Source organism: Schistocerca serialis, chromosome 6 (assembly GCF_023864345.2).
Source record: "Schistocerca serialis cubense isolate TAMUIC-IGC-003099 chromosome 6, iqSchSeri2.2, whole genome shotgun sequence".
Taxonomy (NCBI): domain Eukaryota; kingdom Metazoa; phylum Arthropoda; class Insecta; order Orthoptera; family Acrididae; genus Schistocerca; species Schistocerca serialis.
The window spans coordinates 631,993,022-632,137,200 of NC_064643.1; positions in this window are offsets into that span (position 1 = coordinate 631,993,022).

A 144,179-nucleotide genomic window follows, 5' to 3' on the forward strand; every position below is an offset into this window, starting at 1 on the left:
AAACAAAAAAAAAACAAAAAAAAAACCCTAGAACTTAGAACTACTTAAACCTAACTAACGTAAGGACATCACACACCCATGCCCGAGGCAGGATTCGAACCTGCGACCGTAGCGTTCGCGCGGTTCCAGACTGTAGCGCCTAGAACTGCTCGGCCACTGCGGCCGGCGATATTTCGTATTGAAGTCAGTTGAAGACTGTCACTGGATGGCGAGGAAAAGAAATAAATAGATGGGTAAATACTGTGTGGAGTGCTTACGGTAAACTAACTGTAAATTGAGTTTTCAAAACTAACTACTCTTGACTTACGACTACGAAACATATACTTTCATTACAAAAATCATTACAAAAATTATATCTACTTGGCTAATAATGAAGAAGTATTAGACTGGTGCATAAGTTTGTAGCGTTTTTGTTTTGCGTGTTGGTATTATGGTTGCTGGGGGGTATCAGTCGACTGTCACTTTTTAATTGTAGTGGACTGTTGCTGTTTGAGTTCACACATAGTCATTTTGTCATTTGGTAACAGTGAGTGGAACTGTTGAAGCTAGAAAATGGAATGCCAAGTGGAGAAACGGTAACATGTCCGCCATATTCTTCTGTTTGAGTTCAGTAGAAGGGTGACAGCAGTGGAGGCGCCCAGAAACGTTGTGGGGATAATGCCATTGGTCAGAGCACGGCAAGAAAACGGTATTCTCGTTTTAAGGGGGCTCATTTTGACATTAGTCACTCCCCACATTCAGGAAGACCTTCGGAGTTTTATAAAGATAGTTTAAACGCGTTGATAGACTATGACCTGCATCGGTGTACTGGCAAATGTGATGAATTATGATCATTCCACCGTCATGCGATATTTACATGCAATGGGAAGGTGCAAAAATCGCATTGGGTATCGCATACTCTAACCCAAAATCACAAAAATTAGCGGGCGGCCATATGTGCATCTCTGTTCCCTCGTCATCAATTGTCTCGTGAACAACACCGACCATTCGTATCTTGTATCATTACTGGTGACGAGAAATGGTATCTTTATGCTAACATAACAAAAAGAAAGGAATGATTGAGCCCAACCAAGGCAGCAACTCCCCGTGCGAAAACCTGCGAATATCTACAAAAGGTAATTTTATGCATGTGGTGAATTAACAACGGTGTGATGTACTACGAATCGCTTTCCAGAGGTCTACCCATCACTACTGACATTTATTGTCAACAAGTGAGACGTTTTCCAGACACGGTGCAAGAACACCTTCGAGGAAGACTGCGTTAAGTAATGCTACCCACGATAACAGTCGCCCGCATTCTGCTAGACTATTAAAAAGCAGTGTACAGGAGTTGGGTTTGGAAGTCACTCAGCAGCCACTTTATTCACCAAATCTTGCGCCCTCAGCGTTTCACCTTCCCCGCTCTCTATCGAACAACCTTCAAGGAACTTCCTTTCCGGATGAAAATGCCCTCCGAACATGGTTCGACTAGTTCTTCGCCTCAAACCACATGATTTCTATAATAGAGGGACAGAAAATTTACCCCAGCCTTGGCTGACTGTTGTAAACAGTGAAGGAGAATATACGATGGTTGGAACTTAAACAGTGGCAAGTATTTATTCACAACCGATACAAAAAAGTTACATGTGTGTACCTGTTACTGTCCTTCAAAGTAGTCACCAACGTTGTGTAGAACCCGTTGCCAGCGATGTGGAAGGCATAGTATACCGTTAGCAGAGCCTGTTCTGTTGATGGTGCGAATGGAACGGTCTGCTGCCTGTAGATCTCTGGAACAGATCTGAAACGAATGCCAGGAAGTGGTTCCTTCATCTTCGGAATCAAATCAAAGTCACAAGGACTTAAGTTCGGGGATTATGGTGGATGGTACACTACTTCCCAGTCCCATCGACCGAAAGGAGCAGCCACAGCTTGCGCTGTATGCATCCGCGCATTGACGTGGTGGGTTGCGTAGAAAGTGTTGCCGCTTCTTTTGCAAAGCTGGTTGTAGGTGATGTTCCAAAAACGAACAGTAATACTGTGCATTGACGGTCTGCCGTGGAGGAACGTAATGCGTTAGGGTAACACCATCACAGTCGTACACGAAATCACCATAACTTTCACCTTACCGGGGCTATAACGCACTTTCGACTTTTTCGGCGACCCATAATGACGCCATTCATTGGATTGGCGTTTCAATTTTGGCTCGGACGATGTGGCCATGTCTTATCCAGTGTTACGATACGGTGTAAGAAAGACTCTCCTTCGCGCTCATGGCGCTCCAAGTGCGTCTGAGCAGCGTCGTAACGCATCCATTTCTGCATTTCCGATGAGTCATGCGGAACACATCGCGATGCAGTTTTTCGCATGCCCAGGCGTTCCTTCAGTTGGCGAAGCACAGTCGTATGCGCTAATCCGGTTTCGTGGGCGAGCTCACGAATCGAATGGCGTCCACCACTGTCCACTAACGTGGCAACATGCACTTCTTCTTCAGAGACGCTAGGACGACCAGCCCGATGCATGTGTGCCACAGTTTGCCGACCTTCGTTGAAGGCTTTTACCCAACTTGCCACTGTTCTGTACGGCAATGCCGATTCCCCGCACGCCTCTTGAAGACCTTGATGACACTGTCGTGCTGTACGACCTCTGGCACATTCAATCTTGATCCAGCTCCGTTGTTCCTGCTTCGTAAACTTAGTGACACCGTTACGTTAGACCGCTCTCTCACAAGTGACTGCGTTTCCCTCGATTGGGCGCACGCCGGTGACGTGGGACGGGCGAGTTCATTTGCTCGGAGGCAAGGTAGGTATGTCAACAACGTGTGCTACCAGTGACAATACTAGATTCCATTGCACAGTGACTGCACAGCAGTGTTGACACTATTTAAGTTCCAACCTATGTATTATTGATACTAAAGCGCATGTTCTTTATTAACCTGTAGAAACGCGCTACAAACTTATGCACCAACCCATTACCTGATGAGCAATAAAGGAAACGTAAAAATGGAGCAAATATGAAACTGGAGTTGAAGACGTAATTTTGACTGCAAATGTGAATGAAGTGGAACTGAGTAGATCATGTATATGGAAGAATGGACGTTAAGTGTACCAAGGAATGTCGATGGATGGTGTCCCCATATAGCTCAAGGCAAGTTCAGCAATGGTTAATCTGCAAAGGACGCAACCAATTTCTTCCCTTCCCCCCCCCCCCCCCCCACCCACCCCCTTCCATCATGTTGTCGAAGCTTGCGCTCCGTCCTCAATCACATCATCGTTGACGTGACGTTAATCTTATTCTGACATTGAACCTTATTCTTGATTCCTGTAATTAATTGCTATATGCCAAGGTGTAAGAGAAGACCGAGAAGACGACTTAATGGAAGACTAGGCAGATGGCATGAGAAAACAAACAGGAACAGCTTCATTGCAAAGACTCACTCTTTAAATAGAAGGAAGGAAGATAGTGCGAGCAGGGACTGAGGACGGAAGGGAAAAGAAATCAGTCATGTCCCTTTCTGAGGAATAGTCCTGGCGTTTGCCTTAAGAGTTTAGGGAAATCTCGAAAAGCTAATTCTGGATGGTCGGAGGTGGATTTGAACGACCTTCCTCCCGAAAACAAGAGGAGTATACTTATATAGATATGGTGTCTCTTCATTCGAACATGTCCGAAAGAACAGACACCATTGATGACCTGCAGTCGTCTAGAACGAAATTAGAATTATATTAATACCTTTAGCTGCTTACAGGCGTTGATATATATCAACGGGGACAGGTGAAAATGAGTACCCCGACCGGGACTCGAACCCGGGATCTCCTACTTACATGGTAGACACTATCCATCTGAGCCACCAAGGGCACAGAGGGTAGTACTATATCGCGCACGCCTCCAGCGAGACCCACATTCTCACCTCGTATGTACACACACTTCATCCTTAGTGTCCCACCCCAACACACTCATTACTCGTGGAAGGCATTCTTACCAAGTCCCGTAAGAGTTGGCGAAATGTGTGTGCATCCGCACAGAAGAAGAAGGTCATGGACGGTATTGCCAGAACTATATGCTTATGTGGATATGGTGTCTGTTCTTTCGGACAAGTCCGAATTCTAATTTAGAACAAGAGGAGCGTCTCACCTCTGCACCACATTGTTAGGTTAATCATTCTTTCGACACACCTGAACAAAAAGCAATACTACATCGCAAGAATCAATACGAAGAAGCGTTGTAGTACCGGATCTTTGAAATCGTGTTTTACATCTGTTATCAGCCTTTGCATCAACGTCCTGGGCACTCCGCAGTGTCTCATAAACTGAGGGCATGGGACTCTGTCGCTGGTGATTCGACCGCCGGATGGAGACGTTAAGCTCGACGGCCCCGTTGGTGCTTTTCGAGAGAAGTAGGCTTTGTGCCAGTACCGGGTTCCATCCTCTCCCCTCTCTCGTCACCATCATACAACACAGAAATGACACTGCACCGTATACCGATGATTTACATTCACCTACACTCTACAAACACATGTGAGACACACTTTCCACATATCAGCGAGGGACGCGACCACTGTCCGCGAAAGAAAACTCCTTCCGACTAAGCATCTTGCTTAGGCGATGGTCAATGGCATGCACAAAATTAAAAAAAAAAACGCATAACACTCTGCTGTCTGTACTGATGTTATTTTTTTATTTTGCTACCGGTTTTGGTTCTGAACCATCATTAATGGCTGCTGTACAACATACCAATACAAAAGTGAACAATGTGACAATGCCAAACGAAATAAGAAAAATCAAGGAAACCGTTAAATAGATCAAAATACTCACGAAAATTATCACAGACACCTCACATGACATACATTCTTTAACATACTCTTCCACAGAAAACCATAACTGCCAAGAAAAATCTTAAACTGTAACAGGATTCGGATATGATGGCACATTGACACAAGGACAACATATGATGCACAGCAGTACAAGCAAAAGAACTTTAAAGTCAAAGATGACAGTCTTGACTGACTCCAAAGAAGTTGACATTAAGTGCTTCTGTGATGATCACATTTCAGATCTGAAGTATTAACAGTTGTGCATTTGATTGATATTACATATAAACACCAATTAAATAAAATATAAGATTACGAGATAAACATGATTGATGAATGCAAGAAAACAGAATCTTTTACAATCAAGTCAAAAAATAAGCATGTAAAATACAAGCTACAAAGCAATCCATGAAACTAAAATCAGTCAAGCCATATATGACAAAAAACACATTAAATTAAATTAAAACAAAGGAAGTGCAACTTCTGAGAGCAAAGAAAAACGCAAAAGGAAGATAGAATACATAGATGCACAACTACTAAAATTAGAAGTGTATGTCACAATCTAACCAAAAAAGTTTTTATGAAGAAACATGGTATGCATCTAAACTGTTACACAATGGATAGAGATATATGTCATCTCAGTGTCTACATAATGAAGTTAAAATTCTGTTTATCATACAAATAAAAATTAATAAGGTGATATTGCATGAAGCTTTAACACATTGAATTACTTTTGAATGCATTATGGGAACAGCAATGATCAATGTCTTATAAATAATAACTATTAAAAACAGTCTTGATCACGATTTATTTAACAAGGTGACCGGTTTCGACCACTACTGTGGTCATCTTCAGACCTATAAGTTGTATACAAAGCTCTAATTAGAGGGCTACATACATTAAACAAAATACATAAAGTTATAAAGCTATAAAACGTTGAATTACCATATTATGTTTTCCATTCTGATTTGTAATTGTGCGAATGGAAAACATAATATTTCTATTTATAGAAAACCCACATCAACCGACGTAATAATAAATGCTACATCGTGCCATCCATTAAGATTCTAAGTGGCATTTTTTAAAACTATGATACATAGCATACTGAAATTACCTCTCCAACGTGATGCAATCCAAAAGGAAATTGATACATTAAAACAGATAGCAGTTGCTAACAATTATAATTCCCTTCAGGTTGATCTGTTATATCAAAAATTACAAGAAAAAAATGATGCTGTTATAAATTCCAAGAAGAGATTTACGCAAATGACATACATGGGACCTATCTCACATAAAATAAATAAATTATTTAAGAACACAAGTGTGACAACAGCATTTAAAACTAATAACCCCCTACAGATGAAACTGAAACACGCAATTGGAGACTCAATTAGATACCAAAAGTCAGGCATTTATAAAATAATATGTAATGACTGTGAGAAACAGTATATTGGCCAAACCGACCGTAACTTTTTAACACGTTTCAAAGAACATACTACTGGTACGGCAAATATCAAATCAATATTTGGTCAACATCTTGATGGATACAATCATTCTGAGGGTTGCATTTCTAGCAATTTGAAAATATTACATACTGTGCCAAAAGGACCACTGCTAAATACCTTAGAAGAAATTGAAATTTTTTCACTTCACAAAAGTAATCCATTATCTGTTTTAAACGAACAACTTTAGTTCAAAGACAAACATTTCTTTGAGATTTTCGATGATCTGCTTTAGAATGTTTACTCTTCTGTCCTTTGTTTTAAAAGGTTAAAAAAATTATATATATATATATATATATATATATATATATATATTTTTAATTATAAAGACTTTTAGCAAATATTTTATCTTTACATTGTAATTGTTTTTACGAAACATTATTTTATGATTGAATATCTGTTTTAGAATTTTTGCTTTTATGCTTTTAGACTGCATACTGCTAATTCACATCGTTTTATTTTTTACACTGGCTCATAATTTAATAATTTTATAGTCTTTCATTTTTATTTGCTTATGTGACTGGCATATAACTTGAGGAACAGCAATGCCTTAAATGAAAAAAAGGCTCATGTAATCTACATATCAACTTCATAGATAATATCTCATATATACAGACAACTACTTCATATCGTATTTGGGCAGCATGTAGTATACATGTCAGCTACAGAATATTGTAGCTTACTCTTTTCATTTCAATAAAGACAAGTTGCTGCTCAATAATACATCCTCTGACGCCACAGTCTTTGCCATTCTACTTCGCAACAACTTGGTTGGAAAGAAGCCTGCTGCCACATCTTTGCACTGGCTTTTGTCCTCACCATGGCAACCACTAGTCCGACTATCGACTTTACAACAACTTCAGTGAAAAAAGCCTGCTGCTTCATCTTTGCAACGGCGTCTAACTTCACAATAGCAACCAGTGGTTCCAAATGGTTCGCTGATAGGCCTTGAGAGGGCAACCCATGTACTGCCAAACCGAAGTTCATTTTCCTACATATTTAAATATTTTAACGCTTCTTAATTGACAATAGCTGTTTAATAAGCTAGGTTTAGTGTGTATTTATTTCTAATTCTTGACAATGTTCTTTTAACTAAGAAATTTTAAATTGTAATTCGACTTATTACTCATTGATTAATAATGACATCACGCAGTCAGAAGTGGGTGGAGCCTCCATTATATATAGTAGGACGTGCACTGGTTTCTCCAGTAGTGATTCTCCAACAGAAAGAGGTTCCTACTCAATGGTAATTCAACGTTTTATAGCTTTATAACTTTATGTATTTTGTTTAATGTATGTAGCCCTCTAATTAGAGCTTTGTATACAACTTATAGGTCTGAAGATGACCACAGTAGTGGTCAAATCCGGCCGCCTTGTTAAATAAATCGTGATCAAGATTGTTTTTAACAGTAATTTAACACATTGGTTAAATATTTCATCAACATTACTATATTGTCATAAGACAGAATAAAAAAGACCAAACAACATACAGACTAAAATTAATTAAGGGAGAACAATATTTAACTGTGAAACGAAAATACAGAGAATTAATCGTATCACAAGGAATTATTTTTCTTTTTTTTTTAATTTTTCTTTATTCTTTTAATTGACAAAACCAGGGATACTTTTGGGAAAAAATAAGAGGGGACTTTTAACTCTGACATTAAACATATTGTGGAAATAATAATATATTGCAGGGCTTTGCTGATAGTTATAGGAAGGTGGTAAGGGAAAGGAATTAAATGTAGGATAAAACTTAGAAAGTCATTATGTTAAAAATTAATGCAGTCATAAAAGTTGCAAAATTACAGATCTGAGGGACATTGCCCCTATGAAGCTACAGAGCTTGCAGAAATGGTGTTAGCAAAGGCCATAATAATTATAGACAATGTTCCAAACATTGTATTCCTTAGCAAAAAGTAAATAAAAATAGATCACACATGCCAAATATATGTAACATGATGAGTGTTAATGTGCAGAAAGCCAAATCATTGATGCCTGTATTTACATTCAATCATGATACTAACCATAAGTTGGGAATACAGTTAATAAAGGCCAATTATAGAGAAGAACAATATTGATAATACATGAATTTAGAAATTGGGAGAAGACTAGTGAAGAGTATAAGAATGAAAACGAAATTGAGGAGGTGAGGGTGGTGAATAAGGGAGGCAAACGGTTGAAAGGATGACACAATATTTGTCCATCAAATGCTATGGATTAATCAACTGCAATTTTTGGTTTGAAATAATAACAAATATAACATAAATGTAAAAAGGACAGTGGATACATGAATTATGTGCAAACTAATGCACACATTATTTAATGCTATTAAGTATCATAAAAATTAATAAAAGTAAGAATTAAAAACATTGTTCGTAAATTATAGCCCTTCACGATGATAATAAATCGAAGTGAAACATAAACAGCCCTGTTGGCTGAAAACAAGAAAGTGGGTAAGGGCAAGGGGAAGATGGGGATATAGATGAAATAATAAAAAGGGGGCATAGTTGAGGAGAGTTGTAGATAAAGAAGGCCCACTCAAACATTTAAAACTGTCAATGAAACTGTTTAAGTAACTTTTATTTTTCAGTTCCAAATACTCACTGAGAACTTTTTCTGGATGAATAATCCCATTAAAAACTCTATTGCTTCTAGAAGGTTTATAATCACACCTTTTTCAGTTATATGCAACATCTCTATCTTATCAGCAGTTCTGTCCAGTGTATGATTGTTCGATCTTAGATGTGTGCTTTATTCTAGGTAGTACTTGGATAGGAATGTTCATTAAATGTAATTTTAAATTCCCTTCCTGTTTGGCCACTATACGTTTTGTCACATTTCAAGCAACTAATTTTATACACTCCTGACTGATTGTAAACTGATTCTTGATGAATTCTGTGGTGTAATTTTTGCCCTAAACTATCTCCACTTTGAAATATAAATTCTGTACTAACTCGGGGTCATAACAGTTTTTGGTTCCAATGTATTTTAAGATATTCAGTTCTTTATTTCTGTTTTGATTGGACAATGGCAATCTAACAACTCTGTCCAGCATAGAGTTGAAATAGGCCTGTTTGTATGTGATGGGGAGTCATTACTTATATTAATCAATAATCAGTCACGCCACCCAATCACATCTGGTACTTTTACATTTTATTTTATTGGTGTTTTTTGTGATATCAGTGAAGTGTACAACTGTTAATACTTCAATGTTGTAATCTGATTATCACAGAAGTATTTAGTGGCAACTTCTTTGGTTTTGGTCGAGAGTGTCTAATTTGTCTCTGAAGTTCGTTGACTTGTATTACTGTCCATCACATGTTGTCCTCGAGTCAGTGTGCCATTATATTTTAATCCAGTCACAATGCAAGATTTTTCTTGACAGTTGTGGTTTTCTGTGGTAGAATATGTTAACATACGTGTGACATAGTACATATCGGTGATGATTTTCGTGAATATTTTGATCGATTTAACGGGTTCCTTGTTTTTTCTTATTTCGTTTGCATTGTGACATTGTCGACATTTGTATGTTGTACAGCTGACACTGAAGATTTTTTAGAACCGAAACCGGCAGAAAAATAATAAAAAAAAACATTATTACAGAGTATTATGTATTTCCCAAAATCTTTCCGAATGGTTCAAAATGGCTCTGAGCACTATGGGACTTAAACCTAACTAACCTAAGGACATCACACACATTCATGCCCGAGGCAGGATTCGAACCTGCGACCGTAGCGGTCGCGCAGTTGCAGACTGATGCGTCTAGAACCGCTCGGCCACAGCGGCTGGCTCTTTCCGACAAGGTGGCTGAACAACCCCTTGGAATCTTTCAGTCAACAGGGCCATATGTCTTCAATTATTTACATAATTTTATCAAATGGTTCAAATGGCTCTGAGCACTATGGGACTCAACTGCTGAGGTCATTAGTCCCCTAGAACTTAGAACTAGTTAAACCTAACTATCCTAAGGACATCACAAACATCCATGCCCGAGGCAGGATTCGAACCTGCGACCGTAGCGGTCTTGCGGTTCCAGACTGCAGCGCCTTTAACCGCACGGCAACTTCGGCCGGCTCATAATTTTATCGTCATCATCATTACGTGAGATGGACATTAATGTTACCACCTACTATACTCGACGTCAACGTATAATAAGCACTCACAGAAGGCAGGTGGCAGCACTAGCAGTGGAGGGTAAATAAAGCATATCAGGGGACATGGAAAGCAGTGCAGTCGTGTAATGCGGAAACGGAGCAATTTATCTGACACCAAAATGGCATGACTATTGACGCTCGATCCAAGGGTGGTAGAATTTCCGAAATGGCTAAGTTTATAAGCTGTTTGCCTGCCGCCGAGGTAAAGTATATCGTGAGTGACAAATGACCCTATACAATACCAGTGCCGAGGTAACTGTAGTTCAGCTTGAGTCATAGATGAGTGGGGTGAACGACGACAGCATAGATGTATATAGGCGAATAAACGAATAGACGTGTAACTGCTGGCCAACTAACCGCCCAGGTGTACCAAAGGGCTACCAACACCGTCTCCTCCACGACCACACAGTGAACGTTGCTGCGCAAGGGAGCCTGCAGCAGGTGCCTTGTTCGTGCAGCCATGCTGACTGTTGTTCATCGACGACGAGGGCTGGAATTTGCATTCCAGTACCGTAACTGGACGTCCACAGAGTGGCTACAGTTGGCCTTCACAGATGAATCACGTTTTATGCTCCACAGGACAGACAACTGTTAACGTGTACGGCTTGAGACGTCCGAAAGAAAACACCCTGCAACAATAGTCGGAAAGATCCAGGCCACAGGACATTCCCTAGGTGATCTCGTCAATTTGAAAGGGACAATGGATTAAGACAAATACGCAACTATCCTTGGGGCCCACGAGCATCCCTTCCTGCAGTTTGTTTTTCCTCATAACGATGGCATCTACCAACAGGACAATGCAACGTCTCACACCGGGATGTGTTTACTGTACTTCCCTGGCCACTAAATTCCGTGGAATAGAACCCATTTGGAAATCTGTGGGACCACCTCGATCGGATTGTTCTTGCTATGGATCCTCAGCCGAAAAGCCTAGAGCACCTGGCCAAGGCAGAGGCGTCCGAATGACTCCACACCTCTGCTGGTATCTCCCAAAACCTCACTGACGGTCTTTCTGCACGTCTCGCTGCGGTGGGCGGTGCAAAACGTGGTTACTCAGTGTCTTGAAAAATGGTCACATTAATGTATCTGGACAGTGTATGTGCGATGTAGCCCTCAAAGTCTCAAACTGTAAATACTGTCACATTAGGCTCAAGAATTTTTTCAGTTCTATTGGCGTTACATTAGGTTTATGTGGTAGCCCCTCTTTTAATTGCTCCACAAAAGGATGCTCCCACATATTTAACGTTTCTAAGAGATTTCACTTGTTGCTCGGAGACGATGCATTTTTTTTTTTTTTTTAATAAGACACAATAAATTTTTGATGATGCAACTTCCATGTATACAGCTGCTTCATTTTTCAACATTTTCGAACAGCTACTGCCGGTATCTACCAGGTCGTGCCATGATCACCTTCAGTGAAACAACCTCGGAAGTTAGAATTTAATACTTCGGCCTCCTCTGTATAGTTGGTTGGTTGGTTGATTTGGGGGAGGGGACCAATCAGCGAAGTCATCGGTCCCTCTTTATCGTAAGACACAATAAATTTTTGATGATGCAACTTCCATGTATACAGCTGCTTCATTTTTCAACATTTTCGAACAGCTACTGCCGGTATCTACCAGGTCGTGCCATGATCACCTTCAGTGAAACAACTTCGGAAGTTAGAATTTAATACTTCGGCCTCCTCTGTATAGTTGGTTGGTTGGTTGATTTGGGGGAGGGGACCAATCAGCGAAGTCATCGGTCCCTCTTTATCGTAAGATATACAAGTATAAGATTAAAAATATTCACAATATAAAATCAGTTGTGCCAGACCTTCTCAGAATGAAAACGTGTAAAAAAAGTTGTGTAATTGTAAGTAATGTAGACGTACAATAGAAGGAGTGTAGATGACACCCGCCTACAGACACTACCTGCGAGTAGCAAGTGTACTATTAACAGCTAAAATGGACCAACTGTTAAATCAAGCTACTGTTAAAGATCTGCGAGGCTGCTGTAGAAGGACCTCAACGAAAGAAAAAGTAAATATGTGACGAAGACTTGCTAAGAAATCTAAATCGATAATTACGTCATTTGTGTGATTCGACACTGAGAAATAGAATTAACTGCTTTCGAGCGTAGTCTTCCCTCCACTGTCTTTGCAGGCCTATTCTCAAAAACGCGTTTTTTAAATATTTTATTGCAGTTGTTATTCTTTTCTCTTTTGTCAAGCATATTGTCCACGCAGTGCTCACAGTCCAGCAACGTATTTCTTCTCTTCTTTTTTTCCATTGTTACACAGTAAGTGAAGGACAATTTTTCACATCCTGAAATGCTGTCTTCCATTTGCGTGGCCGGATGTCCTTCCTGTTACAAGGCGGTCGCGGTGGAAAGAGGGGGAATCGAGTGCGTTATCGCGCAACGGACTAAGTAAGTTTTTTGTTGCGAGTGTTTCTGTATTTCCAGTGCCTGCACAACAGTTAGCAGGGGTGGAGTGGAAACCCAGTGAGACCGTTGCCCAAACGGTCACGAAAACCAATGGAAGTCTGATATCCAGTGTAACCAGTACAACAATTCTTGCTTCGTCCTGCGCATTGCTATAAATGTCACCTTTCGTAGTATTCTCCGCAGATATGTGACCAGTGAACTTTTATCCCCGCTGAACAGCAACTTTCGGGCGAACATGTTATTGTTCCCGCTGGAATACTACATCATTTGATATTTTTCCACGCCGATTAACGTGAAATATCGACTCACAAGAGAACAAAATACTGACGCTTAAGTCGTTATTAGCCCTAGGTAATCATCTTAACGCGAAATGGTATGCTAGATTTTTACTGCAACCTATACTGGCCTCTAGACAGATTGTCCCGTAGTGCCAAAATCAAATGTGTTCACCTACACTAAAGCCTTGTATTACTCTGCAACAACCACAGATCTGATAAATTGTGAAGTATCATACTGGTAGCGTAATCAATTATGTCACATAATTAACACATTATTTATTTTTATATACACAATAGCTGTCATTCGCAATTCCTATTACGGTTATATTGAAGACGTGTCATAAATTAATAGCAGACACTACAAAATTAACCTAGATTGGATGTTGAATTTACACAAAATTTTTCAGTTGCTTGGATTAATGTTTGACATTGCCAGAGCATATTTCTCAGGAGTCTCTGTATTTCGCTGCAGCGTATCTGAGCATAGATTACTCGTCTAGAGTGTCAGTGTACGATACTTGTTTAACTTCGAGTGGAGCCGTACATGTTGTGATATCTTTGGTTTCTAGAGTTCACGTCACTTCTAGCCCTGTTCCTATGGCGTCTATTGACAACAGATAGATTCCACTCTTATTTATCAGTTTCGCTATATCGAAAAAAGCTTGGTTGAGGTAAAGTAACAAATGCTCAAATAGCAACATAGTATACACAGTGGCCAGAAACAGTCTGAAAAGGTTTTGAGGGAGTTGCAGGGAAGGCTGCATTAGGATAACTGTTTAGAAAAAATTCGATACGTTGCCCCGTTCCCGGGTAATTTAACACTGAAGTTAGCCAAGAAGGTCGTTTCGCGCACAAATTCGAGCACTTGCTCGAGCTAAAGTTCGGTGATGAACGGACATGTGTCTGTCCGTGAGTTGAAGTGCTCACTGCCGTTAAAATATTCCTTTTCCGAAAGTGATAAATTTAAGCTAGGTGAACGAAAGCTATGTTGGTTCGTTCTGAGGAAACCAAACGAAGAACACGTCTGACGACACTGCATCCGGCAGGCTGCTTGAATTTGCTCGCCCAACGGCCTTATTGGCTACCTTGGTAACGGCGCAACTATCGCCTTTTTCCCTTAAAACTTATTTCTCAGGACAAACTACCCTCCAGCACCTTTACGATCTTGTCAGTCTGTTTCTGACTGCTCTACATCTACATCTACATACATACTCCGCAATCCATCATACGATGCGTGGCGGAGGGTATCTCGTACCACAACTAACATCTTCTCTCCCTGTTCCACTCTCAAACAGAACGAGGGAAAAATGACTGCCTATATGCCTCTGTACGAGCCCTAATCTCTCTTATCTTATCTTTGTGGTCTTTCCGCGAAATGTAAGTTGGCGGCAGTAAAATTGTACTGCAGTCAGCCTCAAATGCTGATTCTCTAAATTTCCTCAGTAGCGATTCACGAAAAGAACGCCTCCTTTCCTCTAGAGACTCCCACCCGGGTTCCTGAAGCATTTCCGTAACACTCGCGTGATGATCAAACCTACCAGTAACAAATCTAGCAGCCCGCCTCTGAATTGCTTCTATGCCCTCCCTCAATCCGACCTGATAGGGATCCCAAACGCTCGAGCAGTACTCAAGAATAGATAGTATTAGTGTTTTATAAGCGGTCTCCTTTACAGATGAACCACATCTTCCCAAAATTCTACCAATGAACCGAAGACGACTATCCGCCTTCCCCACAACTGCCATTACATGCTTGTCCCACTTCATATCTCTCTGCAATGTTACGCCCAAATATTTAATCGACACAACTGTGTCAACTGCTACACTACTAATGGAGTAGTCAAACATTACGGGATTCTTTTTCCTGTTCATCTCCATTAATTTACATTTATCTATATTTAGAGTTAGCTGCCATTCTTTACACCAATCACAAATCCTGTCCAAGTCATCTTGTATCCTCCTACAGTCAGTCAACGACGACACCTTCCCACCATACACCAAAGCATCATCAGCAAACAGCCACACATTGCGATCCACCCTATCCAAAAGATCATTTATGTAGATAGAGAACAACAGAGGACCTACCACACTTCCCTGGGGCACTCCAGATCTTACCCTCACCTCCGATGAACACTCACCATCGAGGACAATGTACTGGGTGCTATTACTTCTCTGCATAGAACTATAACCAAGTGCAAACATCTGTATAGCTATAAGAATATCTCCGAATAATATTTTTGTATTATATGAATTTAAAATACTCAAGAGCGTTAGTGATCGATTTAATCAGAGACACACGCCTCGAGCTGGTAGCAGCGCGTTTCTTCCCGGTGACGCAGCCCGTCCCTCGTGACGACTTCCAAGGCACAGGAAAAGTTGGATAACCATTGACAAACACGAAAATTCAGCCGTCATCCACAATTAACTGATTTGGGCCAGAGCTGTGTGCAAGGTGCACACGTCTTGCTTGAAGGTATCCCAGGTGTTCTCGGCAGGTCAAATGGCTCTGAGCTCTGAGCACTATGGGACTTAACATCTGAGGTCATCATTCTCCTAGGCTTAGCACTAATTAAACCTGACAAATCTAAGGACAACACACACATCCATGCCCAGGGCAGGATTCGAACCTGCGGCCGTAGCAGCAGCGCGGTTCCGGACTGAAGCGCCTATAACCGCTCGGCCACAGGGGCCGGCTCGGCAGGTCAGAGGTCGGGTGATATTAGTGGGGAAGGAAGGGCTGAGGGAAGGTACACAAGCATCCTCATACCTGAGGACTGTTTCTGAAGCTATACTGTCATAATTTTGACGATGTCTGAAGCACGTATTCGGCATGAGACTGCTGTTGGATACAAACGGATTTGGACAGTTTGTTGCTGAATCGTTCACCGGTGAGAGACGACATCATATCATCTGTACACATCCCCACCCCCCTCTGCGTATACATGTACCATCTGCCTGAACTGTGCCATGTCGGCTTAGGTGAACGGTCTCTTGTGTGGTTTCTGTTGTACTCCTACCTGCCATTAGCCTCTACAGTGACTACACGGTGTCCTCAAAATTGCGCTCGTTTCCTAGTTTGCTGCCTCTGAATCATGCGATCCCGGGTTCGTTTCCCGGCCGGGTCGGGGATTTTCTCCGCTCAGGGACTGGGTATTTGTGTTGTCCTCATCGTTTCATCATCAATCGCAAAAATGGCGAGACTGGACTTCGACAAGACTGGGAATTGTACGGGCACTGATAACCGCGTTGTTGAACGCTTAACAAACCGAACGTCATCATCAGAAAACATATGCTTCCAGAAAACATGCCGGCCGGTGTGGCCGTGCGGTTCTAGGCGCTTCAGTCTGGAACCGCGTGACCGCTACGGTCGCAGGTTCGAATCCTGCCTCGGGCATGGATGTGTGTGATGTCCTTAGGTTTAAGTAGTTCTAAGTTCTAGGGGACTGATGACCTCCCATAGTGCCCAGAGACTTTTGAACTATTTTTGAACCAGAAAACGTCGTCACCGATCCACTGTCCGAAACAAGCAATTTGTCTGACAGGCAGAGGAGCCAAGGGCTCTTAAGTGGTGGTTAACGTTTCAGTTAGTGATGAAGAGGACTGGAGATCGTCGAACAAGAACTGTATTGCCAAAACTGCTACAGTCGAATGTGGTTAATATTTTACTTTCTGCGTGAAGCAGTTTCAAAATTTTTAAATACGACCAAATTTTCAGACACTACGATGAAAAAATAAAAACCAAATTACAAACTGAGCCGTTTATCGCCTCAGGGAATGATAAGCGATGGCTTGTACAGAACTGAGTAGCACGTTTTTCAAATGTGTTGCTTATAACTCCCTTTATATACCTGAGTTACATTATTTGTATACTTTTATGCACTTTCCTTGCTGCTAGCACCACAACTTGACTGTGTACATAAATGTTATTCATTTACTGTAAATTACCAAATTGTTCTTATAATTTTCACGTACAATATGTATATTTTTGTCATTTTATTCCATTTTTTTGTGTGAAGAAGGTATTGACATTTGCGAAAGAAATATTAGGCAAGTTTTTGTAATACACTTCTTATACTTTACATAAATGTACAATCAAGTTCTATCAATTTATAATCGCAAAAATTTTGTAGTTTTCTGAAGACGGCAGATTAATCTATTGTAAAACGAAATAAAAGTGATTGCGGAAGTAACAGTTGAATTTCACTCTGAAATATACACTACATCTGCTGAGAAAATAACAGGTATGATTAAAATGTTGGGTGATGAAACATACAGGGAGCTCGCAGAAAAGGAAACAAATGATGTACAGCAAACATATGACGTAAATGTATACGATACAGTCAGGCAGATCAAGTTAGTTAAACCTCTGAAATGGAGAAAAATAATAGTTGGATGTAGCATACGCGCTAAGCTACGTAAGGACTGAGGAGGTTAAATAACACGAAATTTCAAATAACACAATTCCAAATAGTATCACTCTCAAATTGCTTGTAAAACTGTGACTCGGGGAAAAGGTCACAAGAACGAAAAATACCAAGTGTACACTGAAGAGCCAAACAAACTGGTACACGTGCCTAATATCGTATAAGCCCCCAGCGAGCACGCAGAAGTGCCGCCACACGGCGCGGCATGGACTCGGCTAATGTCTGAAGTAGTGCTGGAGGGAAGTGACACCATGAATCCTGCAGGGCTATCCATAAATCCGTAAGACTACGAAGAGTGGAGATCTCTTCTGAAAGGCACATTGGAAGGCATCCCAGATATGCTCATTAATGCTGGGGAGTTGGAATGCCATCGGAAATGTTTAAACTCAGAAGAGTGTGCCTGGAGCCACTCTGTAGCAATTCCGGTCGTGTGGGGTGTCACATCGTCCTGCTGGAATTGCCCAAGTACGTCGGAATGCACAATGGACATGAATGGATGCAAGTGATCAGACAGGATGCTTACTTACGTTTCACCTGTCAGAGTCGTATCTAGACGTATCAGGGGTCCCATGTCACTCCAGCTGCACATGCCCCACAACATTAAGAGCCTCCATCAGCTCGAAAAGTCCCCTGCTGACATTCAGATTCCAAGACGTGTATCCAGTCATCAACAGTCCAATGTCGGTGTTGACGGGCCCAGGCGAGGCATAAAGCTTTGTGTCATGCAGTCATCAAGGGTACACGGGTGAAACTTTGGCTTCGAAAGCTCATATCGATGATGTTATGTTGAATGGTTCACACGCTGAACACTTATTGGTGACCTAGCACTGAAATCTGCAGCAATTTACGGAAGGGTTGCACTTCCGTCACGTTGAACGTTTCTCTTCAATCGTCGTTGGTCCCGTTCTTGCAAGATCTTCTACCAGCGGCAGCGATGTTGGAGATTTGATGTTTTACCTGATTCCTGATGTTCGCGGTACAGTCGTGGAATGGTTGTACGGGAAAATCCCCATTCCATCGCTACCTCGAAGATGATTTGTCTCATCGATCGTGCGCCGAGTATAACACCACGTTTAAACTGACTTTAATCTTCATAACCTGCCATTGCAGTAGCAGTAACCGATCTAGCAACTGTATCAGAGACTGGTTGGGCGTGCGAACATTTGCCACACCGGACATTTGCCAGGATTTTACCTGCTCCGAAGGATTGGGTCCCTTGTCTCCCCCTCCTCCTCCTCCTCCTCCTCCTCATCGCTAACTGAGCCTTTCCACTGGTTTACTTAACATAGAACCAAAATCTCTTTGGATTTTCCACCACATTTCTAGAGAGAGTTTCGTTGTGGAAACTATTAAATGCATCTCGAATTGAAATTGGCACCAAATTTCGAGCCTCAGGAAAACTTCGCCAATCTGGGAGATTTTGCGTTCGTCTAAATTATGCTTGCCTTTTTCGGTGCTCCTGCAGCAGCTTTCTGTCGTGTTTTGTGTACCATGGTGGATCAGTTCCGTCTCTTATTAATTTATTTGGTATGAATCTCTCGTGTGCTGTTGATACTATTTCTTTGAACTTAAGCCACATACGGTCTTCACTTACATAGTTTGAGAGGATTGGAGACTGTCTCTTACAAAGACGTTAACCGAATTTTTGGTTGCTTTTACAAATAGATATATTTCGCGTTTAGTTTTGGTCAATTTCTTTGTTACAGAATTGAGCATCGCTACGACTGTGTGTCCACTAATCCCTGTATTCGTCGTGATGCCCAGGATTATTTTTACCTAAGAGGTCAAGTGCGTTTTCGTAACCATTTACAATTTGAATGGCCTCGTGAACTAATTGTTCAAAATAATCCTAAAAAAGCATTTAGAACAATTACGGAAGTAGTTTTCTAACTGCAACAGGATCAAAAAACGTATTTTTGTCAACATACGGAAGGTAGATTGAAGTCACTGCCAACTATAATTGTATGAATAGGCTACATATTTGTGATGAGACTCAAGTTTTCTTTAAACCGTTCAGCAACTGTTTCATCTCAGACCAGGGGTCGGTAAAAGGAGCCATTTATTAATTTATTCCGATTGTTGAATATAACCTCTGCCCATACAAAGTCACAGGAACTATCTGCTTCAATGGCGCTTGTGAGCTGAAGCACAAATTACATTATTTTTCCTTAAATTGTGCTTCTTGTTTCTGTTGTAGTGCAGATCATTACAATTACGGCTTTTCCCTCCAAAACCTAGGATGCTTTCTCTGTGACCCTGTAAATACCAGAGCTAAACAAAGTAGAACAACAATGTACGTTACAAGCATAGCATTCTGTATTACTTCATTTCCTTATTTCTAACATTTTAAAATTGTATGTCGACTTTAGATGACATGTAAATCATATATGTTCTTATCTCTATTTAGTGAACGTATTTTCAGTCATGTTTTGATCATTGTACCCCTACACATTATTAACTAATGCTTCACCGCAAGGGATATCGCATTTTAGAGAGTGAATTAATATGGAATACGTCGTTCTTTTCTTCAAACATTCACATATCCATTTCTTCTTTCCTTATTGTCTTTTTGGCATGCAGTTGTGGCAATTAAAGTAGGCAAAAATGCAGTGATCAAAAAGAAATGATTAGCGTACATTCGCATTCTCTTTACATCGTTCCTTTCTTGTTGCTCCCATGGCGATGGACCGTTTCTATCACAATCAGTAAGCGTGAAAGGAAGCTACCGTACAGACAGAGGGATCTATATTTACATTTGGCAGAACTAATTACATACTGACATAATCGTCGGTATTTCTTTCGTTTCCCAAAAGTTATAAAAATTTCGATTTCGGAAAAGAAGCTCTGTATTTCGCCAAGATGTCGAAGAAGAAGGTCCTTTACGTACTGGTTGTATCGAGTAAGATGTGGAGTCGGCGGTTTGAAAGCGGACAGAAGCACGAGGAAGGGCGTCCCTTACCTGAGGGATCGCTACCTGGCGAAGGGCAAGTGTGGCAAATGTCAGGCTGATCGCAGCGCCGTATTGTGCGTGTTTACATATCTCTGTATTTGAATACGAATGCGTATATCAGTTTCTTTGGCGTTCAGTGAATCTCTGGCGTAGTCGGTACACTGAGGCGTCGCACTGTCACTGTAGACGCGAAACCGGACCGTTTGTCGGACAGGCAGACTGGGAGCGTGGTTGGCCGCCGCCGCCGCCGCCGCTGCCTCCACCGCCGCCGCCGTCCCACCTGTCGCTGAGCCGCGGGCCGGCGGAAGTGGCGAAGGCGGGACCCGGCCGGACCGGACCAGACAGCGTATGCAAATGCGGCTGTGCTACCGGCACGTCTGCTGCTGCGGCCCAGCTCACCAGTCTCCGTCCCAGCTGAGAGGCACCACACATACAGCGCGCCACCTGAAAATGGGAACTACCGCTAACCCGGCCATTTATTCCACACAACGCTGCCGCATTAGTGGGAGTGCCCGACTACTGAGAGCATCTAAAATTTACTTAATCGTAAGCGATGTACTTTACTAAATCCAAAAATATATACCACTGGCCATTAAAATGGCTACACAAAGAAGAAATGCAGATGGTAAACGGGTATTCATTGGACAAATGTATTATACTAGAACTGACATGTGATTACATTTTCTCGCAATTTGGGTGCATAGATCCTGAGAAATCAGTACCCAGTACAACCACCTCTCGCCGCAATAACGGCCTTGATACGCCTGGGCATTGAGTCAAACAGAGCTTGGATGGCGTGTACAGGTACAGCTGCCCATGCAGCTTCAACACGATACCACAGTTCATCAAGAATAGTGACTGACGTATTGTGACGAGCCAGTTGCTCGGCCACCATTGACGAGACGTTTTCAATTGGTGAGAGATCTGGAGAATGTGCTGGCAAGGGTAGCAGTCGAACATTTTCTGTCCCATACAGGACCTGTAACATGCGGTCGTGCATTCTCCTGCTGAAATGTAGTGATTGGCAAGGATCGAATGAAGGGTAGAGCCACGGGTTGTAACACATCTGAAATGTAACGTCCACTGTTCGAAGTGCCGTCAGTGCGAACAAGGGGTGACCGAGACGTGTAACCAATGGCACCCCATACCATCACGCCGGGTGATACGCCAGTATAGCGATCACGAATTCACGCTTCCAATGCGCGTTCACCGCGATGTCGGCAAACACGGATGCGACCGTCATGATGCTGTAAACAGAACCTGGATTCATCCGAAAAAATGACGTTTTGCCATTCGTGCACCCAGGTTCGTCGTTGAGTACACCATCGCAGGCGCTCCTGTCTGTGATGCAGCGTCAAGGGTAACCGCAGCCATGGTCTCCGAGCTGATAGTCCATGCTGCTGCAAACGTCGTAGAACTGTTGGTGCAGATGGTTGTTGTCTTGCATATGTCCCCATCTGTTGACTCAGGGATCGAGACGTGGTTGCACGATCCGTTACAGCCATGCGGATAAAATGCTTGTCATCTCGACTACTAGTGATACGAGGCCGTTGGGATCCAGCACGGCGTTCCGTATTACCCTCCTGAACTCACCGATTCCATATTCTTGATGGTACTCATTTCTCCTCCTTACACGAGGCATCACAACAACGTTTCACCAGGCAACACCGGTCAACTGCTGTTTGTGTATGAGAAATCGGTTGGAAACTCTCCTCATGTCAGCACGTTGTAGGTGTCGCCACCGGCGCCAACATTGTGTGAATGCTCTGAAAAGCTAATCATTTGCATATCATAGCATCTTCTCCCCGTCGGTTAAATTTCGCGTCAGTAGCACGTCATCTTCATGGTGTAGCAATTTTAATGGCCAGTAGTGTATGACTCTCGTTTGAGTTACAACACGCAGTTCATATTAAGTGCTGTTTCTGTTACTTGTACCCACGAGTTTGTTGTTCTTGGCAGCTAATATTTTTGAAGGAAGCATATTGTAAAAGAGTTCGGTTTTATCTACCGTGTACAAGGCATCAGCAATGAAATCATCTTCCTCTATTATCTTCCGTACTTCGTTTACAAACTCTCATCTGCTTCTTCTTCGTTAGCTTTGCGATTTTCCCTGGCGTCTGTCAGTTATCCACATTGATAACTAACACTCGTTCGCTGCAAGCAAGTTACTACCGCCAAGTTGTTTACTAAATGCAGCTGCTTTTTCCTTTGTTTTCGGGTCACTGGCTGGAATTCCTTTACTGCGTTGTTGTATGAACCATCTATAAACAGCTACGACCAATTCTTCATCCTGAATTTTTCGCATAACCTTCCGTTTTCATAATTCATTAGCCACTTGGATGATTATTAGGTAATAACGTCTTCTCCGTTTTTGACGTCCAACACTGTAGTTAGCAGTAACGACTTTCTGCAAAGAACTTAGGTTCAGTTTACCTAAAATATGGAGCTTTTGCCTGAGATCTAGCGTAATGCATTTCGTTTTAGATGATGTGATACTGAACTGTAAAGAATTAGATAATTTCAGATATGTAACCTTGTAATTCACTGGCAACATTTATGGGCACGATAATTCATTTTTGAGCCCCATTTCCGACGTGGGCCGGATTAATGAGTATCCGGACTACCGAGGGCCGGATGAGCCGGAGTTCAGTGTACTGCACAGTGGTACACTGAAGAGACGAGAATACGCCAATTAAACACATTTTATTGCTACTACTCGCAGCGTTACAGGTTGCGTTTTAAAAGATAGTTACGCCAGTCATCAATAAACGGAAACCGCGTCACGTAAAAAAGCTGCTTGACTGCCCTAGTCACCGCAACATTTCTCTTCTGATTTAATATAATCCATTATGGAGTCGAGGTAGCAGTTGTCGTATATTCTGGTTATCACTGTTAGCATTCAACCGCGATTCTTGTGCATATATTTGAAACGTCCCCTTAGAACAATTATACATGACTGTGTTTAAACTGACACACAATATTTTTAGCGCAACGCAATCTGACTTTCAAAATCCCTACAAAAGAATGGCCCTGACTAACATTAACCTATACGTTTCACAAATCACTTACCTCACAAAAATCTTGGTTACTCGAACTACTGCAATACAGTGAGCGCCACTACTGCCAGCTAAATAAAAGATTCAAACTACGGAAGGCACTAACTACTGATAGGCATAGTTAGCAAATGACAGATTTTAATAGAGAACAAACAATGCATTTACCTTAATAGTGTTGAAAAATCATAATATACATAGCAGTTCATGACATCCAGTCTTACAAATTTCAAAAGTCCGCCATTTCTCTCCCCACATCCACCACTGCTAGCGGCTCACCTCCAAGTGCGCAACGCTACGCGCTGTTCACATCCAGCTGCCCAACACTACAACGGCAGACAACAATGCAAACCAACCACAGACTGCACACAGCACAGCCAGTGATTTACATACAGAGCGCAACGAGGCGTTACCAATATAAAAACCTAAACAGCCTACTTACATAGCCCGCATGCTCCCAACAAAAAATTTTACAAATTGTTTTGGGCAGTGGCCAATAATGATTTGATAAAATTTTTCATAATTACAATAACAAAGATATCAAATGCACACACTTATTGATAGAATGTTGGTCAAAAGCTAAAATTTTCTCACAGTCCATAAAGATAGTCCTGATCATTTATCACAGTAAAATTGCAGTGTTTTTCTCAAAGTCTGAGCAGTAAAAGAAAATGCACACGGAAGTAGTGGATTTCCATGCAGTCTTGAAGAAGTAGTGTTGTCCTTCCAACGGAAAGACAGTGCTGACTCTCAACATGCAGAGAGGTAATGGGCCACAACAGAGCAAACCCACAGCAGAGTCAGTCGAAGTTTTGAAGAATATTGGTAGGTAGGTCATCACAGAGTAGACCCACTGTAGTCCTGATAGAGATTACGGTATGGGTGGGCCACCAGAGATGCAGACCTACTACAGTCCTTGTAAAAATAATGGTATTGGTGAGTCATCAAAGGTGTAAAACCACTGTAGTCCTTGTAGAGACTACGGTATTGGTGGGCCACCAGAGGTGCAGACCCACTGTAGTCCTGGTAGAGATTGTGGTATTGGTGGGTCATCAAAGATGCAGACCCACTGTAGTCCTTGTAGAGATGGTCAGCAGCCATCTGTTTGACTGGGCAGGTGCACAGTCCCCATTGAAGAGTCTTGCGGATAATATAGCAAGTCCATAAACCACCACTTGTGCACTCCCAAAGTTTTTTTTTTTTCTTATTGTCCTTAGAACCAGCAATGCTGTTAACCAGTACCTTGCTGAATTATTAACACACGTGCAAACACTATCATTCCCTACTTCTAACATATTGTCCATATACTATGGCCAACAGAAACGTGTGCTGTGAAATGTAACTTACAAGTTACTTAATTTGATGAACTGGTGTCAATTACAACTTTTTAACATAAGAATACAGTAATAATGCTACAAAATACACCATTAAAAACATAACAGTACAGATAACATTTGTAGTAACACAGACTTTACAAAAGAATAGAAATAATCATATACATCAGTGTTACAAGAATTATGACATAAGTAAATAAATAAAATAATGAGAATAGTTTTCGAAACATTAATTTCACACATGAGAATTGAAACAGAACAGAATTAATAATGTGTAAACATCTTTACAAAGAAAATGACATATTATAAATGCAAATTATATTTGAGGATAACAGTATTCCTCATCATAGTGAATGTAGCTTTGTTTTCAGTGTAAAATTTGATACTGCAGTCCAACCCAAAACTTCATTCCATAGATCTTTCGTCTTATTTCAACATTTGTTTCCACCAAAAAAATCCTATCCAAGCATGCTTTCTGTATTTATATGTTCACATATTTCTTACCTCATTATTTATTTTCCAATATCTTACCTAATCATTTATTTCCAAGAAAATCCTACCTAAACCTGTTGTCACTAAACCCTACTTTTTTGTTCATATCCTCTTTCAAAAATAGTTTTTCTCCACTGTACACTACTTTTTTGTCCAAACCATTTTCTTATAGCTTCTCAATGCATTTCCTCCAATTCATCATAACTCATTCTCTTATATAGTCTACCCCCTCTTAACCTAACTTAAATCTACTGAGCTCAGATGACAAACTAAGGGACGAGGCAATGCAGCAGCACAAAACAATTAATACAAACAGCAATGAAAAAAATGGAAATTGTCAAAGCAAGCTACAGTAGATCTAAATTACCAAGCAAATGCAACATTACAACTAATATGAGCCAATGTGCAGGAACAAGAAAAATAAATCAGTAGTAAAACTGGCTTAACAGAGTAATACAAAGTGACATTCAGTAGCACTATGCCTGGCAAATGGCAGCAGCAAATGCAATAACTTATATCTAAACATGAGAAACCTCAAGCAGAAAAAATATTACAGTAAAAATGGCCATTTTTAATACCTATGTCACATCTTAACACTAGAGTGATGCATCACAAAAACTTACCCTGCAAGAAAGTTACCAAGTCATTAAAAAAATTATTTATGCAATTCCTGTGAAGGGAAATGTCTATTTGTGCACTCTTTTCTAAAAAAAGTATATCATAAACGTATTCGTTACTGGGTCTGTAGACATAAAATAGTGATATTAGTACATCTATTAAATTTTATAATAACCAATGCTGCAGTGCAGCTAGAAACTAGATATTAAAGAAAATGAGCAAATATGTGCAAAGGAAGGCATGAAACATCATTCATTAGCCATATGGCATTTCATAAGGTAGTAAAAAAAATCGCTCAACTAGAAAGACAATAGTCATAATCAGGTGTATAGACATAAAAATATTTCTCGTCATTTCATTAGGCATTTCAGTAAATATCATAAATTAAGAGCTCCACAGTGTTATCATATGTTTCCAAGTTTGAGCATGTCGTATTTGCGATGCTTTCTACAAAGGAATGTCAATATCGAGGATAATGGTCTCCTTTTTTTTTCATCCACCTGTGCCTCTGAGAGGCACACACTAATGACTTTTTTCCAGGCGACTATCACACAGCTGGGTGCCCACGACGCATTACGTGAAGGTGGTCACTTAACTTTCTTACTGAAATATTTACGACACCAGTTTGCATTACAGTGACAGTCTCATATAAAAAATTTCACAGGTCGAGAATTTGCATTGCAAATGTGTAGAAACAAAATCCTGTGAATATAACAGTGTTCAAAAAGTTTTCGTCAGCATTGTGATACATTCACGCATTTACACACATTTCATAACTCTTAAAGTACGATTCTTGGTTTCCAACATCCTTTTCCACAAATCAGAGTCCCTAACCACTACTCATTATTCATATACGTATTCGTCGACACTTCTTCAATATTTCATCAAAATAAATACGTAGCATAATCAAATTCCTCATTTACGGTAGCATCATCTTATTGATCATAAACATACCTCAACAGCATAATACACATCGTCGTCGTAAAAATGACATCATAACACCTCAGTCAAATCTCAAAAACGTCGTAGCTTTCAGCTATAATGTCAAAACCTAAAAAAAAAATTCTCTGCTCATTTCAATAGTGTCATCTACCTCAAACGTACTTTAAAATCATGCTCCCTTACCAAATATATCATTCAAAGCTCTCATAATATCACAATGGTTCTGAAAAAATATGAACATTTCACGAAGTACAGACAAAATACAATGTCATAAGTGTGAAGTTATCCAACTGTGTAATTACGTAAACATCTGTCACTGATGTAGTAAAATAAATATTTGTCTCTCTCAGTTAAATAATCAGATAGCTGTGTAATTCTGTGTTAGAGGAATATCGTACCGATGTGTAAAGTTGTATAAGCAAATACCATATTAGCTAGGGCTCCTTGTGCTTGCCAAACACATGGTACACAAAGTAGGCGTGTACCCCCTGAGGATTAATGAATAATATCCTCAGGTGTTACAGATTACAGCAATGGAATGAAATGTATCACAGAATACCTTTGTATCATTGTACTTCAAATATCTTTTAAAATAAATGTTTTAAGTACAAAATTAATCACTCAAATACGTGTACTGTAGCGCTAAACTGTGCGTCTTGTTGTAACATACCCTCTGTGGAAGTGTCATAGTTATCGTCCTCCGAAAGCTAAGTTCCGCAAAACTCAATGTACTTACCTCATAATAAACAAAAGTGAAATGCTTTACGTATAGATATCTTAGTTATTACGCTTATTGCCGTGATAAAGAAAGTACTGTGCTGTAACGTATTGTTGTGCTACGGAAAAGGCTGTATCATTGTAGCTATACCACAAAAGTTACTACTAAAACATGTTTTACTTTCCAGAATAATTCATAAAAACTGTGCAGATATGAAACAGAAACACCGTAAAAGCAACATTCTAAATTGTCACTCATTAGTAGCGTCATGATAAAATCGCGTAGCTGTCACATAAACTAACCACTGTGTCATCTGATATCTCACAGAAAGTACTTTAAATCCAGAATGTATTTTCAAGTAAACCAAAATGTCGCATTAAAATCTCATTAGCAGTACTGGTAAATGTTCTAAGTATGTAAGCCTTATAGTCGTTACCTAATTGTGCAACTAACAAGCAAGAATGTACACACACAATAACACTGTGACGTCTGTTCACTATAACAATGCATTCGTAATTTCTGTTAAAAAATGTTCCCTAGGTTCTAGACTGGATAGTTAACTTCAACAGTTTCTCAGTGTGACAAATTGTACTAGTAGCATGAAGTGAAAATTTTATGGCAAAGACTAAGTTAAAAAGCGGATTATCTCACAATGAACGGTTTTACGTGTGAAATGTGATGTAAACCTTTACTCTTCCTAGTACGCAGAGTTTCAACTTCAACGGAATTATCATGTGGCATATGATATTTCGGTAAAGAATGCTCAAATTTTTCTTGAGGTTAGCGTCTAAGTTATTTTTTTCCTAGCCAGCTTGCGCACGTGGCTGCCTGCTGTGCGAGTCATTGTCTGCTATCTCTTTGTTGGCGTGCGTCGTTACTCGTATTTGGAGACCTAACTTCTACAAATTGACCTTCTCGAGAGGGCCACGCCCTGTTTGAATACCGCCAGTTCTGATGCAATTCAGGTCTGTCATTACGATCATATCGTCTGTTGTCAAGTCAGTAGATTCCGTAGTTTCTTTCTTGTCGGTCACGTGGTGGAGAATTTCTCCCTGAATCGTAACTGCGCAGTGGACCATTGCGTCTGAAGTTTTTCTGTCTCCCTTGATAATAATTGTTTTGGTACCCATATTGTCTGTTTCTATGGTTCTCTCTGTCATATTCATTACTACGAAAATGCGATCTTTCTCTGTAACTATTTTTTCTCTGCCAACGGTTGTCATACGTGTGGTGTCTGTTTTGGTCACGATTTGCGTTGTAAGAATTGCCTTGTCGTGTCCATTTATTATTTCTGTCATCGCGGAATTGTGACGGATGTGAACTGTAATTGTTGTGTTCCTGTTTTCGCGTTCCGCGATTGTCAGCGTCAATTTCCAATTCTTCTAACAGTCCCTGAAAAGCTTCAATGCCATCTTTGCAACGTCCTGCCAAAATAATATGTCGTAAATGTTCAGGTAGTTTGCTTAAGCAAACGCGGATGAGTTCTGAGGGGCCGTATGGGTTTGACAGGTACTGATTCATGTGCAACATGTCTTCAAAATATTTCACAAGACTGGAAAATCCAGATTGTTCGAAATGTTTCATCATTATGATGCTATGTTTTAGTCGGTCTTGTGTAGCTTCAGACCAATATGCTGAGAGGAAGGCATGATAAAATTCTCCTTCACTGTGACAATCGTGAATGGCCGATCGCATTCTATCAGCTGGTTCATTCTCTAAGTAGTGTAGTGGGACGAAATTGAAGCGTCAACCATCCACCAGTATCAGCCCAGTTTGCAGATGAATCTAAGTTTAATTTAGTTTTGTTTATGTATTTTTGTAATATTTGTAATGGTTGTGAAGTGTCTAAAGTTTTGTATTTTTTTTACGTTTCATGTACGGAGAGGGCGGCGCAATGAACGGAGACAGCATCTTCGTTGCGTGGACCGGAGAGATAATTGCTGGCCACTATACGTCCCGGGTCGACAGCCAAAGAGCGACAGAAGATTCTGAAACCGATTTGTTGCGTCGCGCTTCTAAAAATTGAAAATGAATAATTTGTAATGTTTTGTACAACAATGACGTCGTAGAGAGTTTAATCTTATTGATACTGTTAGTTTTGTCTTGGCAAGGCTCAGGTTCACATCTGCATGTAGGAAGATAATAAACTAGTGGATGCTACTAAAGTTGAAATACGTGTTCCGAGGATTTATTTATGAAGAATTATGTGAATGAATTAATAATATATTTGACAAGATTATTGGATTTTGACAACGTTCATCGCAACTTTGAATCTCAGAAAGTTTATTCAATGTGGTCCTAATATCGGTTAAATCAGATAACGTGTATCAATATAGTTTCTGAGGAGAAACAAACGACATCTAAAATTGAAAAAGTTTACGCAAACCAGTTGGCCCGAGTGATGTAATTCTGTGCATACGACTCAAATGATGTTTTACAGTTTCGTTGAAGAACCATTCTGAGACAATTTAAGAAGAATATAAATAATTTTGAAGTGGGTTGTAACTGACGTACGTGACGAAGTCTACACATGGTGATATGTTGGAAGAAAATCATTTAAACGAATCTATAAGTCATTACACTACACCGTGGCGACCTTGGAAACAGGACTTGTGTGCAACTAAGGCACACAGGTACAAAACAATTAAAACATCAAGAGTCCTTCGGAAGTCAACGAGAGTCTTCGTGGAGCCTATTCAGCCAGCGGCGATTTCGCCGGTGTGGGCAGCTGACGGAGCGCAGCCAAGCAGTACGGTCACGCAGTTATTCTACGAGAAGGCGGATCTGTTGGGCAGCAGGTGAACGCTGAAAACCCCGACAACCTTTTTCTCCTAAACTAACAGGCCCAGTACGTCAGCTGGGGGGCGTTCCTCCGGCTGGTATTAGAGGTGTTGCTGAGGGCTTCGCCTGTCAACGGTGGGGCCGGGCGTGGTTGCAGCCAGTGACGTCTCCGGTGTTCGACTCAGTGTCGTGCCGGTTGCGGAAGTGGGGTCGCAGCATCTCAGCGGCTGCATTGACGGCTGTTACTTCTGCAGCCCATAGCAGCACACTGATCACCGAGAACTACAAATTACATTAGTGTCTGGAGAGTCTGTTTCAAGTTGGAAGTGGAGTGTTGTACATAGGGAGTGTGCTTTAATAGGATTGTTGATTACAAGTCTGCGTGTGTAACTAGTTAATATCTTACAATAATGTCGGGAAGTGAAATGTCAGACGAAGAGCAATCTGTGTCCGATAAAAGCATGAGATCCCTTTTTAGGGCGATCGCTAAATTAAAACAATCTAACGGGGATTTTCTAGCTGAATTAAAACAGTCTAACGAAGAATCTACTGCTAGATTAAAAGAGGAACTAAAAGAGGAATTAAAACAGTCTAACGAAGAAAGAGGAATTTAAAGGGGAGCTAGCAAAATCGACAGACAGGTTACAGGAACATCTTAATGAAACCAGTCGAGAATTAAGTGATAAAATAGAGGCTTCTAAAGTTGAAATGCAGGAAAAACTAGTAGCACTTAGTAATAAGATTGCAGATAATTGTAAACGGTTAGAAGAACATATCCAGGAATCGCGTGAGTAAAAAGCTCGCATGCGAAATGATATTATTGACTTAACCAAGAGACTAGATAATGTCAATATCTTAGTTGCAAATGAAATACAGAAAAATAACGATAAGTTACGTGATGAATTTTCTATGCAAACAGAAACTGTTCATAGAGAATTATTAGAATCTATTGAAGAGGTCTCTACCAAACCTGTAGTGATTTCTTCAATAGATAATGTAGGATTAGAGACATTAACTCATCAAGTAGAAAAAGATCATACTGAAATAGGAAACATGAAATTTTTAATTACTGAAATATGCAGTAACCTTGAGACCTCCAAAGATAATAACATTGACGAAGATACAGAGCGTTCACATCGTGAACACAGTGAAGAATCGATATTAGCTAACCGCGTATCCAATACAGAAATGAGAATACAGGAAATTACTAAACGGTTATCGGAATTAGATAATAATGAAAACATTTCAAGTAGTAGAAGTAATAACGTAATCAGAGACAACAGTCGCATCCTACCATTACTAAGAATGATTTCAGTTGTTTCCGATTTCTAGGACTCGGGCATTGAGCAATAGCTTCAATACGTGCTGGGTCTGGCCTAATACCTTTACTGTCCACTATGTGCCCCAAAAATCTCACTTCCTCCTTTCCGAAGTAAGTCTTAGATATTTTAACGTAATTCCTCTGTCAATTAAACGGTTAAACAATGCCCGTAATATCGTTACGTGTTCTTCCCATGTTTTAGTGGCTACCAAAATATCATCTACATATAAAATAATCTTTTGTAACAATTGCTGACCCAAAGCAGAATCTAATGCCTAATGAAAGTTGACACATATATATTAAGTCCAAAAGGTAAAACTTGGAACTGATATGACCTGCCTTCAAAAAGAAAAGCCGTATATTGCCATGAATCCGGGTGTAATATTACTAGATGGTAGCCAGCAGTTAAATCCATTGTACTCATATAACGAGAACCAGCAATCTTAAGAAGTACGTCCTCCATAGGAATACGTCTGTCTCTTTCCATCTCTATAATTTTATTTAATTCATGGGCATCCAGAGCCAGTCGTACCCGACCAGTAGCTTTCTTAACTAGCCACAAAGGACTGTTAAAAGCGCTACATGATCGTTCGATAATGTTTTGTTCTAGCATCTTACTTATTTCCCTACTAGCCGGTTCTTTGAATTGTACTGGAATAGGATAAGGTTTCTTAAAGAATGGTTTTTGATCTTTAATCTTAAGTTTACAAACGTAATCTTTAATTCTCCCCTGTTCATCTGAGAAGACGGCTCTAAATTCTAACAACAAAGATTCGAACTCTTCCCTTTCTTGTTCGGATAGGCAATTCGTAGAATAACATTTTTCTTTCACTTAGGTTTCGATACTATTACTAGCCTCACATTGGTATACTTCATATTCAAGATCACAAAAATCTGTTAATAGGTTCATTGTCTGTGCGTACTTAATCTGTAAGAATTCGTAGCGATTTTCAGGAACTCGATTATCAGAAAACCTCACTTTAAAAGCACATGCCTCCTTATGGATGGTTAAGGAAGAGTCTTTAATATCTAATATAGCTTTATATTTACATAGCCAATCCGTACCTAAAATTATGGCCACATTTAAGTTGGCTATGACAAGTACAGAGTGAGCAATTAATTGTTTAGCAATTTCAACGGTTAAATAAACTTCCTCAGTAATATTTTGACTTCTCTTACCAGTAACTCCTATAATTTTCACCCCAGTTACAGGTAAGGTTGTAAAATTCCAATATTTTCTTTTAAGCTGAAATAATTCTTTAGATAAAATACTTACTACACTACCTGAATCTTACTTCGGTATCTTTAATATAACCTTTAATAACGGGTTTGTAAGTTATATTCTCCCTTATCTGATTGTCTTCCTGAAGTAAATCTTGTTGCCAATTACCTTCCATTTGGCGGCTTAATGATAGATTGCAATTGGGTCTTGTATAATCTCGACTAACAGTTCCCTTTAGTTGACCCATACTAAAGGACTTTAGTAGTTTTCCGAACTTTCTATGATAACGTCACCTACAACTTGACCTTCATTAATTACTTGAGGATGATTTATCTCATTATCGTTATTGTGTAATTTCCGCATTTTAGAGTTATTACCATGATTTTGTTGGCTCTCTTTATCTTTAGATTGACGATTTATATAACAAAACCGGCTATGATTGTTGTGTTAAATTTTCGTTGTTCTGAATTATTATTATTTCGAGGATTGTCATTTCTACCAGATCTAAATTTCTCGTCTTCCCTTTCTCTGTTAAGTATATCTAACTGTTCTAAATATCCTAATAATTCGCGAGGTTGTGACCATTCTCTTTCTGTCATTCTTTCCTTTACATAATACGGTAACCTACTAATTAGGACTCGTATTAGGTGACTTTCAATAATTGGTTCTTCAATTAATTTAGCACGGTTTAAATGCCATTCGAAATAATTCCTATAACCTCCCCACCATTTAGAATATGGAGGAGGGTCTAACAACTCTAAAGTTAAGTGTTGTTGTTTTCCTTTTGACCAATAATTTTATTTAAACTGCTTAACGAAATCATCCCAGTCACTAAATTCAATTCGATGCAGTAATGCCCATTCCGCAGCTTCTGCCACGGTGTAGTGTAATGACGTATAGATTTGTTTAAATGATTTTCTTTTGACATATCACCATGTGCAGACTTCGTCACCTACGTCAGTTACAACACACTTCAAAATTATTTACATTCTTTTTAAATTGTCTCAGAATGGTTCTTGAACGAAACTGTAAAACATCATTTGAGTCGTATGCACAGAATTACATCACTCAGGCCAATTGGTTTTCGTAAACTTTTTCAATTTTAGATGTCGTTTGTTTCTCCTCAGAAATTATATTGATACACGTTATCTGATTTAATCGATAATAGAACCACATTGAATAAACTTTTTGAGATTCAAAGTCACGATGAACGCTGTCAAAATCCAATAATCTTGTCAGATATATTATTAATTCATTCACATAATTCTTCATAAATAAATCCTCGGAACATGTATTTCAACTTTAGTAGCATCCACTAGTTTATTATCTTCCTACATACAGACGTGAACCTGAGCCTTGACAAGACAAAAACTAACAGTATCAATAAGATTAAACTCTCTACGACGTCATTGTTGTACAAAACATTACAAATTATTCATTTTCAATTTTTAGAAGCACGACGCAACAAATCGGTTTCAGAATCTTCTGTCGCTCATTGGCTGTCGACCCGCGACGTATAGTGGCCAGCAATTTTCTCTCTGGTCCCGGCAACGAAGATGCTGTCTCCGTTCATTGCGCCGCCCTCTCCGTACATGAAACATAAAAAAAATACAAAACTTTAGACACTTCACAACCATTACAAATATTACAAAAATATATAAACAAAACTAAATTAAACTTATATTCATCTGCAAACTGGGCTGACACTGGTGGATGGTTGACACTTCATTTTCGTCCCACTACAGTAGCCATACATAAATTCTAATCTGCGCTCTAATGACCAGTTGGGAGGAAAACAATGAGAGAATTGATGGAGCCACGCTTGTGGATGAATGTCGTTGCCAGAATTCTTAAATGTTTTGAATTTACGTGTAGTAAAGAATAGCTTACAGTCAAAATCATCGTGTCGGCTAGTAGCATATCGGTCATTGTTACGTCGAGTCGGCGGTTCCATCTCAAAATTCGGTGCACCTTGCCAATTTCTTCAATAATTTCCGAAATGCCATGTGTTATTATGTTGTGGTTTTTCCGTATTTGTAAGTTCCTATTCCCGTGTTGGAGCGCGAGTGTCCTCTGAAATATGTAATTTTTGTATCACTTGTGCCAACTGATCTTGTACTTCCCGAATTTCTCTGTTGTATTGCGTATTAATTTGATTCTGATTTTGTTTGACTTTCTTAATTTGTTCATACTCCTCTGTGTCAGGGATGGCTACAGGTCTTGTGTCATTCAGATGATCATCTACCTTTGCAGGTAAGTTAGTGAACTGATTCGGAAGTTCGGCTACTTTCTCCGATAGTGTACTTATTTCCTCAGTGTGTTTTTCTGAACCAAGTTTCAGAGTGTCCATTTGTGTTGAAATCGTATCTCTTGTGTTCTTTAAGTTTTCCTGAGTTTTTGCAAGTAGCGTAACCGAATCGGTACATGCAACTGAATCAATTTTAGCCCACAAGGTCTCATGATTCTCATGAACAGTGGTTTGCAGTTCTTTTATGGCTGCTTCGTGATTCTGTAATGCATTTTCATGACGCGAAAAAATAGGTTGAAAACGCTCGCAAATTTGTGTTTTTACGTCATTACAGACTTTTTGACATTTCGATTCAATGTTATGTGTAGTGAAATCTTCATGTGTTCGTTCAAGCGTGGTGTCTAACTTCCGAAGATTTTGTTCCATTGTGTCTAACTTTTGAAGATTTTGTTCCATTGTGTCTAACTTTTGAAGCTTTTGTCCCATTTGTTGCATTAATTGTAATAACAATGCACTGGTGTCTGAAACATGTTCCTCAGTGCTATTCGGCAATGCATTTGAACTGGCAATATTCGCATTTTGAAAAGCAGAAAATGTGTCTTGACTTATTTGAGAAAACGTTGAACGACGCAAAACCTGAATCTACAGTATTTGCAAGATTGTGTCCTGTCATTTCGGATTCCTGAGGCAAGCTGTTGCCGATCGATCGATCGACAATGCTTCCCTGTTCACTAATTGTTTCACTGCCTACACCATTATTTGCAGCCCGCTCCATTTCCCTATGCACAATTACCAAATTACTACTTTGAACATTAGTTAATTCATTACACAGTGGCGCTAACATACTGCTTTCGTCTTCACTGTCATTTCTCAGTTTACTTTGGAGCCTACGGTTACGTTTTTCACACGCCATTATTGTCACAGTATTTCACACGACAACACAGAAAAGCATAATTTGAAGAGCAAAATAAGAACACATTAACATAGCATTGAAAATAATATGTCGTTAATTGCAAGCGCAGCTGCGAAATACTAGGTGCAAATCTACATGCATGCCACAACTGCTTTACTGTACAAGAATGAAAACTACAACTACAAAGGAAATTCTCTCTATGATTACGCGCTAGAAATAAACAATAGCTACACTAATTACACAAACTACAAGAACAAATTCAGAAGATTCCATTGAGGTATCCTCGGCTAGGGGTCGACATATGGAACGTCCCCTTAGAAAAATTATACATGACTGTCCTTAAACTGTCACACAATATTTTTAGCGCAACGCAATCTGACTTTCAAAAATCCCTACAAAAGAATGGCCCTGACTAACATTAACCTATACGTTTCCCAAATCACTTACCTCACAAAAATCTTGGTTACTCGAACTACTGCAATACAGTGAGCGCCACTACTGCCAGCTAAATAAAAGATTCATACTATGGAAGGCACTAACTACTGATAGGCATAGTTAGCAAATAACAGATTTTGATAGAGAACAAACAATGTATTTACCGTAATAGTCACCAAAAGTCATAATATATATAGTAGTTCATGACATCCAGTCTTACAAATTTCAAAACTCCGCCATTTCTCTCCCCACATTCACCACTGCTGGCTACTCACCTCCAACTGCGCAACGCTACGCGCTGTTCACATCCAGCTGCCCAACACTACAACGGCAGACAACAATGCAAACCAACCACAGACTGCACACAGCACAGCCAGTGATTTTCATACAGAGCGTACGAGGCGTTAGCAATATAAAAACCCAAACAGCCTACTTCACTGTTAGCATTCAACCGCGATTCTTACACATATATTTTAACAACGTGTCTCAAGAGACAATGCTCTCATCATCAGGTTGTAAAGTCTACGTCATGAAATTAAGCGGACTAAAAAGACAAAATACCATCACAAATAGTTGGGAAGTCCATAGAGTAAAACAGAATTAAAAGTTTATTGGACTGTGGGTCCTCGAGGACTATATCTAAGTTATTGTAACGAATATTTGAGTTTATACTACTGCTTTTATCGAAATGAAATCACTGTGACAGTATGTAATTGTGATACAAAATTAAATAAATTACTTGCTTTTTATTTAGGATTATAATTTAGTTTAGGCGTTATGAGCTCATGGAAGAATCGAGAGGTGTAATTTTTTCCAGAAAAGGTGCGAATTTGCTTTCAGATACGTCAGATGAAATCATCGGTGGTTGGAAGCTGTATGTTCCATTGGTTCCAAACTGACACTATCTTTTAAAGCAACTGATTGCTTACTTTTTCCCAATTTCATATTATACTCCTTGCTTACTACGATAATAAAGATTAATTTTTTTGAAAACTTTTACATTTGAATTCGAAAGTGCAACCACCTCTTTGAAACAATTGAGTGTCCAGTTTTTGCCAATTCCTTCTTGTATTCGTTGCTTACTATGATAATAAAGGTAATAAAGGTAATAATGTACAAAATTTTAAATTATATATTTTTCATATTGTTGCGACTCAAAGGGCTAAGAGAAGACTAAAAAATTATTGTATATGGGCGTTTCCCTCTGTCAAGCAGTGAAGCAAATGCTCAGTTCTTCTTCTTGTTGCACTTCTCTCTCTTTTTTGTTTCTCCGTCTGTCACGCCGGATTACTTCTTTTTCTCCTATCTTGTGTTCTGCCACTTTCCCACATTCCCACGTCCCTCTACCTCTCTCTCTCCCCTATCTCTTCTTTCACTCCCATTGCTACCAGGTGCTCACGGTCTAACTCTGCCTGTAATCTACTCGTCGCCCTCCTCATCTTCAAGGATTAGTCCTTTTGGCCTGCTCTGCCTCAGCATTGTTCACGACATCTCTTCAAGGGACATCCAACGTTTCTCTTTCCTTTTGGGTTGTATAGTATTGCACTTTTGATTATGCTACTATTAGACATACGTTGGATAAGGTCCTTCCAGTTCAGTCTGTATTTTTAGTTATGTTCATAATAGGATCAACATTTATTTCTCCTCAATACAGATGTTTCTTTCATGGTCCAGTAATGAATAGTTTTGTGTGTGTGTGTGTGTGTGTGTGTGTGTGTGTGTGTGTGTGTGTGAAATCTTATGGGACTTAACTGCTAAGGTCATGAGTCCCTAAGCTTACACACTACTTAACCTAAATTATTCTAAGGACAAACACACACAACCATGCCTGAGGGAGGACTCGAACCTCCGCCGGGACCAGCCGCACAGTCGGTGACCGCAGCGCCTTAGACCGCCCGGCTAATCCTAGTAATGAATATCCTACTACAAAGTGGAGTAACTTTATCTCGATGACAAAATACAATTACAATTTATTATACAGCCCTTCAAAAAAATGTAAACTGCATGTCTTCTACGATATAGCTACTATCGATTTTACTGTCGAGTCATAGCTGTTTGTGAGTGTTAGATTCCACATATAACGAAATACCTCTTGAAACACATATGTCATAATTAATGTTATTTCAAAACGTGAAACATGTTTCGTAAGAAGTATGAGAGTACATTATGACACTACTAGTTCGAGAATAAATAAAACAATCGATGGAATAGATAAATAAAAGTGATAAATTATGATCGTAGAAAATATTTCCTTTAACGTTTCCTTTAGCATTAACTTTGTACTTTGCTGACGAATTATACAAAACGCATGCGTAACTTCAAGAAACGTCGTCCGCAGCTCGTGGTCGTGCGGTAGCGTTCTCGCTTCCCACGCCCGGGTTCCCGGGTCGATTCCCGGCGGGGTGAGGGATTTTCTCTGCCTCGTGATGTCTGGGTGTTGTGTGCTGTCCTTAGGTTAGTTAGGTTTAAGTAGTTCTAAGTTCTAGGGGACTGATGACCATAGATGTTAAGTCCCATAGTGCTCAGAGCCATTTGAACCTTTTTTTTTCTCAAGAAACGTCAAAATCAAAAGAAATAAGTGCTTCAACACTCCACACACAAGGGAAGAAAGGCCACAACATCAAAAACTCTGTAACTAGCAGGCTAAATAACGCGATGTATAGCGATTCTAAGTTAGAAATGAACGATAAACAAAAAAATAGGATATGTTTTGTTGTTTGCAGATGATCAAATGTAGAGTGCATGGGAGATATAAAGATATCAGCATACACAACTTCTAGTGTGAACAAATATGCCTATATATCCGTTTTATCAGGAGAAACAAAACTGGTGCTCTACGGATCGGAGCGTGGAATGTCAGATCACTGAACCGGACAGATAGGTTAGAAAATTTGAAACGATAAATGGATAGGTTAAAGTTAGATACAGTGGGAGCTAGTAAAGATCGGTGGCAGGAGAAACAGGACTTCAGGTCAGGTGACGACAGAGTTATAACTGCAAAGTTAAATAGGGGTTATAAGGAGAGGCCTTTTTCTAAAAAAAAAAGAAAAAAAAGAAAAAAAAACAAGAACGAACGTATTATTCTAGCCTAGACACGAAGCCCACACCCACCACTGCAGTGCAGGTTTATATGTCAACTAGTACCGCAGATGACGAAGAGATTGAAGAAGTGTATGATGAGATACAAGAAATTGTTCAGATAGCTAAAGGAAATGAAAATTTAATAGTCATGGGGGACGGGAATTCGACAGTAGGAAAAGGAAGAGAAAGAAAAATATTAGGTGGACTAAATGAAAGGAATGATAGAGGAAGCCACCTGGTAGAATTTTGCACAGAGTATAATTTAATCATAGCGAACACGTGGTTTAAGAATCATGAAAGATGTTTGTGGATATTGAAGAGACCAGGAGACACCGGCAGCTCTGAAATCAATTATACACACATCAATAAAAGTTTTGCATCACCTCGGTTCCCGAGAGTTCCGGAACCTGTACAGAAAATTGGAATAGAGATCAACATAAATATCATTTCCGCCCTTTTTATTGCTCATAAAAGCCACACATTGCATACAGCGAGGATTTCAGAGGTGGTGGTCCTGACTGCTGTACACACCGCTGCCCAGTAGCACGTCCTCTTGCACTGATGCATGCCTGTATTCGTCGTGGCATACTGTCCACAAGTTCATCAAGGCACTGTTGGTCCAGATTGTACCACTCCTCAACGGTGATTCGGTGTAGATCCGTCAGAGTGGTTGGTGGGTCACGTCGTCCATAAACAGCCTTTTTCAGTCCATCCCAGGCATGTTCGATAGGGTTCATGTCTGGAGAACATGCTGGCCACACTAGTCGAGCGATATCGTTATCCTGAAGGAAGTCATTCGCAAGATGTGCACGATGGGGGCATGAATTATCGCCCATGAAGACGAATGCCTCGCCAATACGCTGCCGATATAGTTACACTATCGGTCGGAGGATGCCATTTACGTACCGTACAGCCGTTACGGCGCCTTCCATGACCACCAGCGGAGTACGTCGGCCCCACGTAATTCCACCCCAAAACAACAGGGAACCTCCACCTTGCTCCACTCGCTGGACAGTGTGTCTAAGACGTTCAGCTTGACAGGGTTGGCTCCAAACACGTCTCCCACGGTTGTCTGGTTGAAGGCATATGCGACGTCTCATCGGCGAAGAGAACGTGATGCCAGACCTGAGCGGGCCATTCGGCGTGCTGCTGGGCCCATCTGTACAACGCTGCCCGTTGTCGTAGTTACAAAGATGGACCTCGTCATGGACGTCGGGAGTCAAGTTTCGTATCATGCAGCCTATCGCTCACCGTTTGAGTCGTAATACGACGTCCTGTGGCTGCGTGAATAGCACTATTCAACATGGTGGCGATGCTGTTAGGGTTTCTCCGAGCCATAATCCGTAGGTAGCGGTCATCCACTGCAGTAGTAACCTTTGGGCAGCCCGAGAGAGGTATGTCATCGACAGTTCCTGCCTCTCTGTATGTCCTCCATGTCCAAACAACATGGCTTTGGTTCACTCCTAGGAGCCTGGACACATTCCTTGTTGGGAGCCCTTCCTGGCACAAACTAACAATGCGAACGTGATCGAACCGCGGTATTGGTCGTCTAGGCACGGTTGAACTACAGACAACACGAGCCGTGTACCTCCTTCCTGGTGGAATGACTGGAAGTGATCGGCTGTCGCACCCCCTCCGTCTAATAGGCGCTACTCATGCATGGTTGTTTACATCTTTGGGCGGGTTTAGTGACATCTCTGAATGGTCAAAGGGACTGTGTCTGTGATACAATATCCACAGTCAACGTCTATCTTCAGGAGTTCTGGGAACCGGGGTGATGCAAAACTTTTTTTGACGTGTGTAAACTGATAAAATAGAGATTTCCGAACAAGATTTTAAATCGTAACACGTTTACCGAGGCAGAGTGGAATCCGACCACAATTTATTGCTAATGAATTGTAGATTAAAACGGAAGGAACTTCAAAACAGGTAGGCATTTAAGGAGATGAAATCTGGATAAACTGAAAGAAACAGAGGTTGCAGAGAAATTCAAAGGGAGCATTAGGGAACGATTGTCAAGAACTGGGGAAAGGAACACAGTAGAAGAAGAACGGGTAACTTTGAGATATTAAATAGTGAAGGCAGCTGAGGATCAGTAGGTAAAACGAAGAGAGCTAGCAGACATCCTTTAGTAACACAGCCGGCCGGTGTGGCTGAGCGGTTCTAGGCGCTTCAGTCTGGAACCGCGCGACCGCTATGGTCGCAGGTTCGAATCCTGCCTCGGGCATGGATGTATGTGATGCCCTTAGGTTAGTTAGGTTTAAGTAGTTCTAAGTTCTAGGGGACTGATGACCACAGATGTTAAGTCCCACAGTGCTCAGAGCCATTTGAACCATTCTTTTTAGTAACACAAGAGATAAAGACAAGAGAACATATAAGAATGCAACAAATGAAGCTGGGGAAAGGGTATACAAACGTCTAATAAATGAGTTTGACAGGAAGTGCAAAATGGCTAAGCAGCAATGGTAAGAGGTGAAATGTGAAGATACAGAAGCATTTATCACTAGGGGAACGATAGTTGCTGCTTGCAGGAAAATTAAGGAGGCCTTTGGAGAAAACAGAACGACTGTATGAATATCAAGTGCTCACATGGAAAACCAGACCTAAGCAAACAAGGGAAAGCAGAAAGGCAGGAGTAAATGATGATCTATAGAAGGGAGATGTACTTGATGGCAGTATTGTGGAAATGGAAGAGGACGTAAATGGAGATATGACATTGCGAGATGAATTTGACAGAGCTCCGAAAGATCTAATTCGAAACAAGGTCCCGTGAGTAGAAAAAATTCCGTTAGAACTAATAATAGCCCTGGGAGAGTCAGCCGTGGGAAAACTCTTCCATCTGGTGCGCAAGATGTATGAGACAGGCGAAATACCCTTAGCCTTCAACAAGAACATAATGATTTCAGTTCCAAAGAAACCAGAGCTGACACATACGAATATTATCGAACTATCTGTTTAGTAAATCTCGGTTGCAAAATACTAACACGAATTATTTACAGAAGAATGGAAAAACTGGTAGAAGATGATCTCGGGGAAGGTCGTTTTGGATTTCGGAGAAATGTAGGAACACGCCAAGCAACACTAACCTTGCAACTTGTCATAGGGCATAGGATAAGAAAAGGCAAACCTACATTTATAGCATTTTTAGATTAGACAAAGCTTATGAAAATGTTGACTGAAATACTCTCGTTCAAATTCTAAAGACGCCAGGGGTAAAATACAGGGATGAAAAGGTTATTTACAATTTGTACAGGAAATAAATGGCAGCTATAAGAGTCGAAAGGCATGAAGGGGAAGCAGTGGTTCAGAAGGGAGTGAGACAGGGTTGTACCCTACCCACGATGTTATTCAGTCTGTATATTTAGCAAGCAGTAAAGGATATAAATGAAAATTTTTTACTATGAATTAAAGTTCAGCTAGAATAAATAAAAACTGTGAGGTTTGCCGCTGACATTTCAATTCTGTTAGAGACAGCAAACGACTTGGAAGAGCAGCTGGATGGAATGGACAGTGTCTTGAAACGAGGACATAAGATGAACACCAAGAAAGACAAAACGAGGATAATGGAATAGAGTCGAATTAAATCAGGTGATGCTGAGGGAAGTAGATTAGGAAATCAGACTCTTAAAGTAGTAGATGAGTTTTGCTATTTGGGCAGCAAAATAACTGATGGCGGTCTAAGCAGAGAGGATCAGAAATGTAGAGTGGAAATGGCAAGAAAAGCGTTTCTGAAGAAGAGAAATTTGTTAACATCAAATATATATTTAAGTGTCAGGAAGTCTTTTCTGAAAGTATTTGTATGGAGTGTAACCATGCATGGAAGTGAAACGTGGACGATAAACAATTTAGACAAGGAGAGACTAGAATAGGAGCTTTCGAAATGTGGTGCTATCGAAGAACACGGAAGATTAGATGAGTAGATCACGTAACTAATGAGGAGGTACTGAACAGAATTGGAGAGAAAAAAAATTTGTTCCACAACCGGACAAGAAGAAAGGGTCAGTTGGTATGACAAATTCTGGGACGTTAAGGGATCGCTAATTTAGTACCGGAGTTAAGCGTGGGGTACAGATTGTGGAGGGAGACCAAGAGATGAATACAGTAAGCACATCCAGAAGGATGTAGGTTGCAGCAGTTACTTGGAGATGAAGAGGCTTGCACAGGACAGAGTTGCATGGAGAGCTGCATCAAACCAGGCTTCGAACTGAAGAACACAACAACGACAACAACATCCATATTGTTTCTCAGTTCAGTATCGTAGACCGTAACCTTTAAATATACACTGTCCGAATTCTGTGAGAAATGTCTTAACTCTAGACCATCTGTAAACTAACATAAAATATTTGATATCTGATAATCGCTTCTTCTGTTAAAGCAAATATTTCTGTGCCAAATAATTCACACAGAGTGCGCAAGAGGTTAATGGGTAAGAACAATATTTCACGAAGAAAATAAGCAAAAATCCCACTGAAGAAAGCACATAGTGCTGAAACATATCTGGGTAATAAAAAAGGTATAAAACATGTTTCGCGTGAGACGAAATTCCTTTTGAGTTTTTATACTTAGGCTTTTGAAGAATAATTGTTGTCTGTCTTGATGAGTCGAACATTTCATATTTTTGATCATTTTCGAGATGCTATCTCGTGGATCAAGAAAGTCTCTGACCATAGTAGTTTCTTCCTTTTTACACGCTCACTATACGATGTCAGTCCTTTTTGGCACACGTCTCACGCACTTGACCACTATTCTATTATGAGTCATACCAGTAAGTCGTAACCAATCTCTTTTGTAGACTGATTGCATTTTCCTAGTATTCTCGCAATGTGCCATAGACTGCAACCATCAGTACGTATTAGTGGGCCTCTGTGTCCATTCCATTTTGTATCCGTACAAATTATTACGCTAAGGCATTTTCAGCAGTTGACTGATTCCAATTGTTATTCGTTGATATTGTCAAAGGATACTACGTTTTTCTGGTTTGCTTAAAGTGTACAATTTTACATTCAAAGCACATTGCCAGCGTTTGCATCAATAGGAAATAATGGATAAGTCAGGAAGTCGTGAATATGATGAAAGAAAGAAGACGGTATAAAAGCTCTAAGGATGAAGAATGAATGCAGTAACACAACAGCTTAAGGAACAAGATTAATAAGATGGCAAAGTAAGACAAAGAACAACATTTAAAAGAAGTTTGTGAACACATAGATAATAGCAAGAAGGCAAGACAAGTTGTCGTGGTATGCAGAGATGTAGAGAAGTTCCCCGCAACTAAAAAAGGCAGAAACAATTAGCATTAAAGACAAAGATGGAATGTTTGTATGTAATGAAGAAATTTTAGTGATGCAATGGAAGGAATACCTCGGACAGTTATACACAGGAGACAACAGCATCTGACTATCGAAAAGGAAGGAGAAGTAGAGATGGGTGATGTAGGGGCTCCTGTCGTGAAAGAAGAGTACAAGAAAGCACTGCCGGACCTTAGAGAAATGAAGACCCCGGGAGATGATGGCGTACAAGAAGAACTATTTAAAAGTCGGTCAATAAAGCGAAGATAGCACCTTAATACTTGATATGTCATATTTACAGATATGGAGAGATACCAGAAGTCTTCCGTTAAGTTCATAATAGTACCATTACCTAAGAAAACCAGATGCAAAGACAAGTGAATAACACCGAACATTGTTTCTGGTGTGCCATGCATTTACAAGTCGCCAAAATCTGTCTCATAAGAACGGACAAACAGGTAGAGAGACAATTATCTGAAATTATCTGACGACCAATACGAGTTTATAAAAGGTGTGGGAGCAAGAGAAGCAATATTGACACTAAGGCAGCTGACAGAGAAACAACTGAAGAAGAAAGCATGAAGGCATTCATAGTATTTTCCGATCCTGAGAAAGCATTTGACAATGTCAGTACCCTCGCCAATCAGGAATTAGCTTTACGTGAGAGAAGACTTATATATAACACTCACATACGTGAAATCGGAGTAGTTCGTTGTGGTAATAAAGAAGAAATAGCTAGCATTCAAAACGGGGTACGGCAAGGTAGTATCCCACCCCCATACTTACTTAATCTGTACTTGCAGAAGGCAATCGACAGGGTGAGAGAAAAAGTAAACATAGGAGTAACAATTCATGGAGATAAGGTAGTTGAGAGTTGCAGCTGTTGCAGTCATAAAGCTAAGTACTGACAAAGTTATTTGTGCAGTGGTATATAGTTATTAAATTTAAGAGTTTTCAGCGGTGTTTCGTACTGTTTGTGACGAAATAACGATTTGATAAACTTTTGGGAACGATCGCTCGCTGTTGTTTAGAGTTTTCTGTGCGTTGAAGTCGTTTAGTAAATTTCGTGCTTTAGTTTTCACCTGATGTTCCTTATTGTTTCTAGTGAAATATTTCAGTAAAATTTTCATTCAGTGTTCTAACTTCATTGAGTGTCCCAAGTGGATGCTTGAATTTTTAGTTTTGGCTAATAGTTTTGTGACTTTTGTTGGTATTGGTATTAGCTGTGGTGTAGTAGTATTAAAACAAGTAGTTGCTTTCTTAGTAGACAGAGAATTTCGAGACCGCTATTGTTAATGCTATAAATAGTTCTACTGGTGTAACTGAATTAAGGTAACGTAGCCGTGTAGTTTTTTTTAAGTAACTGTAAAATTTTACCCTGAGTGAGAAGTGTGGGGTCTGTCGTAGGTTTGTGAGTAGTGGGTTACAGTGTGGGATTTGTTCAAAGTATTTTCATTGGGGGGAATGCAGTCGGGAAGCCAGTGGGCATTCTATCGAGATCCTCTCCTGGGAATGCAGAATCTGTAGAAGAAATAAGTTGATAGAGGAGGAGGAGCGCAAGATCTGTGCCCTTCAAGTGCAGTTACAATGCACAAAGGAGGAACTAGATAGGGTGAGGAGGGTGAAGGGTGGTGGGGCATGGGAACTGGCAGTTGGCAAGAAGGCAGCTAGGAAGAGGAGGTATTCAGTTACACTTAGCGTATATGCAATAGATTTGACCAACTGTCAGAGTTGAGTGGAGAGGAGCCTCTTGTAGCTGTAGATGTAGGGAACATACAGAAATCGTTAGCAGTCAGGAGGCCTAGGTGAGTTACAAAGTCTAACAGAAAGAAGAACGTTCTGATGCTAGGTAGTTCTCACGGTAGAGGTGTGGGCCAGCAGTTGCAGGAAGTGTTAGGAGTGAGTACCAGGTCTCCAGCATTGTGAAGTCTAGTGCATGGTTGGGTCAGGCGACTGACAGCGTAGGGGAGTTATGTAGGAATTTTACGAAGGAGATCAGGTAGTGAAAGGGGGTGGAGCAGGGAACGGTCTTGATAGGGCAGGGAATATGATGTCGGTGGTGACATGGTAAAGATATCTACTCAAACTGGTGGCACTAATGTGCATTTCGTGCAAGTGTCTCAGCGTCATGATCGGCCTCATCTTAATGCAGCTGTTAAGCGCGATAACATGGGGCAGGGGAGGGCGATGATGGCAGAGGGCATGCGTCACATTTCGATGGTACCAGTTGGGTCTATCAGTACATCGGGTTTCACCAGCATGGCCTCCACCTCAATAGGTATGGGGAGGGGAGGCTGGCAAAGCTTATATGACAGTGTAGTGGGGAAAAATTCCTGTAGTAGTTCACGTTAGAGCAGCGCCTTTTTTAGACTGAAGTTAGCTGATAGGTATACCTTCTTAAAGGAAGTCCCTCTAACTAACGGGTCACTGTCAGAGGACGTCATGTTTTCAAGTAGAGAAGGATATTTCATTAAAATGTAAGAGGTATTAGCGAACTGCTTGTAGATGTTGACTCCGAAATTAATGGTATGTTGGAGCACCACTTAAATAATTTTATAATTCAGAAGCTTCCATTACCAGGCTACAGATTAGTTGGCTGTTTTTCAAGGAGTTCCTTGTGGGCTGGGGGAGCGGCTATGTACATAGAAGAACGGTATTCCATTTGAGTCCATAGACGTACCACGGCACTGCACTGAACAGATATTTGAATGTTGTGCAGGGCAATTCAATTTAGTGAATCTAAACTTCTAATTGTTGTTGTTTATAGGTCCCCCTAACTCTGACTTAAGAGCACTTAGTAGGAAGTACCAGAAATTAGTTATAAGTGGTAACTTCAACATAAATTTTGTATATGGTGGTGTAAGGAAAAGAATGTTGGTTAATTTCCCATGTTTATATGATGTGCTGCAGACTGTGTTTTTTCCAACTAGGGTGCAGGGGAACAATAGCACAGCCATAGACAATATTTTTATTCATTCTTCATTACTATGTGGGCATTCCGTTAGTAAAGGGGTGAATTTCTTTTCAGACCATGATGCACAAATTTTAACACTAAAAGGCTTTTGTACTGAAACAAATGTCACATATAATTACAAACTATGTAGGAAAGCTAATCCAATGGCAATAGAGAGGTTTTTAAACCTCGTTAAGGAACAAGAGTGGCAGGATGTTTATAGTGCCAATAACGTAGATGACAAATATAATGCTTTCCTTAAAACATTTCTCGTGCTCTTTGAGAGTTGCTTTTCTTTAGAACGTTCTAAACGGGGTACTAGCAGTAACGAGCAGCCCGGGTGGCTGACTAGTGGGATGAGGATATCATGTAGAACAAAGCGGGATTTATACCAAAATATTAGAAGTAGTCACAATCAAATTACAGTAGCCCATTACAAACAGTATTGTAAGGTGCTTAAAAATATTAGTAGTAAGGCAAAGAGTATGTGGTATGCAAATACAATAGCTAATTCACAAGATAAAATTAAAACCATATGATCAGTTGTGAAGGAAGTGTCTGGTCAGCAGCACAAGGTCGATGATATAAAGTTAGTTCGCAGTAAAAATATTTCTGTTACTGATAAATCAGATATATGTACAGTATTTAACGATCATTTTCTGAGCATTGCTGGTGAACTAAATAAAAATTGAGTTTCTACAGGTAATCATATAACTTTCTAGGCAAACGCCTTTCCGAGATCGACGTCTGAAATACTCCTCTGTGATGCAGACAAGGGGGAGATTGAGTCAAAAATTAAATCGCTAAAGACTAAGGACTCTCATGGTCATGACGGAGTGCCTAGCAGAATGCTAAAGTACAGTACTGTGCTGCACATGTTAGCCCTGTTTTTAACCATATTTGTAATTTTTCCTTTAGAAATGGTTCGTTTCCTGAACGATTAAAGTACTCAGTAGTATAGCCACTTTATAAAAAGGGAGAAAGGGATGATTTAGACAATTTTAGACCTGTTTCTATGCCATCAGTGTTTACTAAAGTTATTGAAAAAGCTGTGTATGTAAGGATAATTGATCATTTTATATCACACGATTTGCTACCAAATGTACAGTATGTACAGTTCGGCTTTAGGAGTCGTTTAACAACTGAAAATGCTATATTATCTTTTCTCTGTGAGGTACTGGATGGGTCAAACAAAATGTTTCGAATGCTAGGCATATTTTTTTATTTAACTAAGGCGTCTTAATGCACTGATCACAAAATATTTCTCCAGAAGTTGGACCAATACGGAATAAGGGGAGTAGCTCACAATTGGTTCGCCTCTTACTTTAATAACAGCAATAGGTCGTTATTCACAATGTTGAGAATGGCTGTGATGTGGGGTCTGAGGGGATGCCCCAGGGATCAGTGTTGGGGCCACTTCTGATCCCTACCTGTATGAATAATATGCCCTCTAGTATTATGTGAAACGTCCCCTTTCAACAATTATACAGGACTGTGCTTAACCTGACACACAATATTTTGTTAGCGCAACGCAACCTGACTTTCAAAATTCCCTACAAAAGAATGGCCCTGACTAACATTAAACTATACCTTTCACAAATCACTTACCTCACAAAAATCTTCGCTGCTCAAGCTACTGCAATACAGCGAGCGCCACTACTGCCAGCTAAATAAAAGATTCAAACTATGGACGGCACTAACTACTGATACGGATAGTTAGCAAATGAAAGATATTAATAGAGAACAAACAATGTATTTACCTTGATATCATCATATATAAATATAGCAGTTCATGACAAATTTCAAAACTCCGCCATCTCTCTCCCCACATCCACCACTGCTTGCGGCTCACCTCCAACTGTGCAACGCTACGCGCTGTTCACAGCCAGCTGCCTAACACTACAATGGCGAGTATTACAACAATGCAAAGCAGCCACAGACTGCACACAGCACAGCCAGTGATTTTCATACAGAGGTGGCGTTACCAATAAAAAAAACCTAAACAGCCTACTTACATAGCCCCCATGCTCCCCACAAAAAATTTTTACAAATTGGATTGGGCAGTGGCCAATACAGATTTGAAAAAAATTTTTCATAATTACAATAACAAAGAAATCAAATGCACACACTTATTGATACAATGTTGGTCAAAAGCTAAAAATTTCTCACAGTCCATAAAGACAGTCCTCATCATTCGTCACAGTAAAATTGCAGTGTTTTTCTCAAAGTCTGACCAGTAAAAGAAAATGCACACAGACGTAGTGGATTTCCATGCAGTCTTGAAGAAGTAGTGTTGTCCTTCCAACGGAAAGACAGTGCTGACTCGACATGCAGACAGGTAATGGGCCACAACAGAGTAAACCCACAGCAGAGTCAGTCGACGTTTTGAAGAATATTGGTAGGTAGGTCATCACAGAGCAGACCCACTGTAGTCCTGGTAGAGATTACGGTACTGGTGGGCCACCAGAGGTGCAGACCCACTGCAGTCCTTGTAGCAATTGGTGGGCCATCAAAGATGCAGACCCACTGTAGTCCTGGTAGAGACAGCCAGGAGCCATCTGTTGCAAATGTGCAGGTGCACAATCACCATCGAAGAGTCTTGCGGACAATATAGCAAGTCCATAAACCACCACTTGTGCACTCACAAAGTTTCTGGAAATGTCCTTAGATCCAGCAATGCTGTTATCCTGTCCCTTGCTGAATCATTAACACACGTGCAAACACTATCAGTCCCTACTTCTCACATATTGTCCATGTACTATGACCAACAGAAACGTGTGCAGTGAAATGTTACTTAATTTGAAGAACTGGTAACAATTACAATTTGGTAACATAAAAATACAATAACAAAGGTACAAAATACATCATTAAAAACATAACAATACAGATAACATTTGTAGTAATACAGGCTTTACAAAAGAATCGAAATAACATATACATCAGTGTTACAGGAATTATAAGTACCTACATAAAGATCAGAATAGCTTTGGAAACAACAACTTCACACATGAGCATTTAAACAGAACAGAATTAATAATATCTAACATCTTTACAAAGTAAATAACATATTATTATGCCAATTATATTCGAGGATAACAGTATTCCTCATCATAGTGAATGTAGCTTAATATTAAAAGAAGAAAAATTCTATGAAACTACACAGAGACAGGAAGAAAACAAATACACAAGGGTACACAAACACATAGTGGGATAACACCAATAGGAAAGGACAGGGTTCGTTTTCAGTGTAACATGTGGTACTGCAGTCCAACCCAAAACTTCATATATCTTTCCTCTTATTTCATCCTTTGTTTCCACCAAAAAAAATCTATCTAAGCATGCTTTCTGTATTTATATGTTCACACATTTCTTATCTCAACATTTATTTCCGAGAAAATCCTACCTAAACCTGTTTTCTGTACTTTTTTTTTCGTATAACTTCTCAATGCACTTCTTCCAATTCATCGAAACTCATTCTCTTAGAGGCTACCCCCTCTTAAGCTAACTTAAATCTACTGAGCTCAGATGCTAAACTAAGGGACGAGGCAATGCAGCAGCACGTAAAACAATTATTATAAACAGCAATGAAAAAAATGGAAAATTGCAAAGCAAGCTACAGTAAATCTAAATTAACAGAAAAAATGCAAAATTACAACTAATATGAGCCAATGTGCAGCAACATGAAAAATAAATGAGTAGTAAAATTGGCTTAGCAGAGTAACACAAAGTCAAATTCAGTAACACTACGCCTGGCAAACAGCAGTAACTTATACCTAAACATGACATAGCTCAAGCAGAAAAAATATTACAGTAAAAACAACAATGCAGATAAGGGAAATGTATATTCACATCTTAATATCTATGTAATTAAAGTGGTGCACCACAACAACTGATTGTAAAAAGAAATATTACCATGTACTTGAAAAGAAAATTATGTGTTACTGTTACTAGTTCCTTCTTATTGTTCTTTCCTTTCCAAGTGCTCCTTTTTTAAAGAATGTGGATCATAAAATAATTATTTAATAGATCTGTTGACAGAAAGTGTTCACATTAGCAAATGCATTTTATTTTATAAAAGCAATGCTGCAACACAGCTGGAAACCAGATGTCAAATGAAATAAGCAATTACGCAAACCAAAGCATAAAAACATCATTCAATAGTCATGTGGCATTTCGTAACTCAGTAGCTCTCAACTCTCGTAGAAAGACACTTGTCATAATCAGGTGTGCAGATGTACGAATATTTCCCATCAATTCATAAGCATTTCAGTAATTAGCACAAAGTACAAGTAACCATATGTTTTCAGGTAATGAGCGTGTAATATTTGCGATGCTTTCTACAAAGGAACGTCAATAGCCAGGATAATGGCCTCCCTTTTTTGTTTTTTACCTGTGCCGCTGAAAGGCTAATGGCTTTTTTTTTTTTTTTTTTTTTTTCGGGCGGCTGTCGCCCAGGTGGGTGCCCGCGACGCATTACGTGCAGGTGGTCACTTAACTTTCTTACGGAAAAATTTACGACAGCAGTTTCCGCTACAGTGACAGTCTCACATAAAAATATTTCACAGGTCAAGAATTAGCGTTGCAAATCTGTAGAAAGAAAATCCTATAAATATAAGTGTCCAAAAAAATTTTCGCCGGCATTGTGATACAGTCACGCATTTACACACATTTCATAATTCTAAAGTACGATTCTTGGTTTCCAACATCCTGTTTCACAAGTCAAGAGTCCCTACCCACTATTCATTACTCCTTACCTTATTACACATATACGTATCCATCGACACTCGTCAATATTTCGTCATTATAAATATGAAGCATAATCAAATAACTTATATAGCCTCAGCCTATTAATCGTAAACATACCTCAGCAGCATAATACACATCGTCGTCATAAAAATAACATCATAACACCTCAGTCAAATCTCAAAATCGTCGTAGCTTCCTCCAATAATTAAAAAAATTCTCTGCTCATGTCAAAAGTGTCATCTGCCTCAAACGTACTTTAAAAATCATGAATCCATACCAAATACATCATTCAAAGCTCTCATAGTATCACAATGGTTCCGAAAAAATATGAGCATTTCACAAAGTACAGACAAAATACAATTTCATAAGTGTGAAGTTATCCAACTGTGTAATTGCGTAAACATCTGTCACTGATGTAATAAAAAAAGTTTATCTCTCAGTTACATGATCAGATAGCTGTGTAATTTGTGTGTTAGAGAAATATGGTACCGATGTGTAAAGTTGTATAAGCAAATACTATATTAGCTAGGGTTCCTTGTGGTTGCCACACACATGGTACACAAAGTAAGTGTGTACCCCCCTGAGGATTAATGTAATTAACCCTCAGGTGTTACAGATTACAGCAATGGAATGAAATGTGTCACAGAAAACTTTCTTTGTAATTCAAAAATCTTTAAAAATAAATGTTTTAAGTACAAAATTAATCACTGAAATGCGTGTCCTGTAGCGCTAAATGTGCATCTTGTTGTAAGATAATCTCTGTGGAAGTGTCGTAGTTATCGTCCTCCGAAAGCTAAGTTCTGCAGAAGTCAATGTACTTACCTCATGATAAACAAAAGTGAAATGCTTTATGTACAGATATCTTAGTTATTACGCTTATTGCCATGATGAAGAAAGTACTGTGCTGTAACGTATTGTTGTGCTACGGAAAAGGCTGTCTCATTGTAGCTATACCACAAAAGTTACTACTAAAATATGTTTTACTTTCCAGAATAAAACAGAAAACTGTGCACATATAAAACAGAAACACTGCAAAAGCAACATTGTAAATTGTCACTCATTACTAGCGTCGTGATAAAATCGTGTAGTTGTCACATAAACTAACCACTGTGTCGTCTGGTATCTCACAGAAAGTACTTTAAATCCAGAATGTATTTTCAAGTAAACCAAAATGTTGCATTAAAATCTCATTAGCAATACTGGTAAATGTTCTAAGTATGTGAGCCTCATAGTCGTTACGTAATCGTGCAACAAACAAGCAAGAATGCAAACACACAATAACACTGTGTCGTCTGTTCACAATAACAATGCATTCGTAATTTCTGTTTAAATAAGTTCTCTTGGTTCTTCACTGGATATTTAACTTCAAACATTGTTGCATGTTAACAGATTCTTAAGTCTGACAAAGCATACTAGAAATGTGAAGTGAAAAGTTTTATGGCAATGACAAAGTTAAAAAGCAGATTATCTTTCAATAAACGGTTTTACATGTGAAATGTGGTACAATCTTTTACTCTTCCTAGTGCACAGAGTTTCAACTTCAAAGCAATTATCATGTTGTATACATCGGTAAAGAATACTGGAATTTTCTCAAGGTTAGCGTCTGTGTTATTTTTCTCTGAGCCAGCCGGCGCAGGTGGCTGCCTGCGGTGCGGGTCATTGTCTGTTCCTTTGTTGGCGCGCATCGTTATTTGGATTAGGAGACCTACCTTCTACAAATTCACGTTATCGAAAGTGCCCTGCTCTGTTTGAATCCCGCCAGTTCTGATGAAATTCACGTCTGTCGTTTTGTCGGTAGTTTACATAGTTTCTTGTTTGTCGGTCATGTGGTGGAGAATTTCTCCCTGAATCGTAACTGCGCGCTGGACCGTTGCGTCTGAAATTATTCTGTCTCCCTTGATAATAACAGTTCTGGTTACCATATTGTCTTTTTCTATGATTGTCTCTGTCATATTCATTACTATGGAAATGTGATCTTTCTTTGTAACTATTATTACTCTGCCAGTGGTTGTCATATGGGTGGTGTCTGTTTTGGTCACGATTTGCATTGTAAGAATAGACCAGTCGTGTCCGGTTATTGTTTCTATCGTCACGGAATTGTGACGGATGTGACCTGTAGTGATTGTTTTCCTGTTTTCGCATCCCGCGACGGTCTGTGTCAATTTCCAGTTCTTGTAACAGTCCCTGAAATGCTTCAATGTCGTCTTTGCAACGTCCTGCTAAAATAATGTGCCGTAAATGTTCAGGCAATTTGAGTAAGCAAATGCGGATGAGTTCTGAGGGACTGTATGGGTTTGAAAGATATTGATTCTTATGCAACATGTCTTCAAAATATTTCACAAGACTGGAAAATTCAGATTGTTCGAAACGTTTCATCATCATGATGCTATGTTTTACACGGTCTTGTGTAGCTTGAGACCAATATGCTGAGAGGAAGGCATGGTAAAACTCTCCTTCACTGTGGCAATCGTGAATTACCGATCGCATTCTTACAGCTGGTTCATTCTCCAAGTAGCCACACATAAATTCTAATCTGTGTTCTAACGACCAGTTGGGAGGAAAACTATGAGAGAATTGATGGAGCCATGCTTGTGGATGAATGTCGTTGCCAGAATTCTTAAATGTTTTGAATTTACGTGTAGTAATGAACAGCTTATAGTCAAAATCATCATGTCGGCGAGTCGCATATCGGTCATTGTTAGGTCGTGTCGGCCGTTCCATCTCAAAATTCGGTGCACATTGCCAATTTCTTTCATCACTTCCGAAATGCCCTGTGTTATTATTTTGCGGCTTTTCCGTGTTTCTAAGTCCCTCTTCCCGTGTTGGAGCGCCAGTGTCCTCTGAAATACGTAATTCTTGTATTACCTGTGTCAGCTGATCTTGTACTTCCGGATTTCTCTTTGGTGTTGTGTATTAATTTGATTCTGATTTTGTTTGAATTTTCTTATTTGTTCATACTCTTCTGTGTCAGTGAATGCTACAGGTCTTGTGTCATTCAGATCATCATCTACCTTTGTAGATAAGTTAGTGACCTTATCCGAAAGTTCGGCTACTTTCTCCTTAGTGAACACATTTCCTCAGCGTGTTTTTCTGAACCAAGTTTCAGAGTGTCCATTTGTGTTGAAATCGTATCTACTGTGTCCTTTAAGTTTTCTTGAGTTTTTGCAAGTTGCGTAACCGAATCGGTAGATGCAACTGAGTCAATTTTAGCTTGCAAGTTGTTATGATTTTCATGAACAATGGTTTGCAGTTCTTTTATGGCTGCTTCGTGATTCTGTAATACATTTTCATGCCGCGAAAAAATGGGTTGAAAATGCTCACAAATTTGTGATTTTATGTCATTACAGACTTTTTGACATCTCGATTCAATGTTATGTAACTCACTAGTTAAATCTTCACGTGTTTGTTCAAGTGTGGTGTCTAACTTTTGAAGATTTTGTCCCATTGCGTCTAACTGTTGCTGTGTTTGTCTCTGGTGTTGTTCCATTGTGTCTAACTTTTGAAGATTTTGTTCCACTGTGTCTAACTTTTGCTGTGTTTGTCTCTGATTTTGTTCCATTGTGTCTAACTTTTCAAGCTTTTGTCCCATTTGTTGCATTAATTGTAATAACAATGCACTGTTGTCTGAAACATGTTCCTCAGTGCTTTTCGGCAGTGAATTTGCACCGGCAACATTCACATTTTGACAAGCGGAAAATGTGTCTTGACTCATTTGAGAAAACGGTGAGAACCCAAAACCTGAGTCTGTAGTATTTGCAATATTGTGTTTTGTCATTCCCGATTCCTGAGGCGAGCTGTTGCCGACCAATCGATCGATAACGCTTCCCTGTTCACTACCTGTTTCACTGTCTACACCATTGTTTGCCGCCCGCTCCATTTCCCTATGCGCAATTACCAAATTACTACTTTGAACATTAGTTAATTCATTACCCAGTGGTGCTGGCAAGCTACGCTCGTCGTCACTATCATTTCTCAATTTACTTTGGAGCCTAGTGTTACGTTTTTCACACGCCATAATTGTCACAATATTTCACACGATAACACAGTAAAGCACAATTTGAAGTGCAAAAATAGGAGAACACATTAACACAGCACTGAAAATAATATCTAGTTAATTGCAAGCGTAGCTGCGAAATACTTGGTGCAAATCTATATGCATGCCACAACTGTTTTACTGTACAACAATGAAAAACTACAACTACAAAGGAAATTCTCTCTATGATTACGCGCTACCAATAAACAAAATCTACACTAATTACACAAACTACAAGAAAAAAAATCAGAAGATTCCAGTGAGGTATCCTCGGCTAAGGGTCGACATATGAAACGTCCCCTTTCAACAATTATACAGGACTGTGCTTAACCTGACACACAATATTTTGTTAGCGCAACGCAATCTGACTTTCAAAATTCCCTACAAAAGAATGGCCCTGACTAACATTAAACTATACCTTTCACAAATCACTTACCTCACAAAAATCTTCGCTGCTCAAGCTACTGCAATACAGCGAGCGCCACTACTGCCAGCTAAATAAAAGATTCAAACTATGGACGGCACTAACTACTGATACGGATAGTTAGCAAATGAAAGATATTAATAGAGAACAAACAATGTATTTACCTTGATATCATCATATATAAATATAGCAGTTCATGACAAATTTCAAAACTCCGCCATCTCTCTCCCCACATCCACCACTGCTGGCGGCTCACCTCCAACTGTGCAACGCTACGCGCTGTTCACAGCCAGCTGCCTAACACTACAATGGCGAGTATTACAACAATGCAAAGCAGCCACAGACTGCACACAGCACAGCCAGTGATTTTCATACAGAGGTGGCGTTACCAATAAAAAAAACCTAAACAGCCTACTTACATATGTGTAACTCTAAAATATGTCTATTTGGTAATGACACTAGCTTGGTAGTAAAGGATGTTGTGTGTAACACTTGCTCGGTTTCAAATAGTGCAGTTCATGACCTAAGTTCATGACTTGTAGAAAATAAGCTAATGCTAAATCACAGTAACACTCAGTTTTTACAGTTTCTAACACACAATTCAACTAAACCTGGCGTTTAATTTTACAGAATGAACATATGATTAGTGAAACTGAACAGTTCAAATTTCTAGGTGTTCAGGTAGATAGTAAACTGTCGTGGAAAGCCCATGTTCAGGATCTTGTTCAAAGACATAATGCTGTCATTTTTACTATTCGAACGGTATCTGAAGTGAGCGATAGTTCAACACGAAAATTAGTCTACTTTGCTTATTTTCATTCGTTTATATCGTATGGTATTATATTTTAGGGCAACTCTTCCCATTCTAAAATAATATTTTTTGCTCAGAAACAGTTGGTTCAGGCAATAAGTGCCGGTTGTTCCAATGTGATACATGTACTTTGTGAACTTATCATTTCTGAGAACGCATGCTGTTACAGCGTGATTACCTGTAAATACCACATTAATGCAATAAATGCTCGAAATGATGTCCGTCAACCTCAATGCATTTGACAATACGTGTAACAACATTCGTCTCAATAGCGAGTAGTTAGCCTTCCATAATGTTTGCACATGCATTGACAATGCGCTGACACAAGTTGTCAGGCGTTGTCGATGGATCACGATAACAAATATCCTTCAGCTTTCCCCACAGAAAGAAATCCGAGGACGTCAGACCCGGTGAACGTGAGGGCCATGGTATGGTGCTTCGACGACCAATCCACCTGTCATGAAACATGCTATTCAATACCGCTTCAACCGCACGCGAGCTATGTGACGGACATCCATCATGTTGGAAGTACATTGCCATTCTGTCATGCAGTGAAACGTCTTGTAGCAACATCGGTAGAACATTACGTAGGAAATCAGCATACATTGCACCATTTAGATTGCCATCGATAAAATGGGGGCCAATTATCCTTCCTCCCATTATGCCGCACCATACTTTAACCGGCCAAGGTCGCTGATGTTCCACTTGTCGCAGCCATCGTGGATTTTCCGTTGCCCAGTAGTGCAATTATGCCGGTTTACGTTACCGCTGTTGGTGAATTACGCTTCGTCGCTAAATAGCACGCGTGCAAAAAATCTGTCATCGTCCCGTAATTTCTCTTGTGCCCGGTGGCAGAACTGTAAACGACGTTCAAAGTCGTCGCCATGCAATTCCTGGTGCATAGAAATATGGTACAGGTACAATCGATGTTGATGTAGCATTCTCAACACTGAGGTTTTTGAGATTCCCGATTCTCGCGCAATTTGTCTGCTACTGATGTGTGATTAGCCGCGACAACAGCTAAAACACCTACATGGACATCATCATTTGTTGCAGGTCGTGGTTGATGTTTCACATGTGGCTGAACACTTCCTGGTTCCTTAAATAACGTAATTATCCGGCGAACGGTCTGGACACTTGGATGATGTCGTCCCGGATACCGACCACATACATAGCACACGCCCGTTAGGCATTTAGATCACAATAACCATACATCAACATGATATCGACCTTTTCCGAAATTGGTAAACGGTCCATTTTAACACGGGTAATGTATCACGAAGCAAATACCGTCCGCACTGGCGGAATGTTACCTGATACTACGTACTTACACGTTTGTGACTATTACAGTGCCATCCGTCACAAAGCGAAAAAAGTGTTCCAACTAAAACATTCATATTTCTTTAAGTACTTCACGAATACGTAATAAAAATGGGGATTCCTATTTAAAAAAAAAACGCAGTTGATATCCGTTTGACCTATGGCAGCACCATCTAGCGGGCCAACCATAGCGCGATCTTGTTTCCCCCTTCAAACTAGACGAGTTTCGTACTTTGTAGTTTTTTCGTTTGATGCTTATTTTGTGAGATATTTGGTCCAGTGATTATCAATAGACCACCCTGTATATTCCTTACTGTCATTTCTTGTTAATAATATTAGTTTATTCCCAAGAAAAAGCAGCTTTCAATCATTTAATACTAGGCTGCAATCAAACCTGCATTTGGACCGGACTTACTTAACTCTTGTGCAGAAAGGTGTGCACTATATTGCTGCATCCATTTTCAGTAAGCTACCTCTCGAATTCAAAAATCTTGGCAGTAATCCACGAGCTTTCAAATTGAAACTGAAGAGTTTCCTCATGGGTCACTCCTTCTATTCTGTCAAGGAGTTCGTTGAAAAATTAAACTGATTCTTGTTGTAATGTTGATTTCGGTTACTTAAACTAATGGATAGACTGTTTTCGGGTTCATAAACATTGTATTTTTACTGGTTATTGCCTTTATATTGTAATTTAATGTGCTGTCAAATTCCATGACCTTGGAGATTTGCTCCTCATTTTGGTCATACGGAACTTGACGTGTAAGTAAATAAAAGCTAAAAATGCTGAAATTTGCCGATGATATATCACTAATTGCAAACGGGCATCGAGCCCTTCAAAACATCCTGAATACAATGGATACAATAATTGAAGAGGAAATCCTTACGATAACAAACACACATAAAAGAAAAGTTCTAGTTAACAGTAGAAATAAAGGATGCTAGACAGCGGTAATGTTGAAAAATGAAACAATAGAGGTAGTGAACGATTTTAATTACCTGAGAAGTGAAATAACGAGTTATGGAGGAAGCTGCAGGGAGATAATATGCAGAACTGCCCAGGCCAAGACTGCTTTTAATAAGAAGGAAAACACATTCATTACAAAGAATGGAAGCGTTGGCGTGAAGGAACAAATGGTGAGTACATACCACAGGGAAGCGTAGACGATAGGTGTGAGGGAGGACACGAGACTCACTGCATTAGAAACTCGGTGCTACGGGAGAATGATGAAAATCGGCTAGAGAGAGATAAATGATCACGAACGTGGAAGTTTTCATTAGCGCAAGAGAGAAAAGATGCTTCACGAAACATCTAAAATGGTAAAGGGCTCAGCGGATACTCCACATAGTTCGACATGATTGTCTATTGAAAAGATTAACTGAGGGAGCAGTAGAAAGCAGAAATTACACAGAAAGACCCATACTGGAGTACATTAAACAAATAATAGAGGATATGAACCATTCTTCATACTACGAGCTGAAACGGCAGGCGGACGAACGAGAAGAATGACAAGCTACTGCCAGTCCGCCTTACAGCTACTGTCTGCAGAGAAAGAGAGAGAGAGAGAGACAGAGAGATAGGGAGAGCGAAATCATATACAAAAAAACTGATCTTACTAATATTGTCTTTTAGACCATTAATAAAAGCATGAATAATAAACATCGAGGATACAACAAAACCTCGATATGTTCCATCGTTTAACGAAGACCCTGTTTCGAAATTTTGGATTTTTCATGAGGTATTAGGGATGTCCACTTACCCTGTAACACAAGTCTTCGAAGAGTGATCATCGCTTGGTAAGGGGATAAGGGAGGAGAAAGACACTTAAGTAGTTCACAACTTATTATGTAGCGCTGTTACTTCACAACCTCTGAAAATCTTTTAATCTGTGCATCGAAGTGAGGTAGACAACCATTAAATGCAAAACCTGCCCCCAGATGAAAAGATCGTCGATGGAACTAAATACAGACGTGCTGCACTCACAGTTAAAGAGACACGCCATTTGACATCTTGGGGGACATTGGAGTTGTGGGAACATCGGGAGGAGTGTCTTGCGTTGAGAAAGACGAACGGCACAGCAGTGCAACACGGAAGATGGTGCGCAGTTCGCACCGAGCAGGATTGCGCCTCAGCTGGGCTACATAACACCGGAATTACGCGCCTTACGTCACAGCCGCGACCGCTGATTGCATGAGGTGCGCTAGGGAGATTGCCGGGAACAGTGAAAGTATTTGTGTAACTGAATAGAAATTCATCGCAGAACTGTGTCACCGCAAAGGAATCCAGGTTTCTCCGAAAGTAGGACGTCGCCAACAGACCGACGCTGTTTTGAAACAAGGAAGGGATTTCTGATCAGACCGCATGGAAGTTTCTCTCCGTGTCAGCAGGGTGCAGGGAGTACCAACTAACCGGGTGCGACGCGGAAGGATAATGTAGCCTCGCTGTGCAGCACTATCAGATGTGATTTCATTCTATTTTTCACTGCTCTTGTTTGGTATCATTAAGCAGAAATAAAACTGGACAAGTGCGAGTAGGATCCGCGGTCCGAGAGTTTCACACAAACTTAATTATGGATGTAGGTCGTGCATCCACCCTGAGAATCGAGAATCGCGACAATTTTTACGTTATCGATATAGATACTGGAAAGCTGTCGGTCCCAGGAATTCCAAAACTTTCGAGAACGTTTCACACTATAAGTTTAAATTATTTGTGCAGTTTCGCATTCGCTGTTGTAATTTTTCATTTCTTTTACTAATTTTGGAGATAAATTAACATGTTATACTGGCTGGGAATCGCAAGTGTGTTCACTTGGTCTGCTCTCGTCCCTGTTGTGATTACTGATTTGACGGCAGTCCCCAGAAAAGAAAACGGTACAACCAGCCATAGGGCTATTACTGTTACACAAATGTTGAACTGTTCTGCGGATTTCTTCAGCGGATATTTTATTAGATATTGGAGCCTCATCCCAAACAACTGAACTACAACACTGCGTCAAATACAAGTACTGCTTTGCTTTGAAACGTTGCAGACACTGTACACGACGTAGACATAGAGTGTAGGAATGTTTGTATGCAGGATGAACAGTTCGTAAAGGGACTGTAATGCTAGCGACAGCATGGAGTGCTAGTTGAACAGCATTACACTTATCACAACTTGGTGACTAGATGCCAAAGGCACCATTTTCACAGCAGCAGGTGATTAATTTTTTTGGAGATCAGCCAATTAGCACGAAATATATGTAAATTACTTACACAAAACTTCCTCGAGAATTACTTTGTCTTTTTCTGAAAATAAAAAAGAACGTTTGAAGAGACCTCAGAATGCCCAATGGTACCGACCAGCCGTTATGTCATCCTCACCCAACATATATCACTGGACGCCCAGCGCACCAGTCTCCCAGCCATTGTCAGCTCTCCTGACTGGAGCCACTGCTTCTCAGTCAGTTACCTCCTCAGCTGGCCTCACAGAGGCTGAGTGCACCCCTCTTGCCAATAGTACTCAGCAGACTGGGACGACGCTAGCCAAGACTAACAGCACTTAACTTCAGTGGTCTGAAGGGAAACTGTTTCACCATTGCAGCGGGGTGACTGGCAGTCTGTTTCTGAAAAACCAGGTCAATAGTCCTACAGTAGTTTCTGATATTTTTGCAGATTACAAAATCAATGCAAAAATATCCTTTATTAGTAATTTTCGGAATTTTCCCTTTACTTGTACTATGAAATCTTACTTCTTGCCAAATTTCATGATTTAGGTCAGCGGGAAGTATTCAATAGGTTTTGATGAGTGGGTTTACAAGTGTCAAAAATGTCTGTATCTTATAACTGTACTGATTTACAAGCTTAAACTATCTAAATCGTCAAGGAATCCTAGAACTTAGGACATGATTAACATTTCAGCTTGAAACGTCTAACTGTTCACGAGAAAAAGAGGCCTTAACAGTCGGGCAGACAGACTGATAGATGCACTACAAAGTGAAGCTACAGGGTTCCATTTTTACCGATTGAGGTGCTGAATCCTAAAAAAATAAAAGTGATGTGCAAAAAGTCTATGAAATATCGTATTATGTTAACTGAATCTTCCATCGGTTCTTGGTAGAACAACGTTATAATAAATGAAAAGCACTAGTTTGCTTCTGTTTTACAGTATTAGAAGGCTATCTTCAGACATTCAATGACTATTGTCACCAAAGAAGTTACATTGTTTGTAAAAGACATTGACAGAGAAGTTAGACATCTACACTGAAGAAGAAACTTACAGTAAGTAACATCTTTGTCAGTGTGGTTTTAATGCAATGTAAAAGGTAAAAAATTTTGAGCAGTAAATAAATAAAATTAAAAACGGAGTAGATAAGAAAAACTTTAACACGAAGTATTAACATCACACCTGCGTTACAGTTTCTATTAATACTCAAAACTAATAAAATAAAATTAGTACTGGACAAGCCTACTTCAGGAGGCATAAAACATTGAGAGTGCTACACAAAGCAATTAAAAGAAGAAAGAATTATCAATGTAACTACAGAATATATGAGGTATCTAAGCAATATCTATAAGATAAACAGAAATGAATAAATGCAAGAAAATGGAGAAATGTGAGGGAACATCTGTAAGTGCAATCTTTGAAAGTGTAGTGGTACTGCATTTCAAAATGTTGAACCGTACACAAATACAAAAGAAGCAAACAGGAAAAACAATAAGATTGTACTCAAAACTTGGACTATTTAACAGTTTGCATGAAATAAATGAACCAAGTAAAATAAAAACAATATTTGTGTAGACAGCTACAAAAGGTATTAAACATGGACTGTAATACAAGTACCACTTAGAAGAAAGTCTTAACAGTTGAAACTACAGTTTATATGGATAAAGTAGACAATTTCTATAAAATAAAAGAACTTAATGAATACAGGAAAATTGAAATATTTAGGAGCAGACAGTGTAGGAAGTAATGAAAAACAGAGATGATTATGTGAAGTTTAGGAGAGGGGAAGTGTTGAGCTGTGTCTGGTCGTTTAGTATTAGATCAGGACTGTGAGCTAGATGTTTGCAAATTTCCAGGGCTTCCAGCAGGTTGAGTTACATTAAAAATTCTTTCTTCTTTTATTTGGTTTGCGTATCACTCTCCATGTTTTATACCTCCTGAAGTAGGCTTGTTAAGTACTAAATTTATTTAATTGCTTAGTTTTGTTTATTAATAGAAACTGTTATACAGGCATGCTGTTCTTACTTTGTGTTAAAGTTTTTTCCTGTGTACTCCGATTTTATTTCTATTTATTTACTGTTCAAAATTTTTTCCTTTTTTCATTGCATTACCACCACATTGCCAAAGCTGTTACTGTATGTTTCTGCTTTAACGTAGATGTGTAACTTCTCTTCCAATGTTGTTTACAAACATTGTTTAAAAATGGTTCAAATGGCTCTGAGCACTATGGGACTTAACTTCTGAGGTCATCAGTCCCCTAGAACTTAGAACTACTTAAACCTAACTAACCTAAGGACATCACACACACCCATGCCCGAGGCAGGATTCGAACCTACGACCGTAGCGGTCGCGCGGTTCCAAACTGTAGCGCCTAGAACTGCTCGGCCACCCAGGCCGGCACAAACATTGTAACTTCTTTGCTGACAATACTCAGTAAATGTCTGCAGATGGCCCTGTAAGCCAAAAACTAGTTAACACAATAAAAGTAATTCTGTAGAACAAAGGCAAACTAGCGCTTTTCATTTATTATAAATACCATATTGTGAATACATACATTTTGGTCCAAATGTGCACAACCACCATTGCAAAACGAAAACAAGTTGATGGAAGGATATGTGAAGTTAAATAGTATAATATGGAAGTGGGGTACGACCTGTGAAGCTATATTGCCAACATGGTGGCCATTTTTGGAACAACCATCCTTTATACAACTTGTAATTTTCAGATGGATTGGGGGTCACGTGAATACCAGATAGTGAATTACAGGAGAATAACAGTTACCCTTCATTTGAGCAATGCTTGATTATACGTGAAATTTGAGCAGAATTATATGGGGACTTGATCCAAAAGTTTACATTTCAAATGCATTTATACTAAATAGGACGATATGTTATCCTGATGTTAGATGCGGCTCGTAACCACATATCTCTAGTTATCCCGCAAACTGCCCCTTGCTGGGCCACATTTAATCGACTGCTCTTACTTCTGTTATCAGATACTTTCGCTTGTGTTAATTTTCGGTATTGTGTGTAACTCGAGATCAACAAGCACGGTCTGAAAGCTCCATCTATTGGCCCTTTAGAGCCTTTCAGTACCTGCTGACTGCCGTGTCACTCTCTGCCAATGGCATAATTCGGATTTGGTCCGGAAAGTAACTAAGTCAGCACGCTGCTCTCCCGGCCGTTGTCTGTTTTCCAGACTTTGTTCTCATATAAGTAGCTCCTCTAATGGTATAACGAGGCAAAGTGTTGTCCGTTCCTGTCCTCCCACCAAGGAACAATCCCCGACTGGAACAGAAATAAGCCAAGAACTGAAGCAGGGAAATATTCTGAAGGCGTGTTCTCCGGCCAGTTCTGCGAACGGTTGCAGTGGCCGCGCCAGCGCGAAGCCCCACCGCCGCAGACTCTGTATACACCCGCTCGCGGGCAGCTACACAGTATTACGGCTGGTATACGGCCCGGCAAAATTTCCGCTACATCACCCGCGTACCGCATTAAAAACTTTAATGCGCCTACTCGGACGCTGCGGGCATCGTAAAAAAAAGAATACGCCTTCAGCACCCCAAAGGGTGAGCGTTGGGCGAGGGGAGATGGGAGGAGAGGGGGTAGTTCGGTAGACTGCCTGCCATAACATCGAAGGACGGGCAACAAAAGAGAACAACAACAAAAAAGAAATTTTAAGGACGAGCAAGCGGACCTCGCGGTGCCGCTGTAAGCTACGCACTCACATGTCGAGTGCCACGTGAACCGTGCCCGGAACAGGAACTTGCAGCGTATGATCTCCGGTAACAGCGCCACACGTCTGCCCTTATCGCATTTACCCGGTTTGAGGCTGCTATCGTTACTCATTTAGAAATTTTATAAGTAGTCTAGTAAGCTATATCTGAAACTGCTTGGCAGATTAAACGTGCCAGACCAGTACTCGAAACTGACACCTTTATCTGTCTCAGGTAAGCACTCCCCCAAGCGGTAGTACGCTTGTTCCGATAAGGCCAAGGTGCCAAGTTCGAGTCCCAATCCAGCATACAATTTTAATCTGCCAGGAAGTCTGAAAACAGCGAAAAATCGTTCCGAAAGCTACATCTGTATTGTGGATGGGCAACGTGGTACCAAAAAAAGGGTTCAGCGTGGCTATGGCTCATCACCTTTGTTAACTATGTAGGAACTTCTGAAAGTAAGTTACACATATGATCCCACGCTAAGACCGCAAAACAACCAGAGTGACACATTGTCAGAGGAGATTACATGTTCAGGGTTGCTGCATACACAGTTCTGCTATGCTACGGATAATAGGTGTATGACCTTGTCCAGCTGAAATGGTGTGGCAATTGGAAACGTACTCCGAAATTCAAGTACGCGAGACAGTACGATTCTCATGTGCAAAACATCTAAGTTGCACACAGTTTCACCATGAAATTCCGCCGGTATATTGACCAAATAGAGCTTCACGACCAGTCACTTACGGAAAATGCCGGGATGTTCCTACGAAAAGGCACAGCCGATTTCCTTCCTGACCTCGTGTTGAGTCTCCGATGACCTCTTAGTCGACGGCACGTCAAACGGCGGTCTTCCTTCCTCCTCCGTCACGCCCCGCCCTGGTGAGCTGGTGCCAACAGTTCGAGCAACGCTACAGAGATAGGAGGGATGCCGATCGGTAAATTCAAATGTTGCACCATGCAAATTCCATCTTTTCGGCAAGCTGAAAGAACATCTGGGGAAAGACGCTTTCCAACGACGAGGATGTTCACACAACGGTTTTCGAATGGCTCCGTGACGAAGGAGGAACCGAGTGACTGGAAGAATATGCCGAACTTTGGTGACCAGAGAGTCATGAGTCTGTGTCACTTTTGAAGTTTAGTGCAGAATTCAAGTCTGCCATAATAGTACGTAACTTAGATTTTGAAGTGCCCCCTTACTACTTGGAGCAATCAATAAAAGACGAAAAAGAAAGTTTAAGAACGGGGATAATAATACGAGAGAAATGGATAGTCATGATTCATAGATACTGTAGTCCTTCTAGCAGGAAGACATATAACAGTTGAAGGGAATGGACAACCAGTTTACCAGAGAAATTTGGATTAAGATCTAAAAAAGTGAACAGACACCAGTTTCGTACACGTTGGACACTCAGCTTTCGATTCATCCTCCCCACTCCAAGTTAATCGCTACTCCAGCCATTTCTCATTGCATTTATTAATTTCTCTTTCTCTTTTTTTCCTGCGTACACTTGTTGCGACTTTATTAAAAGCTGCGTATGATTTTAGTATCGCAGCATGTCAAAAATTGTTTCTTTTTTGTCAGCATTGCCCAATAATATGATTCAGCATCGTAATTATTTCTTAAAACTATTGATTGAGCTATTGCATCCCGGAGAAGAGTTGCAGGAATGACTGACTCAATGAGTCTTGGAAAAATGTACTCAGAACGTTTTTGTGATAACAGTGTAGCAATGTGATAGCTTCATTGAATGTGAGCCGTGAGAAGTTGGGGAAATAAGTCAGTTGTACGAATATTCCAAGCTTCTCAAAGAGTGTTCGTCAGAGCTCGACATAAACGCAAACGATTAAACGAAGGTTGTTCCTTTCTCCTATTCAGTTTGGACATTTCCGCCCAGTTTCGTCCTATATTTTGATCTGTTACATCATGAAGCAAGATTTCAAGCTTCGCGAATCTGCTTTGCTGCAGCTAAACAGATGAAGAGAAGCTACAATCCAGAGCACTATTATGGTACAGTTTCGCTCGGAAACTGAGAGTGGATTGGTGCTTCGATTAAATCGACATTCGTCAGTTACTGGGAAAAAATGTTGCAGTAATGAAAATAGCAAAGATGACCCGGTGTCTGATTAACGTGAACGTGAACGTGTCGTAGGACCGTCGCTATCCACAATATATATAAATGACCTTGTGGATAACATCAGAAGTTCACTGAGGCTTTTTGCGGATGATGCTGTAGTATATCGAGAGGTTGTAACAGTGGAAAATTTTACTGAAATGCAGGAGGATCTGCAAAGAATTGGCGCACGGTGCAGGGAATGGCAATTGAATCTCAATGTAGACAAGTGTAATGTAGTGCGAATACACAGAAAGAAACATCCTTTATCATTTAGCTACAATATAGCAGGTCAGCAACTGGAAGCAGTTAATTTCATAAATTATCTGGGAGTAGGCATTAGTAGTGATTTAAAATGGGATTATCATCTAACATTCTGCGTGGTGTCTGTTGTTCTAAGTCGTGTCTCCCTACCACTTTCGCGCAACGACGCTCTGAGCGTGTTTTTTAGGGAATTGACTAGTTTCAACCTGGGACCTGTTGCTGGTAAGGAGACGCCAGACCACACATGACATGTACAGTTCAGAAGAGTTCAGTGAGACTAGCGATGATATAATCAAATACTTAATGATTTCAGCGTCAGCTCCGCTGCACTCCCTGTAAAAGAATCTTGATACTAATTAAATTTAGTGGAAGGGGTTCAAGGCTTTCCTATTTTTAGTTAGCTTGTAAAATAACGTCGAAAAAGCAGTTAAGTTAACCATTGGAAATTTTATTCTACTCACAAAACATTGTTTATAAATTGCACTATTGATAAAAGGAAATGTTTTAATGCAGGATGATAAAAAGCAACTGCGTTCAACAAAAATGTGAGTGAATATTCCCTGAATGGGTTTCCAAGTTCTACAATGGATCGAAGGATGACCTATGCCATATCACATCTATAATCTAGGTTTAAATTAGGTTTCACAAAAGAGAAAACTATCAAAATGGTCTACAGTGACCCTCAATTATCTTTAATTACTTATCTAACTTGTCGTAAATTACAGTGGCTGATGTGGTTTCTCAATAATTATATAACAGAATTCATCGCGTTTCAGATTTTAACTTACGTAGCAAATGTGAATACCATGAGCTTCAATTGACGATCGACACGAGTGTTACGTAAAAAGGGGATGTAACAGATGAGTCTTCTGCAGTTCTGAGTGAAGCCTTATGTGCTCAAAAATGCAGCATCGCGTGCGTTCATTACCTTGTCAGTGTTCGTCAGGGGGCGGCGGCCGGCGCAGCTCCGTCCAGCTCGCCGTCTCGGAAGCAACTCCTTTCTAACTTCTCCTTACTACAATTTACCGAAGTTGGTTTGAAAAAAAACTATCTGGCTGTGTTTTCATCTGACCAATCAGGGTCTCAATGTTAACCTTAAGCTCTGCCTACAAAAATTCTGTCTATCAAATGAGAAACTTTATACTTTTCGTGGTGGGGCAATGTTTTTAAAGTTTGCAACGTAACAGAGACGCGAAAAAGTCTAAAACTTGCAGCTGGTGTGGCCCTTTTAGTGTCATCGTAAGATCTACACTGTTCTTCTGGAAGGCTATATCTTTTAACATGGGCTGGGGGGTGGTCCTGTCGGTTACTTTTCGTGGTGGGGCAATGTTTTTAACGTTTGTAACGTAACAGAGACGCGAAAAAATCTCACGCTAAAACTTGCGGCTGGTGTGGCCCTTTTAGTGTTATCATAAGATCTATACTGTTCTTCTGGAGGGCTCTAGCTTTTAACATGGGCTGGGGGGTGGTCCTGTCGGTTAGCTGGAGACGTGGGTGTCCGTCCCTTATCGTAGGGCCTTCTAGCTTAACACGGTTCTGCTCTCGGCTTCTGTTCTCGTTTCTCCCCTCGGAACTGCGTCTGTATCACGGTGGGAAGGTATGACATGCATTTAGGCATTCTTGTTTTAGTCTGTGGTATTCCATTTGCTCATTCGTTACTCGTATTCTTTTGGGTAATTTAATGTCAAGATTTGTTCGGAGCTATGTGACATACTACTGGATTTGCTTATCATGTCAGGGTTTTCATGGAAGGTGTTGGATTTGCCTGACACCTTACAATCATATAAAATTAATCGTCGGTAAAGCAGATGCCAGACTGAGATTCATTGGAAGAATCCTAAGGAAATGCAGTCCGAAAACAAAGGAAGTAGGTTACAGTACGCTTGTTCGCCCACTGCTTAATACTGCTCACCAGTGTGGGATGCGTACCAAATAGGATTGATGGAAAAGAGTCGTGTGAAGTTAGCACCCCTTTTTCGAGAAATATACATTTTTTTCACAGTTCTTGTTAGATGTGCCATAGTTTTAGAGTTCTTTCCACAAAATTTCAATAGTTCTGCAAACTGTAACGAAGAAAACAACAATACTCGAAAAAATTTTCGTATCGAAAATATTCTCTGACAATTTCCGCAAAATATAAATAAGTACAAGAGTTCTGAGCACAGTTCTAAACAGAGCTCCAAGAGTTCTTTCGAAAATCCCACTAACATTTTTTTGTGCAGCTAATAGTTTACGAGATAATTGCAATTTAAGAGAAAATCTTTTCACTTACTGTGAAGTTGGCACCCGTTTTTTCACAAATGTATACTTTTTTCAGATTTCTTGATAGATATGCCATAGTTCTAGAGTTCTTTGTACAAAATTTAAATAGTTCTGCAGAATTTAGCGACGAAAACAATATTCGAAAAAATTTTCGTATCGAAAACATTCTTCGTCAATTTTCGCAAATTGTAAATAAGTACAACAGTTCTGAGCACAGTTCTGAACAGAACTCCAAGAGTTCTATCGAAAACCCAAGTAACATTTTTTTGTGCAGCTAATAGTTTACGAGATAATTGCAATTTAAGGAGAAAATCTTTTCACTTACTGTGAAGTTGGCACCCTTTTTTTCACAAATGTATACTTTTTTCAGATTTCTTGATAGATATGCCATAGTTCTAGAGTTCTTTGTACAAAATTTCAATAGTTCTGCAGAATTTAGCGACGAAAACAATATTCGAAAAAATTTTCGTATCGAAGACATCCTTCGTCAATTTTCGCAAATTGTAAATAAGTACAACAGTTCTGAGCACAGTTCTGAACAGAACTCCAAGAGTTCTATCGAAAACCCAAGTAACATTTTTTTTGTGCAGCTAACAGCTTACGAGAGAATTGCAATTTAAGAAGAAAATCTTTTCACTTATTGTGAAGTTGGCACCCTTTTTTTCAGAAATGTATATTTCTTTCACAGTTCTTGACAGGTATGCCATAGTTCTAGAGTTCTTTGTACAAAATTTCAATAGTTCTGCAGAATTTAGCGAAGAAAACAACAATACTCGAAAAAATGTTTCTATCGAAAACATTTTTTGTCAATTTTCGCAAAAATTAAACTTGTACAACAGTTCTGTGGACAGTTCTGAGCAGAACCCCAAGAGCTCTATCGAAAATCCTAATAACATTTTTCTATGGCGATAATAGTTTGTGATAAATTGATTTAATGTGGGACACACTTTCTCTACAGAAAATATAAATATATTCGTACAACAGTTCTGATGACAGTTCTGGACACCACGTGAAGAGTTCTATCGAAATTCCTAGTAGAATTTTTTAGTGCAGGTAATAGTTTAAGAGGTAATTGCAACTTAATTAAGAACCCCATAAGAGCTCCTACTGTGAAGCTGGCACCCTTTTTTTTTCAGAAATATATTTTTTTTCAGAGTTCTTGATAGATAAGTCATAGTTATAGAGTTCTCTGTACAAAATTTCAATAGTTATGCAGAATTTAGCGAAGAAAACAACATTGTATAATATAGCTGATTCAGGAACCCTTTCCTTCTGATACAATTCTTACTGTTGCCACAATAAATCACTTGTGCTTAGATTCCAACGGTACTGATCATTACAAAAATACAACCATTGACCAGCGGCGCACATTTCTTGCAGCGTTGTACAAAGCATTCAGCTTATCCGCTGTGAAAATACCACGCTTAACGCTATTTTAAAATTTACAGTGGATGGCTCCCGTTTATCTACAATGTCAGCATCTATCGAATTATCTTCATGCAAACGTGATGCCTGGATCACACACGTCCCCTTTTTAGGTACGGAGGAAACTAGAGTTCAGTCTTGTGGAAGCCAAAAAAGGAAATGTGGGCATCCCTTCTTTTACTGATAGCAAACTCTAGAGAAATCTCCACGCTTGTTTTTCTTCATCATGCCAACAAAAGAAAAATTCTCCCTTCATAGCTCTATTATCATTCCAGTACTAGTAAACCAGTTGTCCGCTTTCACATTTCGACCTGACTGATATATAGGTTTATACAGTCACAGAACAACATCAAAATGTTTATTGCTCAGTTGGTAAATCCTTCTGGTTGCAACACAGCGTACATTTCCAAATTGTACAGGTAAAATACTTAATAATCCACACTTAAGAATCCATACTCGTTTGTTTTGATTGATACATATTGGCGAAAACTGTATCTTCCACAGAATCCTTCCAGCTTCTTGTCTACTGTAACATTTTCTCCAAGGGTGTAAGATTTGTGGTAGTTGCGTACAAACACAGTAAATATTTCCGGAATAGCTGTTAGGTTGTCTAATTGTCTCCTTTCATCACGAATAGCGCGACTGTAATATCTAAGGCTCTCCAGAATAAATTTGAAACGTTTTATGTTCATTTGCGAGGTGAAATTTTTCAATGCCATCACCATCAGTTCCACACAGATCTTCCAGGCTTTATCTGTTACTTTTGTTAACAACAATTAAAAACAAGAGACTCATGAAGGCTTTCAATTCAATATCATCTATTGATTTTACCCCTCTCTCACGTTGAAATGAGGCTTTGATGCTCTCAAAATTCTGATTGGAATACAAAACTACAATAGACAAATATCGTTATCTATGAGGTAATTACAGCATCACAAATGCTGCTTTGGCTGCACCTATTGGTACAGGTAAATTTCGAATAATATTATGCTCTTCGAACAATATGCTTTGGATTTCTTCAGCACTATCTAGTACTTCCCACTTACAATAATAAAATTTCTATAAAATAACGCAACCACGCGCAGTGTATTGATCTGAAATTTGACGTTCAGACAGCGGACACTGACTATTAAACAGTTCAAACAGAATTTAAGTGCAGTTTACATTCTGGATTAGCTTTGTACTGCTTACTACGGTGATAAACAAATAAATTAATCGCTGAAATGAAATATGAAAGGGCACAGAGGATAAAAACGAGCAATCGGCTCATATCTCATCACGAGAGCATTAGCGTCGATACTGAATCATACAACAATGAAAGGCACACATGAAGTGTACACTTTTAGAATCAGGAAGAACCAGATGAATTTTATTACGTAAAAAAGTAATTGTTTTGGGCTCTCATGACATCCAGGACCCACTAACAGCTAAAAATATACCCAGGACCCTCATGGATGACAGTTATGTGGCAACATCACCAGCTGCTAGGATACATAAAAACATGTGCTGTGTGTAACGAATAAATTTGAAATTGCTGTCGTCAATATTGTTGCAAACATTTGTTCTAGTTAGAAAGGAAGTGTGGAAGTTTGATGAGTTACACTACAGCGAGAGTTAAAAGTCTTTACAATGTATAGAAATGTAAGTATATTTACTGAATATATCGTACAAACGAACTAAGTAGTATGTTTAAATCCTAATTCAATACATGACTGATAGAGGTGTTATAATGTTGAGGGGATACAGTATTAAAGTTAATAAGAAGTTCGAAATTTGTAAATAAGAACCTCGTTTATTTGGTCCTCAGTAATCCGGATTTCCGGTTTATCCGGATTCATATTTTGTGTCCCTTGGTATTTTTCTCTTTTTTTCTTATAACACGAAGATGTGTAGTCGGTGAGGTACATAGGCTGCTTATCACTAGGCCGGTAATTTAGTCTAGTACTGAGTGATAAGGAACTCGGAGTGTGTGAATGACATTGTTTCTCAAGTATTGTACATTAATATAACGGTGTATTTATGTCCATCAAGTAAGTTGCATAGTAACCACGCCAACAGCACTCTACCACAGCTCATTGTACCTCTGGTGCGATTCTCGACAGGTGTGACACCATCTGGTTAGTGGCGCGTGTGAATGTATCTGCTCTCTCAGCCATCTGTTTGTTTTGCACTGACGAGCCTTCTCTCCTTGAATCATCTAAGCGTGCACATCCCACGCTTCCACCTACAGTTACTACAATCAGTCTTAAGAATGTGTACTGGCATTTGTATAGTGCTGAACATTTAGACTTTTTGTATTTAGTAGAACATACATCCGGGTTTTCGATTTTCGGTTTTCCAAAATAAAAGTGAGAATTTACGATCGTACTCATAGCTGTACTTCCAGCAGTACTTTAACTCCTGCGTTCCCAATTTCGTAGAAGTTGTCCTACGAAAATTGCAGAAGAAGCACTCCTGGACGAAAGGATATTGTGACGATATTCTTTCGTCACAGCCTGGGGTTAGAGACCCGGTCCGGCACACAGTTTTTATCTGCCAGTAAGTTTCACATCGGCGCACACCCACTGCAGAGTGCACACACAATCTATTTCATAATCTACTGGCACCATGAAAATGTTATGAGGGTTTTTAAAAGAACTCTTTCGGTGCTATCCAGGACTGTCAGCAAAAGGGTTGTGCCAATTTATTATAATGTAGACCAAGTGGGTCTCTCGAAAATGCTATTATCTCATTAACTGTTATCCCCACAAAAAATGTTATTACAGTTGTCTCTAGAACTCTTAGGGTCGTATTAAGAAATGCCATCAGATCTTTTGTACGAATTTATTACTTTTACATGACAAAAGTGAGTCCCACATTAATTATCTCATATAATGTCATCGTTACAAAGTATGTTATTATAGTTTTTGGTAGAACTCTGTGGGTGATATTCAGAACTGTCATCAGAACTATTCTACGAATTTTGCTATATTAGATAAAGTGAGTATCAGATTAAAACAATTATTGTATAAACTATTATCGCCACAAAAATGTTCTTATCATTTTCAATGCAACTCTTCCGGTGCTATCCAGAACTGCCAACAGAACTGTTATACAAATTTATTTTTTCCAAACTGACAAATAATTTTTTCCCGTACCAAAATTTTGCCGAGTTAATGTTTTCTTCCCGAAATTCTGTAGAACTATTCGTGTTTTGAGCAGGTAAATCTAGAACTATTGCATATAAATCAAGAACTGTGAAAAAAATTTATATTTATCGTAAAAGGGGTTCAAACTTCACGGGAAATTCTCATAAGCATTCCTTAATAAAGGCAGTTACTACGTAAACAATTACCTGCACAGAATATGTTACTAGTATTTTCGATAGAACTCTTACAATGCTATCCAGAGCTGGGATCAGAGCATACGAACAGACATAATTTTTTTTTTAGTAAGAGTGCCCCACAATTAATCAATTACCATACAAACTATTATAACCACAAAAAATGTTATTATGATTATCGATAGAAGTCTTGAGGTGTTAACCAGAACTGTTCATCAAAACTGTTGAACGAATTTACTTTTTCTGTGGAGAAAGTGGGACTAACATCAAAGCAGTTACCGTATAAAGTACCAACGCAACAAAAAGATATTATTAGGATTTTCGATAGAGCTCTTGGTGTTCTACTCAGAACTGTTGTACGAATTTACTTTTTGCGAAAATTGACAAAGAATGTATTCGATAAGAAAAATTTTTCAAGTATTGTTGTTTTTCTCGCTAAATTCTGCAGGACTATTCCAATTTTGTACAAATAACTCTAGAACTATGACATTTCTATCAAGAACTCTGAAAAAATATATCTTTCTGAAGAAAAGGATTCCAGCTTCACAGTAAGTGAAGAGATTCCCTCCTTAAATTGCAATTATCTCGTAACATGTTAGCTGCACAAAAAATTGTAATTAGGATATTCGATAGAACTATTGGGGTTCTGTCCAGAACTGTCATCAGAACTGTTGTACGAATATATTTCTATTTTCCATAAAGAAAGTGTGTCCCATATTAAATCAATTTATCTCAAACGATTATCGCCATAGAAAAATATTGTTGGGATTTTCGATAGAGCTCTTGGGGTTCTGTTCAGAACTGTCCTCAGAACTGTTTTACAAGTTTAATTCTTGCGAAAATTTACAAAAAATGTTTTCGATACGAAAAATTTTTCGAATATTGTTTTCGTCGCTAAATTCTGCAGAACTATTGAAATTTTGTACAAAGAACTCTAGAACTATGGCATATCCATCAAGAAATCAGAAAAAAGTATACATTTGTGAAAAAAAGGGTGCCAACTTCACAGTAAGTGAAAAGATTTTCTCCTTAAATTGCAATTATCTCGTAAACTATTAGCTGCACAAAAAAATGTTACTTGGATTTTCGAAAGAACTCTTGGAGCTCTGTTCAGAACTGTGCTCAGAACTGTTGTACTTATTTACAATTTGCGGAAATTGCCAAAGAACATTTTCGATACGAAAATTTTTCCTAGTATTGTTGTTTTCGTCGCTAAATTCTGCAGAACTATTGAAATTTTGTACAAAGAACTCTAGAACTATGACTTATCTGTCAAGAACTCTAAAAAAAATATATATTTCTGAAAAAAAGGGTGCCAGCTTCACAGTAGGAGCTCTTATGGAATTCTTAATTAAGTTGCAATTACCTCTTAAACTATTACCTGCACAAAAAAATTTCAGTAGGATTTTCGATAGAACTCTTCGCGTGGTGTCCAGAACTGTCATCAGAACTGTTGTACGAATATATTTCTATTTTCCGTAAAGAAAGTGTGTCCCATATTAAATCAATTTATCTCAAACCATTATCGCCGTAGAAAAATGTTGTTGGGATTTTCGATAGAGCTCTTGGAGTTCTGTTCAGAACTGTCCTCAGAACTGTTGTACAAGTTTAATTTTTGCGAAAATTGACAAAAAATGTTTTCGATACGAAAAATTTTTCGAATATAGTTGTTTTCTTCGCTAAATTCTGCAGAACTATTGAAATTTTGTACAAAGAACTCTAGAACTATGCCATATCTATCAAGAACTCTGAAAAAAATATATATTTCAGAAAAAAAGGGTGCCAACTTCACAGTAAGTGAAAAGATTTTCTCATTAAAATGCAATTATCTCGTAAACTGTTATCTGCACAAAAAAATGTTACTTGGATTTTCGAAAGAACTCTTGGAGCTCTGTTCAGAACTGTGCTCAGAACTCTTGTACTTATTTACATTTTGCGGAAACTGCCAAAGAACATTTTCGATACGAAAATTTTTTCGAGTATTGTTGTTTTCGTCGCTAAATTCTGCAGAACTATTGAAATTTTGTACAAAGAACTCTAGAACTACGCTACATCTATCAAGAACTGTGAAAAAAATGTATATTTCTCGAAAAAGGGGTGCTAACTTCACACGACTATGGAAAAGGTAGAGAAGACCCAACGGAGAGTAGCGCGCTTCGTTACAGGATCATTTAGTAATCGCGAAATCGTTACGGAGATGATGGATAAACTCCAGTGGAAGACTCTGCAAGAGAAACGCTCATTAGCTCGATACGGGCTTTTGTTGAAGTTTCGCGAACATACCTTCACCGAGGAGTCAGGCAGTCTATTGCTCCCTCCTACGTATATCTCGCGAAGAGACCATGAGGATAAAATCAGAGAGATTATAGCCCACACAGAGGCATACCGACAACCTTTATTTCCACGAACAATACGGGACTGGAATAGAAGGAAGAACCGACAGAGGTCGTCAAGGTACCCTTCGCCACACACCGTCAGGTGGCTTGCTGAGTATGGATGTAGATGTAGATGTAGAACGAATTACTTGAGACTGCCTCTGGCTGCGATTCATAAGACTAAACTGAAAGTGCACAGTTATTTTCGCGTATTGTGCTTGTAAGAACAAGGAGGAACTTTGTTTCGCACGTTACAAAGAAAATCTTGAAAAACTGTAAGTAGGCTGTTTATGTTTTCTTATTGGTAACGCCACGTAGCGCTCTATATGAAAAATCACTGGCTGTGCTGTGTGCAGTCTGTGGCTAGTTTGCATCGTTGTCTGCCATTGTAGTGTTGGGCAGCGGCAGCCGGATGTGAACAGCGCGTAGCGTTGGGCAGTTGGAGGTGAGCCGCCAGCAGTGGTGGATGTGGGGAGAGAGATGGCGGAGTTTTGAAATTTGTCATGAACTGCTATATTTGTATATGATGATATCAAGGTAAATACATTGTTTGTTCTCTATTAATATCTTTCATTTGCTAACTATCCCTATCAGTAGTTAGTGCCTTCCATAGTTTGAATCTTTTATTTAGCTGGCAGTAGTGGCGCTCGCTGTATTGCAGTAGCTTGAGCAGCGAAGATTTTTGTGAGGTAAGTGATTTGTGAAAGGTATAGTTTAATGTTAGTCAGGGCCATTCTTTTGTAGGGAATTTCGAAAGTCAGATTGCGTTGCGCTAACAAAATATTGTGTGTCAGTTTAAGCACAGTCATGTATAATTGTTCTAAGGGGACGTTTCATATGTCGACCCTTAGCCGAGGATACCTCACTGGAATCTTCTGATTTTTTTTCTTGTAGTTTGTGTAATTAGTGTAGCTATTGTTTATTGCTAGCGCGTAATTGTAGAGAAAATCTCCTTTGTAGTTGCAGTCTTTCATTGTTGTACAGTAAAACAGTTGTGGCATGCATGTAGATTTGCACCAAGTATTTCGCAGCTGCAATTAACTAGATATTATTTTCAGTGCTATGTTAATGTGTTCTCTTATTTTTGATCTTCAAATTGTGTTTTTCTGTGTTGTCGTGTGAAATACTGTGACAATAATGGCGTGTGAAAAACGTAATACTAGGCTCCAAAGTAAACTGAGATATGACAGTGAAAATGAAAGCAGTGTGTTAGCGCCACCGAGTAATGAATTAACTGATGTTCAAAGTAGTAATTTGGTAATTGTGCATAGGGAAATGGAGCGGGCTGCAAACTATGGTGTAGACATTGAAACAGGTAGTGAACAGGGAAGCATTATCGATCGATCGGTCGGCAACAGCTCGCCTCAGGGATCCGAAATGAGAGGACACAATTTCGCAAATACTGTAGATTCAGGTTTTGGGTCATCACCGTTTTCTCAAATAAGTCAAGACACATTTTCTGCTTGTCAAAATGTGAATGTTGCCGGTGCAAATGCACTGCCGAAAAGCGTAGAGAAACAGATTCCAAACACTAATACATTATTATTGCAATTAATGCAACAAATGGAACAAAATCAGAGACAAATGGGACAAAATCTTAAAAAGTTAGACACAGTGGAACAAAATCTTAAAAAGTTAGACACAGTGGAACAAAATCTTAAAAAGTTAGACGCAGTGGAACAAAATCTTAAAAAGTTAGACACAATGGAACAACACCAGAGACAAACACAGCAACAGTTAGACGCAATGGAACAAAATCTTCAAAAGTTAGACACCACACTTGAACAAACACGCGAAGATTTAACTACTGAGTTACATAACATTGAATCGAAATGTCAAAAAGTCTGTAATGACGTAAAAACACAAATTTGTGAGCATTTTCAACCTATTTTTTCGCGGCATGAAAATGCATTACAGAATCACGAAGCAGCCATAAAAGAACTGCAACTTATTGTTCATGAAAATCATGAGACCTTGCAAGCTAAATTTGACTCAGTTGCATCTACCGATTCGGTTACGCAACTTGCAAAAACTCAGGAAAACTTTAAGGACACAGTAGATACTCTGAAACTTGGTTCAGAAAAACACACTGAAGAAATAAGTACACTATCGGAGAAAGTAGCCGAACTTTCGGATCAGGTCACTAACTTATCTACAAAGGTAGATGATGATCTGAATGACACAAGACCCGTAGCCTTCACTGACACAGAAGAGTATGAACAAATTAGAAAATTCAAACAAAATCAAAATCAAATCAATACACAGTACAAAAGAGAAATCCGGGAAGTGCAACATCAGTTGGCACAAGTAGTACAAGAATTACGTAGAGGACACTCGCGCCCCAATACGGGAAGAGGGACATAGAAATACGGAACAGCCACAAAATAATAACACAGCGCATTTCGGAAGTTATGAAAGAAATTGGCAATGTGCACCGAATTTTGAGATGGAACGGCCGACACGACCTAACAATGACCGATATGCGACTCGCCGACATGATGATTTTGACTATAAGCTCTTCATTACCATACGTAAATTCAAAACATTTAAGAATTCTGGCAACGACATTCATCCACAAGCATGGCTCCATCAATTCTCGCATTGTTTTCCTCCCAACTGGTCGTTAGAACACAGATTAGAATTTATGTGAGGGTACTTGGAGAATGAACCAGCTGTAAGAATGCGATCGGTAATTCACGATTGCCACAGTGAAGGAGAGTTTTACCATGCCTTCCTCTCAGCATATTGGTCTTAAGCCACACAAGACCGAGTAAAACATAGCATCATAATGATGAAATGTCCCCTTAGAACAATTATACATGACTGTGCTTAAACTGACACACAATATTTTGTTAGCGCAACGCAATCTGACTTTCAAAATTCCCTACAAAAGAATGGCCCTGACTAACATTAAACTATACCTTTCACAAATCACTTACCTCACAAAAATCTTCGCTGCTCAAGCTACTGCAATACAGCGAGCGCCACTACTGCCAGCTAAATAAAAGATTCAAACTATGGAAGGCACTAACTACTGATAGGGATAGTTAGCAAATGAAAGATATTAATAGAGAACAAACAATGTATTTACCTTGATATCATCATATACAAATATAGCAGTTCATGACAAATTTCAAAACTCCGCCATCTCTCTCCCCACATCCACCACTGCTGGCGGCTCACCTCCAACTGCCCAACGCTACGCGCTGTTCACATCCGGCTGCCGCTGCCCAACACTACAATGGCAGACAACAATGCAAACTAGCCACAGACTGCACACAGCACAGCCAGTGATTTTTCATATAGAGCGCTACGTGGCGTTACCAATAAGAAAACATAAACAGCCTACTTACATAGTGTTCTAAGGGGACGTTTCAAAACTACTAAATGCCATATATCTCTATGTGAGGAACTTAGTTGAGTTTACGAAACGTAGCTTTGACAATCAGTTGCGAGTGCCTGAAGGGGTGCTTCACACCTGTTGCAGTCCAAAAGGCCTGACTGTCATGAATAATAAGTAGTGCCTCATCAATATCAAGGTAATTAGAGATGGGGAAAGATGACGAAAAAAATCTTAAAAAAGAAACGGGCATTAACCCTAATCACTTTAGGAAAAACATAGAAAACACAAATTAGTACTGTATGTTGGTATGAGCTTCTGATCACCAATCATCCTGAATGGGAGTTCAGTGCCAAACCACTGCAGTTGCTTGTTCGGTGCGTTGAAGAAGGAACTGGTCAGTGTTGTATAGACAGATATTCGAGTGACGCTCTTCAACCTTTCCCGGAGGATATGTTGTAAATAGTCTTCACGGATTTGCCGCCGGTTGACATGCAAAATCCACAATATTTCCTCTGAGCAACTGTCCGACATCTTCAGGTGGTTGAACCTTGCTTGGGGCTAGGTACGACTGAAGGTATCCGCACGTCGATGCCCCTGTATACAGACCATGTGCGCGAAGAATGCACAGGTGCGGAAATCACGCATGCACAGTGATTTACAGATACATGGCCCCACACTCAAACGCCCTCTTCTGAAAACAGAGCTGCCCTCCTGCACGTGCGCTGTACGCTATGTTTACTAACAGTGAAACCAGACGTTACTCACTAAAAAACCATACAGACCAATGTTATGAGGGGTCTGTTAACTAAAAATCTTGATTTTCTCGTCGTGATTTAACAGCGGCCAACGCAGGGTGCCAGGCTGTGGCTAGCCGAAGTCCCGCATCCCTGTTGATGAGATTACCGGCTGTACCGGGTATATATTGCTTCCTTAATGACGCAGTCCCAGAAAGATTGTGCTGGGGAACTGAGTAAATAGCGCCACTGGGGTGTTGCCTGACTCTACTAAACGATTAAGCTAAGTTTTGTCAATTGACAAAATACGATCCACTCGAAGCCCGAGTGCAAGAAGACATACCAAGAAGACATACCGTGTTAAATCTCGAGGAGAAGAATTTGGAGGATGACGTAGTTTCGGTGCTAGAGAAGGGTCTGAATTCTGCGTCTACACTAGGGACCATTCCCGTCCGAGACGTGATTAGTGGAATGAAACAGTGGTACCTATCCCACAGCAAGGTTCAACCACCTGAAGATGTCGGACAGTTGCTTCGAGGAAACATTGTGGAATTTGCACGATGTCATCCAACGGCAAACCCGTGAAGACTATTTACAGGACGTGGAGTGTTGAAAAGCGTGGTGATCAACTCTCATGACACTAATGCTCTACTACTCTATTACGATGCCCAGAGCAACACCTGCCCTAAAGCGGAATCCATCTGTCGAAGTCGAGCTTTGATAGTTCATTCTTTCGTCACGACAACACTGCCACATTCAGGAGATGCAACAGACTTCAGAACCCTTGAGCAACCTCCAAAATGCATTACTGCCGTTGCTTTAGTTTTGCACCTAAACGACGGTGAATTTCTACTCAGTAAAGACATGCCCAACTGATGAACTTACTCTGACAAAACAAGTTATTGAGCCACTTGAAGTATTGTCCTTACTAAGAAAAAACGAAGTGCATTAAAATAAAAGACAGTGACGTCACAGACCAGACACCAGAATAGGAGACGATGATAAATGAATAGATGGCCTGTGAGTCGGTGTGAACGTTACAGTCATTTACTTGGCACGACCCTATTAGAGCTGATTCGCTCTTGTTTTACCCAGATATGTGAACTGACTTAAGCAGCCAGTTCTAGCGGGACGTACGGTTTACGTCGACTCTGAACGACATCGCTTCACGATTCTGCATCATTGCAGTTAAATACATTTCACAAATAAATGCAGGAAGTACAGACTGATGGAAGGTGGTTGAAAGGGTCTCACATAAGAAAGCAGCTTTCGAGACAACCTATGTTTACTGTTGAGTTTCAGCAGAAAAGCTATGCCCAAGACTTGGGTGGCAATCAAGGAGGTTCGCTATGCTTGATTGCAGCGTCCGAAATAGCGGTTTCCGTACGCTTCTTCATTAACCATCCCAACAGAATTTCTGCTTGTTCAGTCCCATGTATTGCCTCCTCTAATAGGCATTGTGTGTGCTATGTCCACCAATAGTAAAGGAACTTTCAGATTCGGTACAGACCTAATACAATGAAGCGCCAAAAAAAAAAAAAAAAAAAAAAAAGGTATAGGCATGCACATTCAAATACAGATGGTTCAGATAGTTCTAAGCACTATGGGACTTAACATCTGAGGTCATCAGTCCCTAGACTTACAAGTACTTAAACCTGACTAACCTAAGGACATCACACACATCTATGTCCGCAGATCGTGGTCGTGCGGTAGCGTTCTCGCTTCCCGCGCCCGGGTTCCCAGGTTCGATTTCCGGCGGGATCAGAGATTTTCTCTACCTCGTGATGACTGGGTGTTGTGTGATGTCCTTAGGTTAGTTAGGTTTAAGTAATTCTAAGTTCTAGGGGACTGATGACCATAGATGTTAAGTCCCATAGTGCTCAGAGCCATTTGAACCATTTGCACACACATCTATGCCCGAGGCAGGATTCGAACCTGCGACCGTAGCAGCCCCGTGGTTCCGCTGAAGCGCCTAGAACCACTCGACCACAGCGGCCAGCTTCAAATACAGAGATAAGAAATCAGGCAGAATACGGCGCTGCGGTCGGCAACTCCTATGTAATACAACAGCTGTCTGACGCAATTGTTAGATCGGTTTTTGCTGCCACAATGGCAGGTTATCAAGATTTAAGTGTATTTGAACGTGGTGCTATACTCTGCGCACCATCGATGGGACACAGCATCTCTGAGGTAGCGATAAATTGGGGTACGATCATTTCACGAGTGTACCGTGAATATCAGGAATCCAGTAAAATATTAAGTCTCCTACATTGCTGCGGGCCGGAAAAAGATCCTGCAAGATCGGTACCAACAAAGACTGAAGAGAATCGTTCAGCGTGACAGAAGTGCAACATTCCCGCACACTGCTGCAGATTGCAACGTTGGCCGTCAACCAGTGTCAGCGTGTGAACCATTCAACGAAACAACATCGATATGGGCTTTCGGAGCCGAAGGTCCACTCGTGTAACCTTGATGACCGCACGACACAAAGCTTTATACCCCACTTGGGCTCATCAACACCGACATTGGCCTGTTGATGACTGGAAACGTGTTACCTGGTCGGACGAGTCTCGTTTCAAATTCCATGAATCCAGGGGACTGTTCAAGCCCGTGGAGGCTTTGTAATGATGTGGGGCGTGTGCAGTTAGGGTGATATGGGAGCCCTGATAGGTCTAGATACGACTCTGACAGGTGACATGAACCTAAGCATCATGTCTGATCACCTGCGTCCATTCACGTTCATTGTGCATTCCGACGGACTTGGGCAATTCCAGCAGGACAGTGCGACACCCCATACGTCCAGAATTGCTACAGAGAGGCTCCTGGAACACTCTTCTGAGTTTAAACACTTCTGCTGGTCACCAAGCTTCCCAGACAGCATATCTGGGAAGCCTTGCAACGTGCTGTTCAGAAAGATCTCCCTCCCCCTCGTACTCTTACGGATTTATGGACAGCCCTGTAGGATTCATGGTGTCATTTCCCTCCAGCACTACATCAGACATTAGTCGAGTCCATGCCACGTCGTGTTGCGGACTTCTGCGTGCTCCCAGGGGCCCTACACTGTGTTAGTCAGGTGTACCAGTTTCTTTGTCCTTTCAGTGCATATTGTTTAGCACATTTGTACGTCATGTCGGGGCAACGTGGGCATCATTCCTGTATGTCTCAAGCTTCAGGGTATGTAGTGCATGGCAATGTGGATTTAGGTTGGCACTAGTCGCCTACGTTGATCATGCTTCCTGTTGGCGGTGAGGCGACCTCTCGCGAGGTGCCGGCCATTGTGGCCGAGCGGTTCTACGCCCTTCAGTCTGGCACCGCGCAACCGCTGCGGTGGCAGGTTCGAATCCTGCCACGGGTATGGATGTGTGTGATGTCCTTAGGTCAGTTAGGTTTCAGTAGTTCTAAGTTCTAGGGGACTGATGACCTCAGATGTTAAGTCCCATAGTGTTCAGAGCCATTTGAACCATCTCGCGACGTCGCCGAACGTTAGGGGGAGAAAGAGGCCTGGCGATGGCTCGAGGAGGAAGTGCGAGACGGACGCAGCGCAGTGCTGGAGTCGTGTTGTGGACGAGCAAGTGGTGTACCAGAATGTTGGAGATGAGTATAATCTGCCGGCTGGACATGAAGATTGCTTCTGTATGATGTAGTGCCACTGAGGTACTGTGTTCGACGTCATAGGAAGGATGATGGCGCCCTCTGGTGGCTGTAATGTGCACTAGGTCAGTTGGACCCCTGACCACATGGTGGACACACTGGATGGAGCTACTGCGTTAAATTGTTTAAATAAAGACTGTTTGAATAAAGACTTGTGTCCATCCTTTCCAGCACAGGCTAAGTCCATTTCTTGCCAATTCCTAGGAATAGGTGGCGGTCGGATAACTTAGGTTAGTGAAGGTAGCCCAATAGACCAATTTTCCCGCTATTTTCTTAGGTTAGTGGAGGTAGTCATGGTGTGTTGCATTGTCCTGCTGGAATTTGAACTTCTCCTATTTTCTGGGGGTGGAGGGAGGGGAGGGGGTTCGGTTAGTGGAAGTGTGGTGTCACCGCCAGATACCACACTTGCTAGGTGGTAGCCTTTAAATCGGCCGCGGTCCATTAGTATACGCCGGACCCACGTGTCGCCACTGTCAGTGATAGCAGACCGAACGCCACCACACGGCAGGTCTAGAGAGACGTACTAGCACTCGCCCCAGTTGTACAGCCGACGTTCATAGCAATGGTTCACTGACAAATACGCTCTCATTTGCCGAGACGATAGTTAGCATAGCCTTCAGCTAAGTCATTGGCTACGACCTAGCATGGCGCCATAGCTTTGATAATTAATATTATGAAGCATGTATCATCAAGAGCGATGTTCTACAAATGTGGATTAAAGTTAAGTATTACAGCAACTGCGTCCATTTTCTAAGTTCTCATTTCCTTTTAACTGTTCCAGACCTCACGCCAATCTGCGTGAGCTTAACGCGTGCCTTTCGGCTTCCTCTCGTTGTGACTTGGCTGTCGTGCTAAGTCACAATAGGGAGTGGCCCAATTGACCCATTTCCTGCCGAAATTTGAACTTCCCGCCCTGATGTAATTGCGAAATTGCTATACCTACCAAAGCCATCTTGGATTCGCCATCTTGAATAAATTTGGCAACAATGTAGAGTGGGGTGGCGCTCTCCTTATCTTACTACAGACGTATACATCGTGTAATGCAGACGGTTATGAGCATGACAGGTCCATTGTATGGCGGAATGAGCTGTGACATTACGACTATCTGCATCTGCATGACTACTCCATAACTCATGCGTAAGTGTTTGGTAAAGGATTTTTAGAACGATTTCAGGCGATTTTAGACCGTTCCACTCTCGAATAGCATGTGAGAGGGTACGAACTTCGATTTCTTGTATTTCTTTTTCCAATGGATGTTTCTCAGTATATAAGTGCGACTCAACAAATATTTCCGAATTCGGAAGAGAAAGTTGGTGATTGAAATACCGTTAAAACATTTCTCCGCAGCGTCTTTCTTTTAATTATTACCAGCCAAATTCCTTAACATATTCATGACTCTCTCACCCCTATTTTGCGATAGTACAAAAGAAACTGTCGTCCTTTGGTAACTGTAATCTCTGGGTTTGCGGCTGAAGTGAGAACTTTTAAACTCGTGTGATTTATAGTGTAACTGAAAGTTAACGGAATTTTTTTAGTACTCGTGTGGAGGACCTCAGCCTTTGCTGTTTAGTTTCAGTCGCCGCTTTTCGCACACCTGTAGATGTCTTGCGTAAATCATTTTACCATTGATTTTGATCTTCTGATGTCTTTTCTAGACGATAAACGACAGCGTCATCTGTAAACAAGCTAAAATAGCGGTTTCGTCTCCTAAATCGTTGATGTACAGTAAGAACAGCTTAGGGCCTACATCGTTTCCATGGAGATCACCATCAGTTACAACAAACGATGACCATTATCTCAAGAAATTAAAGGTACAGTCGCACAACAGACGATACTCTAGAGACACGCAATTTGATTGAAGCCACTTGTGATGAACAGTGTTAAGAGCCTTCTAGATATCGAGGGATATGGAATCAACTTGAAATCACCTGTCGATAGCAGTCGTTACTTCTCGTGTATAAAGAATCAGTTATGTTTCTAAAGAACAATACTTTCTGAATCCGTGCTGGTATTTCGTAATGTTAGAACACATTATAAATTTCAACTCCTACTGCAAATAGATGTCAGTGGTATGGGTATATAATTCAGTGGATTACTGTATTTTCTTTCTAATGTACTGGTGTAACTTGAGCATTTTTCTAGTCATTAGAAGCGGTCTTTCTGTCGAGCGAGGAGCTTTATATGATTGTTAAAAATGGATGTATCTCATCACCATACGCGGAAAGCAACCTAACTGGTATACAGTCTGAACTGGGAGACTTGCCTTCACTGAGTGAATGAATCTGCTTCTCTACACCGGGAATATCTGCTAGCTTAGGCCGGCCGTTGTGGCCGAGCGGTTCTAGGCGCTTCAGTCTGGAACCGCGCGACCGCTACGGTCGCAGGTTCGAGTCCTGCCTCGGGCATGGATGTGTGTAAAAAAATGGTTCAAATGGCTCTGAGCACTATGGGACTTAACATCTATGGTCATCAGTCCCCTAGAACTTAGAACTACTTAAACCTAACTAACCTAAGGACAGCACACAACACCCAGCCATCACGAGGCAGAGAAAATCCCTGACCCCCGCCGGGAATCGAACCCGGGAACCCGGGCGTGGGAAGCGAGAACGCTACCGCACGACCACGAGATGCGGGCGGATGTGTGTGATGTCCTTAGTTTAGTTAGGTTTAAGTAGTTCTAAGTCTAGGGGACTGATGACCTCAGATGTTTAGTCCCATAGTGCTCAGAGCCATTTGAATTTTCCTAGCTGATTACTCATGTTGGCATCTTTTCTTGACTTGAATTCTAAATTATTTACTCCGTCTCCTTTGGAGAAGGTTTTAGTAACTTTTCTTTAATCGCACTGCCGTCAGCAACATTATCAAGCCATCACGTCGTAAAAGTACATATGTACATAAACATGATTACTCATGCTGTACTTCAAAACCATATATCCATCACTGGAAACAGTAACTTATTTTTCGATTTGTGGTAGATTTTTAAACTTATATTTCCAATGTGCCTCTTTATAAGATACTGTTTCAACCTCACCAGAATTAATCTAAATTTGGAAAAAAAAATGATGTAGACTGTGAAAGCACCTTAAGATGAGACCTCATTGTTCTAAATGCATTGTGCAGTGAAACAAAATCACGATTTGTGATTCAGAGTGGTTGTTCTATTTTTTTTTTTTTTTACGAAAGTAATTCAGCAAGGAAAAAAACACTGACGCAATGGGTAAAATTATGTATTGATTTAGACTCGCCGCATGTCGTTTACCTACAAATGACCAGACGCCCATTGGATTTTCTGCCACATTCCGGGACAGAGTTAGGTTGTGGAAGCTATTTGAAAGTTGAAGATCGCGCTAAGTTGGAAGCATTCTTAAAACGTAGTCACACCCAAGCATAATTGCTTGAATCAGATACCTGCTCGAAATAATACTCAGATTTTCCTTGAACCTTTCAAATACTACATCGTCGGGGAGTCAGTAAAAGAAAGCAATTATTAATTTATTCCGACTGTCGAGTATAATCTCTACCCACAACAACTAACAGCAGACATCTACTTCAATGTTATTGCTATATAAGCTACTTCTAATAGCGACAAACACGCCACCACTCCGCTTAGTAGACTATTACTCCAGTTTTCGAACGCAATATAACAGCGATTCTAAGTAGGATGGATTGGAGAAGTCTTTGGTATGTTTCCAGAGGTATGTAGTACCACGCACGTCTGCCCATGGGTCACACAATTCCCGCAAATTAATGGCAGATGATTTGTGGGCGCGGCGCTGGCGTTAGGTTGGGTCCATGATGGGTTCCAACGTTTTTAGATGAGGCCAGTTTGGTGGTCAAGAGTTCACTGTCGTGTTCCGCAAATGATTGTAACACGATTCTGGCCTTGCGAAACGGACAGTTTTGCTGCTGGAAGATCCCAAGATCGTCGGGAAAGACATCATAGATGAAGGGATGCAGTTGGTCCACAGTACAGCTCACGAGTTCCACAGCTGTCGTGGTACGTTCGATTAGTACCGCATGTATCATGGTAGCGTAAACGAATGTCCCTCATAATGTAATAATGGCTCCAAGCGCCTACGATTTGGTGGGGTGCATATTTCCAGCAGCCGTTCGCCTGGACAACGACGCATGTGGGCAAAAATCGACCTGGTCTAGCACGAAACGTGACTCGTCACAGCAGACGACACGTTTCCATTGGTCCACGATCCAGTCTCGAAGATTATGTGCCTACTTCAATCGTAAGTAACGACGTCATTGGTTCAACAAGAGTACCCAAATGGTCGTCTGCAGCGACTGTTCAACAGTGTGTGCTGAACGGTGTGCTTGGGAACGTTTGTGCCTGCACCAGCGTTGTCCTCTATCGTCAGATCTGTCACAAATCACCTGTTACACTACTGCACAGAACGGCCAGGTCTGTTCTTTGGTGAGGCGTGGATGGCGTCTGACACCTGGTGTCCTACTCGTGGTTTGAAGACCCTTCGTGACAGCAGCTCGCGAACAGCCGACCAACTTTATGTTCGTTCCTAGGCGCCTTTGAGAAAGTCACTTATGTTAGTGGATTTCCCTATATGCGGGGTCTAAGGCGTCTTGTCACGGTTCGGGCATCTCCCCCCAGTCGGAGGTTCGAGTCCTCGCTCGGGCATGGGTGTGTGTATTGTCCTTGGTGTAGGTTAGTTTAAGCTAGATTAAGTAGTGGGTAAGCCTAGGGACCGATGACTTCAGCGGTTTGGTCCCATAGTCCTTACTACAAATTTCCCTATATGCGGGTCCGTTTCTTCGCTGGAATGATTCCGCATTCGTCTCTACTACACTTATACGGGATGTCTCAATCCTTTTGGGTCAAATTAAGACCGTTGATAGGGAGTCCACAACCGATTGTGCTAAGGCAGGGAAGTAATGGTCGGAAATGTATATTTATTGTGTTATGGACATACACAGCGTACAACACTTTACAACAGTATAGCTCATAATACCTGTTCAAAGTGACGACCGCTGGTCTCAACACGTGTATTGCAATGGAGCATGTGGTTGTGTCACATTCTCGCAAAGGTTCTGGGTGTCTGTTGTACACTAAAACAGGCAGCGAGTGATGAACAAACGCCCATCCACCAGACACATCTTAGTGTACACATCTTGCACGGCGGCAGGGTTGAGAGGTGGGCATGTCACCCAGATTCATTAAAGAAATCCGTATTATTTAGGCAAATACACTCAGTCCCCCTTCTAACTACCACAGTTCCTATCATGCGATAGACAGACAGGAAATTATGATATGGCCCTGTCTGTGGTCAGTTCAAGAGTTGCACCTTTGACATAATACTATTTATAATAATTTAATAGCTGATCACTCGTATCTGGCAAAAGGGCCTGATAATAAAGCTGAAATTTAGACATTAAATAATACAAAAATTTTGGTATCAGAAAGTGATTTATTACGAGGATTCCTAAAGTATTACAAGACACAAATATTGAATGGAATATAAAGAAGAACAATGTAACTTGGATAATGAGACGTTGACTGAATTCGCATACAGGAGTAGGATTAATTATCACGTTATAGAGCTCTACAAATCTGGTGAGTGAATGTATGCCATGACACGTTACTCCTGACTATTACCAATAATATCGATCGGGAACGAGAGATCACACATACGAGCCGTGGCTGTTTATCGTGACAAGGTGACAGCATAAGATGAGATGGATCAAGCTAATTGGACAAGTCCCTTCTGCGCCAGCGATGCAAACACATTACCACTTGCAAGACTGGCCTCGCGCCGACAGCTCGGAGCACGAGGATGATGTTGCCCCTGCTCTCAGTGGCGGTCTGTGACCGTGGATAAAGACCCGACCTAAATACCGTAAGCGCGAAATGACAATCAATACTTATTGCTGTCACCAAGTGGTAACAGACTGGCTCTGTCCGGACTACCGTGTAAGTAACACTTGTGACTCTTGAAATCATTTTCACTCTGACTGACCAAAAGTGAAGAACTCTAACGTTCGCTCTGGCATTCGAGAAGTGAGCCACGACCGATCGGTCCAGAAGTGAATCCCCTTAACTCCTCACTTCGCCTTCGCGCCGAAAGATTAGCGTCTTGTTCCCACTGTGTAGGAAAACTTCCAGTCGAGGGAGGACAAAGAAATAGCTACCAGTCATATTCTTAAATTTTGCCACTCCTGTCCCCTCCAAACCATTACCACAAAATTTTCTCCTATCGCGGGTGATCCCGCCAAATTCGAAGTGTGCCCTTTTGCGACAACACACGTCATACCGGTCCAAAAATCAGAACGCGTTTTACAGTCTATGCGCGGAAAGTGCTTGTGGCCGTGCTCCCTGCCACCGTTGGATAAGCAGCTGCCAGCAGAAAGTCGTATACTCTTAGCTCACTTATTTGTTACATAGTTTAATTCTTAATTTCTTTGCGTGTTTTTGGCATTTGCATTGTTTAATTCATAAATTTCTGGCGTATTATAGTATTTGAGAGTTGTAGCATCGCGTTTTAGTACCTGAATAGTTTAAAATCGCGTAGTCTCCTTCCGCCGCCGAGCAGTGTGTCAGCAGTGCGCAAGTAGCAGCATTACTGCATTTACTAGGCAATCTTGTATTTTAATAGCTTTTTTAATTTTGTGTCGAATTGTTTGTGCTCTCTGTAGATTAGTTGAGACGTTCTTTGCACAACAGTTTTCAGCATAGATAGGGATTGCAACTGCTGTGTTCGGATGCAGGCTGAGTTGGCATCCCTTTGCTCCCAGCTTCAGGCAGTGTTGGCTTCGGTCACACAGCTTGAGGCTGTTGCCAATGGGTATCACTGTGGGGGTCCGGATGGGGGTTTGTCGGGGACGGCCAGCTCGTCCCACGCATCCCCCGATCGGACTACGACTGTGGCTGCCCAGGATACTGCCCACATTGAGGCTGATCCCTCACCTGTGGTAGAGTGAAAGGTCGTCTCGAGGTGTGGCAGGGGGCGAAAGACATTTCGGAGGGCTGAACGGGAGGGCTCTCCAGTTTGTCTGACGAACCGGTTTCACGCTCTGTCTCAGGCTGATACTGATCTTCAGCCGGACATGGCTGCTTGTCCTGTTCCAGAGGTTGCCCCTCAGTCTGCAAGATCCGGGCGGTCATAGAGGGTGGGCTTCCTGGTAGTTGGGAGCTCCAACGTCAGGCGCGTAATGGGGCCCCTTAGGGATATGGCAGCAAGAGAGGGGAAGAAAACCAATGTGCACTCCGTGTGCATACCGGGGGCAGTCATTCCAGATGTGGAAAGAGTCCTTCCGGATGCCGTGAAGGGTACAGGGTGCACCCATCTGAAGGTGGTCGCTCATGTCGGCACCACTGATGTGTGTCGATATGGATTGTAGGAAATCCTCTCTGGCTTCCGGCGGCTATCTGATTTGGTGAAGACTGCCAGTCTCACTAGCGGGATGAAAGCAGAGCTCACCATCTGCAGCATCGTCGACAGGACTGACTGCGGACTTTTGGTACATAGCCGAGTGGAGGGTCTGAATCAGAGGCTGAGACGGTTCTGTGACCGTGTGGGCTGCAGATTCCTCGACTTGCGCCATAGGGTGGTGGGGTTTCGGGTTCCGCTGGATAGGTCAGGAGTCCACTACACGCAGCAAGCGGCTACACGGGTAGCAGGGGTTGTGTGGCGTGGACTGGGCGGTTTTTTAGGTTAGATGACCTCGGGCAAGTACAGAAAGGGCAGCAGCCTCAAAAGGGTGCGGGGCAAAGTCAGGACATGCGGGGGCCAACCTGCAATCGGTATTGTAATTGTAAATTGTCGAAGCTGCATTGGTAAAGTACCGGAACTTCAAGCGCTGATAGAAAGCACCGAAGCTGAAATCGTTATAGGTACAGAAAGCTGGCTGAAGCCAGAGACAAATTTTTACAAAGGCACAGACGGTGTTTAGAAATGATATATTGCATGCAACCGGTGGTGGCGTGTTTGTCGCTGTTAGTAGTAGTTTATCCTGTAGTGAAGTAGAAGTGGATAGTTCCTGTGAATTATTATGGGTGGAGGCTACACTCAACAACCGAGCTAGGTTAATAGTTGGCTCCTTTTACCGACCTCCCGACTCAGCAGCATTAGTGGCAGAACAACTGAGAGAAAATTTGGAATACATTTCACATAAATTTTCTCAGCATATTATAGTCTTAGGTGGAGATTTCAATTTACCAGATATAGAATGGGACACTCAGATGTTTAGGACGGGTGGTAGGGACAGAGCATCGAGTGACATTATACTGAGTGCACTATCCGAAAATTACCTCGAGCAATTAAACAGAGAACCGACTCGTGGAGATAACATCTTGGACCTACTGATAACAAACAGACCCGAACTTTTCGACTCTGTAAGCGCAGAACAGGGAATCAGTGATTATAAGGCCGTTGCAGCATCCCTGAAGATGGAAGTTAATAGGAATATAAAAAAGGGAGGAAGGTTTATCTGTTTAGCAAGAGTAATAGAAGGCAGATTTCAGACTACCTAACAGATCAAAACGAAAATTTCTGTTCCGACACTGACAATGTTGAGTGTTTATGGAAAAAGTTCAAGGCAATCGTAAAATGCGTTTTAGACAGGTACGTGCCGAGTAAAACTGTGAGGGACGTGAAAAATCCACCGTGGTTCAACAACAAAGTTAGGAAACTACTGCGAAAGCAAAGAGAGCTTCATTCCAAGTGTAAACGCAGCCAAAACCTCTCAGACAAACAGAAGCTAAACGATGTCAAAGTTAGCGTAAGGAGGGCTATGCGTGAAACGATCAGTGAATTCGAAAGTAAAATTCTATGTACCGACTTGAGAGAAAATCCTAGGAAGTTCTGGTCTTACGTTAAATCAGTAAGTGGTTTGAAACAGCATATCCAGACACTCCGGGATGATGATGGCATTGAAACAGAGGATGACACGCGTAAAGCTGAAATAGTAAACACCTTTCTCCAAAGCTGTTTCACAGAGGAAGACCGCACTGCAGTTCCTTCTCTAAATCCTCGCACAAACGAAAAAATGGCTGTCATCGAAATAAGTGTCCAAGGAATAGAAAAGCAACTGGAATCACTCAATAGAGGAAAGTCCACTGGACCTGACGGGATACCAATTCGATTCTACACAGAGTACGTGGAAAAACTTGTCCCCCTTCTAACAGCCGTGTACCGCAAGTCTCTAGAGGAACGGAAGGTTCCAAATGATTGGAAAGGAGCACAGGTAGTCCCAGTCTTCAAGAAGGGTCGTCGAGCAGATGCGCAAAACTATAGACCTATATCTCTGACATCGATCTGTTGTAGAATTTTGGAACATGTTTTTTGCTCGCGTATCATGTCGTTTTTGGAAACCCAGAATCTACTCTGTAGGAATCAACATGGATTCCGGAAACAGCGATCGTGTGAGACCCAACTCGCTTTATTTGTTCATGAGACCCAGAAAATATTAGATACAGGCTCCCAGGTAGATGCTATTTTCCTTGACTCCCGGAAGGCATTCGATACAGTTCCGCACTGTCGCCTGATAAACCTAGTAAGAGCCTACGGAATATCATACCAGCTGTGTGGCTGGATTGAAGAGTTTTTAGCAAACAGAACACAGCATGTTGTTATCAATGGAGAGAGGTCTACAGACGATAAAGTAACCTCTGGCGTGCCACATGGGTGTGTTATGGGACCATTGCTTTTCACAATATATGTAAATGACCTAGTAGATAGTGTCGGAAGTTCCATGCGGCTTTTCGCGGATGATGCTGTAGTATACAGAGAAGTTGCAGCATTAGAAAATTGTAGCGAAATGCAGGAAGATCTGCAGCGGATAGGCACTTGGTGCAGGGAGTGGCAACTGATCCTTAACATAGACAAATGTAATGTATTGCGAATACATAGAAAGAAGGATCCTTTATTGTATGATTATATGATAGCGGAACAAACACTGGTGGCAGTTGCTTCTGTAAAATATCTGGGAGTATGCGTGCGGAACGATTTGAAGTGGATTGACGGAGGAGATAGAGAAGATCCAAAGAAGAGCGGCGCGTTTCTTCACAGGGTTATTTGGTAACCGTGATAGCGTTACGGAGATGATTAGCAAACTCAAGTGGCAGACTCTGCAAGAGAGGCGCTCTGCATCGCGGTGTAGCTTGCTCGCCAGGTTTCGAGAGGGTGCGTTTCTGGATGAGGTATCGAATATATTGCTTCCCCCTACTTATACCTCCAGAGGAGTTCACGAATGTAAAATTAGAGAGATTCGAGCGCGCAAGGAGGCTTACAGACATTCGTTCTTTCCGCGAACCATATGCGCGCGACTGGAACAGAAAAGGGAGGTAATGACAGTGGCACGTAAAGTGCCCTCCGCCACACACCGATGGGTGGCTTGCGGAGTATAAATGTAGTAGATGTAGACGGCAGTAGTCTGCATGGGTGCCATATTATCGACCCCCTGTGGACGCAGTAGTTAAAATTCTCCGAATCTACGCAGACAACGCAGCCATCGGGAGTCAACTGGTAGGCGACCGGTGGGCCCTAGTGCACTAAAACTATTTGCGAGACGTCGGCTCCGACGCTGCCCATGTCGCAGACACATTTCTCGCCCCAGTACAAAAGGCGAAACGCCGCACATCTCCTGAGGTATGTTCAAAATGGCTCTGAGCACTATGGGACTTAACTTCTGGGGTCATCAGTCCCCTAGAATTTAGAACTAATTAAACCTAATTAACCTAAGGACATCACACACATCCATGCTTGAGGTAGGATTCGAATCTGCGACCGTAGCGGTCGCGCGGTTCCACACTGAAGCACCTAGGACCGCTCTGCCACAACGGCAGGCTCTTGAGGTGTGGCAAGCGAGCCGTACTCCACTCTTGTCTCTCACTACACATCGTCCGAGACCTAATATAGTTCGCCAGATTCTGTCTACAGAAAGTCAAAGCTCTCGTTCCAGATTTCACATCTCCAATGGTCTTAACAGGCCGACTGCACTCGGGAAATGAACGAGAAAAAGCTGTACCAGTGCAAATGCTGTAAGGGGACAAGCCACGACAATTTGAAGTCTTTCAGTCTTAGCTCATAGTGTGTGTGTCATGTGACGACAGCATTCATTGCACCGGCGCGTTAACCTGTGCAGCACGCACACCACTATCCCCCGTTTCAGTTGCTCATTGCATCACACACCTTGTGATGCGTCCACGATGAGATGTGGTTGGTCCACATTCCATGACGCTTAGTCAAAGATGGAACGTTACTTCTCGCGACAGGTGGCAGACGTGCGTTTAATGCATGATGCGGCGGGCCACAGTGCCCGTAAAGCAGCACGAATGTACAGAGAATGCTTTCTCAACAGATGTCATCCTAATTGGAAGAAGTTTACTCCGTGAATACCCATTTAAGAGAGACGGTGTCATTCGCGCCACAGACAGCCGGCCAAGGTTCACGGCAAAAGCATGTCCTAACACCAGACTTCGGCCAGCTACCCACCAATAAGCACCCATCAACTTACCCGCAAAATGCACACTTCGAAGCATACAGTCTGGAGAAATTGATGAAATAGCTATTACGCCCTTATCATAAAGAATGTGTGCAAGCACTGGGACCAACGGTTTTTGAGCCCCACGTTCGCTTCTGTCAATTGATTATCCATAGCAGTGTCATAGTGCCAAACTTCCACGGATGAGACTCCGTTGACCCGTGATGGTGTTCTCAACAGTCAGAACAGCCATGTCTGGAGAGAGTCAACCCCTAACCACCCATATTAGTGGCCACCAGTAGCAGTTCCCTGTCATTGCAGGGACGGGCATTGTCCAAGAACTACTTATTTGCTGCCGGCCGCTGTGGCCGAGCGGTTCTAGGCGCTTCAGTCCGAAACCGCGCTGCTGCTACGGTCGCAGATTCGAATCCTGCCTCGGGCATGGATGTGTATGATGTCCTTATGTTCGTTAGGTTTAAGTCTAGGGGACTGATGACCTCAGATGTTAAGTCCCATAGTGCTTAGAGCCATTTGAACCATTTTGAACTTATTTACTGCTTCCCTCTTTGACTGGACCATGCTATCTGCTGTTCCTGCGAGATGTCCTGCCACAGGTATTGGCACTGTACCCCTTATTGTCGACATAAGAATGTGATTTCAACACGACGATGCAACACCCCCGTTTGATGTTGATGTCTGAGAGCACTTGAACAACACGTACCCCCATCGTTGGATTGAAAAGGAAGGTCATGTCCCGTAGCCGGCACCATCGCCGGTTCTCACACTTCTGAGGCGTTGACAAGACAATGGTCTATGAAACCCCCGTAGAAATGGATGAAGACCTGATTGCTATGGTTCAAGCTGCGTATCTCCTAGTACAACTCAGGGATCTTTGAGAGAGTGCGGCAGAGCTCCTTCTCATGTATAAATGAGAAGGAGTTGTTTGTGAGACACAGACATTTTCACACCAGCCGCATAAGAGTGGCGCTAGTAGCGGGACTATGAGGATGCGTATCAACACCTCACTGAGTTTCAACTAAGTCGTGTAATAGAGCTACCAGAAGCTGGATATTCCTTCTGCGATGTTGAAGAGGCTTTTCAGGAACGTAGCCATTTACATGACTGCTGGCAGAGGTGGTCACGAGAATGTACGGTGTCAGCAAGACAGGACTCCGGACGGTTACGTGACACTACAGAGAGGGGAGACCATCGTGTTCGGTGTACGGCTCCGGTGCATCGCACTACATCTTCAGCAGCAATTTGACCAGCAGTTGGGACCACAGTGACACAATGAATTGTTACAAATTGGTTACTTCAAGGACCGCTCTGAGCCAAACGCCCTATAGCGTGTGTTCCACTGATCTCAAACCGCTGCCATTTGTGACTTCAGTAGAGTTAAGTGAGAGCTTATTGGAGGGTAAGGTGGAGGTGTGTTGTGTTTTCTGATGAAAGCTGGTTCAGTGATGCCCGTGTGTTGGTTTGAAGGAGGCCAGTTGAGAGCGTGCAACCAAGAAGGCTGTGTGGTAGACACACTGCACCTGCACCTGGAGTTGTAGTCTGAGGTACAATTTCGTATGACAGTAGGAGCACTACCGTAGCTATCGTACGCACCCTGATTGCAAATTTGTACGCCAGCCTGGAGATTCGACTTGTTACATGAACAGAATTCCAGGTGGTGTTTTTCAACGTCATAACACTCGCCCACATACCGCTGTTGTACCCAACATGCTCTGTAGCATGGCCTGGTCGATCACCAGATCTGTCTCAATCGAGCACATATGGGGCATCATTGGACGACAACCCCAGTGTCGTCCAAAATCAGATTTAACCGTCCCTCTATCCATCGACCAAGTGCACAGGCATCGAACTCCATCCCATAAACTGCCATCTGGCACCTGTGTAACAAAATGCATGCATGTTTGCATGCTTTCTTTCAACACTCTGGCGGTTACACCAGTTAGTAATATACCAGCATTTCACATTTGCAATGGCTTATCTCGCGCTTACATTAACCTATGATCTTCCAATGTTAATTAATTAAATGTGTTACCTAGATAAATATATTTCTGAAATTTCGTTACTGTAGAATAATTATTTTTCGGTGTTGCGATACTTTTTCGTTAGTGCAGAAGTATTCATCATCTCTGAACGGAAGACACAATGCTGTAAAATATCTTCATACCTTTCATCTTTAGTGTTTTGTTAAGTGCAAAAAGGAGACCACACCTTAACCACGAAAAACACGCTCGTACCGCAACATCAACTTCTGCGTACTTTTGGCACTGCACATGGTAGCAGGTAATGATGTCCACCCGTTCGCCAAACCCACACACTTCGATCGCAGTGTCACAGACTACAGCGTGATTCAGCGTTCCAAATCACTCGTTTCCAGTCGTGCACTGTCCAGTGGCGTCGCACTTTACACCACCTCAAGCGTACTTTAGTACTGACTAAACATATGTCTGGCTTATGAGGAGCTTGTCGACGGTTGTACCTCATTATTTTTAGCTCCTTACGCACAGTCACTGGTGGTAGCTGGACTGCTGAGAACAGTCTGGAAGTCACGAGTGATTCCTTTCGCTAATTTCATGCGATTTTAATACAGCCACCCTCCGCAACGCTCGATGGTCCGCATCTGACAGTACGAGGTCTATTCGAAAAAATTTCGAAACTTTGTCCACAAAATTTTTCTACTCTTATCTTTCAGATATTGTGCATGGTCTCCTAAGTACCCTCCTCCACAATTGATACACCGATCCCAACGCCGTTTCCACTTCCGGAAGTAGTCTTGATACACATCTTGCTGGATCGCACGATGCACCGACTCGGAATTTTCTTTTATCTCATCTATCGTTCCAAATCTTGGTTCTCTCAACAGCTTTTCAACTCTGGAAACAACAAAGTCCCCAGGGGCCAGGTCTGGAGATCACGGAGGATGAGGCAGCACAGTGATTTCGTTTCTTGTGCAACAGTCACGCACCAGCAGGGATGAATGTGCGGGTGCATTATCGAGATGCAAGATCCGTGAATTGTCTCGTAACAATTCAGGCCGTTTCCTCCTCACATGTTCCCGCAGGCTTCACAATACGTAATGATCGTACCATCGATTAACACTTTGTTCCTGTGGAAAGAATTCTTGAGGAACTAATCCTTCAAAGAAATCTATCAGCATGGCTTTGACATTTGACCTGACCTGATGACCTTATTTTGGTCTTGGAGAGCGTTTCCCTACCCTTTGTGAAGATTGAATCTTGGTCTCAACATCATAGCCGTAGACCACGTCTCATCGCCAGTTATGATTCCCTTAAGCTACATCTCGTTGTCATTTTCGCGATCCGAAAGCTCTTAACAAATTATGAGGCGAAGGTCTTCTGGTCTTGACTTATGAATAGTGGGACGAACTTGGCGGCAACATTATGCATTCCAAGGTGCTGTGTCAACATTTCATAACATGATCCAACTGAAATGTCACATTCTTCTGCAATCTCTCGGGCAGTCAGTTTTCGATTGGAACGCGCAATTTCGTTGACGTTCCTGACATGAGCGTCGTCGGTAGTCGTCGAAGAAACGAGGGTCATCTTTAACTTCCGTCCTGCCATTTTTACACCGCGTGACTCATTTGCAACACCGATTACTGCTTAAGCACCACCGCCGTAGGCTTCCTTGATCATTTGGTGTGTCTGAGTAAAGATTTTCTTGAGTTTCGCGCAAAATTTAATTCAGACGCGTTGCTCCTCTAACTCTGCGATCTCGAAATTCCCAAAGTGTGCGACACAACGTTCTACTCAACACAGTTCTGAACAATAAATAACAGACATATAACAATGAAAATTCCGGCAGTTACACATTAAACACTGGCGTGTGCAGAGATGCCAACCGCATTTCGTTCCAACATACCATTGGCGCCAGAGTACGAATGTTTCGAAATTTTTTGAACAGACCTCGTTTATGAGGTCTGCCTGATCTTGCTTAAGTTGTGGTTCTTGCTCCAAGTTTGTTTCAAAATCATACCACCAGCAGTCGATCTGAGCAGCTTTAGAAGGGTTGAAATGTCACTAATGGATTTGTTAATCATGTGGCTTTCAATGTCGTGTCCATCCCCGAAGTCACTAAGCTCTGCTGACCGAGCCATACCACTGTCACTCACTGCTTCTCTGTTTCTAACACAATACTCCCCGACGCCTTTTAAACTGGTTGGTACGCCTGTCGTGATGTCTAGTTGTCAGTTCCGTATTATATACGGGTGTCGAGATACTATTGATATGAAAGTGTACTGATAGTCCCACAGATGCCATTCGTACCTATTGTATGCTTTAATTCGTCGTCACCTGATGCAACCGGCATGATAGCAATGTTTTGTCCTCAGCTGTGAGACACCGGACAAACGATGATCTACGGCTGCGTCACGCCTCTATCCAGAGCATTTGAGTTGAAAGTACAAACACAGAGCGACGGACACTTCATTAGGCTGAACTGAGTACTCACGCCAAAAGCCAATTGAACATGTCACTAATTGAATTTCGCTCGCGACTATTTCATCACACAAAATTTTAACGAGGTCGTTAGCGCAAGAGTCTATCGGAGACAGACGGGCGCGATCGTCAAACTGTGACACGTGGCACGAGAGCAAAAACCGAGACGCCGTAAATAAGCGTGCAGACCGCATAAAACTTCTTTGTGCTACCCCTGGTTTTGCCTGCAGGCTAACAGCGACATAAATCTCAGTAACACTGACTTGTGGCCGCTTGTTACACGCACGTATTGACTTCTTGTTAATTACGTCATTAGATACATTTTAACGAGGTCATTAGCGTCTATATGGCTTGCTCGTGTCGTCACCAGGCGATGCGGCGCGTGACGTGAAAGGTGCGGCAAAAAGTGAACTATGACTTCATTGACCACGCACACGGCGTCACAGTCTCTGCTCGACGAGTGGCTGAGACACTGTGACACAGATCGACGTTTCGTGATGCCCATAATCCCGGTATGTCTCTCTCTCTCTCTTTCTCTCTCTCTCTCTCTCACACACACATACACACACACGCACACACTCCTTGTCTCACTAACTCTCCCCATTCTTACGAATTCTTCCTTGTTTCTTCTCCCATAACGTTATTCTTAAGCATTTCCTCACGTGCCCCCCCCCCCCTCCCCCCACTGCCTCACCTACATACACACACCCAACCTGTTCTAATCGTGGAAGTTTCGCATGTAGAGTGACTGACATGTTTGTAAGTGCATTAGTGGTGTTTCACCATAATCAGTGGACTACTTGTATTCTTTTGCCGAACTACAAGTAAAATATCGCTTGAGAATAGACTTCGGTTTGGAATTGTGTTCATTACATTCTGATCGCTTCAACAAAAATATCTGCTGCATCAAGACGGCATCTTCCCAGTTGGCCAATATTTCCTTAGGCCTCATAGCACGAGTGGAACATTGACGCACTTATTCCATAAATTCATGGATGTCATCCTCTCTAGGAAGAATACGTAAAACTATACACCTTAATAGCAAGTCACCGTAACACGTACGAATGAACATAAAGGGTGGTCCAATGATCGTGACGGGGCCAAATATCTCACGAAATAAGCGTCAAACGAAAAAACTACAAAGAACGAAACTTGTCTAGCTTCAAGGGGGAAAACAGATGGCGCTATGGTTGGCCCGCTAGATGGCGCTGCCATAGGTCAAACGGATATCAACTGCGTTTTTTTTAAATAGGAACACCCATTTTTTATTACATATTCGTATCGAACGTAAAGAAATATGAATGTTTTAGTTGGACAACTTTTTTCGCTTTGTGATTGATGGCGCTGTAATAGTGACAAATATATGGCTCACAATTTTAGACGAACAGTTGATAACAGGTAGGTTTTTTAAATTAAAATACAGAACGTAGGTACGTTTCAACATTTTATTTCGGTTGTTCCAATGTGATACATGTACCTTTGTAAACTTATCCTTTCTGAGAACGCAAGCTGTTACAGCGTGATTACCTGTAAATACCACATTAATGCAATATATGCTCAAAATGATGTGCATCAACCTCAATGCATTTGGCAATACATGTAACGACATTCTTCTCAACAGCGAGTAGTTCGCCTTCCGTAATGTTCGCACATGCATTGACAATACGCTGACGCATTTTGCCAGGCGTTGTCGGTGGATCACGATAGCAAATATCCTTCAACTTTCCCCACAGAAAGAAATCCGGAGACGTCACATCCGGTGAACGTGCGGGCATGGTATGGTGCTTCGACGACCAATCCACCTGTCATGAAATAAACTACTCAATACCGCTTCAACCGCAAGCGAGCTATGTGCCGGATATCCATCATGTTGGAAGTTCATCGCCATTCTGTCACACAGTGAAACATCTTGTAGTAACATCGGTAGAACATGGCGTAGGAAATCAGCATACATTGAACCATTTAGATTGTCATCGATAAACTGGGGGACAATTATCCTTCCTCCCATAATGCCGCACCATACATTAACCCGCCAAGGTCGCTGATGTTCCACTTGTCGCAGGCATCGTCGATTTTCCGTTGCCCGATAGTGCATATTATGCCGGTTTCCGTTACCGCTGTTGGTGAATTATGCTTCGTCGCTAAATAGCACGCGTGCAAAGAATCTGTCATCGGCCCGTAATTTCTCTTCTGCCCAGTGGCAGAACTGTACACGGCGTTCAAAGTCGTCGCCATGCAATTCCTGGTGCATAGAAATATGGTACGTGTGCAATCGATGTTGATGTAGCATTCTCAACACCGACGTTTTTGAGATTCTCGATTCTCGCGCAATTTGTCTGCTACTGATATGCGGATTAGCCGTGACAGCAGCTAAAACGTCTACTTGGGCATCATCATTTATTGCAGGTCGTAGTTGATGATTCACATGTGGGTGAACACTTCCTGTTTCCTTAAATGACGTAACTATCCGGCGAACGGTCCGGACATTTGGATGATGTCGTCCAGGATACCGAGCAGCATACATAGCACACGCCTGTTGGGCATTTTGATCACAATAGCCATACAACAACACGATATCCACCTTTTCCACAATTGGTAAACGGTCCATTTTAACAAGGGTAATGTATCACGACGCAAATACCCTCCGCACTGGCGGAATGTCACGTGATACCACTTACTTATATGTTTCTCACTATTACAGCGCCATCTATCACAAAGCGAAAAAAGTGGTCCAATTAAAATGTTCATATTTCTTTACGTACTACACGAATATGTAATAAAAATGGGGGTTCCTACTTAAAAAATGCAGTTGATATCCGTTTGACCTATCGCAGCGTCATCTATCGGGCCAACCATAGCGCCATCTGGTTTCCCCCTTTAAGTTAGACGAGTTTCGTTGTTTGTAGTTTTTTCGTTTGATGCTTATTTCGTGAGATATTTGGCCTGGTCACTATCAATCGACCACCCTGTATAAGAAATTGTTTTGCTCATGGCACAATAAATTTATAGTATCTATTGTCGGAGATAATTAGGTCAAAAACTGTTTCATTCACGATGAAAACGTGGTCGTCACTCCAGATATATCTTTGGGAGAAATATGTACCGTGACTCAAGCTCCTTTCCGGCCATATGTGTGGTCTGGGCCCCTCCACCATACTCCATACCTACAAATCCCTCATCCGCCCTATCCTCTGTTACGCCCATCTGCCCTGGATCTCTGCCCCCCTACCTTTTATAAATCCCTTCAGATCCTCGAACGCCATGCTCTCCGCCTCGCATATCGCCTCCGTCTCCCCTCCCCCACACGGATCCGGTATGACCTAATTCCGTTCCCCCACCTCCTCCTTTTCCTCGAATGGATATGGATCCTCTACACCTCCTGAAAACTCGATCCTCCTCACCCGCTTGTCTCCCCAATCCTCTCCCACCCGAGCCCGCTGCTGCGCCTGTATTCCCACGTCCCACCTGGTCTCCATCTCTCCACCCTTCTTACCCTCTCCCAAGGTGGCTTCTGCCAGCTCTCCCTCCCTGATGATGCCCTCCTCCCCTCCATCTACCCCTCCTATCAACTTTGATCCTCCCCTCCCACTTCCTGTGATTTTTCCTTTGGGCACCCTCCCTCCCTTCTCTCTCCTTTCCCCCCCCCCCATCCCCCCTCCTCCACCCCTCTTCCCCTGGGCTTCCACACCCCTTTCCTCCCTTCCTTCCTCCCCCCTATCTCCCCTACCCTTGGCATCTCTGCTCTCCCCTCTCCCTCTCCCTCCCCCCTCATTCTCCCTTGGCAGGTCCCTGGACTCGTACACACTCAGTGAACATTCACACGCTGGAGATCATCGCCATCAGTGTCTCGTGTGTGTGCCTTCATTTTGTGTTTAGTGTTCTTTCGCCATCACTGTTCACCTCTGCCGTCGCAGTCGTCCGTGTTATGTGAGCCGTGTCAACAGGTTTTAGTGTTTTTTCTTGTCCAGCGTGAACGGCTTCGTGTTTATTGTTTTTCAGTGTCTACCGTTTTTTACCCACCATTTGTCTTGTATCATTTGCACCTCCATTATGTTTTATATTGTATCACTCTCGGCTGAAGAGCAGTGTATTATGCTGCTGACAGCCCACCTTTATACAAGGTGTTGAAAACAACAATAATATATATATATATATATATATATATATATATATATATATATATATATATATATGATGAAAGGAGAAAATATAAAAATGCAGTAAGTGAAACAGGCAAAAAGGAATACAAACGTCTCAAAAATGAGATCGACAGGAAGTGCAAAATGGCTAAGCAGGGATGGCTAGAGGACAAATGTAAGGATGTAGAGGCCTATCTCACTAGGGGTAAGATAGATACCGCCTACAGGAGAATTAGAGAGACCTTTGGAGATAAGAGAACGACTTGTATGAATATCAAGAGCTCAGATGGAAACCCAGTTCTAAGCAAAGAAGGGAAAGCAGAAAGGTGGAAGGAGTATATAGAGGGTCTATACAAGGGCGATGTACTTGAGGACAATATTATGGAAATGGAAGAGGATGTAGATGAAGATGAAATGGGAGATATGATACTGCGTGAAGAGTTTGACAGAGCACTGAAAGACCTGAGTCGAAACAAGGCCCCCGGAGTAGACAATATTCCATTGGAACTACTGACGGCCGTGGGAGAGCCAGTCCTGACAAAACTCTACCATCTGGTGAGCAAGATGTATGAAACAGGCGAAATACCCTCAGACTTCAAGAAGAATATAATAATTCCAATCCCACAGAAAGCAGGTGTTGACAGATGTGAAAATTACCGAACTATCAGCTTAATAAGTCACAGCTGCAAAATACTAACACAAATTCTTTACAGACGAATGGAAAAACTAGTAGAAGCCAACCTCGGGGAAGATCAGTTTGGATTCCGTAGAAACACTGGAACACGTGAGGCAATACTGACCTTACGACTTATCTTAGAAGAAAGATTAAGGAAAGGCAAACCTACATTTCTAGCATTTGTAGACTTAGAGAAAGCTTTTGACAATGTTGACTGGAATACTCTCTTTCAAATTCTAAAGGTGGCAGGGGTAAAATACAGGGAGCGAAAGGCTATTTACAATTTGTACAGAAACCAGATGGCAGTTATAAGAGTCGAGGGACATGAAAGGGAAGCAGTGGTTGGGAAGGGAGTAAGACAGGGTTGTAGCCTCTCCCCGATGTTGTTCAATCTGTATATTGAGCAAGCAGTAAAGGAAACAAAAGAAAAAATCGGGGTAGGTATTAAAATTCATGGAGAAGAAATAAAAACTTTGAGGTTCGCCGATGACATTGTAATTCTGTCAGAGACAGCAAAGGACTTGGAAGAGCAGTTGAATGGAATGGACAGTGTCTTGAAAGGAGGATATAAGATGAACATCAACAAAAGCAAAACAAGGATAATGGAATGTAGTCTAATTAAGTCGGGTGATGCTGAGGGAATTAGATTAGGAAATGAGGCACTTAAAGTAGTAAAGGAGTTTTGCTATTTGGGGAGCAAAATAACTGATGATGGTCGAAGTAGAGAGGATATAAAATGTAGGCTGGCAATGGCAAGGAAAGCGTTTCTGAAGAAGAGAAATTTGTTAACATCCAGTATTGATTTAAGTGTCAGGAAGTCATTTCTGAAAGTATTTGTATGGAGTGTAGCCATGTATGGAAGTGAAACATGGACGATAAATAGTTTGGACAAGAAGAGAATAGAAGCTTTCGAAATGTGGTGCTATAGAAGAATGCTGAAGATTAGATGGGTAGATAACTAATGAGGAGGTATTGAATAGAATTGAAGAGAAGAGAAATTTGTGGCACAACTTGACTAGAAGAAGGGATCGGTTGGTAGGACATATTCTGAGGCATCTAGGAATCACCAATTTAGTATTTCAGGGCAGCGTGGAGGGTAAAAATCGCAGAGGGAGACCAAGAGATGAATACACTAAGCAGATTCAGAAGGATGTAGGTTGCAGTAGGTACTGGGAGATGAAAAAGCTTGCACAGGATAGAGTAGCATGGAGAGCTGCATCAAACCAGTCTCAGGACTGAAGACCACAACAACAACATATATATATATATATATATATATATATATATATATATATATATATATATATATATATATATATATACTGTGACGCTGTCGAAAGTGATGTATCGGAATTTTAAAAGCAAGCCTTCTTTTATTTGTAGCAGTATTCTAGACCATGTTCTGAGTTCAAACCTGATGATTTACCTTGAACGAAATTGCCTTCTTCTTTGAAACCAGCGTTCTTCAAAATGACATCCTACGTACCATACAGGCAGGTAAGCAAGTCATTCGGTGATAATTTTCTAGAAAAAGCTAAAATCCAGTACCAGACGGACATCTTCCACAGGAAATGTTTTCATAGCCGATATCTAAACAGATTTTCGAGTGGAATGAAAATGTTTTGACACTCACTCCTTAACCTGGTATCCTAGATGGAGAATCATCTGCGGATACATAAATAATATCTTAAGTTCCCAGATGGAATGTAATATGACCATTACAATTAGCATTATTTGTTACAAGGGCCAAGCCAATAGTTTCCAGCTTCATCTTTCCGCAGATGACACTGTTATTTACGAAGAAAACTACTCGATACAAATTGTCATATCATCCAGTTTGTTTTAAGAAAATATCACCTTCGTACAAAATCAGGCACCTACATCTACATACATACTCCGCAAGCCATTGTGCAGGGGATGGTGGAGGGTGTTTCGTGCCATTGCTAGCTATTCAAATCCAAATGGTCCAAATGGTTCTGAGCACTATGGGACTTAGCAGCTGAGGTCATCAGTCCACTAGAACTTAGAACTACTTAAACCTAACTAACCTAAGGACATCACACACATCCATGTCCGAGGCAGGATTCGAACCTGCGGCCGTAGCGGTCGCGCGGTTCCAGATTGAAGCGCCTAGAACCGCTCGGCCACTGCGGCCAGCTGCTAGCTATTCTTTAACCTGTCAAAGTCGTAAATGAGTCAAGGGAACAATCATTTGTTTCCATCCATCTGCACAGACCTTAATCTTTCCTATCTCTTCATTACGGTCATCATGCGAAATGTGGTTTGGTGGAAACCGATTCGTTATACAGTCTTCACATATCTGACTCTTCAAACTTGCTGAACATTATTTAGGAAAACAACGTCTTATTCCATGGAGAGAATCTGTCGACACCGACGGAGAATTTTCATAACACTTTCGCACTGATTCTATCAATTAGTACCAAATCTGTGTTCTATATTTTACTGTAAACAAATGAAAAATTAAGCATTTCAGGAGTCGTAAAAAGTAACTGCGCGTCCCTAGTAAATTTAGTTCAAAATGGTTCAAATGGTTGTAAGCACTATGGAACTTAACATTTGAGATCATCAGTCCCCTAGACTTAGAACTACTTCAACCTAACTAACCTACGGACATCACACACATCCATGCTCGAGGCAAGATTCGAACCTGTGACCGTAGCAGCAGCGCGGTTCCGGACTAAAGTGCCTAGAACCGCTCGGCCACATCGGCCGGCCAATAAATTTAGTCGTGCGATTTAAAGACTTAGGAATAACAATCCATACATACAATATGTCCAAGATATATAACCAGCCCCTCTCCGCAAGCAAGACAGTGTGATTTTCCTGTCCCCCACTTGCCCGGTCTTGCGATCACGTGACAGTGGTAGTTAATTGTCGCCACTTGATTTGTTGCTTGAAAGCGTTGCGTCACTTCGTCGTTATATGGATCATTCAAGTAAATTATGCCGAATTATGTAAATGAAAGGGTGTGTATAATGTAGTTGAAGTTAACATCATTACTGGTTCATTTAAGAACAGTGGTGAGATTTTTCATGAGCAATTCTCAAACTCTAGTATTCTGGCAAAGAGTAAAGGTCGGAAGTTGATAATAAAATGACGATCCAATGCAGGTGTGTCTAATTCAAAGTGTAACTGTAACCGCTGTATTCTAATTCCGGAAGCGGGTTAAATGTCCATCCTTGCATTTTTCTACGTAAGTCTTTAACTTACAGCTTTTCATATCCTCTGGTATTACTTTCATCTGATAAAGGAAAGAATATGGCGAGGATTTAGTTGAAAACACTTAGATACTGCCAAAGGAAAGAATATGGTGAAGATTTCGTTAAAAAGGCTATAGATACCGCCCTTTACCCGACGCTACGTATTATTAGTGATGAAGCTTCATTACATCTTTTTAGTCCAAGTAGTCGGTACAGGTCTTTACAAGATCTCACATTGTGCAACGAACTCCACCTGACGATCAAAGGAAACCGAAGGTTTGTGCGCCCTTGGTGGTTAACAAATTATCGACATGCTTTTCCGTCACCTCCAGGGCGTGCACCTGGGAGAGCATTGTATGTTCTTCCGATAATTCGGATGATACCCTTACAGCCAACTTCAACGTGTAAATGAAATTTTTTCGAGGTTACGAATACGAACAACCGTTAGCTGTATAAGGGAATAATGATAACGAAAATTTTTGCTGGACCGGGACTCGAACCCGAATTTCCCACTTTACGCGAGCTGTTGCCTTAACCGTTTTCTCTTCTTTTTTTATTTTTTGTTTTTTTGTTTTTTTATTTTTTATTTTTTTTATTTGATGTGTGCCCGACCGAGACTCGAACTCGGGACCTATGCCTTTCGCGGGCAAGTGCTCAACCAACTTCTTTTTAATTTTTTTTGTTTTTTTTAAAATTTTTTTTAACCTCTTGTGTATGAAAATAAAAGACTTCTTCATAAAGTAACACAATATCCTTTGAAAACGGAAAACATAAAAGGTAGCTATATTTCCGCAACGGCTTTCTTTTTTTATTTTTATTTTTTTCGTTAACATAAATGAGTATACAGTCTCACCATCAGCAGCAACATATATATATATTTTTTTTTTTTTTTTTTTTTTTGGGAGCACAGGAGAAAGAAAACAAATAGGCTGCAGATAGAGAGCTATGTGTTAAGAGGATAAACATGTGTAAGGAGAAAAAAACTTTGAGGAGGAGGAGAAAAGAGAAGTGAAATAAAATAGGAATACTTTCCGCACAAATGTTCCACTTTGGCGCGCCATCAGAACAAAACGCATTCTATCATTGACCATTGAAGGGGATCGTGGGATCGTCCAGTCTTGGTTGGCACGGTTCGTTGAGATTCCAGCTTTGAGGCGGGTTGGTGAAAATACTCTGTAAATAGTTCGCGAAAGTGGCCCGATAGTGTCGATGTCGGCGAAGGGTGTGGTGATGAACTTGGAGGCGTGTCCAAAAGTCCTCCGGATCGACGATGTCGTCCCGGAAGAGGCAGTTGACAGCCATGCCACTGATCCATGTGATGGCGTGCCACTTAGCCAATGGAAAGTAGGTCGTGTCGGGATATATCATCATGGTAGGAGAAACGTGATGTGGTGGTACTCGCAGATAGAAAGCCACAATCTTCTGTACGAGAGTCCAGACAGCTGCTGCTGGCCCACACTCAAAACGATGTAAATCTGTATCTTCGATATTGCACTGGAGGCACAGGAGTGAGTCCACCAGTGCGATGCGATGCAGTTTCTGTCTTGTAGTATACTTGCCGTTGACGAGAAGGTACCACATAGAGGTGGTGTCAGTGGTGTGATATGGTAGGTAGATCGTTTTCCAAACTGTAGGCCATGAAACCTGGGGGTGACGTGTTTCGACGGGGTTGCGGGGTGGAGACTTCCGGAGAAGGCGGTAGATGTCGCGGGTGGTCGTCTTCCTGGTCCTGGGGAGCTCGGTGCATATGTAGCTGTACTCCAAAAAGAAACGGCCGATATGTGACATCGGAGGTGGAATGTGTGCCAAATACGTCGGTGGGCGTCGCGAAACAGGTGCGAGCTCGGTGGTCAACATTCCAGTAAAACTAGCATTTTGGCTTTTCCGTAACCGGAGCATAGTATTGGTGTAAAGTGCCGTAGTCCTGGCCCTCACATTAACCAGATCGAGGCCACCATCCCGCTTCGGTAAGGTGAGAGCTTCATACTGGACTTTGAAGATGTGTCCAGAGCAAATGAAATAGTCGAAAGCCGCCCGTAAGCTGGCCGCCATTGTCGCAGTGATGGGCAGAATCTGCGCTATATGGGGTATCCGGGCTGCCAGATGGGTATTGACGAAGGTGACTCTCTGGCACATATTCAGCGGGCGTAGTATGTGATTTTGTATGTTGGCCCGGGCGCGTTGCAGCAGCGCCCGAAAATTGATCGCCGAGGTGCGGCGAATGTCTCGCGTGTACATCAACCCGAGACAGCGAAGGGTATCCACCAGTTAAGCTGCAATCCGGAACCGCGAGGCTGCTACGGTCGCAGCTTCGAATCCTGCCTCGGGCAGGGGTGTGTGTGATGTCCTTAGGTTAGTTAGGTTTAAGTAGTTCTAAGTTCTCGGGGACTTATGACCTAAGATGTTGCGTCCCATAGTGCTCAGAGCCATTTGAACCACTTTTTTCCACCAGTTAAAATGGGACTACGCTGTCTGCGGGAAGGCCGCGGCCGATCTTCATGGCGCATGATTTTGCCACGTTCATAGCGCTCCCTGCCCCTGCACTGTAACGGGTAATCCACTGCATCGCAGCTTGTACGTCGGCCGCTGAACGTACGACGAGGGCCAAGTCGTCCGCGTAAGCTCGGCAGCGGAACATATGATCCCGGAGTGGAATACCTGTCAAACGTCGCCGTAATCCGCAAATGAGTGGTTCCATCGCAATGGCATAAAGCACCGTCGACAAGGGGCAACCCTGCCGTACTGAGCGTTCAATCCGTATAGGTTCCGTAAGTCTGCCGTTGACGAGAAGTCTGGACGTTGCTCCACGAAGGAGCCGCATAATCACTTGCGTGAACGTCGGGGGAATTGCCATTCGGTACGTCACTGCGTTGAGGAATGCATGATTGACGGGGTCGAACGCTTGTTTGAAGTCGATGGACATTAAAGCGCCTGGCAGTCGCGATTGTGTTGCCACAGCGATCACATCTCGATATTCACTGAGGGCTGTCTGTATATTACGATAGCCGCCTAAAGATGTTTGTTCGTGGGAAAAAATGTCTCGTAAGACATGTTTGAGTCGCACTTCTGGAAGGCGTGTGAAAATCTTGAAGTCGGAATTGAATAACGTGATCGGCCCATAACTGTCGAGTCGTGTTCCTCCTGCGGGTTTCGGGACTGGTACAAGTAAGCCTTCCATGAACATTGGTGGCGGGTTCGCCGCGCCGGACAAAAGTTCCCAGTACATGTCCCTCCATCGTGGCATCATCAAATCTTGGAAGGTTTTGTAAAATTCGAGAGGTAAACCATCCGGGCTGGGAGATCGATTCAGAGACCCTTTGGCCACAGCGCCTTGGACGTCGTCGGTGGTCACTTCAGAAGTCAGGAGGGTTGCAGCTGCTGCGTTTAGAGTACCAAGAGTCACCTGGGCAACCTCAGCAATGGCCTCTGAACCGGCAGGTACTTCTTGATAGAAAAGTCTATAGTGCGTTGTGAATGCATCCGCAATGGTAGCTTGCGAAGTCAGCCGTCGTCCACCAGGTAAGTCTAAAGTTGTCATTAAAGCCTCTCGGCGTCGACGAACATTTTGAATAATATGATGCATAGAAGGTTCTACACCGTTAATCCTATCTTGGCTGCGTGCTCGTACAATGGCTCCCTCTAGACGGCATCTGGTCAAGGTTAAAATCTTTGCCTTGATGCGTTGAGCTTCTTTTAGACGATCCGGGGACGGAGGTTGATCCATGATTTCCCGTAGAGCGCTATAGTAGAAATCAGTTGTATGGTGATTCCACCTGGCTTTGGCTCTGCCATAGTATGTCAATGCGCGTCGGATGGCCGGTTTGGCGCACAGCAACCACCACTGCAGTGTGGTCTCGTAACGCATAAGTCGTTGAACACAGGTGTGCCACGTGTCGGTGACCTGTTGTCGACATTCAGGGTCCCGCAGTAGCACGACATTGAGTTTCCAAGGTCCTGCACTGTGCCATATAGATTGTCGACGTAGGTTCATGGTACAGATGTAGATGTCATGATCCGAAAAGGCAGACGGCCAACGTTCCGCGTCGAGGAGACTGATTTTAGAGCGTTAGAAATGTATATTCTATCAAGTCGGCTGGCGGAGTGGCTCGTGATGTGTGTATACCCCGGGCGGTCGCCGTGTACCACTCGCCAAGTGTCGAGGAGACGAAGGCGGCGGACGAGGAAGCGAAGTTCCGGACATGTGGTGAAATGGGGGTATTGGTCTGTGCGCTCGAGAACACAGTTGAAATCTCCACCTACGGCCGAGGAATAAAGGTGTGATATCTTCTGCGTAGAACTGGGAGCGATCCCTCCGTTTATCAGTGCCCGATGGGGCGTAGAGATTTACGATTTTGAGTCCTTCAACTGTTATGGCCACCCCTCGCGCTGTTGTGAGGTATGCGACATCGGAAACTGCAATCCCTTCTCGGAGGAGGATGGCTGCACCTGTGTGTTCCATATCTGCAGGGGCGGCGTACGTCTCATATCCATAACACCCAGTCCAAGTTGCTGTCCTCAGTTCTTGTAACAGGGCGATGTCGATGTCCGCTGCTCTTAGCGTGTCACGGAGCAATTGAAGTTTAGCGTGGGAGCCGGTATTATTAGTATTGATAGTAACTATTCGGAACGCCTGATGGGAGCTCCGTGCTGCCGATAGGTTCGTAGCTGGTGAAGATTGTTGTGGTGGATGCTGGAAGTCCATAGAAGTCGCAGGAGTCGCCGTAGAAACTTCCTCCATTTTAGTGTTGGTCTAACGGAGGAACAGATCTCATTTCCGCATCAGATGGAGGTGGGAAATCCGTGTCATCCGCCCATGAAAAATGTCCGACAGGTTTGACATCGGCGAGAGGTGGCAGCGCTGACCGAGTCGGCTCAATTGCGTCGGTGACAACAGGCGTGCTATGTTCCATGGCTTCTGGGCGCGGGGCGTGCGCACGATCTCTGTTGGACGGTTCACCGTCTTGTGGATGACGCGTCTCCGTGGCAAGGGAGAAAGTGTTATCGTGTACTCCGTCAGGGTGATGTGCCATCTCTTCGTCCTGCGGACGGGGCTCAATGGTCGATTCTGATGTCTTGCGGCGTTTTTTTCGTCGTTTGGGTGACTTCTGCTTTCGGCAATGAGTTTCGGTGTCTGAGGAAGGAAGAGATTCACGTCGTTCCGGTACAAAAGCCGCGGGTGCTATGATGCGGTCGTCATTCTCCAGAACACTCTCACTGGTATCCTTGTGATCTTCTAGCGTGGGTGTGTCCCGCTGTTGGACATGTTCACGGGCGGGTGTATCGGACCAGAGAGACGCTCATGAACGGCGTCTTGTGTGGGCTGGACGTGCAGTGTCGCCGCATAGGTGACTGGAAGGGTGGTCGTGGTTCTGTCGGTGTTCGTATCGTCGGGCCTTAGTTGTGTGATGCGGCGTTGCAGGCATTCATTACGGACGTGGCCTTCTTGGCCACAACCGGAACATGTTCGAGGTTGTCCGTCGTAAATGACCACCGCACGGCAGCCGCCGATAGAAATGTACGATGGAACGTGCCGTTTGAGATCGATTCGGACTTGTCTCACACCATTAAGCGCCGGATACGTCGTAAACTGTGCCCATGTCTCGGCTACGTGGCTCTGGACTTTTCCGAACGGGCTTAGCGCCGCGATGACTTCATCTTCATTCACCTCGAAAGGCAGTTCGAATACACGGATCGTCCGAAGGCCAAGTCCTGCATAGTCGACATCCACAGGCCCGATGTTTCCGTCGGAGTGCCGAAATTTTAGTCCATGTCGCGTCCTTTGAATAATCTCGTTGCAGGCAGCGTCGGAAGTCATCTTAACATAAACGACGCTGGTAATGATGATCGATAGGTGTATGCCGATGAGTTCGTCACGGGGGATCTTCACGTCTTCGCGTAGGAAGCGTTCGACGGCCAGTGCTTTGGGTCGTGCGTATTCATTTGAGAAGGTGAACTTAAGAATGTTCTTCCTGAAAGAGTTGGCCATTAGAGCTTGTTCGACTGACAAGCGCGGTGACGAGGAAGTAAACAAAACACCCCGCGCGCGCAGCGGCGTGGACGGCCGAGCGCGGTGCGCACTGCTGCCCAGCCAAACGCAGACTGACCGTTTAGGTCATCCGTGTACGACTTACGGCCGGACCCAAATTTCCATATGTCGTCGTTGGTGCGTCGCAGCCTGTAGTCGTACACGCGTTATTAATTCCCGTACAGGGGAGGACATTTTAATTGAAAGTCATTGCCTGGTATCGATGGACAAATATGATACTGCAGTTCCTGCCTTGTTAAAAAGAATGATGCAATGTTCCTTCGGATATGATTCCATGTCCGAAGGCACATTGAATTGTTCTTAACAACATAGGCACTGCAATATCGTATCTTCGACGTAAGTCACTGGCAGAATTTAAACCACTTGAAACGGACGTGCGTCAGAGATAACGCTGTCGGCAACAAGAACGTTGGTCACAGATAAAACTTGGTGCGTGCGTCTAAGAGTAAAAGAAAGCAACTGCAGAGTCAGCACATCCATAAAGCTTATGAACTACATGGTTGACTCATGGAGGTTGATGGCTCTCGATCTTCGACCATAATCGAATCCATCAACATGAGGTGCCAAATATGAGGCAGCCAAGGAGGTGGAAACGTGGGTTCTACTATGCCAAGGGTGCTCGCTAACTACAACAGGAAAACACAATTAATTAGCAGGAATACAAAATAAGAAATTATTTATTACTTAACTTTGCTGTAGTCCATGATCAATTGGTTGACAATTATAGAAGACGCGACTAGACTGAGCGTCTGTAGAATGACATTATGTACAAGTCACAAATCTTGCAGTGACGAATTAATCTCTAGTATCATGAATGTCGAATCTGGTGAATTTGAAGACTAACTTGGAACGGAGCTACAAAGACTCGATGGCAGCAATGATTGAGCTACAGGCGATGACTAACATCAGCGATGGCTGCGCACTGAGCGCGGCTACGAACTGTAGACTGGCACAACCGCACTACTATCCTGCTGCATGTGAAGTGGCCTAGCGGCGCCTCGCAGCGAGCGTAAGTACTGTGACTGGCTGTGTACTCTTTGGCTAGCACAGCCATTCTTCTGTTCCGTTTATCGGGAGAATCGCATCCGGCGTATCGATCTCTCAGGTGGCGGTGTCATCGTATGACTGACGACATCACAGAGGTATGGTTGATTATAGAAGTTGAGAGGTGGCAGAAGCCCCCTCTCATATTTCTATCTTACTCTGAGTAATTCGATTTTCCTCTCTAATTGCATGCAGTGAAAAGTTGCTATTCCTTCACACGCGGACTTCCCACGCAGTGTCTCTCGTCACCTGGGTGGTCCGGTGACAGGCGGGCTAGGCTGATCTTGGAAGGGTTAAGCCGACGGGTGTGAGGGAGTCAAGTGGTTGCTTTCCAGAGGCCGACATTGTCAGTATAGCAGCGGAGACACGCCCGCAGGGGCCTGAAGGAGCGGCTGGGCTAGAGATTCCGTTACTTTGCAGAAACTTAGTGAAAACACATTCTGGCGGGCTACCAGTGAGGCGTGGGAATGACTTGTGTTCCCAGGCAGTCTTGGCGGGCAAATTCCCGCGTTTTCTGCAAAATCGTAACTGTGGTTGGCTTGCTCGGGGCATAGCTCCATGACGTAGCAAAATCGGCGCAGAAATTGGCGCCAAGAATCTCCATTGTTAGAATGGTTGTGCTTCGGTAATAGAGTGGAATTTTCCGCCGGTTTTAGAGTTGCTGATTGGAACGTTTAACCATGGCCACTGTCGTGGGGGCGGGAATGTTCTGTGTTCGGCTTGTACGGGTGCTCTTGAGAGAGTCGGCTCTCCCCTTTCGGTCGGAGTAGGTTACAAGAATAAGCTCTCGCTGCTCTGGACAACATGCCTTCCGTTGGCTGTCTAATATACTTTTATTTAATTGTAACTGTTTGACAAAGTAGCTGAAGTTTCGACTTCAGCGTAACTTTCTGAGTACAGTTGGCAATTGAGTATTTTGCGTACAAGCGGCCGATGTTGTCTGTCTTGAGCAGTTTTGGCTAAAGTTGACTGTATCGGAGTTACTGTGTGACTTCGCTCATTAAAATCAGTCACTGTACCGTCAGTGATTATGTGGCGGGCCTTCTTCATCTCCCTCAGAGGCGTATTTGTATTGATAGGAAGTCTTTAGTCTGGAACAACCAGACCAGGATAATTTGTTTCGGGCTATACTCGCGACATTATCATCACCACGACGGGACGTCGAAGCAACCAGCCATCGCTTCTGGTACGCCAGATTGTGTCCTTGCAGTTAAGAAGACAGCTTGGTAATGTATGTCCGCAGCAACGGCACATTAGGGAATTTGCACTGTGATAATCAGAGCTCGGCAGATCGCGCCTGTTCCCATCTTTTCTTACGTTGAAACGTCCCCTTGGAAAAATTATACATGACTGTGCTTAAACTGATACACAATATTTTTAGCGCAACGCAGTCTGACTTTCAATAATCCCTACAAGATAATGGCCCTGACTAACATTAACCCATACCTTTCACAAATCACTTACCTCACAAAAATCTTCGTTACTCGAACTACTGCAATACAGCGAGCGCCACTACTGCCAGCTAAATAAAAGATTCAAACTACTGAAAGCACTAACTACTGATAGGCACAGTTAGCAAATGAAAGATTTTAATAGAGAACAAACAATGTATTTATCTTAATAGTGTTCGAAGGTCATAATATATATAGCAGTTCATGACATCCAATAATACAAATTTACTCTTTCTGACGGATACACGTCCAGATCGTCCGCTCTCAAAATTCTGCCGTCTCTCTCCCCACATCCACCACTACTGACGGCTCACCTCCAACTGCACAACGCTACGCGCTGCTAACAGCCAACTGCCCAACGCTACAATGGCGAGTATTACAACAATGCCAACCAGCCACAGACTGCACACAGCGCAGCCAGTGATTTTCATACAGAGCGCTACGTGGCGGCGGCGTTACCAATATAAGAACCTAAACAGCCTGCTTACAACGTGGTTCTGTCTTGGATGTTCATTGTCTGAGTTCTCACTACTGTAGCGGCAATTAATGTTGGGTTGGCTGTCTGTCTCTCTTAAGATTTGAGTTGCAAGGAATTGGCTCCACATGCCACTTCGTCATAAATGTCACAATCTAGTTTAGGGACAACTTCACTTTCACAACATTTATTTGAGTATCCAGTTTTGTGCCAATTTGATGTATTGTAAATGTTTCACGTGTTTTGTCTATTATTTTGAGTTTAGTCATAATAAATCATATTGTTATTTTGGACAGAACTTTCATTCTGTTAATCGGTAGAGCAACTCACTACGTTAATGAAACTTTCCTTTATTTTACTAAATTTATCAAAATAAATTATTGCAGGTGCCAAACTCTTTTCTACTCCACTTGCAGGGTCGATTACAGTCAGTTCGCGTTTCTTTTTAAACCATGTGCAACAGCAAAAGTCGGAGTTAGAATAGGGGGACTTAGAGCATCATTTACATATGTAGATTCTAGAAGAATTTAGTGTTAATTACACTGCTAGCCCCGGCACCTCGCAAAGTGAGTGGCATATGTTGGAATTCCAGGCAGTGAAAACACAGAACTGCAGTTCCTCCTCGGAGATCACAGAATTCCGACGAGTTCAAGTGGTTCAGATGACTCTGAGCACAATGAGACTTAACTTGTGAGGTCATCAGTCCCCTAGAACGTAGAACTACTTAAACGTAACTAACCTAAGGACATCACACTCATCCATGTCTATCGAATTTTACAGAACCTTCCAAGATCTGAAGTTGCCACGATGGAGAGACATGTACTGGGATCTTCAACTTTTGTGGTCCTGTCCTCCTCAGTTGCGCGTAATACTACGGTATATTGATAATTTTCACTTATGGACCGTCTGACAGCAACTGAATAAAACTCAACTTTAGTGCCATACGCGTTTCGCCTTTATTTTCTGCAAGGCATCATCAGTGGCCTGGAATATGTACATATGTTAGCTATTTTATTTACATTTTTGTCACTGTGCCTATAGGTTATAAACAGTTCTGGTGGTTGGTATTTCCTATTAAGTAGTAATGTTTTGAACTGTACTTACAGGTTGTGTAGACAGGTTCTTACATATTATGCTCCTGTTGCATTTTTGGTGTTGTTCTTCTTCCTATGAACGCCAATTTGCTGTTTTTTCCGCATTCCACAGCACTATGCACTGAACGCTTGTTTAATGCAATGTTTTGGTTTCTGTTGCCGACTGTCAAATGTTTTTGCCAAAGATCGAATATTACTGCCAAATTTATGAGTGTGACTATTGAAGTATCTGTGGTCTGTTCGTGTATGCATTTGTGTGTGTGTGTGTGTGTGTGTGTTTTTTCGTGTCATATTAATTTAATTTTATTGTATTTATTTATTTTTGTTTTTGTCCTGTGTATGTGTGTGTGTGTTTTGGTGTGATATATATTTTTTTGTGCTGTGTGTGTGTGTGTCTGTATTTTGGTGTTATGTTTCTTTTTTTTGTTGTTTCTTTTTTTTGGGAGGTGGGCTGTGCGTGTGTGTGTGTGTGTGTGTGTGTGTGTGTGTGTGTGTGTGTGTGTGTGTGTGTGTGTTTATGTTATCATTTCCTTTATTAAGTGTAGTAGGGAGCCTGTGCTGATGTGTGTTTGTTCATTTATCACATGTTTGTTTTCTGCTATGGCTTTCTGGATGTGGAAGTTTTCTTGCATTTGTATAATATGTTTGTCATGGTTGCTTATTCTCATTATTTTCATTTCTTGTTCCATGTTTGTAGGATGATGGTTGTAGTGTTTTAAATGCTCTGCAAATGTGGAATGGTTTGTTTCATACTTCCAACATCTGATATGTTCTTTGTATCTTGTTTCAAAATTCCTGCATGTCATGCCTATGTATACTGCATCACAACTTTGACATTCAAGTTTATATATTCCTGATTGTTGGAATTTGTCCCTCTTGGTAGCTGGCTGGCTTAAGAGTGATTGAAGGGTTTGCCCAGGCTTATATGCTATTTTGAAGCCCTGTCGCTTTAGGATGTTTGCAACTCTGTGTGTTAGTTTATGTGTGTAGGTCATGGTGTACCATCTGGTTGTTTTCTGTGTGATGTTGTCACTGTGTGTGTTTGTTGAGTGTGTTTGTAAGTTTTCAGCTTGTGAGATCTTTTGCATTGTGGAAATGTTGTGTTTGTTTTTTATTTGTGTTTTTATTTTTTGATTGAGCCTGTGTACCACATGTGTGTCATACCCGTTGTTCCTAGCGATTTGTATGATTGTGTTCATTTCTTGTTCATAGTTTCTCTTGCTGAGTGGGATTCTGTTTAATCTATGTAACATGTGTCTTAGTGCTGCAAGTTTCTGGCTTTGGGGGTGGTTGGATGTGGAATGTATTATTGTGTCCGTGGCTGTTGGTTTTCTAAAGATGTTAAATGTATGTTTTCCATTTTCTTCTTTAATTGTAATGTCAAGAAAATTTATTTGATTTTCTTTTTCTTTCTCAAGTGTGAATTTTATGTTCTTATGAGCTTTGTTTATTTCTGAATGGAGTTCATCTATTTTTTCACTTGGCTCGTCTACCAGACAAATAATGTCATCCACGTATCTGTACCAATATATGATTTTGAAACTTTCATTTGTGGTTATCTTATCAAATATCTGATTTTCAAGGTGACTGATGAAAATGTTTGCTAGTGTTCCTGAAATTGGGGATCCCATGGGCAGTCCATCAGTTTGTAGATAATATTCTTCCTCAAACTGAAAGTAGTTTTGTTCCGTAATCAGTCTGAGCATATCTGTCATTTCTTTTATTGCGTCTGTGGTGAGGTTGCTGTGGGATGAGAGATTTTGTTCTATGATTTCTATTGTTTCTGTGATAGGGATGGAGGTATACATATTTTCTATATCGAATGAAATCAGTGATGCTGTGTGTGGTACCTGTATGTTCTGTATGTTTTCTATTAGGTTTCCTGTGTTTATCACTGTTCTGTTGTTTTCTACTTTATAGTGTTTTGTAACTAACTTTTGGAGGTGTTTGGCTATGCGGTATGTTGGGGCTTTCTTGAAGTTGATAACAGGTCTCATTGGCATTCCGTCTTTATGTACTTTCGGTTGACTGCGGAGTGTTGGTGCTTGTGGGTTTTTCTGTGTTAAGTAGTATTTCTGTTTGTTTGTGAGTGTGTGTTCAATGTTTTTCAGTGTTCGTTTCACATTTGCCTGGAATCGTGTAGTTGGATCTGACTTCAGTTTTTGTATTGCGTTGGTGTTTATGTATTCCTTGGTTTTTGTGATGTATTGCTCTTTATCCATGAGTACTGTTACATTTCCCTTGTCTGCTCTTGTTATTAATACATTGTTGTTTGTTAACTTTTGTTTTAACCTTTTCATAGTAGCTGCTTCTGTTTGGTTGTTCTTATTGTGTGTCTGCTGTGTTTGTTTTATTATGCCTTTTATTTCTTCTTTTACTAGTTCTCTTGTCAGTCCTATGTTAATTTCACAATTGTTTTGTTGTTCTTCACGTGTAAGGATGTGTTCGGTTTCTACTATGAGATTTTCTATGTATTGATTGTCCACTTGCTATTGGTGCAGTGTTTCAAACCTTTTTCCAAGAGCATTTTTTCGTTTTCGTGTAGTTATGTCTCTGTTAGGTTAACTAAGCGTGATTGGAATGTGTGTTGGTGTTCATGTGGTTTCATATTTAAAATGTAAATGTATTTTTGCGTCTTTTTTACTGTTAGTTTCATTATCTTGTGTCTATGTTTGTTTTGTAAATGTTTCATTGCTATGTATGTGTTGTGCTCAGTTTTTTCTACTAGTGCCACGAAAACTGCGGCGTTTCCTACGTTTTTTGCCAATTCTAGATGAGTCTCATAGAGCATCATGTTTAGGTGCTGTTTTTTCGAATAGAGCATCTTAATTTCATGTAGTAACCAATGTCGTTCTGCAAATGATTTCGACTTTTGTGCCACTGTAGAACTGTTTTTAACCTTTACATTAATGTAACTTGGAATTAAATCGTTCTTTTTGCATGTTCTGATGAATTTTATATGCTGTATCGTCTTATGGAGTCTCAGATGTATTTTCTTGAACCTGTTGTACACGTTGACAGGGAATGCTTGACATAGCTGTATTGACATCTTCAACTTTTGTGGTCCTGTCCTCCTCAGTTGCGCGTAATACTACGGTATATTGATAATTTTCACTTATGGACCGTCTGACAGCAACTGAATAAAACACAATTTTAGTGCCATACGCGTTTCGCCTTTATTTTCTGCAAGGCATCATCAGTGGCCTGGAATATGTACATATGTTAGCTATTTTATTTACATTTTTGTCACTGTGCCTATAGGTTATAAACAGTTCTGGTGGTTGGTATTTCCTATTAAGTAGTAATGCTTTGAACTATACTTACAGGTTGTGTAGACAGGTTCTTACATATTATGCTCCTGTTGCATTTTTGGTGTTGTTCTTCTTCCTAAGAACGCCAATTTGCTGTTTTTTCCGCATTCCACAGCACTATGCACTGAACGCTTGTTTAATGCAATGTTTTGGTTTCTGTTGCCGACTGTCAAATGTTTTTGCCAAAGATCGAATATTACTGCCAAATTTATGAGTGTGACTATTGAAGTATCTGTGGTCTGTTCGTGTATGCATTTGTGTGTGTGTGTGTGTTTTTTGGTGTCATATTAATTTAATTTTATTGTATTTATTTATTTTTGTTTTTGTCCTGTGCATGTCTGCGTGTGTGTGTGTGTGTGTGTGTGTGTGTGTGTGTGTGTGTGTGTGTGTGTGTGTGTGTTTTGGTGTGATATATATTTTTTTGTGCTGTGTGTGTATGTCTGTATTTTGGTGTTATGTTACAAAACACTATAAAGTAGAAAACAACAGAACAGTGATAAACACAGGAAACCTAATAGAAAACATACAGAACATGCAGGTACCACACACAGCATCACTGATTTCATTCGATATAGAAAATATGTATACCTCCATCCCTATCACAGAAACAATAGAAATCATAGAACAAAATCTCTCATCCCACAGCAACCTCACCATAGACGCAATAAAAGAAATGACAGATATGCTCAGACTGACTACGGAACAAAACTACTTTCAGTTTGAGGAAGAATATTATCTACAAACTGATGGACTGCCCATGGGATCCCCAATTTCAGGAACACTAGCAAACATTTTCATCAGTCACTTTGAAAATCAGATATTTGATAAGATAACCACAAATGAAAGTTTCAAAATCATATATTGGTACAGATACGTGGATGACATTATTTGTCTGGTAGACGAGCCAAGTGAAAAAATAGATGAACTCCATTCAGAAATAAACACAGCTCATAAGAACATAAAATTCACACTTGAGAAAGAAAAAGAAAATCAAATAAATTTTCTTGACATTACAATTAAAAAAGAAAATGGAAAACATACATTTAACATCTTTAGAAAACCAACAGCCACGGACACAATAATACATTCCACATCCAACCACCCCCAAAGCCAGAAACTTGCAGCACTAAGACACATGTTACATAGATTAAACAGAATCCCACTCAGCAAGAGAAACTGTGAACAAGAAATGAACACAATCATACAAATAGCTAGGAACAACGGGTATGACACACATGTGGTACACAGGCTCAATCAAAAAATAAAAACACAAATAAAAAACAAACACAACATTTCCACAATGCAAAAGATCTCACAAGCTGAAAACTTACAAACACACTCAACAAACACACACAGTGACAACATCACACAGAAAACAACCAGATGGTACACCATGACCTACACACATAAACTAACACACAGAGTTGCAAACATCCTAAAGCGACAGGGCTTCAAAATAGCATATAAGCCTGGGCAAACCCTTCAATCACACTTAAGCCAGCCAGCTACCAAGAGGGACAAATTCCAACAATCAGGAATATATAAACTTGAATGTCAAAGTTGTGATGCAGTATACATAGGCATGACATGCAGGAATTTTGAAACAAGATACAAAGAACATATCAGATGTTGGAAGTAAGAAACAAACCATTCCACATTTGCAGAGCATTTAAAACACTACAACCATCATCCTACAAACATGGAACAAGAAATGAAAATAATGAGAATAAGCAACCATGACAAACATATTATACAAATGCAAGAAAACTTCCACATCCAGAAAGCCATAGCAGAAAACAAACATGTGATAAATGAACAAACACACATCAGCACAGGCTCCCTACTACACTTAACAAAGGAAATGATATCATAAACACACACACACACACACACACACACACACACACACACACACACACATACACAGGACAAAAACAAAAATAAATAAATACAATAAAATTAAATTAATATGACACCAAAAAACACACACACACACACACACAAATGCATACACGAACAGACCACAGATACTTCAATAGTCACACTCATAAATTTGGCAGTAATATTCGATCTTTGGCAAAAACATTTGACAGTCGGCAACAGAAACCAAAACATTGCATTAAACAAGCGTTCAGTGCATAGTGCTGTGGAATGCGGAAAAAACAGCAAATTGGCGTTCATAGGAAGAAGAACAACACCAAAAATGCAACAGGAGCATAATATGTAAGAACCTGTCTACACAACCTGTAAGTACAGTTCAAAACATTACTACTTAATAGGAAATACCAACCACCAGAACTGTTTATAACCTATAGGCACAGTGACAAAAATGTAAATAAAATAGCTAACATATGTACATATTCCAGGCCACTGATGATGCCTTGCAGAAAATAAAGGCGAAACGCGTATGGCACTAAAGTTGAGTTTTATTCAGTTGCTGTCAGACGGTCCATAAGTGAAAATTATCAATATACCGTAGAATGTACTGGGAACTTTTATCCGGCGTGGCACTTCCGCCACCAACGTTCATGGAGGGCTGAATTCTCATTCCCTAAGCGGGAGCGACTGGAAACTAAACTGAAATTTCCCGGCAGATTAAAACACGGTGCCGGACCGAGACGCGAACTCGAGACCTTTGCCTTTCGTGGGCAAGTGCTCTACCTACTGAGTTTCCCAAGCACGACTCACGTCTATCCTCTCCTGCAGGAGAGCTTTGTGAAGTATGAAAGGTAGGAGACGAGGTACTGCTGGAATTAAAGCTGTGGGGAGGTGCAGTGAGTCGTGCTTGGGTAGCTGAGTCGCGCAGGGGTGCGGACAGCGGTCGGCCGTCCACGCCGCGATGCGCGCGGAGTGTTTGTTTACTTCCCCAACACAGCGCTTCTCAGTCGAACAGCTATACTGGCCAGCTCTTACATGAAGAACACTCTTAAGTTCACCTTCTCAAATGAATATGCACGACGCAAAACATTGGCTGTCGAACGCATCCTACGCGAAGATGTGAAGATCCGCTGTGACGATCTCATCGGCATATACCTATCGATCATTAGCAGCGTCATTTATGTAAAGAGGACTTCCGACGCTGCCTGCAACGAGATTATTCAACGGACGCGACATGGACTAAAATTTCGACACTCCGACGGAAACGTCGGGCCTGTGGATGTCGACCATGCAGGACTTGGCCTGTATATTCAACCTGCCTTTCGAGGTGAATGAAGATGAAGTCATCGCGGCGCTAAGCCCGTTCGGAAAAGTCCAGAGTCACGTAGCCGAGACATGGGCACAGTTTACGACGTATCTGGTGTTTAATGGTGTGAGACAGGGCCGACCGCGTTAGCCGAGCTGTTCTAGGCGCTTCAGTCCGGAACCGCGCGGCTGCTACGGTCGCAGGTTCGAATCCTTCCTCGGGCATGAGTGTGTGCGATGTCCTTAGATTAGTTAGGTTTAAGTAGTTCTAAGTTTAGGGGACTGATGACCTCAGCTGTTAAGTCCCATAGTGCTTAGAGCCATTTGAACCATTTGTGAGACAGGTCTGAATAGATCTCAAACGGCAAGTCTCATCGTACATTTCTATTGGCGGCTGCCGTGCGGTGGTCATTTACGACGGACAATCTCGAACATGTTCCGGTTGTGGCAAAGAAGTCCACGTCCGTAATGAATGGCTGCAACGCCGCATCACACGACTACGGCACGACGATACGAACACCGAACTACAACCGCCCTTCCAGTGACCTATGCGGAGACACTGCACGTCCAGCCCTCACACGACGCAGTTCATGTGCGTCTCTCTAGACCGATACAGCCCGAGGCGTCCCAGCACCTTGACACCGGCAGTGGCGCCCGCAAACATGACTCTCAGCCTGACACACCCACGCTAGAAGATCACAAGGATACCAGCGATAGTTTTATGGAAACTGAAGAACGCATTATGGCATCCGCGGCTTTTGTACCGAAACTACGCGATCTCTTCCTTGCGCAGATACCGAAACACATTGCCGGAAGCAAAAGTCACCCAATCGGCGAAAAAAACCACCGAAAGACATCGTAATCGACCAGCGAGTCCCCTCCGCAAGACGAAGAGATGGAATATAACTCTGACGGAGTACACGATAACTCTTTCTCCTCTGCCACGGAGACGCGTCATTCACAAGAATGTGAGCCGTCCAACGGAGATCATAGCAAGCCCCGCGCCCAGGAGCCATAGAACATAGCACGCCCGTCGTCACCGCCGCAATTGAGCCGACTTGGCCAGTGCTGCCACCTCTCACTGATGCTGAAACTGACGGACGTTTTTCATGGGCGGATGACACGGATTTCCCACCTCCACCTGACGCGGAAGGAAGATATAAATTAAAAAAATTAAAAAAGGTTGGTACTGCACTTGGCCGTTATAAATAAAAGAAAAAAGAAAAAAAAGCGGTTAAGGGGACCAGCCACATAAGCGGGAAATACTAAAAAAAAGTCGGTAGAGCACTTGGCCGCGAAAGGCGAAGGTCCCGAATTCGAGTCTCCGTCCGGCATACAATTTTAATCTGCCAGGAAGTTTCATAACAGAGCGTAGGGTTCATTCTGAAAAACTACACTGTCACAATCTCTTTTGAAAGGTCTCTGTTGGATTCCTTTCATGTTTAATGTCTTAAATCTGTTGTCATTTATGGAGTAAATTTCTCTCCTAAATTCACTGTGGCGTTTCTGACTATCTGGGAGGAGACTGAGTAGTGGAACGTGTTACTTTTACACATAAACAAGAACGATCTGTCACACTACTACACTTTAAAACACAGTTTATATGTAATTCATGTCACACAGTCTCATACGGAACCTACATCCGCTTTCTTTTATATACTGTATATGATAAGATACTGTGATCCCCCTTCCCTTCTGTGTGAGAGTATGAATGAGCAAATGTATTTGTAGTTGCATGCTTGAGGGTAGCAGACAAGCCTGTCTGCTAGAGAACAGTAGGACCAACGTCGGAACAGGTAGCTACGCTTTCTTAAAGCAGAGAGGTTTCTATCCTTAGTATGGTTCTGTCCGTCCGTTGTCATGTTGGTATAGGAAGCTATACAGTATATAAAAGAAAGCGGATGTAGGTTCCGTATGAGACTGTGTGACATGAATTACATATAAACTGTGTTTTAAAGTGTAGTAGTGTGACAGATCGTTCTTGTTAATGTGTAAAAGTAACACGTTCCACTACTCAGTCTCCTCCCAGATAGTCAGAAACGCCACAGTAAATTTAGAAGAGGAATTTACTCCATAAATGACAACAGATTTAAGAAATTAAACATGAAAGGAATCCAACAGAGACCTTTCATAACCCCAACGCTCCGGGAAAAGACTGTGCAGGGAATTTTCTGGCCATGCTAGGACATTCCCAAGCAGGCTTCTCACACTCTACTTAAACCAAAAGTGTAAAGAAAAGGCAAAAGGTCACCAGCTACTTGCTAAAACACAATAATTTCAACACATCTTTAGAATCTACCAATTTCAAGGAGGAAACAAAAAAACAGTCTGTGACACCTATTTAAAAGATATTGTAGACCTAATTCGGTCAGCAAGTAAAAACAATGGTTCCTGTGTCATTAATATGAAAACAATTTCTGGTTGTTACCCTTATGGAGTTCACCAGTATTTGCTCATTGCAAGAGCCAACTGATCACAGGCAAATTTATGACTGTTTATTAACAAGCAAAATTTATGCAAATACCAAAGGTGCCACAGCAATTAAAAAAGAACATCAAATAACATCGGTATTATAAAGCAGAACATTATAATGCACAATCCGCAAAAGCAAAAAAAATGATAAGAGAAAAAACATGTTTTACAAAGTGGTTATCGCAAAGAAATTCTATATCGTATAAAACTAGTAATTTGTAGAATTAAAATAACTTTGTGGCACAATTTAATCATTCTCCTATATTTCAATTAGCTAGCAAACAATGAGCACTGTGTCATTATACTGAAACTTCAATAATTATGTGATTGTTACCCTTAAGGGGTTCCTCACAATTAATATCCCCCATGCAAAGGCTAATCGATCACCGTCCAATGAGAATGAATAGCAATCTGACTGATAAACTATGCAATGCCACATGAATGAATTTACGAAACAAAATAACACAAATCTAATACATCACACAAGAACAAACATTGATCAATAAAACAGTACACTAGTCAACATCTAAAAAAAAAAAAAACACCAATAAATAAAACACCTTGCAAAATACAAGAGTCAAAGTCTAAAAAGAACAATAAATAGAACACCTGCAAAATACGAGAGTCAAAGTCTAAAAAAAATAATAAATAGAACACCTGCAAAATACAAGAGTCAAAGTCTAAAAAAAAACAAAAATAGAACACCTGCAAAATACAAGAGTCAGTCTAATAAACACCAATAAATCGAATCCCTGCAAAACACACGAGTCAAAGTTTCTGTGACAGAAACACAAGTATATGCATTGAACTAAGAACCGTATAATCACTGTTCACTGATACACTCACTAGTTCCACTGTTCCGAGGCACAGTATAAGGGGTGGGGGAGGGGGTTCGTCGCCGCAGCTGTCAGTAGGGATTTTTGTCCATCTGTTGCGTGCAATCCCGCCGTCTCTGCCCTCTCATGAAGTTTCTCTTGGTGGTCTGTGTCACGTACATCTCGATTTGGTTCCATGTTTGTGTTGTCAAATTCGTGCGGTATCCTCGATTGACACGCCAGGTTGATATTCCTGGGCAAGGATGACACTTAGTGGCTCTTCTTTTGTGCCACCCTTAGCGACCAGAGAACATCGAACCATGATTTACTGTCGCTTGACAGTAGGCATCCATCAGGAAATGTTGATAGGCGTCGTTGAAGTCTGCCAGTTTCTCTGGACAGTACCTGTCAAAAGGCTCCACGCCCCTTGTGTTGTTTCTCCGCGGCCGTCTCGTCACGGTCGCGTGCGTGTGGTGCGTTGCCAGCAGATGGATTTCCGCGCGGTGGACCGCTCGCCCATCTCAGGTCGTCGCCTTCAGGAAGGGTCGCACGGGGCGGCCGCCCATTTGCTCCAGGTGCAAGGGAAAGTGTTTGCCGCATGCCCTTCTTTTGTGGTCGACCGCGCTCCCGAAGTGGCCCAGTTGACAGCGTCCCCCGCTGGGAAACCCGCCAGTTTACAACTAGTCCGGCTGCTCCCGCTGTCTCGTAAGAGTTTAGCCGTTTCGCTTTCACGTTCTCAACTGCATTCACAGAAATTTTTTTTATCGTAGTTATGTGATTACACAATGTCATACATAATACCACTTAGTATTGTCTTTCACAATTTTTAAGAACAAACGTGAGACTTAATTTATTTTTTTTTAAATTAGATGAATCGACAATATAAAATAAAATTTAAATGACTTGACAATGTAAAAGAATAAAAATTAAATGACTTTACAATGTAAAAAATAAGAATTAAATGAACTGACAATATAATATTTAAATCCACATCACTAATGTGGTTCACTTACGTTTTAATAAATCAAAAGCTACTTATTAATTCACTAAAATGAATAGGATTATGCCTTGTGCAAGTATAGGTCGGGTCAGCATAGGGTTCACATGTTATTTACACACACACATGCACACCTGTTGTCTATTCTACAAACTAACTACCCATAAACATGCATTACTCAATATTCTACTTCTATCCACTACTAGTTAAGCCAATAAGCTACTTCAATGCTATTTCAACACCGTGTATATACCACTACAACATTGTTCTAATTCGTCCTCTTCTTGACGCTCGCGGCATACGTCTTGTCACATGATAAGTATGGAGAAACTTTCCTTAAACATACACAGTAAAAAGAACAATGGTTATTTACACACCAAAACATTTATACCAGTTCGCACACCTGAAAAGAGACTCGCAATTATACATTTATCATATTCATATATTCACACATAAAACAGTAAGAAAATTTCATCTAAAATTACGTTATCACAAGAATTAATCACACAGATGGCTCTGAGAACGGTAAAAATGTCTGCACTATACAGGTTATACTACATTTTCTTACCCATTTTGCTGCGATTTCGTTCCTTCTTTAAGTTACCTCTCGCTTCCAAATCAGTCATTTCGCCTGTGGTGGTTATTCTGGATTCATTTCTCATGAATGGCAAAATTGTGGTCACCTCTATTCTGTAAAACAGTATCATCTTAACATATTGAACTTACAACAGACACAAAAGATCCGAATCCTCCTGCAGTTTAAATGACAAATGTTTTGCTTCATCCTTATTACCTTAAACCAAGCTTTCCTTCGTTCCCATAATCAAAATTATTTAATCATCCTCTACCTTCAAGAGGGAAATTTCCTCAGTACAAATCATATAGGCTGCAGTGCATCCCGCACCAGCGAAAACGGTAAGCTGTAATGCTCACAGCATCAGCAAAAATACATAAACGTCGCTTTTCTAGGACAAGTATTAACGCAGAATAATTTTTTTTAGGCTTTGGCTCAACATCAATCAAGACTACAAAAAGGATCCATATTTCTGTTCCATTCTCCATTAGCTGAAAAACTGCTCGTATTTGACTGCCACAACAATATTTCAGGGCGACGTAAATTACACAAACCACAATTCTTCTTTCACCTTGAAGGGAGTCAATCTACTTACGAAATCCACAGACAGCACTTTCCGTACTCAGCTATAAAGAACAAGAAAGACATATATAATCAATATTAACATATCATCGCATATTGGGAAGCCAATGGTTAAACAATCGTATTATCGCATCCTGTTTTCAAGATTCCAGATTTACTCATTCCTTTCTCAGAGCTCTCCTGTCTTACAATATTCATACAGCACGCATACTATAGTAAGAGATCCTCATTTATACTGACAGATATAGAATAGTAATAGATAGATAGTAGCACTGAAAGCAGAAAATCGGAAACAAGGCTACTAACAGCTGGGGACGTGGGTTTGCCAGACCTATAATACCCACAGATCGGATATTCCCCTGAGTTTTGTATTAATTCAACACAGATCTTGCTTCCCTCAGGAGTGACTCTTTTCAATTTACACAAAAAAGACATAAACAGCATTTCACTCGTTCACAAGGAAACCTTTTATCTTTACGTTTGAATCAAACTAAATCCTAATTGCACAAGGAAAGAAAAAAAAAGCTAAAATCATCACTTCAATCAATCACATAGAAAAATCTTTATCATTATTTTTTTCAACATATTATTCAAAATGCATACGTCACAAATTTAAACTAATCAATTCTTTCTCCTCACCGTCCTCTCTACTTCTCACTGTCCTTTCTACTCATTTGCCATGTCGCTCATTTGTTCCGATTGGGCGCCTTCTGCGCTGATCATTTGTCATTGCCGGTTTTGTTCATTTCCATTTGCTGGATTATGTCTAGGATTGGCCGACCAAATTTCAACATCATGAGGTGATCTGCCTACAATCCTATTCCCACCGTGTTCACCGTAGTATCGATTCTGGTTGCCGTACCTGTAGTGTTCACGATCTTGTCCACGTCCTCTATCATTTCCGTTGTTCCACCTGTGTTCGCGACTGTTACCCCAGTTTCTATACGGCCTCTCCCGATTATTGTTCCGTTCGCGTCGCGACGACCAGTCACGCCGTTGATTAGTACGACGGCCACGACTGCGATCGCGCTGCTGTGCCCCGTAATAACTTTGTGCCTGATTAGGCGGGCATTCTGCTGTATTGTATTCCAACTCTTGGAGAAGCGTCTTAAACGTTTCCACGTCCTCTTTGCATCGTCCCGCAAGAATGACGTGCCGCAAGTGCATCGGCAATTTGGTGATGCATATCCTAATTAGTTCCGCAGGCCCGTATGGGTCGTATAAAAATTGATTTGCCTGCAGCATGTGGTCGCATAGGCGTGCAGGGCTGCCGAAACCAGACTGGTTCAAATTTGGCAGCATAATTATGCCATGTTTGACCCTGTCTTGTGCCGCTTCCGACCAATAGGCGGAGAGAAAGGCTTGTCGAAACTCCCGTGTGGAGTTGCAGTGACGCGCTGCCGACCTCATGCGACTCGCCGGTTCGACTTCCAAATAGCCACACATATATTCTATCTTGTGTGAACTTGCCCAGTCGGGAGGAAGACAGAACTGAAATTGCTCGAGCCATGCTCGTGGATGTATTCCTTTTTGCGAATTTCGGAATATCTCAAACTTTCTTACTGTAAGGAAATGTTTGAAATCAAATCCCAGCAGTTCCTCCTGGCGAGGCCCTTGAATGTTTCTATGTCTCTCATGTCTGCCCCTTAAATTACATTCTTCCCTGTCGTCAAAATCTCCCTCGTGGCCGGAGTCCCTCTCTGCACTGTTCGTACGGCTATTTTTAGTGCTATTGGCGAGTTCGGAATCACACGCCATGCGGTTTTCCAGATGCGCCACGCGTTCTTGTAATTCGCCTGTTACAGCCTTGTGTTGCCTGTTCACTTCGAATTGTCCCTTCTGAAATCTCAGAAGCGAACGCACTTCTTCGGTCTCTGCGGCCGCTACCGGTGTAGTATTGTTCTCGCTTTCCGTCAGCTTCATCGTGCCTACAATGTCCGCTAATGCCGCAATCTTATCATCTACTTGTCTCTTGTCCTCCGCCCCAGTCTGCTTCAATTGTTCTATTTGCTGTTCCAACGCGTGGATCGCTAAACTGTTGTCCGCTATTGTGTTGCTAACAGACGTGGGACAATGCGTTTCCGCCTCTTGGACCCTCGAGAGTACCTGCTGGTGTTCCCTTTGGCATTCTTCTCTCAGCACTTGGAAATTCCTAAGTAGCTGTTCTTCGCTCTCTTTAAATTCGGCATCGCCACTCCGCTTACCCTGTTCTAACGCTTGCAGACGGTCATTGATTTGTTCAAATGTACGGCCTAATTCTTTCATAATATCACTTTTTATTTCACTTGCCAGATTGTTTATTCTTTGTGAGATATCATCGGACACTCTCTGCATCGACTTGTCGACTTTATTTGTCTGCTGGATTAGTTTTTCGTCTATTTGTTCGCCTAGCTCGCGGATAGATTTTTCAGATTTCTGCGTCATTTGTTCGCCTAGCTCGCGGATCGATTTTTCGGATGATTCTTTTTGTTCTCGGGACGATTTTTTTGATTTCTGCGTCATTTGTTCGCCTAGCTCGCGGATCGATTTTTCGGATGATTCTTTATTTTGTTGCAATAAGGCTTTCATGAGTTCTGCCAAATCAATTTGGTTAGTAGGAGGCAAATTTATTTCTGGCTCTGCTGTGAGCCCGTTCGTCCTGTTTTGCATTTCGTCTGAAGTATTTCCCATTGCATTTTCAGAACCGCCCGACGCGTTAACATTCGAAATCAAATTATCCCCTTGGTCCACGTTGCTTAAGTTGTCGGACCGCTTACTTTTAGTTTGGTTACGTGTCTGCATTAGTTCAATTTATACCCAGTACGCAACACACTAATCACAGTAAATGTATCCCCCAAAAATTTCGACAGTTACACGAAAGGTACCCAACCTAGTACTCACTTTTTCACACGCAAAACAAATTTTTATCTTTGATCGAAACAGTGGAATTTACAAGCGAGAAAAAAAAAACCACACACACATATAAAACACACAAATATAGAAAACAAAACAATAAGACAAACAACACAACGCCGCACAACAACGCAGTGAATCTTTAGAAAGTCTCCTCAGAAACAACGCAGAAGTAGTTTGAGCGCTGTAGGAGAAAAAAAATTAAGATTATACAACGCTTGCAATCTAACGTCTCAGAGATTCCAGAGTCTAGCCGAATCACAGAACAGGGTCGCCATGTGTAATATTGCTACTTAATTTGCTATGCTGAAATCGGGTGCTAATAGTAGAATAAAAGCGGGTTAAAAGCTGTGAGCTGTCTGGGGAGAAGTTAACCGTGCATTACTGCGCAACTGTTTCACCAGGTAACTAGTCTAGGTTTACCACATTACCAATAAGACTAACATTGATTATAATCTTTTACAGTCATACAACAACCGGTAATATATCTATATATAAAAAGGAGAATTTAAATAAAAAGAAAGAAATCAGTTTATATTTGGAAATTTATTTTAAGATTGTTCATTGAAATTTCAGCATATTATACGTGAGTTATAACTGAGCTGGTGCCTTGTTTAAGGGTTGTAAAAATGTGAGATTTTAATCTTACGGAACACATCAAATATGGAGCCAAGATTGGGAGACTGCGTACAACACTGCATTCACAAAACAACACCCAAAGGACGTTGAAACATAAGCAAGGAGAAATTAACCACAACCAACAGATTCAGTCTTCACCCAAAGAAATTACGTTCGTAACACAATCCTGTCCGTCATGTAATTACCACACACTGGTATACTAAATTCATATTAACTCTTTGTGAAATCTTCCCAAAAAGAATAGCTGAAGGCTACTTTGATGATTACACCACATGCTCCACGTGGTCAACTTGGTTTACAGAAAGCGTATAACTCCACAGTAATTTTGATAATTAAAATAAATTCGATCGAAAAGCAATTGACAAAAGAAAAACCTTGAACTGGTTACTAACGTCTTACTATTAACCTGATGGGTCAAACAGCTATATAAGCACGTGGTACTGGTCTCGCAAAGTACACTCCACGTGGGTTGAACATAAAGAAAAGCATAAAGAAAAGTTGCTACGAGTATATTGTAAAATATTGTCAAGACGATACGTTATAATCACACAAGCATTCACATTTAAGATTGATGAACTTAGTTAGAGTTACTGATCAACACGTGGTTCCACTTTACTCACAAAGTAATGACAAAGCAACTACCGCAAAATAATCTGAACTTCACACGAGAATTTCACTCCGCTGCAATTTAAGATAGCATTAGATATTTTAGAGCTAAATCTGAAATCAAGGTATTAAGTTTTCAGTTAGGCTGAACTTAAGAAATCCATTGTCCTACGGACTTAGCAGACACGCGCTTAGCCGGAGATCTTACCACTTCAGACGCTCGCCACGGTCCCACAGCAACTGCCTACTGAGCGTGCTTCCTGAGGGTGGCTCACAAAGACAAACGGAAGGGGCCAGAGGGGCAGCTTCCTATACCAACATGACAACGGACGGACAGAACCATACTAAGGATAGAAACCTCTCTGCTTTAAGAAAGCGTAGCTACCTGTTCCGACGTTGGTCCTACTGTTCTCTAGCAGACAGGCTTGTCTGCTACCCTCAAGCATGCAACTACAAATACATTTGCTCATTCATACTCTCACACAGAAGGGAAGGGGGATCACAGTATCTTATCATATACAGTATATAAAAGAAAGCGGATGTAGGTTCTGTATGAGACTGTGTGACATGAATTACATATAAACTGTGTTTTAAAGTGTAGTAGTGTGACAGATCGTTCTTGTTTATGTGTAAAAGTAACACGTTCCACTACTCAGTCTCCTCCCAGATAGTCAGAAACGCCACAGTAAATTTAGGAGAGGAATTTACTCCATAAATGACAACAGATTTAAGAAATTAAACATGAAAGGAATCCAACAGAGACCTTTCACTTTTAACTCTGAACAACAACATCCTCCAAACCTGCAAACCTCTCTCTCAATACCACGCCACTTCAAAGATCACTCCACTGTAATTTCACAGTGGCTGTCAGCGTAAGGCGCGACTTTTCAAGAAAACTGCTAACCCATGGAAACCAGTTTTATGGTACCTAGCCGTCACCATGAATGACCATTTCTCAGAATGGCATTTATAACAGCCGAATGTGTTATGGTGTGTGACGAGGCTGGTCAGGTGTGGAATGTGACCTATCTGTCGCAATGTGTATGAACTATATTGAACAGTTGAGTGCAACTGCTCCGATTAGTTATGACAGAAGTACTGTCACAGGAGTCAAGAGGAATATTCGGTACTAGTTCTCGGCTTTGCCCCTGGGAGATAATGTTAATGTCTGCTGCGATGTCACGTTTTGGTGCGTTTTTTGAATTGCATTTCTATATAGCACCACTATCTGTCCTAATCTCTTTTGTTTGAAAACTAATTTATTAATCTTTGTTGTTTATGAGAGGCAAAATATTATCATTTAAGAAGTCGAGAAAATAGTCAGTTCTTCATTTATTAGCTCTTTTAGTAGCAAAATATGGAGGGCGTTGCTCGTCCTAGTTCTATGTCTCATTTTGAGGATGAATTTGAAGATAGTTCCTCGGCTACTTTTCATGATATTGAAATTGACGCATGAATTTAGAGGCAAGCAGCACAATTTATTTTATGAAGTACAGCCTCACTTTCGATAATTGTAAACGCAGTGTGTGAGGTTGTGACATGGAGTTTTGAAATGTTTCTGAGAAATGTAGTAGGATAAACATGTGGCACTGCAGCAAGGACCGTGTGTGATTTCAATTCGTCAAAGCCCTTAGATTGAGAAATCAAGGCTGACTATGAAACCTATCCTTTCGCTTAGCTACTTTTTTTTGTTTAACTTGTCCTGCTTGGTTTGCTGTGTTTCAAATTCAGGCTGGTACTCATTCCAAGGGAAGAGAGTTCTCAACTTACTATAAAAGGCGGAAAAATTGAGGGGTCAGGCGTCATTCTTGAAATAAGAGTCTCAATTTGGCAAAAAGAATGGGGCGATGGAGGGTGAGGGCAAAATGTTGTAGGTTCTTGAATGTGGGGGTGCGATTCTTGCTGGTGGTAATTCTCGTCCTGGCGGGTATTTAAATTAGGACATTCAACACAATGTTTTACCCAATAAAAAATGCACAGTCGGTGAGTCAGTCACTATGTCAAATGGGTGAGCGAGTTGTAAAGGATAAGATGATAGTAGCTCCATGCATTTGGTAGTCAATTATTCTACACAATTTAGAAGGAAAAAGAAAACTGGGGATTGTACTAACACAGTCAACGGATGTTCAGATAACCTACGGGTTTGCTACTGGGTGACGTCGTCGACCACCGACGATATTTCCAGAGGAGCACACCCTGCCATTCTCAAGGCAGAAAGGCAAGGAGGAAGCAATGTGCAAGGGAATTTAATACCTCGGTTCACAGAGGAGAAACAAGGAAGATACCACACACAGAACAAGTGTCAACACAAACAAAGATAACCAACATCAGAAATATCGATAGTGACTATTAATCAACAGGTGAGGTAGCACTAATTCTGTCCCTATGTTTTTTGATGAGAGACAGAGCTGGATTCCAAGCAGCATTTAAACAAGATCCACCATCTGTGTTTATAAGGTTGCTTGGTAGTTTGATTCCAACAGATTCCTTAATAACACTATCCCAATAGCTGGACGTGCAAGCCAGAATCTCGTGTTGTTGTATTCCATAGGATGACCGGTGTCAAGGCAACGTTCTGCAATAGCTGATTTGCTCGGCTGTTGTAAGCGTGTGTGACGCTTATGTTCAATACAAGGTGCATTCAAGTTCTAAGGCCTCCGATTTTTTTTCTCCGGACTGGAAAGAGATAGGAACATGCGCATTGTTTTAAAATGAGGCCGCGTTCATTGTCAATACGTCCCAGAGATGGCAGCACCGTACAGCAGATGGAATTTTACCGCCAGTGGCGAGAATGAGAACTGTTTTAAATACTTAAAATGGCGACGTTTTCCTTACTTGAACAGCGTGCAATCATTCGTTTTCTGAATTTGCGTGGTGTGAAACCAATTGAAGGAGACATGTGGTGATGGAGTTATGGATGTGTCGAAAGTGCGTTTGTGGGTGCGACAGTTTAATGAAGGCAGAACATCGTGTGACAACAAACCGAAACAACCTCGGGCTCGCACAAGCCGGTCTGACGACATGATCGAGAAAGTGGAGAGAATTGTTTTGGGGGATCGCCGAATGACTGTTGAACAGATCGCCTCCAGAGTTGGCATTTCTGTGGGTTCTGTGCACACAATCCTGCATGACGACCTGAAATTGCGAAAAGTGTCATCCAGGTGGGTGCCACGAATGCTGACGGACGACCACATGTGGCATGTTGCCAAGCAATGTTGACGTGCAAAGACAGCATGAATGGGACTTTCTTTTCGTCAGTTGTGACAATGGATGAGACGTGGATGCCATTTTTCAATCCAGAAACAAAGCGCCAGTCAGCTCAATGGAAGCACACAGATTCACCGCCACCAAAAAAATTTCGGGTGACCGCCAGTGCTGCAAAAATGATGGTGTCCATGTTCTGGGACAGCGAGGGCGTAATCCTTACCCATTGTGTTCCAAAGGGCACTACGGTAACAAGTGCATCCTACGAAAATGTTTTCAAGAACAAATTCCTTCCTGCACTGCAACAAAAACGTCCAGGAAGGGCTGCGCGTGTGTTGTTTCACCAAGACAACGCACCCGCACATCGAGCTAACGTTACGCAACAGTTTCTTCGTGATAACAACTTTGAAGTCATTCCTCATGCTCCCTACTCACCTGACCTGGCTCCTAGTGACTTTTGGCTTTTTCCAACAATGAAAGACACTCTCCGTGGCCGCACATTCACCAGCCGTGCTGCTATTGCCTCACCGATATTCCAGTGGTCAAAACAGACTCCTAAAGAAGCCTTCGCCGCTGCCATGGAATCATGGCGTCAGCGTTGTGAAAAATGTGTACGTCTGCAGGGCGATTACGTCGAGAAGTATCGCCAGTTTCATTGATTTCGCGTGAGTAGTTAATTAGAAAAAAAAAATCGGAGGCCTTAGAACTTGAATGCACCTCGTACATCGGTCTTCCACAGTCCTGATTGTCTGACCAGTATATGACATGCCACAACTGCAAGGAATACGACAGACACCATCCTTACGCTACCAAGATCATCTTTTACGGACGCCAACAGGGCCTTAATATTAGAAGGTGGTCGAAAAACACATTTCACATCATATTTCCGCAAAATACGGCCAATCCTGTTGGAAATTCTTCCTACTTAAGGCAAAAAGGCCGTATACTTAGGTGCCACTTCGTTGCTATCGTCACCCACCCGTTGCACAGAAGACTGATAGCGCAACGCACGTTTGATCTGCCTCTCACTATAACCATTCTGACGAAAGGTGACTTCCAGATGTGCTAGCTCAGCTGCCAAACTTATAACATGGGCCCTGTGAACCAAGGTACGAAGTTCTCCTTCAAGCTGAGCTGGATGGTGACAACTATCAGCTCGCCGATACAAGTCAGTGCGAGTAGGCTTCCTAAAAACAGAATGTCCCAACGTACCATCAGTCTTCCTTCTGACCAACACATCAAGGAAGGGAAGGCATCCATTTTTTTCCACCTCCATAGTGAACTGCATATTCTGGTGGATTGAATTCAGGTGTTCCAAAAACCGGTTTAAATTCTCACTATCATGAGGCCAAACAACAAAAGTATCGTCTACATGTTCGAAAAAACACGCAGGTTTCAAGGTCTCTGACTTCAATGCACGTTCCTCAAAGTCCTCCATAAAAAAATTGGGCACAATAGGTGACAACGGGCTTCCCATTGCAACTCCATTAGTTTGTTCGTAGTACTAACCATTGAATAAAAAGTAAGTGGAAGTCAGCACATGTCGAAACAAATTTGTTAACTCGGCACCAAACTTAACCTCAATTAGCTGCAACGAATTAGAGAGAGGAACGCGAGTGAAAAGAGAAACCACATCAAAACTGACTGAAATATCAGAGTCATTCAAACGCAATCCCTGCAATCGACGTAAGAAATCTGCAGAGTTCTTAATGTGATGTTCACACCTACCTACTAGTGGGCTCAACAAACTAGCAAGATATTTAGTTACACGATATGTCGGAGCACCAATACTAGAAACAATAGGCTTCAATTGGACGGCCACATTATAGACCTTAGGGAGGCCATATAACCTAGGTGGTTCAGCACAGTACGAGTTAAGACTCTTGATAGTCTCCTATGACAAAAAACGTTTCTTCAGGAGGTTATTAGTCTTTCTCTCAACACTCTTAGTAGGGTCAGCACCGATTTTGCGATGCGCCGAATCAGAAAGTAGACACTGCATCTTTTGAATATAATCGTGCTTGGGTATTTACATCTTTGGGTGGGTTTAGTGACATCTCTGAACATTCAAAAGGACTGTGTCTGTGATACAATATCCACAGTCAACGTCTATTTTCGGGAGTTCTGGGAATCGGAGTGATGCAAAACTTTTTTGATGTCTGTATAATGGTAAGACAGAGATTCCGGAACTAGATTTTAAACCGTTAGACGTTTACAGAGTCAGAGTTGGCTCTGATCACAATTTATTGTTTATGAGCTGTAGATTAAAGCCTAAGAAACTGCAAAAAAAAGTAGGAATTTAAGGAGATGGGATCTGGACAAGCTGAAAGAAGTAGAGGTTGCAGAGAGATTCAGAGGGAGCATTAGGGAACGATTGCCAAGAACAGGGGAAAGGAATACGGTAGAAGAAGAATGGGCAACTTTGAGAGATGAAATAGTGAAGGCCGCAGAGGATCAAGTAGGCAAAATGAAGAGCGCTAGCAGACGTTCTTTGCTAACACAAGAGATAAAGACAGGAGAAAATATAAAAATGCAATAAATGAAGTTGGCGAAAGGGAATACAAACGTCTAATAAATGAGATTGACAGGAAGTGCAAAACGCTAAGCAGCAATGGTAAGAGGCGAAATGTGAAGATACAGAAGCATTTATCACTAGGGGAAACATAGATGTACTGGAGTAGGCAGTCGCTCGGTTGGGACAGAGAAGCGAGTGTGTGTTTCCTCGCCGTGTTGATGCTGTCCGGCACGGCGTGTAGTGCGACAGCCTTTGTGTTGTTCATATTTTTGAGTCGCTATTGTGCCTTGGCTGTTTCTAGACGGCAATTTTGAAGACGTAGTGCTGCTGGTATCTTGATCCTCCGCTGACATTTTCCGCTGTCGCGCTGTTGATCGGGCGTTAGGGTATTGATTAGGTTGTCGGTCGGTACTTCAGCCGTCCCTGGGTGGGGTTGCCATCCGATTATTTAGTATTACGCTTGACTGCCTGTCTCACCTACACTTATGTTAGAGTTACCTCCTCAGCCCGACGCTTGGAACACTTGTGAGCACCACTGTCCTCTTGGTTTTAGATTGTGATTTTCTTTTGTCTCAAGTACTGTGCGAGGTCTTCAGTTTTTTTTCTTTAGTTTTTTTTAATTTTAAAATAAGGCATTCAGCCGTCTTAAATTAAAATTTGAAGAATCACTTGTTTAAAACTTTGAAAATATTTTTCTCTATCTGAAATTCTTGTTATCCAGGCCTTAAGCCTTGAGTTGTTCTGTGTTCAGTATGTGGCCTTCAGCCGAACTTTACGTAAAATATTTTAAGACAAGGCCTTCAGCCGTCTTAAATTAGAATTTGAAAAGTCTCTTGTTTAAAACCTTTTAAAATTTTCTTCGCTATCTGAAATTCTTGTTATCCAGGCCTTAAGCCCTCAGTTCTTCTATCTCCAGTTTTATGTAAAACTTTGTAACTAAGGCCTTCAGCCATGAGTATTCAAATGTTCAAATGTGTGTGAAATCTTATGGGACTTAACTGCTAAGGTCATCAGTCCCTAAGCTTACACACTACTTAACCTAAATTATCCTAAAGACAAACACACACACCCATACCCGAGGGAGGACTCGAACCTCCGCCGGAACCAGCCGCACAGTCCATGATTGCAGCGCCTTAGACCGTTTTTTTTTTATATAAATCGAACCCGGGCCCGTAGAACGGCAAGCCGTCACGCTAACCACTTTTTTTTAATGTGTTTTAAGTGTAAATTATTTCCTCTGCCAACCTTTTTTTTATATATAGATGGAAAAAGGCGTCTTTCAGTTACGACAAACAAAATTAGAATGTACATCCGTAGGAACAACAGAACAAGAGTTCCTTCTAAACTATGAAATAGAATTTGAAACCGTAGTGTGATGATAGGTAATAAAGAAAGAAAAATGTAACCAAATCCCGCACGCCATTCCATGTGTATGGCCCATTTGCGTACAGATTCCATGTTCCAAATTGGTACAACATTTCGCAGCGTGTGGAGCCCCATGAAGGCGGTCATCCTCTGCCCGGTACTCCCCAACTGTGAGGGGGGTTATCGAAGACACTGCGCAAATAGTTCGCAAATAGTTGTCGGTATCGAGGTGTACACTCAAGTGTGCTGTGACTGTCCTGGAGAAATTGCCAGTAATCAAGCACCATCTTCTCATCATTTCGAAAGAGGTAGTATATAGACATGCCTTTAAACCATGTGAGAGCGTGAGTCTTCGCAGGTGGGAAATAAGTATCCTCTGGACAAAGGAGGAGCCGTGGCTCGTTTTTGCGAGGCGCGATTCGTAGGTAGCAGGCGAGGATCTTCTGCACTAGCAGCCATACCTCTAACGCTGATCCACATGTTAAACGGTGTTCGTCAGTATCCACGAGGTGGCAACGTGGGCAAAGGGAGGAGTCCGTCATCCCAATAGCGTGCAGCCTTTGTCGTGTTACAACCTTCCCGTTCACCACCTGGTACCACGCGGCTCGTACCCGTGTGGGAGGAACGGCTTCTGGACCTCTCTCCACACTGCAGGCCATAGAGTCGTAGGGCTCTTCCTCTCAATCACGTTGCGAGGGATGGACCTTAGCAGCAGCCTGTAAAAGTCTCTCGCCTTGGGAGTGCGAGTGTTGGGAAGGTCTGGGTGAACGTAAATATACTCAAGAATAAATGCCGAGAGGTGCGAGAGTGAGGGTGTAATGTGTGCAACCGTGACAGGTGGCAGAAGAGACGCCGGCAGCAATTCCTCTAACTGACGACCAGTAAGGGAAGCATCTTTGTGGGTCCACAATTTCATCATTGTGCACAAGTGTAATGCTGTAGCCCTCGCTCGTACATTTATAAGTCCCAGTCCGCGATCAAGCGGAGGGAGGGTGAGTGTTTCGTAGCGGACTTTGAATAGGTGTCCGGCGGTAAGGCAATATCCAAACGCTGCTTGCAGTCTGTGTGCCGTCGCTGTCGATATCGGTAGGACTTGGGCCATGTGGATCATCTTAGTTGCCACGTGTAGGTTGAGGTATTCCACACGCTGTAGGAGGTCCATCCGTCGAAGAAAGTTCCGGCGAGCTTCTGTGCGTATGGTCTTTAGTAATCGTGCATAGTTCATGGCAGACGTGCGGCACACATCCTGTGTAAATGTTATGCCCAAGAACCGGATCTTGTTAACTAGTGGGAGTGGGGCTAAAGCTTCCTC